This window comes from Platalea leucorodia (assembly GCF_965183815.1).
Source record: "Platalea leucorodia genome assembly, chromosome: 9".
Lineage (NCBI taxonomy): Eukaryota > Metazoa > Chordata > Aves > Pelecaniformes > Threskiornithidae > Platalea > Platalea leucorodia.
This window is the reverse complement of record NC_138831.1, coordinates 25,812,763-25,956,941: the sequence shown is the minus strand read 5'-3', so window position 1 is coordinate 25,956,941 and position 144,179 is coordinate 25,812,763. Positions and strand designations below refer to the sequence as shown.

The window sequence follows — 144,179 nt, the reverse complement described above, 5'->3', positions numbered from 1 at the left end:
TCCTGCAGGGAATCCCTTGGGTGCCCTGCTGAGGAGGCCCTTTGCACTGAAAACTGATTTTTTTATTTCGCCACGTAGTGGGGAAAAGAAGATGACGCTTCGTCTAATATCCATTTGATTAGTCAATCGATATCTCCTATTAATCTATATTTTGAAATGCGTTAAAGATGTCTAAATGTCATGTGCCTTAGTTTCTAAAAATACTGCAAAATCATCATTTGCACTGAAGGCCTTAAAATACTTTTTTGTGGAATATAATTGAAGTTTTTCTTTTTAAAATGTTGGTTAGGATTTTCAAAGGAAGGACAGTTATAAAAGGGGAGTAGTTCAAATGTAACTCGATTCTGTAACTTCTATTTTGGTTTTGTTTATTTTTCTAAGACTTGAAAATCTGGTGGTGGTTTAAGTTTGGTGGGTTTGTTTTGTTTTGTTTTGTTTAAGTTGATAATCGTGACTGCAGTGGTGTCCCCTTGCTGAAAAGGCATATGGCAGACCTTAAAATCAAAATTGTTATTTTCCAGTCTGGCATAATGATGCAAAAGAGTAGACTGTCATTTATTTCACTTAGAAGAAGAGTATGCAGAGTGCTCTGACTTTTACTGGGTTTGGTTTTTAGTGATGAAAAAGTGTTGCTGTGTTTTTAGCTGATGCTTCAACTGACTATGAATATCTCCCCACTCCCTGCACCCAGCTGGCCTGTTCAAAATGGTGTGTAGGTCTTGAGTCTTCATTTAAACTTGCTGCTATTGATTAAACTGTAGTGTCTGATTTTTTTTTTTTCCCTTTTAAAATATGTTAAATGTATTTTTGAGAGCTTCATGCTGGTTGTCACAATTGCAGGATTTGAGCTAGTTTGTTTAAACAAAAAACCAACAAAAACCGGAAGTCTGTATTTTTTCCTGCATTGTTATTTTTACGTTTATTTAATGGCAGTCATGATAAAGTCTGATTTATGTAGGGTTTGTAGCATAGGCTCAGCTGTGGATTTCTGCAAGCAGAATTTTAGAGAGCTTAGAAGTGTTTGTATAAGTTAGATAACAACAGTATTTGGTGCTGTGCCCTGGCCGAAATATGTAGTAAAGATATTGACATATCTGGTCTCTTATTTGGAGCTGGTCTAAATGGGTTAGTGTTGCTGCTCTCTCTTCAGGCCCACCCATTAAATCTGTTTTCCATGTAGTCCGAATATAAAAGCTAAAATAAAGTTAAATGCATTTTCAGTTTTTGTTGACTACTGAAATTAAATCTCGCATGGTTTTAGGTTTGGGGTTTGTTCCGTAGTTTTGGGGGGGGTTTGTTTGTTTGTTTGTTTGTTTGTTTGTTTTTAATATTAATTGCAGCACGATCCCTTCTTGAGAGCAATCAGAATATGACTTCCTTGCTTCTGGGCTGTTTTTCAGCACTGACAATTGTCTTCTAAATATTTGGTCCAAACCAGCAGATTCATACTCCCATCAGGCAGACTTGCTTCAGAATCCATTCCCAGCATAGTAACTTTTCAAGAATGTTAATGCAAACATTTACAGTTTATTCCTTCCCTCAACTTCTGTCATACTGACCATGTAAAAATAACTATTTGTGTTTAAGTTTGAATTGTTTCCTTTTGCAAGTCTCCAAATTTAGGAGTGCTCTTTAAGCTCTCTTCTGCTAAGTCAACTTGAAGGTAGTCGGGACCTGGCTCTTTGGGCCTGAATGTGTAGACTAGGCTGAGGTATTGCCAGGGTAGCTGAGGGTCTGCTGGCTGGGAAGACAGCAAAATCTTTGTTACAAGTAGCGTTTTGGGGATGTATGGGGGGTTTTGTGTGTGTTTGATTTTTAAGAAGGCCTTTGAAAATAGCATCATCTGTTGTACATATGATGAAATAACCTCCATCCCAGTTGAAGCAAACGGCAGATCCTTGGCAATATGAGCTCAGCTTTAGTTTGTATTATATGTTGCCAGATCCTTGGATGGATTTGCCACTAGAAAATGAATGTTATCTTCTGAATTCAAGTTGGCTAACTCACTATTAAAAGTGGTCTTGCAATGTTTGTAAGCTAGGCCCCGCCATAGTCTTATATCATGTAGTCATGATTATTATAAACAGTAAAATGCTTTCTACTCTCTGCACAGTCATGTTTAGTTTAAAGTTTTTTAGGATGACACTTCAAAAACAAGCACGGATACTTGATTTTTAGTGCTGCAGGCGGCCTACGATACTAAGCAGACCCCGTACAGCAGAAGATAAAATATTTACCAATGTCTTGTCAGGGAAAAAAAAGATTCTTCTGAGTTCATGGGGATTTGGTATATTCCCTTGCCATTATATGCAGCTTTGTGAGAATATCGGTACTTACTTCGCTCAGGTTTAGGTCATAAGTATGCTCAGATATCTGAACCAAATTTAGAGTTCCCTGCAAATGATGGCATGGGTTTTCTTTGCTTTATGTTCAAATGTTGGGTAATCCTTAGATTATTTTTAAAAGTGTTTGAGGATACAAATTGTAAAGTAATGTCAGTGTTTAAGATCTAGGGTGCTTAACAGTTAATGATTTTCTTCAACCTATCAATATCATTAGGAAAAACCCCTGGCTATTATAGGTTGTTTTTCTACTATCTTTTCCACTCTCTAATTACAGGCTTGATACAGGTTTTATCATTTAGGTGGCATGATGGACTTCGGTCAATAAGAGCAGGAAATGACAGGGACAAATGCTTACTGTCTGCTACACCCCACTGTTCCATTGGGAAAATAAAAGTAGGAACAAAACTTTTATTTTTTTCCCTTCATTTTCCTCTTTGTCAGAGTTCATTACAATGGACATTAGTTGAAGAGGCTCCGTTTGCTGTTCTGCTTATGAAGGACATGGGTACATCTAGAAAGACTAGATTTCTTTGAACCTGGGAGACAAGGAAAAATTGCAGCAGTCAAAGGTATCTGTCATTCTTGTGGTGCATATAAGATGTTTTATGATCAGTGGCTCGGGGGGTTACATATATACTTATGAGGGCAGTGGGAAAAGTAAGATGCTGGAATGCTGAAAAGTGGGAGGATTTGGGTTCTGTCAAAGAATGGAGCTTTGCAATGACCTTATTCAATGGGGAATACTCTATAAAGCATTGACTCCTCTGCAGCAATTCTGCGTGTCTTGCAGGGAATCTCAGTGGTAGCAGAGATTGTCTTGGCATCTTATAATGGCTAATCAAGTCTAAGAGAAGAAAAGCATTTTCTGCATTTCTGCAGCTGTTCACCAGTGTTCCACTGGTGTTGCAGGAAACTCCTAATCATTGATATTGTTAGGAATGCCTCCCCCTCCCCACCCCCACCTCCCCATTGCAAGCCTGAGTTACTACTGTGCTGGCAGACAGCATACTTGGCACCAACAAGAAAGGCAACACTAGAAAGATGTGTATTTAAGGAATCTGTAAGATGTATGTCAGCAGAAGGTTTCTTTAGCTGAAAGCTGGTGCCTTGGTGGAGTTTGGTCTGTTTGTATTGAATGAACTGGCATTTAATTGAGTCCTCAGAAGACCACAAATCTCCTCTACTGGAAAAAGTGGGTGTTGTAGGAAACTCTAGATATAGCCATGCTAATTCTCGTAAATCTCTCAGCTTCTTTCCATGCCCCTAAACATAGGGTTTGCAATCCCTAATGGGGTATGAAGACACCGCATTGAAGTGGCTTTCCTTGGCACTGCGTTAAGACATTCTGGGGCCTTGAGCCATAACGCAACTTGATTCTGGCACCGTCACTGCACTGCAGTTTGTGGAGGAGGGCTCCTCTTATCATATATGCAGAGTTAGGGGCTTTTTATCCTTCTAGGACTAATAGCAAGACCATATCTTCACCTCAGAGCACCAGGGGTACATACATGGGGCAGTATACTGATTATTATTACTTTTTTTTTTCTTTTAATAAATATTTTAACCTCCTTAGTTACCTTAAATATTTTTAGATTTCACCCAAAACAATGGGATGTGGAAGTAGGGGGTTACTGGGAGGTAAGGTGCTGCTTGCGTGACTATTCTTTCAGTTTTTTACTGCACTTAGGCAGACCATGTTTTGCACTTAGTCGCTTGACAGTTTTTAATCAGGAGAACTAGAAACTTGTCACGTTTCAAGTACTGACTTACACTGTATAATTTAAACAACTGAACCTTTAGATGTTAGTATACAGTACTTGCACTTTAATCTGACTGTGAATCAGCTACCTTTGAATTGAGCCTTGAGGTAATGCTTTTTGGTCTTTGTCAGCTCAGTTGGACTTCTGACAGCTATTGAGAAAGGAGAGAAGAGGATTGGCTTTGTTTCCTCTGATCTATTGAAGCTTTTTGTTTCTTCCTTACCTGATCTGAGGCAGTTGAGGACTTTATTTGGAGTCTGAAAAATAGAGGATAAGGTGATTTGAACTGACTGGAAAACCCTGCTGGACTTGGGAGGTTCAGCTTTAAGGCTGCCCAAAAGCTTGGGTCAGATCTAGGCTAGCTTGTTACCTGCAAGGCAGCTCTTTGCATTAAGAACTGGGTCTGTTGGTGTTCTGGATAACTTTTAAGGTTTCAACTTCATTTAGAGTGTGTAAACACATAGTCTCCCTTACAGCCAGATGGGTCTACTCTATCTGTGGCATCAGCATCTATCAACGGCAGCTGTGACTTGGGACACAGAGGTGAGCAGTGACTAACAAACATTTTTCCAGTGGGTGCTGCCTGTTAGAAATCCCTACTGAGAAGCTTGCTCTCACCTCCTCCTGAATAGCCTGGACTTTGTTTAAAAAAAGTGCTGCAGTGGTTGGCTTCTCTCTTGTGTCAGGTTTGGGGGAAGACTGGACTTGGCTACTAGGGGAGGCATATAAACAATTCTTGGAGTATTTTTGTTCTGGTTCAGGAGTGGGAAGCAGTTCCAGTAGGTATTGTCCTTATTAGGATGTATTCTTAGTTTTTAATGTTTAGCAATAGGTTTTGCTTCAATAAAACATTTATTTTTAAGTTAAAAATATCAAAGAGAGGAAAAATAGCTTATGTTGACTAAGTCTACATCAGCAATAAATGCAGCCTATAGAAGTGGATTTATGGAAGGAAGCTGGTGATGAGGACCCTACATCTGCCCTGTGTGTTTGAAGGGCTTTTATGTTAGATCAACTGTTAGATCAGCTGCTGTTGTGTGCACTCCTTGAATGCCTCTTCTCATTTCATTTCCTCTGAAGGGAGTCCAGGTCATATGCTCCGAGACTGTGCTGAGCTACAAACCAAAACACAGTAGGGTGAGGCGAGCTGGGAGACTTGCTTCAAAGCAGCTCTCTGGTCAGAACTAAAATGGGGATGGTGACACATCCATCGTCAGCCCCGCTGAAACCCTGCACAGCAGGGTTGGACAGCCGGCTTGGCGGGGCCATGCTGGCAGGGCTTAAATTGAGTCTTGGACAGTATTCTTCGTTCAAACCTTTGATCCCGCACAGGAAAGGAGTGTCAGAACATGGATTGATTCTGTATCCAAAAGGTGTACTTTGCTCATCAAGTTAACTTCAGATTAATACTTGAACTTGATGGAGTCTAACTTCTGCAGACCTTGACAAACAGGACCATGTTGTGGAGGCTGGGTTGCGTTCTCCAGCAATCAGATTTTGCAGTGGTTTCAAACAGTTAAAAGTTGCATTAGTGCCATCAATACCCATGATATTCCACAGCAAGTGATGAAATTGTTTGAAAGGCCAGGAAGATGCTGCTGATTTTTCTACCTTGTAACTTGATTAACACTCTTCTTCTTCCTAAAAACTTGAGTGTTTCCCAAAGGTATCTGCCCCATGGTTTGCTTATCAAGTTTGCTAAATAATGTATTTCAATATCAATGTCTTTAAAGTAATACATTCCTTGGGGGGCAGTTACTTTTAGAGTTGAAGCATTAAAACTGATAGAAGTTAATCTTTTGGTGGTGATCCTGGCAAAGGCTTTTTTTTCCTTTTTGATCTCCCCCCCCCCCGCAGCTTCATTAGGAGTTTGTTGTAATCTCTCTTCTCTTCTTGGCTTGGTCTCTTGCATCTCTTCACTGATAAGAAAGGAGATGTATATTTTTTAAAATCATGATGTCAGAGGTAGTTAATCTTGGTTTAGGGAGAGAAGACCAGAATGTGTGTTGAAAAGGCACAGAAAGAAATAGGAACTTTGGTTTCTAGTGAAATATTTGCTCTTTTATTTAAAGCATTACAGTATACTTGTTGGCCTTGAATAAGGCATCTGATTTTTTTATTCTATTTTTTTCCCCATGAGGGAAAACAGTTTGACATATCACCGACGGTGACTGTTTTCCTTTAAAGCTCCAGTTCCGGATTCAGGTAGTTACTTACGGATCTCAGATTATGTTTTTTAAAAGAGTAACTAATTTGACTAAGGTTTTTTTTAATGTCTTTGCTGGAGACCTACAGCTTTTTAGTAGCATTTGGACAGTAAGTCGTAGATAACTGGAGTTTCACAAACTTCAGCGAGGTAAGTCCATCAAATCCCTAGATGTGTTATGAAATTCTTATGGTTGATCCTCTTCTAGACACCTGCACCTGACAGAGGGTTTTACTTCTATTATTTGCATCTCTGAGGTCATAGGTAAATATTATGTCTGCTTAGTTTGTTTACTTTTACTTGCCTAGTAAAATTTGCTCTAAGGAAAGGTTACTTTCAGTGCAGTTCTGTGTCAATCCACCAGATGACACTTGATGCTTAAAGATGAAAAGATGAGTGGTCTTGCTTTAAAAATTCTGTATTCCTTTGTTGATTTAGAAAAAGAGTAAAATTCAGACCATTTTCTTTCCGAAACGTTTTCATACGGTACTTGTAAAATTTTAGGTGTGTGTCTCAGAAATGCTCATGTGCTCCACTTGGGCTTTTCTTATGTGCCCATAAGAAAAAAAAAAATTGAGGGCAGACTTTTTTATAAAGACTTTGAACAAAACTCTGCTGAAGATAAAACCACAATCATCATCACCTTCTGATGAACTGTTATTAGAAATGATACTCTTGCTGAATGAGAGGTTAATGGTGGGAGCAAAGACACTCAGAAGCGTGTATTCTTACACTGTTAAGCTCATCGGAAGGGGAGTGTTTTTGTGCTCCATTTGTGCGGTGGAGTCCTGGTGCCTTTGGAGGCTTTAACACAATATTGACAGTAATTGCAAATATGTAAATGGTTCAGACACAGCTTTGTCAATGCAAAATGTTCTTGAACACATACCCGTCTGTGCAAGCCAAGCTGTGATGTGAAAGCAGGGGAAGGTTGTTCTGTTCTGTACCGACACTGAGCTGAACTCACTGTACAGCAATGGTGTGATAAGCCAGAGGATTAAAATCCGGTGTTAGCATACATCTCCTGTGTGTATTTTCGTGTGTACAGAAAACAGAATAGACAAATGAGCCAGAAAATTTTGCTGTAATATTTCTTTAAGTTACAAGTAATATTTCTTTTCTTAAGTCAAGAAAATAATATGTTGTAAAGGGTTCTGGGTGATGGTTTCTATCAACCTGGACTCATACCATCAGATATCGAACTTGAGGTGAGCACCAGAATGCTCACAAGTGATGAGAGAGGTGGGTCTCAGTCCCTTTGCGACAGATCCTGCAGGCATGTACATCTGCAGCTTTGCGGTGATACCGTGTTTATCTCAGAAATACTTTTGTACACATGTAACAGTTTCTCACTGCTGTTCATCCTAAGAAGCAATTCGTAATTAGAGAAAGGGAAGTACGAGATGGGTCGCATTTAGCTGTTCCAGTTCACGCTGTGTAGTATTTAGGAGGCTTATAGATGTGTAAAAGGGGTCGGTAGCTGGTTTGTGAGTAAAATGTATAATTTTATATGAAATAATCCCCCTCCTACCAAGTAACTTATTTTGTTGCAGGTTTTGCTCTCTTCGTGTCTTTTTCTTTACCCTCTGCTGAACATGTTACTAAGGTACTGTGCCTAAGCAATATGAGCTTAGGCAATAATAATTAATATTATTAATATTATTATTATTATATTATAATAATATATATATTATTAAAAAAAATAACTATTTTGGAAGTAACGTGCCTCACTGGTGTTTTCAATCAAAAGCTTTAAGATTAATCTAACATTTTATTGATACTATCTTTGAAATAATACAACTTAAGTAGCTAGCACATGAGCTATGTTTCTTCTCCCAGTGGAAAACAAATCCATGGCTGTGCCTTACTTGTTTTCCAAGGTAACTTATTTGTATTTCCTTTTTTATTTATTAAGCAGCTGGTTTGCATTGCTCGGCAAAGTGTGTCTGCTTTGAGGCCCTTGGTCCCAGGAAGCATTTTTGCTTTATGTGGCTGTGACCTGGCATTAGTGGTTCAAGTGACTTTCTCCAAGACACTGGACATTCTTGTTTCTCTTACTCTTAGAATCACAGAATCATTTAGGTTGGAAAGGACCCTTAAGATCATCGAGTCCAACCATTAACCTAGCACTGCGAAGTCCACCAATAAACCATGTCCCTAAGCACCATACCTACCCCTCTTTTTGAATACCTCCAGGGATGGAGAATCAGCCACTTCCCCGGGCAGCCTGTTCCAATGCCTGACTACCCTTTCAGTGAAGAAGTTTTTCCTAATATCCAACCTAAACCTCCCCTTGTGCAACTTGAGGCCGTTTCCTCTCATCCTATTGCTTGTTACGTAGGAGAAGAGACTGACCTGCACCTCGTTACAACCTCCTTTCAGGTAATTGTAGAGAGTGGTAAGGTCTCCCCTCAGCCTCCTTTTCTCCAGGCTAAACAACCCCAGCTCCCTCAGCTGCTCCTCATAAGACTTGTGCTCTTAATGCAATTCGTGATGATTAAAGGAGCCACAGTGTGCACAGACATTTAACAGAGGCATTTTCACTCTGACACAATAGGATATGGTCCCAGGATTTGGGAATTGTACTGGATTGACTGAAGTGATAATTGGGCATTTCCTGATGGTTTGTTTGGTTTTGTTTTTGGTTTTGTTTTTGGTTTTTTTTGCCTGGTTGGAAAATACCAAATCATGGCACCTGATATAATTCCTCCAAAACACTTTGCACTTAAACATACTCAGCATCCAAGATGCAGGCAAAGGGGTGGTGGCAGCACCCATGGAGGTATCTGTGGACCCGCCAGGCAGGGGGACCCTAGGCCTGCCCCAGCTGCTGGCTTCGCTGCTGGAGCTGGGAGATTGGAAACAGTGGGATGTCCTTGCAATCCTGAGCACTCAGTGCTGTATTTTGCCCTTTGAAATTACCTTTTCTGATGACCAGTGTAAAGTCTGAAGAACTTGGGGGTTTATGGGGAAATTTTGAAATCTCAAATTCAGTGCCAGTATTTTTGTTTATTTTATTTCTTAGTAAAAAATTAATTGAAAACCAACCAAACAAAAACAAATGCATCCTGGTAAACCTAGTCTACCTTGTCTATTTTAATGCAATGTAACCTATTGCTCTCTCTCTGGACAGCTAGTAAAGGGCAAAAAATCTGCAGAACAGAAGTGAAGGGGAATGATATTTCTTACTGAAGACCTGGGAATCATCTGCTTAGCAGATGTTTAAAATAAGTCTTGCCACTATTCTGCTTATAGATGTGTGTGTGTGTAGCTCATGGATTTATGCACATTCTTGATATAACGACTGAGTTTCCCCTGATAAAATCCATGATCAGTTAGTGATATTGCAGTATATATGTTGGCAAGTCTACCTGTGTTTGAAATCTGTCCCAACATTAATCTTGGGAAAATTGAGGATGGGTCATTTTCATTAGTGGACCCTTGCTCAGGAATTTAGTTCAGTCTGCACAGTTGGAAAGGTTGGGTTGCTTCTCTGTTCACGACTGCTAATTTTAAGTAGCTGCAGATTTATGCGATGTGGCCCATCCTGTAGGTTTCCACTGGTTTGTTTTGTTTTATTTTGTTTTTCTTCCTTAAGTTGAAGAGAATACAGAGGAGGCTTGGAGAATTGCTCATGGATATTGACCTGGCCTAGTGATAGGTTTCTTTCTAAATGATTGTAGGGGGAAAAAAAAAAAAAGGAGGGGGGGAAGACTGGACATGTGGAGCTGCCCCCATCTCCTGAGAGCAGACTGGAGTGGCAGGATGGGTGTCTTCTGGAGAGCTGCTTCTCAGAGCTGGATTAAGAGCCACTGGAGCTGAAGGAAGGCGTGCATGGGTAGCAGCATTGTCTGTCAGCCTAGCAATTCCTTTAGCAAAGGCCCAGGCTTGTAGTGTTCAATGTAAATGAACAATATTTTATTTATGGTTGTAGGATTTAAGTTGACTTTTGCAAGTCTACAATTCTGTATTTTTCAGGTGATACACATTGTCTTTAGCCCAGGCAGAAGTTCAAATGTTGTCTAATTCAGTCAAAGAGTCGGTCTGGGATCAATTTGGAAATATGGTTAAGAACTTGTCACTTGTAAACCTCTGTGGTCTGTCTGGGTGAGATGCTACAAGACCTGACTCTCAGGGTACCTCCATTTAGATGAGAGGTGGACAGCCCTAAACACAGCTTGGAAAGCTCTTAAATGTCGGGAGGAACATTAAAGTTTGTGTTTGGAGGTTTGGCAAAATTTGATTCAATAATTGATACCATTTGCAATTTAAATCTGAGCTTCCCTTTGTTTTTTATCCTGTGCACAGATTAAAAACACATCCTCCCCTCTCTTCACCTTTTGCTTCCTCTACCCCTCATACCTGGGCAGTATATTAAAATAGAGGAATTCCATATCTGATTGCACAAAAGCTAAGCTGGGATGAAATAGTTTACAGGCCATGGTATGCATTTGTCATGTTCCCTGCTCCCCTCCCTCTTCCCTTTCCATCTGTTATCCAAATCCTTTGTTTTTCACTTTCACTCTTTTTTTTTTTTTTCCTTTTCTTTTCTTGTATTGCTTATGGTCAGCTCTTTTTGTTACTTGCTTCAGTTTTGTCTCAAAACCCCATAAAAGAATTATACCAAAAACATAAAGCAATAATTCTCAGACAAGCCAAACTTCTAAACTCTGTGTTCAAAGGAGGCTTGAAATTAGGCGATGGGAGTTTATGCATCCCTAATTAGAAGCAAAGCTAAGTGAGCATGACAAATTTATTGATTATAAACCTCAGCCCTGATTAAACATCTGTTGAAGCCCAACTTAATAAATTACAGCAGATTGTTGCTGCCTGAGATGCAGTTACTGGGTGTTTGCAGGGCTCCAGAGGAGCCGCATCGCGATGTGTTTGTGGGACCAGTAACAGCAATCCTGGGGTTCTGTCCACTGTGCAAGGCTTGCTGCAAGAGTTAAGAAAGTCCCTTGTCCTTCTTAAAATAAAAGCACCTTGTTTCATTTAAAAGAAAAGCACCTTGTTTCATTTAAAAGAAAAAAGATCCGGAATCTTCTTAAGGTGTACTACTGAAGGGGACAAAAGATAATGCATAAAACTTAATTTTGTTTTTGATTAAAGAGGATCTGAACAGATCCTGAAGGCAGGCAGAAGGCTGTAAAGTTCCAAGGCAACAAAATATTTAGCTTAATATAAACTTGAGCTTATTTGTGCAGAAAATCGTGTTTTACAGGTTGGAGAAGAGTACAGCGGGACAGCAGTCACAAGGTGTTTCAGTGAAGCTCTGGTTTAGTACTGTTGGAAATAACCCGGGGGCATGGGTAATTTGTTTGACTCCACAGCGCACACATTTTCTCACTGTGGGAAACCTGGGTGTTTCTTGAATATGGTGTTTTGCCTTTCCTTGCTTCACTTCTGCCCTACTTTTTTTCTTTTTTCTTTTTTCCTTCTGTAGTCCAACAGGTCCAAGTTCCGTTTTGTTTTGTGACTGGTACAGTAGTTTTCCACCCTTCCCATACAGGGATCCTCTTTTTTCATCTTCATTTAGCAATATGGAAAGATATTTCTTCGAGAAAATGGATTTCTTGAGCCAAAAATGCATTGCCAAATGTTTGTCTAAAGCATGTCATTAGTATGGACAAAACAAATGATAACCAGCCCAAATCCAAGCCTCTTGGCAGCAAGCTAGAACAAAGAACTCTTTTGACTGTCTTGTGCCAGAAGTTTAAACCCATGCAAGAGAAGGTGCTTAAAAGAACAACATTCAAAATAGAAGCCCTGGGTGCCATAAAATAGGCAACTTAGTGCAAGACAAGAGGGCCTGGTAACTTTATTCCTCAAGCCAGGATGTAGTTTCATGGCTATTTAAAAAATAAGAACAAAAGTAAATCCTTCTCCTGCAAATACTGAGCTTGTTCTGGGTCCAAAGCATCTCAGGCCAGGATCTGGTCATGGAGCAGTGCTCCTCCGAATAGCCATGCTCGGCGCCCCGTAAAGATGCTGCAAAATAGCAGCTGGCAAAAATCAAAGAATTGAGTTCGTTGATTTGTATTTCTTTTGTCTGGTTCCCTTAAGCAAAAACCTGCTAAATCTCAGCTGGGAGGTGATTGAATTTCTGTCATTGATATATTATTCCATGTCAATAGAAATGCTGCTTCATAAAGTGCTTTGGGATTTTTTTTTTTAAATTCTTTTGTATAATAAGATTATCATTAAGCCTGATTAATTATGATTGAACACATTCCAGAATCCAAGATGAAGCCTCTAGAAACTACAGGCTTGAGTTGATTGTAATTTTACAGATCTTTGTACAAGCACTGATTTTTGATCGATACAATACAGAAATTAATAGGAATTCCCAGATGTTTTTCGTTTTTTTTTTTTAAAAATTTGTATCAATACGGTTTTAACTTTTCCCTTGGTGTAGCAAGATGCACTGATTTGCCATGCCAGGCAAGTGTGCTGCTGGTTCCTGGCAAGGAAACTAGGTCATTTGTACCTCTTAAGCCTGGTAGAGAAATGAGCAATTGAGTGAATTGTAACCTTTCTCTTTTCAGCACAGGATAAAATTAAGTGGAAAATTTAAAAAAGACCTTTGCTTTGTTTTATATGAAAGCATACACATGTACAGATAATTGCAAAAGCTGAAGAATAACGCTTTGAATGCAAAGGCTTTTTTAATAAATCAGGAGTAATAGTCCATACTAAAATTGCTAATATAATCATGGTCTCTTTGTTACTGTGCAAATTTCTGCAGAGTAATTTGTCTCACACCATTTTTGTTATTTCTGAATCAGTTTGAAAACAGAGTAAGAGAAAGCAGAAGACCTCAGGGTCGAGTTCGGTATTTCATTAGAGGAAAGCAGTGTAATGTTCTCCCTGCCCCAGCGGGAGATGGTTGCGCCAAGTCTGAAACCAGCGCAGAGGAGAAGACTCTCCTATTGCAGGGTTCTGTCACCTTTACTTGTGAAAAATAGCTGTTAATTAAATTAAATTAATTCAATTAAACTTTTCAATTTCTTTGACTAAGACTGCTGAATTTTGGCATGTGGATGAGAATCGATCCTTGTTTAGAGCATCTGATATTTACATATAGATCCTTATAAAAATATGGTTTCTGTTCTGTATAATATTACTTTGATATAAATCTATATGTGAGCTCACCTGCCTCTTGCCATATGCCAAAGTATACCTTTAAAAGCAATTTTTAATAGAGTTGTGAAAGTAAATCCAATGCTCTTCTACTTGTGGAGGACAAGACCTTTCAAGCATTAAACCTTGTAATGGCAGCTGTGGAATGACCCTGCTTCAGTGTTGCATGGAGAGGAAGCATGTTCTTTGAAAGACTTGAAGTTTTGCTTGGAAACACTAATTTAAATCTTTTAAGGGAACAATTTCTTTGCAAACATGCTTACTCCTCAGTGCAAATTAATCTGTATGGTAGAATACTGTGTTCTTTTTACTACTTCTTGCATGAAATGCTATTATGGTACTAACTTCTTTGCACAGTGTCTATTCTCTGCATGCTCCTTTACGTTTTGGGTTTTTTTGTGTGCAGAATCACATATTCTGTTTGCATTGGACCGTGACAAATGTACGGATTTGCTTTCTGTAGTGCCAGTGATGTTCTGCCAGTGTTTTAGGCAGGGGATTCCCGCAATAATTTCCCTGCCTCTCCCGTGTGCCCGTGAGGAGTTGTGTGCATCAAGAATACATGTACTTCATTTATTTACTTTGTGGAGTGGGAAAACAAAGGCTCCCATTTACTTTTTTTTTTTTTTTTTTTTTTTCTGAAACTATACTACCAGCTCAGTAGCTGGTGCCAGAGCGGGAGGCAGCCCTATCACCAGAGCCGGGTAGGACAACCACTGGCCAGGAGTCTGTGCTCCAGTTCTGTTCCTGCTCTGAAGCCTTGGCAACACTTTCCTCCCCCCTCCCTCTTTTCTCTTTTCTTTCATTTTCAAGCATTCTTTGTTTGGACTGTGAACAAAGACTGTTTTTAGTAAGTATTTGTACAGTGCCTATCTCACTGGGCTCTGCTTTCCTTTGGGATTGTTAAGTGCTTTTGTGGTAATAATAAAATTAAAACTAGACACTGGTCAAACAAGCTGCTATCAACATGCTCTCACTAAGAGCAAGGGCTGGCTTTCCATGTCCCAGATCTTCCCAAAAACGTGTGAAATCCACAGAAATGCAGATGACAGGTTACCTGCATCATACATACACACATATACAGCTAATTGCAGAGAGTCATTCTCTTCACTTCCCCTTCCCTTCCTTCCCCTCCCCACACCTTCCTGCACATCCAAATGCTGCGTCCAGCTTCAGTGCTGCGTGGAGGAGACCGTAACCATCCACCAGTGCACCGGGGGGGACACTCAGGGGAGACCACCTCTGTGTTTTGTTGTTGGCTTTATCTTTTTTTTTTTTTTTTTTTTTTTTTTTTTTTTTTAATGTGGGGAGGATAATATGCCTGTGAGATCCTGCAGGAGCAACTGTGTCTGGGATTTGGCAGGAGGATGAGTAAAAGTAGCTTTAGAAGATGCAGCCTCTAATGAAGGTGTCTGCTTGCAGTTTGCCCCATGAGCTGTTTGGGAAGGATCTATGGATTAAGTGCCCCACTTCTTATTTGGCAAAATAAGTAAACGTGAGCATTTTTCAGCCTGTCTTTACTGCTGTGCTTTTTTCTAGTACCAGGATGGTTTCAGAGCTTCACGGACCTGAGCACTAACAGTGTCCTGCTCTCTTGCACTGTCTGCTATAGCAGCAGAGATTGGAGTTTTTGGAATAAAATTCCTCATTGATGTGTTATTCGTGAATAAGTTTTTATTCCTGTTGGTCTTAAAGTGACAATGCATAAAATTAATCATGAAAAATTACTGTAACAGCAGCAAATTCCCTGTTTGTAAATTTGTAGTTATTAAAGGGAATGATTGTCAAGATATAGATACACACATGTATATATAATATATGTGCACGTGTTTATATATGTAAAATTAAGAATTATATATATAAAAATTTAAAAAGAATTGGCCTGGCTCATACTCTTGCTAAAGCTGTTCAGTATCGTGCACCATTCAAAGTACACAACTGTGGTTCTAATTGTACAAAGGCTATCTTTGTTTTTAATGGTCTATTTAAAACTCTGTGTTTTAATAATAAGTTTCGCTGGAAACTGGAGGAAATGAGTCCATGGGTTTTTGTCCTGATAAAAACTAAACTGGAAGTTGCAAAGTCAGCTGTGAATAAATATGCACGTCATATTTTATTGTTTCTTCTTTCCAGTTTTGTTCTTCTTTTCTAAATGTTTTAGAAGAAATTATAAAGCTCACATCAGTGACTTCATACAAGTAAGTTCTACTTACTTTCAAAGCATATGCTGACCATGAAAATAAAATGAGCATGGAAACAGGCACTTCACACCTTTCATATTTGTTTCTGACAGATTTCATTTAATTGTACTTCCAGGACTAACCGTGCCCCCCTTTCCCCACTCTGACTGGCTCTGTTCTTGGTTTTCTCCTTATGCTCCCTGACATGGTTTCTAGCAAGGAGCACTCCGGTGACATGCAGCCTGAGGTTTAAAGTCTGCCATAAGTATTTGCTGCTTAAGGTAATTATCAGCACTGCCTGTAAGTTGATAATAATAACAATAACAATAATAATGTTTACTAGTTCAATGAAATTTAATACACTTAACTGAACAAGTGGGATGAGATGGAAGTATCAAACATCTCTTATATAAAGACCCATTCATCTAGTTTATTGCTGAATAAATCTTTTTTCATTTTAGAAGAAAAATTAGCAAACTTAAGTAGCTGAAGTTATTTTGAGTGTTTAACCTTCTTTTGACACCAGTTATACCCTACAAGTGATTTAAACCTTCTCTCTTTTTCCTGCAGGATCTTAAGGGGAAGTGTCTAAGTTGCAGAAAGCTGTATGACCAGGGCAAAATTTTCTGTTTAGTTTGTTTAAGACTAAAAAAACAAAGATGCTGAGTTCTCAAAGGAATGTATTTTGGCAGCAGAGGTGACTGACAGCAAAGCTAGTTCCATCTTCTCAAAATTTATTTGGTTTTCAAAAATTTATCTTTCAAGTGAACAGTAATAAAACCCCATTGCTGGCTTAATGTCACCAAGGAAACTCAAAGTGGATTGGAACGATCATGCTTTAAAGTTGCAATGCCCTTGTAGTAATTGCAGATTCATCGGGAAGAAAAATAATTGATAAACACTGTTTCATAAAAAAATTATTCCTTGACATTTTAAACTAGTCTTAGTTTTTAGGGTAGCATCTGGAAGCCTTGTTAGTGCATATGAGGAATTTTTCTGCTGTTGTATGAGAAGGAGATGCTGGCCATTAGCAGAGATGGGTTTTAAAATGCTGAAAACTTAAGGAGGGTTGTGAAAAGTCATCTTTTGAAAAATCACTTCAGCTTCTTTTCTAGTGACTTGGACTAGGTTAGAATATGTAGAAAACCTGTATGGCTCATAAAAAGCATCCTGAGTTGTCTGTCTGCCCACACAGTCAGTTCTGTGCAGGAGAAAATTGTAAAAATATATATTGCAAACCACAGACTGTCCCCAGATATAATGGATACTTCTATAATCTCCATTTTCATGACCTGGTGTACCATTTCACTTCTAGTTGTTTTACTTGGGAAGCACACAGGGTGCACTTGCATAGCTCTCAGACAAATTAATAATTGCAAATTTTTTGTTGGTTATTTAAAAGTTATTACTCCCTTCAAAAAAAATGGCTCTTTTGCATAGCATTACCATATGGCTTGAGTGATTCGTTGCATCTTCTGGGGTTCTTGGTGATTTTTTTGCTGCATGCAACTACACAGCAATTCAAGTGTCTGCATCAGATACATAGTGTTGCAGTTAGACAAGCTGACAGTGATTTCCTTTGCTTCATTCACAAGTGAATGTAGTTGTCAGAATATTAAATAAAGGGTAAACAAACACCAGGTATCTCCTTGTTCACTGTTTTGCTCTGTACATGATTTGAAGTGTTAGTTTATCCTTAACAATGGCCTCTTTTTTTTTTTTTTAAATTATATCTATTTTCTTCTTTCAGCAAGAGGTTATCAATAATCTAAAAGCTACCAGCAACCAAGAGATTAATTCTTAATTTCTTTGAGTGTGAACAATTCTAATAAAAAGCTTCAAGAAGATTGCAGGAGGATCACATAGTAATAAATAGCCATTTACTTGTCATTTTTGTTCCATTTAGCCTTTCTCAATAAAAGACTAAAGTCTGGTCTTTTTCCCTAAGCTTTGCACATCTGATATCTTGCCTTGTTACTAGGAAACATGATATGATATGTATGTTACTTCCTCGAGCACAGTGGTATTAGCCACTTAATCACAGGAATGTAGGCTGGTAAGAGTCTATTGCTATTTAGCTGTTAGAAAGTCTGAAACAGTAATGCTTTTTTATTTGTTCAGGGAGCCTTTGAAGAAACCTCTTGGCTACCCTTCCCAGACATACCTGGATACGTGTGATTTTTTAATACATATAAAAATATATATATTATTTGACTTTTGATAATCAATATATGCTATTCCTGCAATTTGTTTGCCTTCTACTGTGCCTCAGTTGTTACCTTTGTCTCTCCCTGCCAGGCTACCTTTTAAAGAAAAGAATAATACATCTGAGCTGCTCCCATGTGAATTCCCCTGAGCTTGCTGAGCTTCCTTGGTAGTCGACAGTGTGGCTTTTTAATCTAGTTTCCTGAGGAAGTGAGGTTTATGCAATTGTGCTCTCTGTCCTTCGTTGTTCTTGAGACTGCAGGCTCATTTCAGACCAAGTTGATAAAGGAGTACAGAGGTCCAGAATAAGTTTGTGGGTTGTTTTTTTTTTTTCCTTTCAGTTTTTCCAAAATTCATTAGCCAAATAGACAGGTCCCTAGAGAGGAGGAGACAAGTGAGCAAAACCATCAGGTTGGCAGCTGCCAGCTGGGCAATGGACACACGAGTTGCTCCAGACTAGCCCCATCCTGTGCTGGTCTGTGCCTGCTGGGGATGTGAGAGGGGTACAGCGGAAAGCTGGCATCAGTGTCAGGGGATGAGGCCAGAAACCTGTAAGACCTAGGCTAGGTGAGCCCTGCAGAGTTGCTCCTTGGCTTTTGGCTGCTGTAGTAGCTGGGCTACTCTGGTTTCTGGCTGTTTGGAGTTTTAAGCCTTTTTAGCCCTTCCCCGTTGTTTGTTTGTAGCAGTTGGTGTTTTATGGTGTTTTGGTGTGGTTGTGTTGGCAGATTTAGTTCTGATCTTCCTTGAGATTGCATAGGAATTGGGATTTTGCTTTGAGTGAAACTTTGCTTTTAGTGGTTATAAAGACGTGACGGTGGGGGCAGCTGTAGGATCACAGGAAAGCACGGAGAATCACAGTCTGTGTGATCTGGGTACCATGTAATCGGCAAAACTTATTTTTATTCTGATGTCATAAACTAAGTAATATTTGCATTTTATTTGTATTAGGCTTTTTGATTTGTGACCTAGTAAAGAAATGTTGAAATCCTGTTTGGCTGGGGAGGAAAAAACAGGTAGAAATATGTGGAGCAGGCTGTTTGCTTTCTGCTTCACAGGAAGATGGACTACCTTCTCTCTGGGGTTTCTCCACTCCTGTACCAGCAGTTATGTCTTCTAGGGATGGTATATGTATAAATGTAATATTACTTCATCTTCCTGCTGTGAAATGTTGTTAGGGAAAACATTTTTTCATACTTTTTTTTTTTCTCTCTCAAAGAAAAGAGGCTTTTGCACAAGGCTGCATATTGTCAACTAAAACTAAGGCAGAAATCGCTGCAGTGAGAGAGGAGTCAGAAAGGGACCTGGCTTAGGATATTTTTCCCACCAGTTTCCCCTGAGCCCCACATGGGTTGGAGATACCAGCCACCTCTTTAGGGGCACTGGGACCCTGGTGCTGTCTTCTTTTCCCCCATGTGGGACTGGGGCCATGAGGAGGGAGCTCCAGGGAGAAGGCAGCTGCTGCTGGGGCCGGCTGGAGCAGCTGCGGGAGCAGCCACCACCTGTGTTTTTACTGCAGAGGGATTCCGCAGCCTGACGGGTCTTTCCAGCCTTTGCCCAGCTGGCTTGTAACTGTTCTCATGGTGGCTTCACCTCAGCTTTACTCCGTGTCTGTCCTTCTGCATGGCCCACAGCTTAGTTCCGTTCTCTCTTCTTGGCTTAACTTTTTGAACAAGTCCGCTGGAAACAGTAATTAAATATATGGTGGAATTTGGAGTGGAGTGCCTTTAGCTGCCGTGCTTGCAAACCCAAAATGGTCTGTTGTGTAACGCAGGCATCTTGGTATCCTCTAAGGAGAGGCTGAGGAAACAGGAGGTCTGGCTACTGTGCTACGGTGGTGCTCTCTATTTAATAACTATTATTAAAAAACATTTAGCAATTCCTATGTGTTCAGAGACAGTACATGGGGACTTTTTTCACATGCAGAATTTAAATACATTAGTCATAGTTAATTGTAAAGTGATGTCTGTGGAAGTTGCTGTTGATTTGTGGCAAGTATTGGACAGTGAGTATTGCGCTTCGGTCAGAAGCATTGTGTTAATGTCACTGTACCTAGCAGCTTTTGAATTGATACCAATCAAATTTGCATCAAATTTAATAAGTTTGATGAAATTGTATTGGCCATCCTCACCGGGATTTTGGTGCCAGGCTTCAGCCTACCATGGATTATTTTGGTTGACATTTAATGGGAAGTCTGACAAGAGACGAGGAGGGGGAGCGCAGCATTGGTGTGAAGTCGGGGTCTCGCCAGAGGAGCAGCCGTGGAGCGGTGTGTTGCACTGCCCACCCTGCTTTTGCTGATGGGCTTTTCTCAATTCTGCAAACGACAGCAAAATCATCGACGTGATCTGTTTCATCCTATGTGTGATAATTGTCCGTAACAGAAATGCTACCCTGCATTTTAACGATAAGCTGATGCTCCTTATCAAGCCTTCCTGAAACTGGTCATCCTTGCTACAGTCTCAGCTCTGCAACAGGTTCGTCCTTGTCAACCAATTTTTAATTGCAGTTGAGCATTAATTCCCATGTGTGCAAATTCCAATATGGAAATAAAGTTCCAGCTCCTCTTTGAAGGGCTCTTACACCAAACTTGTTTCAAACAGTGTCCCCCCAGCATCTCAGAGAAGTTTCATGCTTTTCAACTATATCAAATTTGGTGAAAATGAAAGTAAGTGCAGGAAAAATTATAGTGGTAGTAGTAAAACACATTTTCTTCTCCTGGTATACAGTCCCGCGCAGCCTGGCTTTAGAGCATCTCCACTGAGTAGCAGCGTTACCATCAGCAAAGCCCCCTCCCCTTCCCACATTTATTTCCATGGTAACCCGGGGAAGGCATTCTGCAGCCTCAAAACTACTTTTGCTCTTTCATCATGCAAGCTGGCATTGTCAAGGGCTGAGTGTATTCCTACAGCTTTGAATGAATATAAAAAAAAAAAAAAGGCTGAATTTGGATGGGCAGTTGTTATTTGGGAGGCCCTACAGCAGGAAAGAACGGGCAACCTTCAAGTGACCTAGTGTCCGTACATTGCTTAGTAAGGAAAAAAACAGTCTTGCTTCATTAATTGATTAACTTTGAGGGTGGGGGTTATCAGAATTATCCTTCTGTGAAGCGAATGCGGTGATTTCCTGAAATGGCTTCAAGGGTGGGGGGGGAGAGGGGCAGATGGCTGGCCAGGCTGTGCTGGCGAGCCGCTGGTAAGCTTGCATGCTGTGATCTGTTGCAAATCTTGCTTTCTCATGGAGTCTTTAATGTTTTTTCAGGTATCGTTTAGAAAATGGTGTCTTAACAGATGCCTGCTTTTTGACTATATTAGGCATTTGCCTTTTATTGGTGTAGAAGTGGGGATATTTAGTGGCATTTGGCAATGCGTGCTCTGTGTGAGCAATTTAGAAGCTGGTAGTAAAGCGTTTGCTGTGTTTCCTGCCGTAATGAGCTGGATTGATTTTATGATCTCTATGGTGCATGCTTTCTAAAATCCGTATTTATGCAGCATTTGCTTGTACATGATGAAAGGATTTTATTATATTTGAACAGGCTAAGGCTATTTGATTGCTGTGTGCGATAAGAGTAGCATGTGGAACTGGTAGTAGTTGGTAAAAGAAAACCACTTGCTTGCAAACAGTATCTGCAGATGGAGAAGAATGAAATGATGTTGTAAGTAATTATTTTTTAAATATTCTGAAAGCAGAAACCTGTCTGATACAAGCGTGATCAGAAGCATTTCAAACGGTGTCCTCATCTTGTATGATAAATGGATTGGGCAGATTATTATTTTTAATTTTCTGCTTATGTCTGTTTCCATGTTGTCTTGAGTACATGAATCACAGTGTAGTAATAGTATTGATTAAAATATTTCAGGGGTGCTGCCTGATCAAAGGATTGGATTGCCATTTGATTGGCTTGTGACAAACTGGCAGGATTTTTGGTTTTCCTTCCTTGCATTATTTGGTTGGGGAGGGGTAAAAATGTAGCTTTCTTCTAAATGTGTCTGAAGTGCATAATGGCTGTGAAATCACCATGACAACGTGAGGACCTGGATCAGATTTTCCCTCCACCCCTTTTCTGTTTTGTTGTTTTCTAAATATTTGTTACTTATGCATTCTCTGAGACATTTGAGGGAATATCTTACAGCTCCAGTTGGTACAGGACTTTTCATGATAACCAGCTCTTAAAGTAAATTATGTTTGCAGGGTTGTTTTCTTTGATTAAGCACAGTCTAATGTATATAATTTGCTGTACAACTAAGGTGGGATCTAAACAAGGACATGAGCACCTCCAGCAGGAGTTAAGTGTCTACCCTACCCGCTATTCTGGGGTTGCAGCCCTGAAAACTGCTGAGCTCTTGCATGGTACTGGGGATTCCTGTGTTGTCGTGGCATTGCTCTGTGCGACGTGGAGCCTGGGGACTTCTGAAAGTTATGTACGAGCTAAGGTGTAAGAGCATCTTCGTTCAGGTATGGCTGGAGTCTGGTATGATCTCAGGGACAGGAAAAGTCTGATTGTGGTCAGGAAACAAACAATTCTTCCACCCATCTGTGCTAAGGGGTGGTGAGTGCACCTCCCAGGTGGGGAGAGGGTGGAGGTTTTTGCAAGATGTGGTACTAGATGTGGTTCCTTCCCACTCATTGGGACTTACGTAAGACGCTCTGCCCGGGGTGAAGTGAGATTTGTGTTCAGCTCGTCTCTTGGTCTGAGGCACTTAAATTTTACCAGTTGCGAATTTTTCCAGCTTGCCAAGGGTTAGACCATACAGGGCGCTTCAAGCTCTTCTGAAGCGCCGGCACTGTTTAAAAGGGAATGAAAGACTCAGCAGGTTGGAGATGGTGTGCGAGAAAGGCAGTGGCTGCAGCACAGTGGTTAAGAGGCTTTGTTGGGGAGTGGTGGTGGGAGAGCATCTGGCTTCTGGTCTCCAATCCCACAGCTGCAGGCAGGTGCACGGAGTTAGACAGGTGCTTGCTTACTTTGTGGTTAGTCCTTTGGGGCGACCGAACTCGGGAATCTTCGAGGTGAGTATTATTTACTTTGGGGAGTAGACATCTTACCTGGAGATCTCTCTGTAGTGCCATCTTCTGCCTCCTCTCGGCAGGGTTTGTAGGATGGAAGGGAAGGTGTTTGTTTCATGCTTCTAACAGCAATCTGTGTAATTTATAGTGAATTTAATGGAATAACAAGTAGTAGTAGCTGTTCTGTGGAAGTGACGTTTCAATGTCAGCAGAGGAGGGTAATTATATACTTCTAAGTTATCATCATACTTCTTGATGGGAAAAAAAAAAAGTGTAATTTGGATAAATGGAAGTAAAAATCATTGCAGTTGTCACTTTTGCCTTATTCTATGTAAACCTGGAGGAGAAATGTACTATCTATGACACCTTCTGAGAACATATCGATTTACTTGCCCTTGTGGCAGAGGTGTGAGCACGTTTCAGTATTGAGGCAACTGAAAAGCAAATACAACATGATAGTGACTTTTGTCTTTGTTTTATTATCCTACCTGCTTGGCATGAGAAAGTGAGGAAAAGGAGGTTTTCCTCTCTACTCCTATCAACCTGATGTTTTACTTGCTGCCACATGAGTGATATAATGACTTTTTTTAATTTGGTGTCCTGGTTTCAGCTGGGATAGAGTTGATTTTTTCTTCCTAGTAGCTGGTGTAGTGCTGTGTTTTGGATTTAGTATGAGAATAATGTTGATAACACACTGATGTTTAGTTGTTGCTAAGTAGTGCTTACACCAGTCAAGGACTTTTCAGCTTCCCTTGCTCTGCCCGGTGCACAAGAAGCTGGGCTGGGAAGGGGCACAGCCAGGACAGCTGACCCAGACCGGCCAAAGGGCTGTTCCATACCGTATGACATCATGCTCAGTATATCAGCTGGGCAGAGTTGGCCGGGGGGCAGCAATCGCTGCTCGGGAACGGGCTGGGCATTGGTCAGCAGGTGGGGAGCAATTGTATTGTGTATCAATTGCTTTGTGTATTATTATAGTAGTATTATAATTATAATTATAAATATTATTATTACTACTACTGCTACTATTCTATTTCATTTTACTTCAATTATTAAACTGTTCTTATCTCAACCCACGAATTTTCTGACTTTTACCCTTCCAATTCTCCCCAGTGGGATGGGGGGAGTGAGCAAGCGGCTCTGTGGTACTTAGTTGCTGGCTCGGGTTAAACCACGACATTTGGAAAAGTGTTGAGTTCTGTATAATGCTGGGGCTGAAGTTCCAAGTTATGTTTAACAGGAATTATCTAGAGCTGGGTAGGATTGTGTCCATTGAAGAACTGTATGTCTACGTGACACAGCCTATTTCCCCTTCTCTTTAATGTTACCTGACATTATCATTTTGAATATAGCAACGGTGCACAAAATCCAGTCCTTTGGAAATTCATCTCGAGTATCTGAGAAAAGATTTCATTTGAGCCAGAGGCTCAAAACAATGAGATAAATCAGTGATGAGAACAAGTAAGAGCAAGAGTCTGATGAAGGTAGGTTATACAGATTTTTGTGGTTACATACCTTGCTTTCAAGATCCTTAAAGTTAGGAAGCATACCATAAGTCCTAGAGGCAAAAACTTGAAAGTCACGAATTTAGTACTAGTTAAAAAACAAAACAAAACAAATCCAAACCCACCCCTGCCCCCCACCCCACCCCCCAAAAAAAAAACCCAAAAAACAAACCAAAACAAAAGCCCTCTTATTCCCAAGGTTTGAGCCAAGCTTGGTGCTGTAATGAAATCCAAACCAAAAGAAATCCCTGTAGATGTATGAAGGTCCAATGGGGATAGGACAGATCGGCAATGAAGATGGCATTCCAGCATTCTTGGTATTTAAGGGTCCTGGAGATTGACATTAGGCTTTTTACTCCATCTGACGTTAGCAGTAGTGCTTTAAGAGCCTGCTGACACTCACCTGAAATCAAGGTATTTGTATTTTTTTTTCCTTATTAATTTTGTCCATTTCTAAGTGGGTAAAGGCAAAGCTTGGTTTCAGTCGTCTCAAGTACAGACTAGTATCATTTGCAGTATCTTATCTGGAACAACCTGGTTTTGCTCTGTGTCAGAGACTAGCGTTAGCTTGCAGTGTAATCCTTCTTCTTAGTCTTTCCGAGTACGTGGGGAGTGCTGGCATATGGACTGCCATGAAGAACTGCATCCAAGGTCCAAAAATTCTTTCCAACTTATAGGGTCCTTCCCCATGACCCTTCCAAAAAAGTGAAGAATTCACCATAGTGGATAAATCCACAGTTCAGTGTTAAAATGGAATCCTGTTTTTATAGAGCTATTGTTCTCTGCCTCTACCTGCCCCCCCCCCCCCCCCCCCGCAAAAAAAAAAAAAAAAAAAAATTTCTACATTTGCAAGCTCCAACAGGAAACCAAAATTGAGCATTTTCACTTAAGCATGGGATCAGTTGAAGTTTCATTTTCCCTGTAAATGCAGATGTGGCATTAAAAAACCCTTTACACAAAAACAATAGAGGTCTGGAAAAAAAAACTTCACTGAAAAAAGCTGAAGGTCTCAACCTCTTTGGTTATCAAAGACAAGCTGGTTTTAACTTGGGTTAAATTTATTGAATAACTGGCCAAAATGTTATGGTCTGAGAAGGTGGGAAGGTGAAAATGTGGTTATTTTGCTTGTAAAGGTGACTTTGTTTTTAAGAAGAAAGAAAAATATCAATTTTTGGATACTTTTTCAATACTGCTGATTCCCAGTTAAAGTATTTTGTTGCAGAACAAGAGGTTTCTATATTTTTTTCCACGCCATTAGGCAAAAATAATTGAGTAGCAGGGCTTCTGCTTACTGGCCAGTTGAGTTGCTGTAAACCTTATCATTCCCAGGGTTCTGCAGAGTGCGGGACCTATCAAAATAGCAGCCCTATCTGTTGTACCACGGTAGGAGACATCTCAGAGTGCAGTTCCACTTTCTGCTGCCCGTAGTCTTGCTGGCTTCCACCCAAAGCATAGCCTGCTCTCACACCATTTCCCCGTGCATGGGATGAGCTGAACCAATTCAGAGTTGGGTCAATTTATTAACCTAACAAAAACCTTCTAACCAAGAATAATATAGTGTCTGTGGTTGAGGGAGCAGCGCAGGAGGACTGCTTCAGTTGGAGTGTAATATAAAACTGCATTGTTAGTCCCACCATCTGTATCTTGCACCTGTGTTGAGTTCTGTCCTTTAGCACAGGATTTACCATTTCTTTCTGCTGTTGAATGTTTGTTCTGGCTTGGTAAAATGTCCTTTTTTGGAAATGTTGCTGTGAGAAACTGAATGAATGGCAATTGCTATTAACTTGATATACTAACATGGAAATAGCTACAACGCACAGAGAGCTAATGGAGCTCATGGGCTGATCCTGCAGGTGTTCAGTTTCCCTTCAAAAGGAGCTGCTCAGTGCTCTTGTGTTCCCTCTGCGCAGCCTGGATGGAGAAATACGAAGGTGCTCTAGGTCTGGGCCTGAGAAGAGTTAAATGTGCAGAAGTACTAATCAGTGAATATTTAGGTCATGGAGGACTGAGACTGGAGAAAGACTGAACATTACTGACAGCTGGTGTTTTTTATGTTCGTAATAGAGGACTGGAGAATATCTTCTATCTAGTATTAACACTAGATTTTGAGTTTCTGATTGTACTTTTTATTGTGTTTGTGTTCTTAGTTGCATTTCTGTGTCTTTGCAAGAGGTGAGGTGTGCAGTGGGTCTCTAAATGGGCTTTCTGGAACCATTACTTGTGTCTTTCTTCATGTCCTACAGCCCTAGTTGGAGTTAACTTCCTAATAATAGTAGATGATTTGAAGATTAAATACAGGTAATTTGTCTTGTTTTTTGAGGCAATGCTTACAAAATTCAATGTCTTACTTTCTGCAGGGGTCTGACCCATAAACCACTTCTCAACCATATGGGTAGTCCCAGCTTTGAAAACTGTAGGTGCATGTTTCCATGGTACATGTTGTAATTGTAGTCCTGTGAGCAGTCCCCCTGAAAGCCATGGCATTACTTGTGCTTCTGGCTATGTCCACATTCAGGCTTGAAAACCTTTAATTTAGTACCCTCCGTAAGGTCTGCAAGAGTCAGGTCTGGTCTGTTGTGTCCTCTCTCTGCTCTGCACCAGATGCACCCTAGAAGCTCAGTCTGACCATGCTTGCCTGCCTGCAACTGTACCTCTATGAGACAGTTCTTCTCAGGCAGACTGTCATCCAAGCATAGCCATTCTAATATGGCTGGAAAAGAAAAGAAGTTGGATTAGTACAGAATTTTTAATAGTGGTGTGGGAAGGGCTGGGTGTCAGCAGTTTGGAGAAGAATCCACTGAATAAAGCTTACTGAACATGCTATGTTAATAGAACTTCTTTTATGGTTAGTGTCTGTATTTACATGGGAAAAGTAGGGTGGAAGGGACGCCGAAACACTTACTGCCATAGCAAAAAAGCGGCTATGTTTCTGAAAGGGTAAGATTCGGTTTTGGAAATAGGTTTATCTCATGCCTTTGGTCATGGTGCTAGAATTTGTAAATTGCCATTCAGTGAAAATAACTGTCGGTAATTAATTTTTTTTTCTTATCACTGGACTTGGTGTTTCTGATTAGTTTCTTGTCTGCTTCAGGAGAGGATTATCTGTATTTTTGAATGGATTGTGTTTTTTGCTTGGCATAGTTGATAATTGCTCAAACTACATTGTTATCATCAATGTCCATAGAAAATGAAAAACAACTTTAGTATAGGTATAAACCCTGAGTAGCTCCCACACCCCCTGCAGTCATGATTAGAAAGGTAACTAAAATGTCAAGGAAGGACAGGCAAGCACTCCCATTAATATGGTATTTTCTCCTGGTTTCTTATATTACCAGGGAAGTGGAATTACACACTTTTTTAAACTTTAAGGTAAAAATAGATAGTATATACTTTGCTGTATACACTGTAACATTCATGTCTTTCTACTTCCATGATGATTTTGTTTGGCAATGTTTTTTAGCATGGGTAGATCAAGGCAGGGGTGTTGCTGGTTAGCTTAAGTGGTGGCATCTTTGCAATTAAGAGAGACAAAACGTTCACAAAATTCAAATGTAACAGTATCTAGTGCTCTTGAAAAAAAAGAGCTTTGACAGAATATCTGTAATGTTGATTTGAAAAATTGTTCTTTTACATGAAAATAAGTCACTTCTACCATAAGCATTTTCTGAGCAGCAGTCTCTTGTGCCTGTTCTAAGAAGGGTATTCTGGTGGCAATGTTTCATTAACTTTTTTCTGTTATTATTTTAAAAAAAGTGGAAATAGAATCTGACAATCTGGTGCCCTGAAGTACTCAGCTGACCGCTAAATTATGTAACTGATACATCCTCGTTTATTCCTGCATTTGTCCCATGTTGTGTGCCCAAAGTACAGCAGCTTGGACGAATGTTCATTTTTATGTTGAGGTGGGGTGAGAGAAGACTAAGAGAATATTTCAAAGTATGGAAAATCCTGGGGTTTTTTCTTCATCCCTATGTACTTGGAAACCAAAGAAAGAAAGAGCTCTCTCAAATAGTATGTGAATCTGTTTATTAAATTAACATGAAATGGGTTTATTTCTAAGCCACTTAATTAAATCTAGGGGGACATGCAAGTCTTTCAGGCTATGCATTTGCTGCCAGTTTGAAGCATGCCTAGAGAGAAGGGATGAACTCTGCGAGGTCAGGCAGCAATGTGGTACGCTGGGTGGTTTGGGTCAGAGTGCTAGCAGGTTAAGTGGTGGGGAGAAAGTTGTCTTGACCTTAAAGAAAAAAAAATAATTGAAAAAGGTCAGAAAAAGAGAATTTAATAAAATGAAGCTATGCATATCGGGAACTTTCTACAGACATATTTTCTGCTTAAAACAGTGGTGTCCGACATTGGTTTACCTATTGGCTCAGTTACTGAATGGAGCAAATAGAGGAAAAACAGTATAATGAGCTGTCTTCGTTGACTTCGGCTTCATTTCAAAAAAATTTTTTTTACTACATTGTGTTGTCTCCATGTTGTTGCTCATGGTTTTACGGAATTCTTCAGAGTAACTGATTGAGAGCCTACATTTAAAGCGGGTAATGTTTCCATCCTTGCATAATTTGTATTGTGTTTATGGATCAAAAACCCCAGCTCGATGGACAAAAAGATAGTTGTGCTGTGCAAATTAAGAGTCTTCCTGCTGAAAGCAATGGCAACTGCCCTCCTACCCCCCTTCCCATGATCTACGGCATGTGCCCGTATGGTGTGTATGGAGCTTAGCTGAGGAAAGGAGAGAAAAGGAAAGCGAGGACTAAGAACACAAGTTTAACATGTCACTGATTTATCGACATGGTGTCAATGGCTTCAGCAGTGAGGCAAAAAGAAGACATTACATCTGCTGGTGGGAGAATAATTCCTCTGATGGATATGGACAGATCCATTGCTACATGTGAAGTAGCTCCCAATAATACTATAAATCATAATTAGGGGAAAAAATAGAAGCGTATTCAATATGTGAAATGCAGCAGGTGTGGCCATCAATTCTCTTTAATGTAGAGAAAGTTCACCATCAGCAAAAGGAGTATCTTAGACAGGACCTGCAGTAGTTGAAATGTTTTACCACCAGCAGGCCTAGCTGGTAGTTATTACAGGGCTACTGGCTGCAAATTGCATGATTGTGTTAGCCCAAAATAGGTTCCATGCTGCCAGATCTGCCGAGTTTATGAGTTAAAATTTTGACAAGGGAAGTCAAAACAGAGGAAGAATTCATGTGTATCTTTTGGAGAGATGAGTTAAAAATACGTTTGCCACAGGTTTACTTGTGATAACAATAATGAGAATTAGACTGGTATGAGTGAAAGGACTAATGATAGCCACCTAAGGATACCAGATTTCATGTTTTCATCAAGCCCTGGATGATCCAGCTTCCTTCATAATGAGTTTTCCACCTAAGTACTTAGTATTTCTTAACACAGCTATGTGTAATGTAGGCAATTGGGTTTTGCAAATCAGTACTGTCGTTTCATGCAATGATAAAATACTGCTTTCTTGTTTATCATTCACTGATCATACCATTATTAATACTTTCTGTGGTGGAATAGATTACATTCCTTTCAAGCTTGGTAATTACATCATCTTCAGTGTGCGGTAAAATTTAAGCCATCATCCACCCGGTGAGGACTGTCTGCTGATGAATAGCTGCATTGTCTGGTACTCAAACTTGCTCCAGTTCATCTGTGAAGAACTGGATTTTGAATGTTAATTATCGAGACAAATCAGCATGGTTTAAAGCATTGTTAAGGACAAAGCAAAGAATAAATAGCTTCTGCAAAATACGGCATTGTGAATGGTACTGATACTATCTGCTATAATTTGTCTGTCTACCTCTGAAAACAGTGTGCAGAAAGATGAGCTTAGCTTTTTGAGATAATTACCCATAGTGAATATGAATACTAGCCTATTTCTTCCTTGATATTAAAAAACAAAAGAAAAATTCATCATGTACTTCTGCAAAAATAAACAAACAAAACCAAGCTAATTAAAACTTGGCCTGAATCTTGCAGTCCTTCTCAAAAGTGTCATTGATTTCAGTATTTGTGTTCATGGTTTTGTGCTATACAGGAAGTGTTGGCAAGGTGGGGAATGGATGCTCAGAACCATGCTGAAGTAAACCGTGTTGGAACAAGTTTGGGAGTTGACTTATGTCAGACTTTGGGGACAGGTCTGTATATATGTATGTATGGACATACAGTAAGCTATAGTAACAACAGCAATGAATCCAGTGCACAGATTTATTCTGATTGTGAGAAAGGAGGTGAATGCACATATAAAATAGATTTTTGACCTTATAAATGCCATGTTGTTCTGCTTCCTAGCTAATGAATGCATTCTTGCTGGAGACACATTTTCTAACATAACAACAACTTCAAAAGTTTGTTCATCTAAGAAATGCATGTGAATGGTTGTATGACACGTGCAAGATCTTTAAACCAATTTTACTGTTACGCTTTATGTTTAATAGCCAAAGATTAGGGCCTGAATTATATAGGAATACCTTTCTACCAAACCAGCTTTCTGCCCACGTTGGCTTGCTTAATTTGATCTGCTCCCTTTTCCAAGTATCTACAAAGTAAAGTGGATTTAGAAATAGCAGAGTGTTGATTCCCTTTTGGTTGTGGATGAGTGTGGCTAATGGGAGTTTTATTTTTGCTTAATGAGACTTCCCTCTGTTAAGTTCTTAAAAGAAATTCTCATTTTTGTTGGAAAACAGAACATTTGAAAAATCTCCAGGAATGATTTCCACCCCCTCCTCTCAATTTTAACCTCCAAGTCAAGTGAGAAAAGAGGGTTAAATGCAGCTTCTGCAGTACAAGATACAGAATCCTTTTGTGCTGTTAAACCTTGGATCTCTTCTCAGGTAGCCTGAAAACATTAATTGACATTAAGTAGTTAAGGGACCAGTACTGGCCTTTGATACGCTTCTATTGAAGTTTGAGGGGTTTTGGGGTAGTTTTTTTTCCCCCCATTCTTTTTCATTTGTCCTAAATTAAAAAACATGCTAAACCAAAATAAGCATTTTAACCTTTTAGGAATCCAGGAATGCAACTGTTTGCCATCAAATTATGGCAGAACAGTTAAGTTACCATCTATTAGCTCAGATCCCCAGTGGTTAATGTGCGAGCTCTTAGCCTGCCCCAATTTTGAGATAAAATGTGTCAGTTTGAGGTTTCTTGTTCTCTGTGATCACACAGGCAGTGATGGCAGGTCTTCTGAGGAGGCAGTAATTTGCTAAGCTGCAGTAACTGGGGGTGCCAAGTTAATCTGAGTTACGCTGGTGCTGCGTCCCTCCTGCCTCGAGTCGGCATCAAAGGGGGAATGAAGACAGTTGTTTTTCTTGGTGATAAATGTTTACAGGCATTTCTTCCCGTTGCTTGCCGACTTCTGGAGCGCTTACTGCTGATATCCATCTTATGATGCAATGTCAGGTAGAATATGGATTTGTACCTAATGAAAAAGTTATCTGTACTGCTCAATAGCTGGTACCGTGCTGGGGTGACTGTCTGCATCTCTGTAAAACAGTGCAAAGTGCCAACCATAAGCAAATTAAAATACTAATTTTGACAGTCATCTTGCAAGGGAAAATAAAGGCCATCAAGGAAGGTTAAACAGGAACAGAGTATTTCATGTTATTGCTGGTTCTTACCTACTTGTGCCCTTCTGTTAGTCACAGGTTGACCTTCCTTCTTCTCAATTTGATACCCTGTTTTAACTCGCAGTTAAAACTGAGTGTTTCCAATGCATCATCTGCTTATTCCACAGAGTTCCCAACTCTGTGGTCTCCTTTCTTCCTCAAACAAGAAAAAATTAGACATGGGGAAAAAAAATTGACCATCAATTCAAGCTAGAATAAATTTCTAGACCTCGTCACTCTAAATTCTCCCTGCCATTACTACTGACCCTAGATCACAGGGAGGACCACACAGCCAAGCACTTTCTCTGTGGATCCATTCTTCCCTCCCCAGCACAGCCCAAGCTCTTTAAGTGTTGCACAATGAGTCCAACAAGGCAGGAATAAGAGTCTTGACTGTGTCCTCTGCGCTTGCTGCTGCGAGCGTGCCAAAGGGATGAGTTGCAATGTGTACTTAGTGTGTTTGGGCTTGCTCAAAAAGGTTTATGCAAGTTCTGCTCATATGGCTTTGCTCTGTCCTAGCAGATTTTGATTTCTAAGGGCAAGGCTTTCTAGTCTTTTATCTGTCTGTAAAATGTTATTGAACATCTATGGTGTGGTGTAAATAATAATGGTAATGATGGTCTTGCAATATGGTATGTTTCCCTGGGGAGAGCAGAGACTCCTGCCTTACCATTCCTGGTCCCTGATGTCCAGATGGTGGTGACTCTTAACAGACTGTTTGCATCCTCTTTGAACACCAAAACTACTTGATTTGGCAGCCTTTGCCACTTCATAGGCAGTTATTATGAATCCTGCAATCTGCCTTTCAGGTGATTTTTTTTTTTTTTTTTTTTTAATGTTTAAAATTTTTTTTTTCAAATGCCAAAGCCCAGTAATTTTAATTTAACATTATCATCTGTATTTCCAACAGATTGCTAAGTGGATTGGAATTTTATGCTGTTAAATGTAATTACAATTTAAGTTCTATGTTCAAAGAAATTAATGTATTGTTATGACCCTTGTTTTTATATTTGTAATTCTGAAAATGTTTTGAAATAGAATATATCTTACTGTATAGAAGAATGAGGAACCGCGGCATACAATACAGTTTAGAATATGTGATAAATTGAATTTTAGTTGATATGAAAAAGTTTATATAGTTTTCATGGCTAGAATGAATTATTTAACTGTAATCTAACATTTGTAATTCCATCGTCAAATGAGATCAGTGAACTGAAATATTTGGGGAACATCTCTGGTTGGGTCATTTATTTTGAAAACTGCACGTACTTTGTGTATGCTGTGCACTCTGGCATTCAAATATTATTTAATGTTTTTAGATGACATGTACAGAATTCTAAGATTACCAAAACATGTATTGGGTACCCACTAAATTAAACTTGTCAATGCAAAAAGAACCGGTCACTAACACACTTAATGTTTGTTACACTTAAGCCAGTCACACTTTTCTTTTATCAAATGCATCTTCTTGTTTCAGGAGATGGAACGTAGTATTTCTCTGCTGTACATCTTGCGCTCTATGCCTTTCTCTTAACATAAACCTGTTGCAAGGCACGTTGCCTTTTTGTGCACCTGAGAATCCGAAACTGGCTGCTTTGTGGGGAGGAAGAAGTATCTGTTCAGTCAAAGAATGGTTTTCCTAGATACCTGGTTAGGAAAATAAGGCTGTAGAAGTTGTGTTCCTGCATCTGGCCAGGCAGAGAAGTTGCACCATGGTGAGAAAGAAGAAATCCACTGTGATCTGTGACCAGAAAAATCAGAGAGATTGACTAGAATTTTTTCCATTTGTCTCGAGTTTTATTCTGGTTATTTTGTCAGCAACCATGCATCTTGCAGTGAACAAAATACAGGATTCTTCCTGATCATTACTGCAAATGAGCTTTTAAATTAAAAACTACCTCTAGGCAATTATTTTGCTTGATGGTGATGGTTTTTCCTCTGCCACAGTCCATAATAAAACCTGACCAGAGTTTTTCCATTTTGAGAGCACAGCTTCAGTTGAGGGAACCTAGAGATCAGTTGGTTGCTCTTGAGTTTGTTCCTGCGGCGTGTCTGCGGGATAGCGGAGAGGCTGAGGCAGGAGCACGGAGGAGGGACCTCCAAGTGCACAGCATCGCGATGGCCCTGTCTGAGTGAGTAGCAAAGCTGGGCTGTGTACACTAGCAGTGCCTTGGCTTAACCCTAGAAATCGCCTGCAGCTGCAGTCCTCCTATTTGGGTTTCTCCAGCGAGAACTGTCGCTCCCTAACAAGGGAGGTGGGAAGACATGGCTAACACAGACTTTGCGTATGTTTATGAATGCCAGATTTGGATTTGGGGGAGGGGGGTGAAGCCTAAGTCTGAGCATTTCCTAATTAGCCCCAGTTTATTTATGAGCAGGATAACATGGCTTAAGGCACCTTCGGAGCACTAAGTTAGTTTGGGTGACAATCATCATGTATTTTGGGGGGGGTTGCGCATCATATGCAAAAGCAGAGCTCTAGTGCCACAGGTCACTGGTGGGTAAGCGACTGTGCAGCGAGTCAACGTCAGTGACTTGCAAAGTGGAGCAAGGTAGGCTGGAGCAAGCATAAGGGCATAGTCAGACTTCATTGCAATTCATGTATGAGTGTGCTGCTTTTTTTTTTTTTTTTTTTAAAGAAGGATTTTGGAGGGCTTGTAGTGTTTGCTGACACTGAGCAGTGTGCTGCCAAGGAAGCAGAAAGTGTACTAGGGGATTTGTTTATTGATTGATGCTAACTCTGGTGCACACTTTAGATATAAAGGTATTGCTCTAAAAGGTGTCTCATTCATCTCCCTGTGATGTGACGTTTGCAGCAGTTAAGGCTAGCTGAAGCCAATATACAATAATATATCTGAAAAAAAACCAAACCAAAAATCATTTATCCGTAACCCATTCTAAGGAATTGATAAAATTGTGATGATATAAGTAAATTATGCTTTCACTGTCAATGATTATAAGAGCTCAGAATTATATATTCATTACAAGAGTCATTCATTATCTGAAATATTCTTGTAGTGATCTTTTTTACTGTTTTTTGTCTACTATGAAAATTCCTTGCATTTTTCTTAATAGCTTCTAAATTTCTGTAATCACTTTTATTCTTAAATCCCTCCATTCTTTCCTGTCATCCTTTCTCCTTAATGCAGGTTTTCCAGCAAGCATACATTGTATGCATTGAGTATTCTCCATCAATAAAAGGACAATACGGAATAATGATGCAGAAATTTCATGAAAACCAGTAATTATTGAAACAATGACTGCCATACAGTAAATGCTATTTTATGCAATAGAATTTCAAACACAAATATTCAGATATGTCCTGTGCAAGTAGCATCGTTTATAATTATCCTTATTAGCTATACATTTATATTTGAAAATGCTAGTTGCAAGTTACATTTCATGTAATGATAGACCAAGCTCTTTCTTAGTTTATTTCAGGATTGAAAGCTATCACCTAAGCAAGAGAAAATGTATACTATTTTCAAGGTATTAATTTGAATATGTATTTTGGGTTAATGATCTGATTCTGAAGCTGTTATGTGTTTATGTTCATCCTGAGCTTCAGATTTCTTCAAAATTTCTTTAAAATCATTACTGCTAGAGTTTTAATCCAATTTTGAGATGAAATATGATATGTTTTTTCTTTAGAATGAAGACTTAGCAGTCAGTCACAAGGATTTTATTATTTGTGATTTATAACTGTTGTCCCAAATAATCACCTAGGTGCTTACAAAATATCCTTGTTTTCACATGTCCGTGTAGTTGCTGATTTGATGAAAGTACAATTCTAGATAACAGGAGAGATGAAACAGTTGCTACAGATACAGTAAATTAACTGGAGTTTTGTTGGGAAAACTAATAATAGTTCCTTTTACTGCAGCTTTTTTGTGGAGTCTGTGTTACAGGCCTTTGAGCTGGTGTTACTTTCTTTGGAGCTTGCCAGGCTGAAAAAAATATAAAGGATGCTTTATAGTATCTTGTGTCCGCTCCGGGGTCCACAATACTGGAGCCGGTTCAGTGATTTTCAGTCTCTTCCAATTTATTTATCCATGCGTTGTTTCTGTAGAACACCTTTAACCTTTCCAGGTTCTTTTTTCTGCTCTCACTTCAGTCCTTAGAGACTGTGGATCACAGAGTAAAGAAGCATTATTGATCTAGGCTAAGAAGATGTTAGTGCAAGGGAAATAATGCTTTGCTCTTGGTTCCTCCATCTGGAAAGTGCAGAATATGCTTGTGTATCCCCTTGGAGTTGGAAGCGATGTGGAGTTGACATCGGGAGCACCCAGTGTAAAGCACCTGTGGAATAACCTGGTGGACTTGTATCTGCTGCACGAGTCTCTCTGGTGGAAGCAGCGTGCAGAGCCTGAGGCTGCATAGGTGGTGATAAGGATTGTGTCTCAGTGCTGTACAGGCTTTTTGAAGGCTTCTCTGAACTGCGGTTACTATTGTGGCTCCGTGTGGCACTCGATCTTCCAATATGCAGCAGAGGGTACCACAGTGATCCATTCACTCCTCTCCAGTTCCTGCCCACGTTCTACATCATCAGACAGAAATAAATTGTTTTCTTCTGACTCCTTTTCTCAATAAAGTGCTTCTTTATTGAGAAAGAATGATTTACATTGTTCTTTCATTACATTTGTATTAAATAGAAAAAAAAAAAGTTCTTTTATTATTATAGATGTCATATGTGTGGCCATCCTTGGATATAGCAAAACCAGGACGTCAGCAACCTGCTCTACGTGACCCTGCTTTGAGGAGAGAGGTTGGACTAGCTAATCTCCAGAAAGCCCTTCCAACTTCTCAGGCTCTGCGGCTTGGTCATTTTCTGTAAAGGCAGTAAACTTCTTCAGGTAGGGAGTTACCAAGCAGTACTAAGAGCTGAAATGTGTTCCCCTTTAATGATTATTGTGAACTACTGAAAATATGCTATTGTGAAATTGTTCTGTATTTTGCAATGTGTGCCTCTGCTACCAAAATAGTCTATCAGTGTAAAAATACTCATTATGCTTTTTAATAATGAAGCTGGATTTTCTTAACTTCTGCCGTATGGAGTGACAGTGCATTGTGGTAACACAGAAATGCTAGTCCTCCCCTGCAAAGCTCAGTTTCATAGCAAAAAATCTGAGCTCAGTTTTACCTACTTTTATTTAGTACGTAAATAGACTTTTAAATGAGTAGAGGCTAATTATTGTTTTACTAAAACTAATAAAACAATTCAAGATTAAAAATGAAAGCCAGTTGGTTGGGACACTGTTGGAGATGCATTATATTGTCATTAAATCTTAAGCAAAGGATAATTTTTACTCTCCTTATTGGTTAAATGAGAGTTTACTCATTGTAATGTGTGCCATTAAGAAGATTCACAGGCACATCAGCTGAGCAGTGTGAGAGAGTCTTGCATGGTGCTGTTGTCATTAGCAAAAAAATGTAATAAGCTTCTAGTAAAAGGAGAAATTTAAACACATAAAGCCTTTTTTATGACACAGTTTTAAATGAAGGCTAGAATCTTGCTTATAGGACTAGCATCTGGCTGTTTCTAGCCTTTTTGTAGAACAGTCTTGTAAGTCACTGGAAGGTAGGCAGAGTAATGCTTTTCCCTCTTCTTCTCTCCCCCCTCCCCCCGCCCCCCAATAGAAACAATTCTGAAAACTGCAGATTTGCCATCTTCCTCTTTGTTCTTGGGAATCCCCAAGACAGTACATCATCCAGATGCAGGTAATCTGAAAGGAACAAATTGTAAGGCTGGGATAATTTGTTTGTGTCTAACCAGTATAAAATCTCTTCAGGTTTTTACAGTAATAGATTGCTCTGGTGTTGCAATTCCTGTGTACAGGCAGTACAGATGTGAAGTCCCAGGAGTTTTATTAGCTTGAAATATGTTCTTTGATTTGCATAATCAGTGTAATTATAAATCAGGACTCTTTCATCATAATGAAAAACCTGTTACCTGTCAAGGGAAAAAAGAAGAAAAGAAAAAAAAAAAAAAAGCTCTGTGCTCATCTAAGAGGAAAGTCTCAGGAACTCTGAATTAACAGTTCTGCCTGTACCCCTTCATCGGGGATCCAGTGTGTGTATCTTCCCAGAGGAGAGGCTGTGTTGCAGGCACCTGGTGTCAGTGAGGGCTCTGAGGTTGTCACATAGACAAAATGATAGCTTTAACTTAGGAAATCTGTGGTGAAAATGCATTTATAGTTGCAGCTACATACTGCACTTAGCCCTCGGTGGCCTTTCACCTGATACTTGAGGACACTGTGTATAGGAATCAAAGACAGTGTTGTATGGGGTGTTCCCTTCTGGGGGACCAGGAGTGGTCCCTGGGCAAGAATCCTCATGTTGTGCAAGAAACATCCAGGCTAAATCTGGAGACCACAGCTGAACTGAGTTAATAACCAGAAAATGATGGGATGAGAAGGTAGTTTGAACTGTGAAGAGGAAGAAGGAGGGAAAGGTAAGCTGAAACACTGCTGCTCTGCTGCAGGACACCGCAGTGGCGGTGAGTGGGACTCAGCCTGCGAATCAGAGAAATGGCCCTTCTTGTCACCTTGCTCGAACAAGGACTATAATGGTAAAATTATGATAAGAAATGCTTTTCTATCAATAAGACTTCTTTATAGAGCATTCTAGTCTGTGTCAAGTGCTTACCTTAATTTTTTTCTCCAGGCATATTATCTGCCCAATACTATATAGTACCACTAAATTTTTTTGTAATAAGAAATCAGGAATAAATTAGGGAGAGGGGAACATTATCTTCCAGCTTCCAGAAATCTTTTTGCAAAAGAGAAAAACAAAGCAAAACAAGGTTTTCTGAATTAATGAATTCTGGATTTCATTATAATTGTAATGAAATCATATATTCGTTATAATTATAATGAAATATATGAATGAAAATCCAGTTCTCCCTCCCTCTTCTAAATTAAGCACCTGCAACAACTTAAGCTGGACTTTTGATATCTGGACATTGCCTGCTGCAGGAGTTAAGTCTGAAATCTAGCATTGACATTAAACAAGTTGCTTTGCACTTCCAAATGCAAAAATAAGACAAGACTTGTATGTACCAAAGAGATTACTCTGGCTGCTCTTCTCTTCTTGCCTGCCTTTCTGTTGTAGAGGAACAGCATTTGACATCCCAGCTTGATGGCCACATCTCCTTATATGCACTATGAGCAGTGCTACTGGCAGGGCTTTTGTCACCTGCAATGTCAAGCTGGCTGGCACCTGCCCCAGGCTGCTTCCCCTTTACACTGTCACTCTTTATGCCTCAATCTTTATACGTCATTTAACCTGCTTTCCTTACTAGGTGGAAGAGTCTCAGGGTTTTTTTTTCTTCTGCCTTTGATCTTGGTGTCACAGAAAGTTACTGTGCTTATTATTTTAGAGTAATTCAATTATGCCGTTTGGGAGGAAAAGTCAACTAAATGCTTCCTTCAGAAGAATGAGGTTTTCATAGCCTGTCCGTTTTACTTTGTTAAATCATAGAAGTTCATAACTCTGCCTTCCAATTGTGGAGATTTGATGTTCAGTATCCCCTGATGTTTACTCTCTTTATGCCTATATGAAAAGCAGGCTGAGTGTAAATTTTTGGGAAAACTATAGCTAAATTCAAGAATTGACTTGCCTGTGAATAGTCTACAACACTAGAGTGAGAGGCTGAACATGGTTTTTAAATTGAAAATCTATTTCCTGCGTCCCTTGCATGAATGTCTCTTGAGGCTTGAAATTATATTGCCAAAGTTTGGGACCAGATCTGGTAAGATGCGTCCAAATTCCAAGATGTGATAGAAATGCTATTGCACTGAAAAGGTTACTGGCAGCTGCCTTTGTCAGAGACAGCTGGGGAGATGAAAGCTAAGGGCCGACTGATACTCTCCGGAGGGGTACAAAATATAAGCAAAATAAGAAAGAGTTACTTTGGTACAGGTTTGTCATGAAATAGCAAGAAAGAGCTTGAGAGTTGCCACTTAGCTAACGTGGAGAAGCACACATTTTAATGTTGGCATTGGTCAGGTCATTGACTGTGTAGTTCGTTATCATAGCTCAGATAGCAGCATTACGGACACAGGAACGGAAATCAGAGCTGGAAATTAAAATATTTGAATTAAGCCACAAGAGACAACACACATGACTACTTAAAAAAATCCCCAAAACCCAGAAAAATCCATCAGCCCCCACCTAAACTCCAGCAGAGTTTAAATTAAATTCACTTACAAGTTTATTAGCCAAGAGATAATTATGTGTTGAGTTCTCCATTCTTGGGACTTGCATCCATCCAGTGCTTGGATAACGGTGGTGCATGGTTAGGAGCCACTTCCCCACAACCCCTCGCCCTCTGAATGAGATGGGGTGAGGCTGGGAGGTGTCCCCGGAGCGAGAGCGTGGAAGAGCTGGGTGCCTTTCTACAGAGAGATTTCGGTATGACCCTGACGTTTGGGGCTGACTCTTGTGGCTGAAGGGAGGTTGGGGCTGTGCAGCGCGGCCAGCCATGTCCTCAGTGTCTATGCGGGTGTTAACATAGGGCTCAGTTTGGTTTAAAAAGACAACAGCTTTTTTTTTTTTTTTTTTTTTTTTTCATGTCACTAATAACCTCAGGAGACGAAGGTAAGCGATTGCTGACTGCAATACCACATCCTCTTTCATACAGGAAAAGAAAATATTTTTGTTTCGGGCCTTTAATGTGCCTATTGTTAGTCCTGATGGGGAACATATTCTGTGGTGCTTTACTTTGGTTTCTTTCTCATTTTCCTTTTAAGTGAGTGTATTTTTATTCTGTTTAAGACTGTTCTCAGTATGGTTTTTCTGGTCGCTACTTCCACTCCTACAGCCCCCTTGGAATTGCCAGGGTCAGGAGCTGGTCCTTGCTCTCTTTCACCTGCTGTTTTTTTCCCTTTGCCTCATTTTCGGCAAGAATTGGCTTGGCAGCCTGCTATAAAATAATAATAAAATAGTAAATATCACTTTTTTGCTAGGGAAGAATGACCCTTCATACAGTTAATGCTAGATTCTGCCTTTTTGTCCTGGAAAGTAGTTGAAATTTTCTCTGTCGGCCGCAAGTTGAGTTGATCCTGTATTACATCTCAGCAAATATTGTCATTCCCACTTTGGTGGGAATGTGGAATATCTGAACAGTCTTTTAAAGAGTCCTTGCTTTGTGTTGCCTGTGGATGGTGTGATGGCCAGTCATATTCAGAGCAACGTAAAAAGCCTAAACCCAGAAATGAGTGCCTGCTAGGTTTTTTGTCTGTTTTTTTTTCCTTGCCCCAGTGTGGGATTGTGTGTAATGACTTTCTAGATTAGGATTTCTAAGACATGCTTGTGTTTCTGCCTTTTCTTTACCTTGTCACGTAATAAGTATAAAGATTTTAAAAGGAATTTGATTTACACACCTATGTTGACTAGTGCTGTAATACAGAAGATGTGAAGCTCCTCATTTCTGTCACTCAGAGGTCTTCTCCTGACTGTTGTACATTATATAAATATATATAAATTATATACATACATATAAATGTAGAGCAAACACTTAAGAATCACTTTTATAGCCAATTTTTAATAGCGGTTTTCCAGATAACCATGTCTAAGGGAGAAGCCTTAGTGACCAAGCTGTACCCAGCGATCTTGGGAGGTAAGAGAGCCAGCGCTGACACCCGTGGTTCTGCCTTCTGTGTTGAGCTAACAATACCAGCAGTGTTTCTTGCTGGACAAATGTGGGTCTGGGGTGTGAGGTTTTTTTAATTTACATGCAGGATAGGAAATGATGACTGTGCTGCAGTACCCTGTCCAGGCAGCATTGAGTGGGACAAGAAGTGTGCTTTAGTGTTGTGAGGCAAGGGCTGATGTAGGTCTGTTGAAAAGTTAATTCTTCAAATTAAATTAAATCAGATTAAAAGAATCATTAAAATTCTGTAATAATTTCTTTAAAGCAGTTGTAGAGTAATCCCTGGCTGCCTATGAAATGTCCCAGAGGGAGAGGAGGGTTGGAGTGGCATTGCACAGGCACCTGGATTAGATGCTGTTCTGGATGGGGAATAAAAACAAGATTGTAATGAGAGATACAGAGATTGTTTTTACCAGCTCATTTCATTGCAGAGAAGCTCTAGAAAGAGTTATAAATCTACAGTGATACCTCAGCCCCCTCTAAAAACAGTAGGGAAATAGCAGTCAGACAAGTATCCTTAATTTCAATGAAAGCTGTGCAGCTACCTCCGCCTGCGGCTTTCCAGCATGAGCGTGCCGTACAGCTGTACTTGGGGAGCTCACTGCTAGGAGCGATACTCAGCAGAGTGACAGGCCTTTGGGACCAGTTTTGAGAAGAACAGAAAAAGTCAGAGCTGAAAACTGATTTCTCAAGAATATGTCAGTTGTGATTCAGATGATGAGAGGAGTGACGTGTGTACCAGTGCCGGTAAAGCACAGCCTTGAATTATTTGGGTTAGTGTGCAGGAATTTGCTTTAAAAGAATCTGATGGGTGTTAAAGGTGGGAAATCTTGATGCAAGTTTATGGAAAATACTATGACAGTGATTTACAGTAGTGACCGTCAGGACGCTATAGAAATGTCTATTAAAGGAAGTGTCCTCACCTAAGGCATTTAAAAGTAGTCAGAACAGGATAAAAGTATATCAAATCCCAAAATCCTCTTTTTTCCTGGGTGTATTTTGGTATTATTGTGTGTTAAACTGAATTTACCAAATTTCTCACAGTCCTCCTCAGACTAAACGGTTTGGTGTGATTTGCAGGCTTTGTGGTTTTTCTCATAAGGACACAAACGAGCAGACCTTCTGCTGCTCCCCGGGGATGGCACTTGCCCAAAAATGAAGTGTTTCATTCAACAAAGATAAATTTTACATTTTGTTTCTTCCTTTATCGTTTCCCAAGGTAGGATTCTGCTGAGAGAGTAGGCGGAGCATAAGAAGGAACATTGAAAATTTTCCAGACTTTTGATGGAAATCTTTAACCAGCTCCATCCTATGCCTGCTGAATTACATTTATTGCCACTTCTGCGAGCTGTTTCATAGCAGACTTAGTGCCTTTTCCTTCAGAAAGCTCTTTATACACCCCAGTCCAACCCTTTTGGGAAGACCCTGTATGGTTGCACTTGGGCCCTTCAATTCCCAGAGGAGCTGTGAAGCAGTTTGAGAGTTTTGAGTGCTGAGAACTGGGATTTTTTTGCTTTCCGTGGCATGTCACTGCTGTTACTGTCCGGTTTTGCGTTAATCTTGAACTGTATGTAAGCAGAAAGCTTTTTAAAGAGATCTAGATTTCTCTTCTACTTCAGAAAGATTCAGGCTTCTAAGCCATCCGCATACTATGTCTTGTGTTTCAGACATGCCTGAAACTTAAAACCAAAGAGCCTTTTTCTGCAGACTTGCAGCAATCGCCTGTAACTTCTGCTTAGTAAAGCTCCTCTGCTCGCATTTGCCACATTTATATTCTTTGAGTCACCTAACCGCACTGATGGTAGGAAGTGGGTTGGGGGAGGTCAGTTCCTGTGAGCATGGCATTTTAAGCCATGAAATGAGAGCTGCACCAGGAGCTGGTCTCCCTTATTTTTGGCTGTCCTATAGCTTGAGCAAATAAGAAAAAATGTGGGGGTCTCTGCTCCATCACAAGTAAGTGATATACATCTCTTGTGATACAGAATTGCAATCCATGCCGTGTTTTGCTATCAAACATAATGTTTCCTTGATTGTATCTGTTTCTGAAAGCTTATGGTGATAACTTTGCTGTCACTCTTTTTACTGAATTTGACATTTTGGAATGCCAGAAAAATAGATGTTGTGTGAAATAACTGTTGTCAGTGTCATTGAGCTGGCTTTGATAGAAGGGCATGCATACAGCCCCAGCACATGCTGCTTTACACCCGTGCTAGGGGGTCTTACGGGCCATGGGCAGGAGGAAGAGGTGAGTTTTTAAGTGGGTTTGAGGAAAATGCTGGAGTTAATGAAGCAGTATAAGAGGGAAAAGAAGGGTATGCCTGGTGGCAGGGTGGGAGAGAATTTGCTCCCTCCTGCTCAGCAGGAGAGGGTTTGGAGCTAGTCTGGTGCAGGGCAACTTGTGAAATTGGAGAGATGAGGAAAAACACAGGCTCTGGAGCTGTTGGTCGTGGAGCACTCTGAGGACGGTGTTGTGTGCTTTGTAATGACCGTAACGTTGTGGCATTACTAGAGCTGACACCATGAGATAAATTTCATTGCAGTGCATTGCAGGTAAGACTGTCGACACTGGGTTTTCCGACAGTGTACTGAGTGCTGTAGCTTCTTTAAAGAAGTTCTTACCCAGCTGTGTCTGTAACACAGGCTGAGCATGAAGGACAGAGTATTATACCACTCACCAGATTCCTGCTGACACAAGGAAGACATAATCAGCACCTTTTAATTTGTGTCAGAGTTCCTCTTAGCAGGATTTTATTTTATTCAGATACATACATTAGCTCTGCTCTTGAAGCCCTTTGCTTTCTAAGCAGTAGGTTTCTGCCTTAAGAGCAGCCTGTTCTCCTTGAGAGGCTTTTACTAAGGAGGAAGGGATGAAAAGAGAGAGAACTTCACTGTCAGTGACAGTGTTAGGGAAGGGCCAAGTGGGTATTTCAGTTGAAAATACAGGGATGCTTGAACTGGACATAATGAAAACCTGCTAGTGGAGGTTAGAGGTACATGGCACATGCTCAGTTTGTAGCCAAACTTTGGGAAGAGCTAAGTTCCTGTTAAGATGTCTATTAAGATGGCTAGGCAAGGAATAGCTTTAAAAATAGCTCTACATGTTAACAGCTGAGGGTTTTGTGATGGTTGTTGTTGTTGTTATTTTTAAATTTGGTCAGTTCAGGGCATATGCTTAGTTGTCCAGACTCCTGTTAGCTGCAAAAATATCTTTTACCATTATATAGATTCTAGTTCATTTATCTTCGTGTATTTTCCTGCAGACAGGTTTTTAATCAGACTGGTGATGGTTGCTTATCCATTTGATGTGCCTGATGCATATTACAAAACAGCATTAGAAATGGAGACACCACTACTAGATGCATTTCTGGATGCAACACCCAGTTTCCATCTGGAATAGTTTCACTTTTAGATGCTTGGAGAAAGATTAGAGAATTATAATGTCTTCCCATGCTTCAAGTTGGACCTGATGGGTCACATTACACTGATTTGCCTTTTGGAGCTGTTGACTTCACTGATGTTGCAGAGAGCCTAAATCAGCAAAGAATTAGGAAACTGGAAGCTCCCAGAGCTTGTTTAACTTCTGGGTGATAGCAGTCATGGCAGGAGTAGGAAAGACCCTCCACTGGTTGCTAAGACTATTTTCTCTTCCCTTGGGATGACAGGGAAGGTACCCCTGAGGAGGAGCAGTGGGAGCTGTGCAGCTGGGGCTGTGCCGCCTGTGGGGCAGCCAGGAGCCCTGGAGAGAGCCTTCCATCTCCTGGGGGTCCTAGGTTTGGGCATGGCAGAGAGCTTGAGAATTGCCCCTTGGCAAGCCTCCCTTGAGCAGACATTCAATGTATGCTATTAAAGTAATGTTCATTGTTCTGGATGGATGGAGAAATTCCCCAATGGTATTAATTCCTGGTGAAAGCAAGCTTCTAAAGTGGGTGTTGCTTATAATGCCTTTCCAGCGTGTCTAGTCTGTAGAGCCTTTTTCTGTTAGTTCAGTGTTTATCATCCCTTTTACTCCTTGCTCACTCTCCATGCCTTGTGTAGGGGTGCGGGAGGTGGGCTAGCCTGATGAAGTTTAAACTTTCTTCATTTCAGCTGAATACTACAAAAATCTCTTCTGAAAGAGGGCTGGGTGAGAAATCCTTCTGTCAGATCAGCAAACGTAGGATGTGCCAAACCAGTTGCCTGTCATAACATTTCTGATTCTTGCTGCTGTCTATCACAGGCCTCCAAGGTATTTTTTATTTTAAACTGGGATTATTTTTGAACGCTGCTACCTGGGGAATAGGTGCCAAGCACAAAACCTGAACGTGGCTTGTGCACTGGGTTCAACTGGTCTCTTTACTACTATGCTCAGTGGAGCACCCAAAATCCTTGTATTTTGTCTTAGTCTAATAGAAAAATACATCATAGCCTTCAAGTTTGCGACAGCGTCTAAGAGAACTTTTTCAAAATTAGAGGCTTTCTTCTGAGTGCAAACAGCTTATTGAGGCTAAGGGGAGATACTTGAGAAATTTCTTTGTGCCATGAAAGAGTTTCCCAGTGGCATTGAATTCTGTCAGAAAGACTGAAGTTATTTTTCCATTTTAGTGAAAACATAAATTGTACATTATCTTAGGCATTTTCAGAAGTTTCGTTTAAGTTTTACCTTAGGAGGAGCCTTAAATACATATTATTTCATTAATGTAATACAAAAAATTATCTCTGGAAAGCATCATTTTTGTCCCTTTCTGCTTGGATTCATTTTGAACAGAGAAATTGTAAGCAGCATTGTTCGTGTGAGTGGAATTACAAATAAGCCATGAAATACTTGAGCTTAAATACATTAGAGACACAAGGACTGGGCATAGCAAAGCTGAGTTTTACAGCAGAGTTTTATATGTTTGGAAGTGCACGCTCAGGTTTTTAGAGCTCTGCCTGTTGTGTGTGCTTGGGAGGCGCTGGCTCCACGTCCAGACAGGCTGTAACTTTCTGCCCGGAGCCGTCACAAGTAGCCAGGGATCAGATGTGAAGTCAGTGTCAGCCAGGCTGTCTGGGAATAACAGTTTAATAGTAGTAGCCTTTTATAAGGTTTGGACACAAATCACCATTTTTTGTTAATTTGCACATACCACTCCACGTGGCAGTTACGGCTAATCCGGTCTAGGGAGGGTTTGCACAATCCAAAGCTGGACCGGAGAGCAAAGAGGAGGCGGTTTCTGCGTTGGGTCCTGCAGGTTTGGTGGATGCAGGAGGGCAAGCAATGGGGGACCTGTCAGCCCCTCCCACCTCTGGAAGCGTCTGGCAGAACCACAGACATCTTGCGGGGGGCTACTTGGGCTATGCCTGGGTCTTATTTATGTTGTCCCTCTTGTTTTCCATTCCCAGGAGCATCCTGGAGTGTGCTCAGCAGACAGTGGGTTTTACTTCCAGAGAATTCAATGTGAAATAATCCAGTAAATCTTGTTTTCACAAATCACTTTATAGCACTTGAAAAAATATTTAAGGAAAGTGGATTTTTGTCTTGTGTGCAAAAAGCAGCCCTTAGGGGCCACATCAGAGATGAACAGAGAGAACCATCTTGGCTTAAACTAAATAAAAAAGAATGAAAGCCACTTCTGTGGTTTCACCTATGCATATTTTTCTTGATTTAGGGCCAGCACTACATTTGGTGTTTAAGGCACTTGTGGCTTTCCAAGTTCCTCTTCTTTCCAACTACTTATCAATTTTATTTTCTGCTCTTTGGATGTACCATCAATAAACACGTGGGTTAAGCGCGGGCAGTAGGTGAGCAGCGATATATTTTCAGCAGTGACCTATATATGCAATATACCGGATGATGTAAAATATTGTATGTTTAGAGGATGATGGATTTTTTTTTTCTTAAGTTTTTAAATATCAGGTCTTTTTTAATGGGAAGTCGCGTAAGGCTTTGCTAAGTGTTTACTCTGCAAATGCATCTGAGCACAAGTCCTAGAGCATTCGAAGCCAAGTTCAGAGCTTGTTTCAGGCAAGATGGACGCATTTGTTGAGTAATTACTAGTGGAGGATCTTGTGCCTTGATTGTTTGACAGGATTATGCAGCAGAAGATAAAAACTTGTGTGTGGATTTATAAAATAAGGATCAAAGCACTTTACTTTTCAGTAACGTAAACAGGTCATAACAGCTTTTAGCCTAGACATGGAAGAGGTGTGTGGTGTTGCCACGCACTTGAAAGCAAGCAACCACTAGCTCTTATTTTTATCAGTAAGAAAGAAAGGTTGTCGGACCTACTTTCACAACGATGAATTGCAGTAGGAAATAAAAAGGAATTGGGTTTTAGTTCCTTTTGAAGCTTTACAGAATGGTACCAACAAGACAGTCCCTTTTTGTGGCAGTGGTTGAAGAGGAACAGCAAATGCTTAGGGCAACCAGTAACTTATCCCAAGTCAGCACAGGGATAGCTGGACTCGGCTTAGGATGCCCAGCTGAGGATGCCCTAGGGATGTGGTACCTGAGGACAGGAGGAGCTGTGGTTCTCCTCCCTCAGCTATGGCAGGGGACTGTGGTCATGTCCAGCATCTCCCAGGGGCTTCAGCACTTGCTAGAGATGAGGCTGGTGCCATGCCTATATGGTCAAATGACATGGCATGGTTAGAGGTGTTTTCTGGAAAGCTGTTGTAGGTACAGAGATTTGTCCACTGACAACTGGATCATTAATTTTTAGGAAAATACAACATTGCTGGATTGCCTTCCAGTTGCAGGCATTGGTGAATATCTGCTAAAACACTATCTTCTATATGCTGCTCTTTTTATTTTTTTGAATTAGAGCTTTTCCCTTGTGCACTATTTTAACTTCTTGCTGTGCTGAGCTACTGTTAATAAGGAAGAAGTCTCAGTCCTTTCCCTAAAAAGCTGGCTCCCCTGTCTGCTGTTGCTGTCACAGGGAGCTCTTGGTACCCAGAGCTGAGGCATCTGTGTAAACTCTTTCTGTGATTATGTGTTTGCAATAATCTATTAATCTGCTCTAATAATCTACTCTACTTTCACTGCATTTTCCTGATAAGTTAAATTATATTTTAATAAAACCTAGTACTTAAAAATTCCTGGTTTCAGCTGGAAGGATGTTTTAATACCTGGTCTCAAATCTGCTGAAAAGCAGACTTCATGGTAGAAATGCTAATGAAGCTTCAACAGCAACAACTGGCAGCCATACTGAGGAATTCAGGGGTTGTATATTAGGTGTCACAGATCAGTAAATTGGTTTGTGCCATCTGAATCTATTTTGTCAGCAAAATTGACTTTAATATTTTGCTTATTTTAAAAAAAATAATCTGTATCACTGTGAGAGTTTCTGCATTTTGAGGCCAGCTCTCAGCTAATCTTCCCAAGCAGTCTGTACGGCTCAGATTTCAAAGTCTTTATTCAAAAGGTCACATCCTGATTTAATACCATTAGTATAAACGCAGGATAATTTAGTTGATGTGGATGGAGGTGCTTGTCATTTCAGTTTTTTGATCTTAATATAAATCTGTCCAAGAGTAGGTTGTATTTGTGAAGCTAATGCTGTGTTCTCAAACACATCACAGGAAGGCGAAGATTGATTTTTTTTTTTTTTTTTTTTTTTTTTTTTTTTTTTACGTTTAGGTGAATCCTTCTACATGATGCAGGTCACCTCTCGCTCCAGCAAGATGCTGGTAATTTCAGCTAGTCCACTTTAAAACGGGAATATGGAAAGAATGTTTGTCATGTTTTCTTTGCCATTTTTTTTATGGGTTAGCGTTCTAATTTCTACATTTGATATGTTTTCTGCTTCTCAGAACTGCTGGAAGCATATATGTTCATGTTTTCATATGCAGCAATTTTAAACCACAGTCCTTTTTAAAGTTTTTTTTTTTTTGCCTTCTTATGACACACTATTAAAGCCGGCATGAGGATTTCATGTAGCTGTAGGCTTGCCACAAGTCCAAAAAAACCCCAAATCAAAAAATGCAGTGTCCACTATGTGAATGTGGATATGTGGATTTACTTCCCAGTGCCCACAGAAATGAATCAAGAATGTTAAGTTAAAAGACCAGCAAACATACTAATCACTTCTTTCTTTGTTTTCCCATTGGATCATATCTTAATGGCATCTTCTAGATCGGATCCTTTAGAAGGAATGTTAGTATTTTATGTAAGGAGGAATAATAGCGGTAAAATGCAGCTTGAATGCTTAAATCCCCTGAAGGAATGGCACTTCTACCATTCATCCCACGTGGGACACATTTCTAATTCACTGTAACTTAGGTGTATTTTATCAAATAACATCATGTTGTATGCTGGGGCTCTTGTATTTCTGTTTGGAAAAATCCTTTTGAAATGGTTTTTTATCTTTTATATGTACTCTTTTTATTTTGGGTGTCCATAGTAAAGAAATAAGTAATTCATTAAAGATAGGGTTACTGAAGTTCCAGCTGTCTTATCAGTCAGCTAGTTTGACATGATTATTAAGGCTGGATATATTGGTTGTAATACCTTGCGAGTGAATGGCTCACCCATCTTCTATCCCCCTCCCTTTCTTCGGGAACTTGGATGAGTGATATGCTTCTACAAGTAGCACAAATTTTCTTCAGGATTAATACAACACGATAAATACTGACTTTCCCCCCCCCCCAGGTTGCCCTTGTTCTCCTTTTCAAATCAAATGTCACATTGACTCAAATCCGGCGTTGGAAGCATGTGGGGAACTGCAGCACATCAGCCCAGCACAATGTATTCACCAAACTGGAAGGAAGCCGAAAACCAAAACTCCACTGGCCAAAATGCATCCTCTGCAGAAACCCCAAGGCAAGTGGCTTTGTGCTTCTAGCAATTGTACAAGCTTCTGTCACACGTGAAGTGTAATATTGTTGAACAAATTGTTTTAATTTTAGGTCACAGCAAAATAGTTATTTTCATGTTCTAAGGTTGAGATACAGCTGGGAAGGTTTTATTATTTTCATTTTTTCTGTTAGATAACCTCTTAGGGAAGCTTTCAAGAAGAAATTGATTCAGGAATAACAGATACTTAATTTGTCAGTTTGTATTTCCTGGACTGTTGTTATACCTCATGCAGCTGTGAAGTGTAAGTTTAATTTAGCAATATTGTTTTCATTCTTTATTAATTTAAAAAAAAATTATGTAAGAATAGCTTATTGTTTAAACCTAGTCTATTCCATTTATTGTAAGAACTATGCATTGCAACAGGAAATGCCTAAATGGAACGAATGTATTTTAAAAATGAGAAATAGGAGCTAAACCAGTCACGTGCAAGGGTAGCATGTGGGCTGTGGTAATTCCACAGACCTGCCAGACTCGTAGTCAAATAGGTGGCAATCCCAAAGTATGGTAGAAGAAAAGCCAGGAAGAAGCATGTTCCAGCTGGTCTCCAGGCAGGTCTTCTGGTCTCCCCAGGCTTTTCTTCCCTAAAACTTCTGAATGCTAAAAAAAGACTGCAGTAAATTTCTTGAAAAAGGATAAACTATTTGCATGTTTTGCCATCAGTGAAATGACATGTGGTCTCTCTTTGTAATGTCAGTTTGTCAAGTGCCTGCACTGCCACCCCACCCTGCTTTGCCGAGTTGGTTAAAATATTGTATATAACGGGTGCTTGCCTTAAGGTAATTGCAGATGCAGAAAGCATATAGTTTGAGAGGTGTTTGGAACAAAGGAGGGTGAGCCTGAAGAAGATACTAAGTTCATAAACCAATATTTTTTTGAGAAGCATGTCCATGACAGTCATTGTCACGTGAGAAAAAGAGAAAAGATATTCTGGTCACTGTTAGGATGTGTTGTACAAACTGAGCCTCTACACCACCACCCCCTCCCAATTCAAATGCCTATACAAAAGCAATTTTCTAATATGTATTTAGCCTTAAACAGCTACAAAGAAAGCATTGTATTTTCTGATTCTGGAAGTAGACCTTAAACATTAAATTAATATACTAGTTCATGCTTGAAACATCTCACGAGGTCTGTGTATTTATGGAGCTTTTACCTTGAGGTCTTGGTTGTCCAGGTTTAATTAGTGGGTGTTCCATGAATGTTTTTAATACTAACAATAAAAAGGAATAGCAGAAGTGTCTGTTCAGTAAGAAATTAATTCAGCTGGTGTAGATCCTTTGCTGTTGTACTGATTGCACTGATTTCCAATTACTGAGGACATAGACTGTTTTTATATGTAAGTATTTCAGAAAAGTTGGAGGGAGAGTACTTAGCTTGATTCAAATCATGCTTAAAAGTTACCCAAGTAGATTAGTATAATCTATTTCCATCACTAAGATAGTTACTACTACTTTTTTCCGCTGCTCACACACATCCGAGCTCTCTCTCCCATTACAGCCATAAGCTTAGAACCAAAGAAGTCAGTGTATCGTACTGGCTGGTTAATACTCTGAACAGGATGGAAATTTGTTGATGAAGTGAAATAAACACCCAAAGGTAAAATGCTTTCTTGACTAGTTACTCTTGCTAATACTTTTTTTGACAGAACTCAGTTTGTTGGGCTTCTCGATGTTACTATAAAACTTGTCCAAGAAGAAACAGGAGTCCCAATGAAAATTCCCATGAGAGACTGTGGCATAGTACCCAATACTCAAAAATCAGATCACCTAGTGTCTCAGACTGAGCTAGGTTAGCCAAAGCTACAAATCAGTGTTATGAGTCTTGGTCATGGATGTGCCAGTCATCTTCCTGAAAGACACTTCTTTGTCATAAATTTTAAATAATGATTTTATTATTTCACTTCACTTCTTTATAATAAAACTACTTTTTAAGTAACTGCAATTAGCTTACATATGACAGTAGAGAACAATATGTACGATACTTTGCAAGGAAGGGAAGATGGTACAATTTTTTTCCTCTTTACTTTTATTGGCTTTGTAAATTTGAAATGGCTTTTCTCCCTTGTATAGTTCATTGGTCTGCTGTTACTGTATAGGTTGTATACCCAGTAAAGAAAGGAAAACACTTCATGCCTCTCCAGGAAAATGAAATTGTAAAAATTAAGGAGGGAAAAAAAAAAAAAAAAAATTTATTAAATTGGCTGTATTGAAGTTGACATTTTTCCGGTAAACCATCCTTACTTCCTCTTGGTGGCCGTGTCCAAAAAAAGTAGTTGTCACAGTGTGGTGCATTTCCTTGCAGCAGACCTAAATCTTTCCTCAGTTTTTTGTTGCTATTTTTATGCAAGAACCTTTCTTCCCAGGGCTTTCTCCCTAGAGCTACATGGATGCCTCATTAAGGCCTGTTTCTTGTTGATTTGTTGGGCGACATGTGCTGGTACCACCACCTGAGACTCTAGGAGCAGCTCTCTACCCCCACCCAAGGCTGTGCTGTTGGGTCATTTATTCTTTTTTCGAGTGTATTCACTTCCCAGGGGATAACCTTTCATAATCTGCTTCATCATGTGTATATTTTTAGGTCTCTTCTTGTCAGGGCATGGTAACTGAAGTAAGTAAATCTGCAAGTGCGACTCACACCACTTGAATTTTTCTTTATTAAGTCCTCCCAGCTTTCCCAGTGAGTCATGATAGACCCACCACTGCTGGGATGATTGATGGGAAAGCCTTCATCAATTTGCTAATAAATGTGTGTTGACTGTTTGCCTATTACTGTAGAGGAAGCACTTGTGAGAGGGAAACTCACGGGCTGGGGGAGGTGCTGAAGTAATGCAAAGGCTGAGATGCTCATTTTGCAGTGAGGGGAGGGTCCTTATTCCCTGCTGTTTTACAGATTGAGGACCAAGCCTGGGCTGTACCTTCTCCCACATACTTAACCTTGCCTTTCCCTTTTCTAATTCTGTCCTGCTTCTTCTCGTTATTTTACTTGTTCCTTCTGCAACAAAGATTTTGTGTCTTGGTTTCTGCCTCCTCTAAATAGCCGTGGGCTGCTATGTAAAACCTTCAGGAGGAGGAGGACTGGGGAAATACCATTCCAGCACCTGGCTTCAGGTGCCACCTGAAACATTCTCCATAATACTAATATCTCTTCCATGCAGCTGGCTTGCTTTCTTTTTTCCACCAGTTTACCTGTCTGTGCAGGACGGGCACTGGAAGCCGCATGCAAGGTCGTGCTGCTTTGTGGCTGGGACCCAGAGTGAGAAAATAGCAGCATTGGTTCCTGCATGGGCCAGAACTCGTGGAAGGTGGCTTCAGAGTGTGAGCAGGAGTTTTGCTTGGGCTCCCACTTCTGGTCCTGGATCCCTACCTAAAAGTAGTACCTACTTTTTTTCCCAGGGCTGACTGTTTGTTTAGTACTTATGATGATGGTGCACATACTGATGAGCTCACCTAGTGTTGTTTGTTCTTAGTGTGCAGATCTTTCATTCACTCTTTTGTAGAATTCTAAAATGGTTTTGAGTTTAAAAGTCTGTGTTGTGATATGTAACACCGCTTCCTTGTAAATTCTGAATATAGGGGTTTTGTGTCAGCTCTGGAGTTGGACGGGGCTCTGAGCAACCTGATCTAGTTGCAGATGTCCCTGCTCATTGCAGGGGGGTTGGACTAGATGACCTTTAAAGGTCCCTTCCAACCCAAACCATTCTATGATTCTATGCTCTTGTGTGGTTTAAATTTTGCTTCATAAGTAGTGCTTGATAAGGTCAGCAGCTTTGCCTCCATGCTGATGTCTCTTATTATTTCAGTAAATAAAAATTCAGAACTAACAGCAGTGTGTTCCTCCTTCCTTTTTGTCCAGTGCAGAGTGTGTTGTCTCAGGTGATTCAGGTGGAGTCTGCTAACAGGAAAGACATAAAATGTTTACGTGAACAGCAGTGACACCCATTGCTGTTAGTGTAAACGCTTTGGCAGTGAACTTCAGCTTTTGAGTGTTGTGGACCAGTCAAACTATCAAGGGCCTGACAGGGGATGTGTGGTAGGTTCTTGTCTGTCTGCCTGCTGCATTGTGCACCTTCTGTAAAGAGCCTAGAGCTTGCCTTTTCTGGCTAGATGAGCCAGACGGCTGTGTGGATACTTTTTTTTAGGTTGTTTTGTTTTGTTTTTACAAGGAGAAATGTGGCCGGGCACCCACTGATCATGCGGTGTGCAAGTGAAAGCCTGGTGAACAAAACATAGAGCTCGACCATCCCATTTATATGCCAGATGATTTTCTTTTCCTGCTTACCTGTTATTCCTGTGTAAGATTGTTTTTTTGGTGGTGTTTCCAAAAATTGAACTATAACACCTTTATTTTAAGACAGGAATTCCAGATGTTTTTGGAGACTGGGCAAATCAGTCCTTTTATAGGAAATGTCCCATCAAAGCGCAATTCTTTAGAAGATTTGATTTTATTCTTTGGTGCTGAAATAAACTCAGTAAGGTGGGTAGTTTAAAATCTGACATATACGCAGAGTTCAAAAACTCTTTAACAGTCCTTTGTCACTGACTTCCGACAATGACTGTCCATAGCTGGAGCAGGGAGGACATCTGAGCTGATGCGGACCGTAAAACAGATGCAGACCCTTCTGCACGGTAGTGACAACAGGGATTGGTTTTTTGGGTGCATATGCCTCTGTTTAGCCTCCTAAAGAAAGTTACTCTGAAATTAAATTCAGAACACTTGCTAATTAAAACTGTATTACAACTTTAATCACATTATGCTGATGTGCCATATCAACCATTTAAAAATTGGAAATGCTTGAAATAAATTGTTCTTGAAAATGTTATTTAATAAAAAACATATTTAGAGTTTCCTCATTTAATGTGTTAAGTCTTTGGATACTCTGGACCAGAGGGCACACTTGGCAGCACCGCTCCAAATAGCGTGCCCTTTGGGAGTAATTGCGCAGTTGGTGTTCCTACCTTCTAGTGTCAGGTCTGCCTGTGTGAGGTTGCTTTCACTGTATGAAACTATAACAGCACGTGAACCTGTTGCCATGGGTTACTGCTTGCGTATTTCTGAAACCATTTACTCTGCAATCGATATAAAGTCTGAATAAATTTTTTTAAAATTACATTACATTTAAATTACAGTACATTTTTTAAAAATACTGTGTTAAACTTTGTACCTTTGCCTCCTAGTGAATCCTTAAGCAGAATGTATGCATTCTTACAACATGTGTTTTATTTATATCGTCTATAACTTACCGTAGAACCAAAAGAGGAAGGAAATTTATGAAGACTACACCACAGAAGAGATGGGGGAGGGAGAACGAAAGGAAGAAAAGCTATTATGTTCTGCCTGTGGCGTTTTTGACCAAGCAAGCACAAGGCACTGAAATCCATGGTGGGATTGTTTTTTGGTGGTTTGTTTTGGGTTGTTTTTTTGTTGAATCTCTTACACTGGGGAAAAAAGAAACAAAAAACAGAGTGCCTGAGTTTTGAAAACTCATGGGAGGGGAAACTCGTTAGTGTGATTGAGATGGTGAGCACATTTGCAAAAACGAAGTGTGAGCTGTGCATCCTGTTTGGTAACAAGGAAGCGGTAAAGTTCTGCGAGCCGCTTCGTTCGTTAACACGTCTGATACAGCTGTAGAAATACAAATAGTAGCCCATCATTTTTCTTTAGCGTACAGCAGTCTGCTTTGGTGTAAGAAATACTTTGGGACTGTGCCTGTGCAATTTATAAAGGCTGGTGAAAGAATGTGTACTCCTCGTTCTGCATTGAGCGCTTGGATTTTGTTCCCAGTTTAGGATAAAGAAGATGGAGATTTATCCTCCCGTATTTTCCCCTCTCTTTTATTAGTACCTCCTAAGCCTGTCCATCTCAAACCTGGGCAGGAAAGAATTCCTCCTGCACCTTCTCGGCCTTTGCCAGCTGATCCCAAGTCATCGAGGAGCTTAGCGCCTGGAGAGGAAGAAATACCAATATCAGCAGGAGTCAACACGCTCATTGAGAAATTTGAAAGTATTAGGTAAATATGGCTTTGCGAGATCTGCTCTAAACTCATGTTCTGCATTTTTAACTTAGAATATAACAATAGAAAGCACTAATTGTAGTTGTCACGTAGAAACTCCTCTTGGGATGATTTCTACCGGTAGTGCAAAACTTGACTGACTACACAAAGATTTATTTATTTATTAATAAAAGCATGTATTTCAACAACTTTTAGTTTGTAACATACAGTTGTTCTTAAGGAGCATAAGACCTGCTGAATTTGATAAGTGCTCTACCAGAAACAAGTAGCCCAGAGTCTGCTTACAGTAAATTTACTTGATGTCGGGATTGGTTTTTGCATTATAGGAATTTGATTATTGTGATATAAAATAATTGAATTTTCTGTCTAAGATTCAATAAAAGTCAGACATACTGTTAGCTTGCTTCTTGGAGGCAGGGGAGTGTTAAATTGCAAGGTACAGTGAAACAATGTCATGTAGAACAACGTTTCCTCTGAAACTTATATATAAGAGACATTAAATAGGCTAAAATATATGTATTTTGCTGTAAAACCAGCTCGTTTTACAAACATGTGAAAACTCCCTCTGAAGACCAGATCTGCCTGATGCAGCTAAGTGATTTTTTTCGTAAAGAGGGAGATGGAGACAGAGACACTATACAGTGCCTTGGAGTGTATTATCACCTGGGTGAACCTGGTTAGATGTCTTCCGAAAAGAAAAAGTAATGCCGTCTTGTGTTTCTATAACATCCTCTCTCTGGCAGAAAATACCTTGCCCCAAAGGCTTTGTTCTGTTGAAGAATGTGAGTTCCTGTTTAAACCCACAACCAAATGCTTCTTTTAAAAGATGATTCCTCCCTCCCCAAACCTGCAAACCAGACTGTTCTTCAAGGCAACCTGGGGAATATTAAAGGTCAGGGATTCTAGTGGTGCCATTTTAGTAAAACTTATGGCTAGGGGTGGAGTGTTTTTATTGGAAATTGTTGGATGAATATTATTACAACAAAGTGCACACACTTGCCTCCTAGGATTGTTGGGGGGGTGCAAGAAATACAACTTGAATCAAATGATAATCAGGCCCTCTCTCTTTTGGGACACTTCTGAAATCTCTGAGTATTAATATGAATGACTGTGGTGCTTTCTCTCCACCTGCAGGCAACCTGTACATATTCTTCAAAGAAACCAGCTAAATTTAGCTCTTAAGATGGAACCTGGCTTGGACTCATCCAAACAACCAAGCTCATGTGACTGTGACATGGTAGCAGCTTCCAGCAGCTCTTCCACAAATGAAAAAAGTGAACCGGATGAAAATGAGCCAGACGTCCCATGCAGCATGGATCTATCAAACACAGACATAATGAAAATTAAAGAGCTAAGCATAGGCGATAACAAAAGCCATGAAGACTGTACTGCTGTGAATGTGACCAAAGAGCCCTGTGGAGAGCTTGGCAATAAAGACTCAACTGCAGAACTGAACGGTAATGGTAAAATTCCCAATAGAGACAGTGGCATCGACAGTCCTTCTTGTAGTGTGGCAGGGGAAACTTTCCCTAGTGAAGAAGGTGCAGAGCAAAAGAAACCAAGCATGGCTGGGAACCCAGGGGAGATGGAACCTGACAAAAAGGGCACCAAACCTTCCTCTGTGGAGCAAAAGAGAGACTCCACGCAGGATGAAGACAGTGACATTGATGAAGGAAGCAGCGAGGAACAAGAGACAGCAGACATGCCAAAGTTAGAGTATTTGGATGTAAACAAGGTAAGGTAGTTTGTTCATTACTATTAAGTGCTCTGAAACCAGTTCCTGCCTCTGGTCACAGATCCCTTGCATCACTTTCATACGTTGTCTGGGTTTTTTGTTTGTTTAGTTTTACGTCAAAGGATCGTGACAGTTGTTATAATTTCCTGCTTGATGCAGGTTGTAACTTGTTCCTAACCTAGATAGTATCTTTTAGAAAGGTTCCCAGTCTTGATTTAAAAGGTTTCATATAAAGGAATTCATCGTAGCCAGAGGTTGTTAAAATTCAAGTGCTCTGGTAGGTAAAGACTTGCACCTTGTGTTTCTTGTTTCGACTTGTCTAGGTTCAGCTTCTAGTTGTTAGATCATGTTGTTTTCAGTGGGGCTCCATGATATACAGGGGGCTAATTGAATAGTGCATCTTGCAGGGTCAGGGCCTTGCGTCCTAGAAGAACACGCTTGATGGAAATCTCTTCTAACAGTAATTTTTTTTTTTTACACAAAGCATGTGCTTCTATTGGTGTGACCACTTTCGAGTGCAAAGAAGTTGTTTTGAGGGTAGTTATATCAAATTACTCTTCAGGAAACTGTAGCTAGAAGATATTTTCTTTGAATCCAGAGTAATGTAGTCCAGGCTGTTGTGTATTTGCTGCAGCTGTGTAAGATTAATGACAGATTCCTTTGTTTATCTGTTTATTGAGACAGTTATTTTTAGAAATAGTGATGATAGAATGGGTTAGATTTTTCCAGGAAAAGAAAACAGAAGATGCTTTGAGCAAATGTGCAAAATATTCCACTTATTGTTTGGTAAGATTTTTTTGTTTGTGTTTGGGGTTTTTTTCTCCCCCCCCCCCGCCATCATGACAGTAAAGTTAATATAGTGGACTTTTGGGTTTTTTTAAAGAGTATGATGAGCACTAGCAACTACTGAACTGTAGCTAGTGAACTGTAGCATTCACACCTCAGTTTGTGCAAATCGGGTGGTTCTGTTGAAATCAGCAAATATGTTGTTATTTGTGTATGTCAAGAGCTTGTCCCTTGGGAAATGTGGTTAAAACTCATTCAGTAGCTTCTGGGTCAAATTGGCCAGTGACTATTGAAGAGTGATGAAAATTGCACGCGGGTATGTGGTGTGCAAGAAGTTCTGTTTCTCAGAGTTGACAAGTGCAGTTTCGGAGTACAACTAATGCTCTGTGGTGTCCCCTTTTTTTCCAAGAACACACCAACAGGAAGGTATGAAAAAGCCCCAGACTTTCTCTCACAAGTGCATTGCTTTATGCTGCCGTTCTTCCTGCTGCTTTATCTCGAGGTCAGCTGGGTGTGACTGGACTCACCTTCCATTCGTGCTGTTCAGACGCTGCCTTTGTAGCCTGGGACTCTCCAGTACTTCATTGCCATGCTGCTGCTTCTGCAAATTTGGTGAATGTTAAACCCGCCAGGTGCTAGAGCAAGGTTAGTCAGAGGGAAGTGGAAAGGACTAGGAAACAGTGAGGGCTGCATGAACTAGGTCTGTTTGGCCAAACCCAACTACTTTCTGTAGATGGGGAGAATGTGATCTTGTTCGCCTCTCTGCCAGTCTGTAGTCTCACCTGGCAGCTGGTGTGGATTCAGGAGGAGGAACCCATCAGCCTGTCCCACCTCCTTGAGAGCCAGGGAGGATGCCCTTGCCTCGGCACTGCACATATCGGACATGACTGCCTGGGCATGGAAGGCTGCGGTGCAGATTGCCTTGGGCTTGCACAGGAGTAAATCCATAGCAATATGAGTCAGAGGATCCAGCAGGGGTCTGTACTGCCAAAGGAGACCTCTGTCTTTTATCTTGTATGCAAGAATTTAATGGGACAGTCAGCAGGAAACATCTTAGTGATGGAGACTCCAATTAACATCTATCTGTTAGCATCTATTAACACAACATTTAATCCATCCATTGACATCTGGTATCTCTTCAATAGTCTGTGGGTGAAAGCTTGTTTACGTCTCGAATGGGAAGCATCACCATCACGGTGCAAGGCTTCTTGCCTGCTGCTATTGGTTTTCCCTTGTGTGTGTGTTTATATATACATACACACACTGTGAAATACTTTAATTATTTTATATTCATAATATATATGTATGTGTATGTATGCAACTGAAATATTATTTAAAAGATTGTTTATTAGTTGCAACATGACAGCAAGAAAATAATGCATTAATTAAAAAATATTTAATCTGGTAATGAAATTTACTGTTTGGACTAGGAATGTAGTATCAAACCAACTGCAGTAAACCCAAGCAGAAGACTTTACTGTATGATTTGCTGACAAATACCAATGTTTTATAAGACATCAGAGTTCTGATGACTGTTTTTGAAGTCTTGTTCCTTAGGTTAAGTATCCATATAGTATGAAGTAATTGCTGATAAAACACAGAGTTAAGAAGTCATACTTCTCTGTACGTGCTTGGTGAATTTATAAAAGAGAGAGATCCCTAGAGGAGGATTTTTTTTTGTTTTCTAGTGCTGCTCTTCTTCCTGAAGTGCATTTATGTGATGCACTTCAGGTTCTCTATTGGATTTGGAGTTGAATTCACCTTCAAAAAGACATTTTTGGCACTGACCAAGCTACACTAAGTTAGCTTGTCCTTGCAGCCACATGGAGAGGGAAGGCTTAGAGATTTGCTGCCTCTTCTGTAGCATAAGGACTGTGCCCTCTTCTGGGGAAAAGAAACCAATTGATGTGAAACCAATTTGTGTGTTAGGTGTCCACATCATCCTCCCACTCTCCCCTTTGATTCTGTTGCAGGTTTGGGGCACTATGACTAAGAGTTAGGGTAAAGGGCCATGGCTTCCAGCGAGGAGAGCCAGCATGATTGAAAGTTGACTTGTTCAGTAATTATTCTTAGGCTGGAAGTTCATACCACCCCTGACAAAATGGGTAATTTTCTAGAAAACAAGGTACCTGCCCCACTGGAAGGAAGAGAGGAGAGTTCAGTCAGCAGCAGCTGCTGGCATGAGAGCTGGGGAGACCCCAACTCCTCCAGAAAGCTTTGTCTTGGGAGCCAGCATCTTTTTCCTGCTTCCCCCTTCCTACCCCTAGTACCAGGCTTTGCAGCGGCACGATGGAGGTAACCAGCACTCTTATTAAATATGCAAGTTTCCAGAAAGCTTTGTTATAGTTGGAGGAGGGTGCATAAGAAGTACAGCTGCGGAATGATTTAATGATGGCTCAGTAACTCCTAGGATATCAAGTTAAGTGAAGCTCATGAATAAACAGTAAGTAGGAAAAAAATCAGATTTGCTTTTTTCTTCTCTAATTTTCTACTTCAGATATCTCTCCATCCACCACCCGAGCGTTCACACATCCCATGGCTAGTGAAGTAACATTGCCTGATATACAACTCGTATTGTTTCATTTAGTCTAGGTTTAGCTCTGCAGCGTGATGTGGCTTCCTTTGGGAGTCTGCAGCACAGTCGAACAGGTCTCACTATTAGCACACAATTATTGGAATATGTTTTAAAATCTCAGGAGTGACTTACTTGGATTTCCAGTTATCTTTTATCAAAATGAAAATTAACAAGGGGAGCGTATTAGTTTTGATAATGTCTCAGAAAATGTCAGTTCCAAGAACTGAGGCATGTTAGCCTTGATGGCTACAAAAAAAAGAAATTATATAAAAGTGAGACTGAGGGGCTGTCATGCTCTGTAGTCATATACCCAAGGCTTTTGCCAAGTGCCTGGGAGCAACGGAGTAATGCTTCTGAGATGGCTAACACTTCTTCGTATCTTTTTATTTAGCTATTTTTCACTAAGAGTAATATGCGCTCATTAGTAATCACCAAAAAATGCCTTTCTCCATCTGTCCTGCTTCCTGCTGAGTAAAATAGTAATAATGAAGTCCCACATGGGCCTTGTACAGTCACTGACATACACTTCCATTCTGCCTATACATAGCTGGAATTTCACTTCCGATTTCATTGTACAGTTTGTGTTGGAAAATTTGGCCTGCAGTCCTGCAAGTCAGACCTTTGGGTAAGATTATCTCCATGTATATTCTGAAAAAAATTTGCATAGGTCAATGTTTTAGTCATAATGCTGGTTAAGAAAAATGAGGTATGTTACCATCTTTTTTTTTTTTTTTTTTAAATACCCTAAGGAAAATGAGATCTCGATACAACAAAGATGACAACTGAGCATAGGATAACTTTTCCATATTGTTTTTGGCATTTTTGAGTAGGAGGTTGTCTATAATCTTTCTGGGACTTCCGGCGTTCTTTGTAGGGGTGACTGGTGGGGTTTTAAAGCATAACCGTGAATTATTTTAACCTAAGCCATATCCCAGCAGCTTTCTTGCAAGATGCGCTGAAAGCCTCTTGTGATAGAGATGCTAACTGAATGTGGTTGCACACAACCAGTTGTATGAAAAACGGTTGCTGCAGGGTATTGTCCAAGTTTTCTCATATCAAGCCTTTGGTTTTTACTTTAAATTTTCATTTCAAATTTGCTTTTCATGATGGGCAGGTCAGTCTTTGCATCCATGAATCCATGGCACAGGCATGCTTGGTGGGCACCCAGCTGGGTTGGTGAGTGGGTTCGCAGGAAGCAGTGTTGTGCTTGTGGCCACTTAATTGCACAAATCAGCTCAGCATGTGCCATTCCCCAATTTACGTCCAGGATTGGGGTATTTGAGGTGCAGATGTATTCCCACCACAGGTGTGAATCTGACCTTTATGAGAAGCTGATTCTGTTTGTTTTCAGGCCAGCATTTCCTTTTTTTTTTTTAAATTATTTTATGGACAGTTACAGCTGGAAATGAATTTTTGAACCTTCCACAAAGAAGTGAAAGAGCATCATGCAACTGCTGCTTCGAGCACTGGAGTGAACTTCCTGTGTCGTGAAGTCAACACCTACCACTTCCCTTTTCTCATCTTTCTTGTCACCTCGCCAGCTAAACTGTTTTAACAAGACTCTGCAGTAGATGTACAGTTGTAATGTATGGCTGTGGAGGACAGTCATAATGTGCCGTGGCCATGCTTTACAAAGTCCCTTGGGAGGCAGTCCTGAAGGGCAAAGGAGTCCAGGAAGGCTGGATGTTATTCAAGAAGGAAGTCTTAAAGGCACAGGAGCAGGCCGTACCCATGTGCCGTAAGATGAGCAAGCGGGGGAGGAGACCAGCCTGGCTGAACAGAGAGCTTTGGCTGGAACTCAGGAAAAAAAAAAGGAGAGCTTACCACCTTTGGAAGAAGGGGCAGGCAACTCAGGAGGACTACAAGGATGTTGTGAGGTTATGAAGGGAGAAGATTAGAAAGGTTAAGGCCCAGCTAGAACTTAAACTGGCCACTGCCGTTAAAGATAACAAAAAATGTTTCTACAAATATATCAGCGACAAAAGGAGGGCCAAGGAGAATCTCCCTCCTTTGTTGGATGCGAAGCGAAACATTGCCACGAAGGATGAGGAGAAGGCTGAGGTACTTACTGCCTTCTTTGCCTCAGTGTTTAATAGTCAGACTGGTCATCCTCAGGGTTTTCAGGCCCCTGAGCTGGGAGATGGAGATAGGATGCAGAATGAAGTTCCAGTTGTCAAAGAGGTGGCAGTCACCGACTTCCTCCTCCACCTGGATGCCCACAAGTCTATGGGGCCAGATGGGATTCCACTCGAGGATACTGAGGGAGCTGGCAGAGGAGCTTGCCAAGCCACGCTCCATCATTTATCAGCAGTCCTGGTCAACCAGGGAGGTCCCAGATGACTGGAAGATAGCAGATGTGACACCCCTCTACAAGAAGGGTCGGAAGGAGGATCCAGGGAACTACAGGCCTGTCAGCCTGACCTTGGTGCCAGGAAAGGTCATGGAGCAGATCATCTTGAGTACCATTACGTGGCACATGCGGGACAACCGGGGGATCAGGCTCAGCCAGCATGGGTTTATGAAAGGGAGGTCCTGCTTCACTAACCTGGTCTCCTTCTATGACAAGGTGACCCGCTTAGTGGATGAAGGGAAGGCTGTGGATGTTGTCTACCCCAAATTTAGTAAGGCCTTTGACACAGTCTCCCACAGCATTCTCCTGGAGAAAGCTGGCTGCTCACGGCTTGGATAAGTGCACTCTGCGATGAGTTAAAAACTGGCTGGACGGCCAAGCCCAGAGAGTGGTGGTGAATGGAGTCAAATCCAGTTGGCGGCCGGTCACGAGTGGTGTTCCCCAGGGCTCAGTATTGGGGCCGGTTCTGTTCAATAACTTTATTGTTGATCTGAATGAGGGGATCAAGTGCACCCTCGGTAAGTTTGCAGATGACTCCAAGTTGGGTGGAAGTGTTGATCTGCTGGAGAGTAGGAAGGCCCTGCAGAGGGAACTGGACAGGTTGGATCGATGGGCTGAGGTCAACTGTATGAGATTCAACAAGGCTAAGTGCCGGGTCCTGCACTTCGGTCACAACAACCCCATGCAATGCTACAGGCTTGGGGAGGAGTGGCTGGAGAGCTGCCTGGCGGAAAAGGACCTGGGGGTGTTGGTTGACAGTCGCCTGAACATGAGCCAGCAGTGTGCTCAGGTGGCCAAGAGGGCCAATGGCATCCTGGCTTGTATTGGGAATATTGTGGCCAGCAGGACCAGGGAGGTGATAGTGCCCCTGTACTCGGCACTGGTGAGGCCACACCTCAAATACTGTGTTCGGTTTTGGGCCCCTCACTACAAGAGGGGCATTGAGGTGCTGGAGCATGTCCAAAGAAGAGCAGCGAAGCTGGTGAAGGGTCTAGAGAACAAGTCATGTGAGGAGCGGCTAAGGGAGCTGGGGTTGTTTAGCCTGGAGAAAAGGAGGCTGAGCAGAGATCTTATTGCTCTCTGCAACTGCCTGAAAGGAGGCTGTAGTGAGGTGGGGGTCAGTCTCTTCTCCCAAGTAACAAGTGATAGGATGAGAGGAAATGGCCTCAAGTTGCGCCAGGGGAGGTTTAGGTTGGATATTAGGAAAACCTTCCTCACTGAAAGGGTGGTCAAGCATTGGAACAGGCTGCCCAGGGAAGTGGTTGAGTCTCCATCCCTGGAGTTATTTAAAAGAAGGGTAGACGTGGTGCTTAAGGACGTGGTTTAGTGATGGACTTGGCAGTGCTAGGTTAATGGTTGGACTCGATGATCTTAAAGGTCTTTTCCAACCTTAACGATTCTATGATTCTATGCTGAGTAGTCAGTCAGCAAGTGCATTGGGCAAAGCAGGAGTGATATATATTTACAAGAATCACGGCCTGAAACCTGGATAGAGTGGAAGACTATAAATATTTTACATTTCTGTGTCATTTATGTGCCTCGTAAATGACACAACGCTTTTCCAGGGCTTCATTAATAAGGCTAAATATGCTTCACTGGTGTGACTTAAAGACTTAAATAAGACTGTTACCTAAGGAATATACTCCACATTTGAGTTTGCAAATTTGTTTTACTTTTCCTTTAGAAACATAGACCATGAAATATCTCATTTATAGTGAACTGAATTATGGCTCAGGCTTTGTTAAAGCTGTCCTGCCATGGCACAAAATAAGGTTAGAAGAATGGGACTTCCTCATGTTTAATTATTCTACTATTTTATTTAAAATGTTATGTCTATTGAAAGGCAAATATATGGCAAATTAGTCTGAAAAACATGCCTATCTCTGCCATTAGCAGAGACAGCAACTGAAGATAGAGTTGCTCTTTAAAACTGATGAGAGTCTGTTCAGTCATTGTTTGGTATTTAAGCAGATGTCAGCAAGTTTTTTGGAAATATAAATGGAGTTGCAGATGGTGAAGGTCAGGAGATTAAAAAGTGCCTGCACTATGTAAAGATTTACTTCCGAGAACAAATGTATTCGGTTGGAAATAATTATTTTTCAAATTCTGAATTCAAACAAATCAAAGGATGCTCTTGGTGGCTGGCATGCCGGCCTGATTACGTCAGAGCCTTTCACTCAGGCTCTCTTCTGCGCCCAGCAAAACTGGCAAATAAATTCTTTCTCAGTGAGAGATCCTTGTAGTTATTGGAATTTGAATGGCCAGCAATGCATTTCATTATAAGCTGTAATATGTTGTATTTGCTTGTAACAAGTTCAAAGCTTTGTTGTGCTGTGATTTTTTTTTTTTTCTTTCTCCCTAAGTATTAATATATATCACATGAATGAATGGAGCAGGATGTTGTGTAGCATGTTGGAATAGCTTAAAAGAGTTATTTGAGTTTGCTTGAAATAATTTGAGTAGTGGGGTAGGCAGAGTACATGTCAAAGCTTTATTCATTATGTGGTTGGCCATCTCCATGTTTGTGCCTAAGAAGAGAGGGATTGCTTTAAAGGAAGACTGATGCTGTTTCAAATCCAGAAAAGCTATTCACCTTCCTTCAATTAATACTTATATCATGGAACTGTGGGTACTTCATGCTAAGTGGTACCTCATTTCATGTAGGATAACTGTGGGTCTGGTTTGTTTGAATTCATGGCTAGCTTTGACAAGTCTTTGAGGTCTGTCTTTTGTATTGCAGTTTGCCTAAATGGCGAGGGGGTGTTTATTTAAATTTTTCTCATCAACTTTGTTTAGAAACAAAACAAGATGATGTTGAAGAAGCTTAAAGAGAGCATTTTCTAACAATCTGATGGTGGCCAGCAGGGTTATGTCTAGAAATGCCTGCCACAAATGCTAGCGAGTACACAGAGATAGGCATTTGGGATAGAAAGCGCTGTTGCTGGTGAGGGGCCCAGGTGCTTCCTGAGCTGGAAACAGCCCTCTGTGTTTAACAGAATTCAGCTGGACTTTTACTCCATGGATTTGTCCCATACTTTTGTGAACCTGCGTGCAGGTTTACCATCTGCAGTGACATGTTCGAGGAGGTGGCTCTTGGTCTTGAAGCAGTGCCTCAGTAATTTTATTTGATGTTCTTTAGTTTTCCCATAGAAGAAATAGTGAATAATTGCACCCTGTTGATGCTCTCTGTTCCGTTAATTAAACATCTTTTTCACCTTCCTCTCAGCTGTCTTCCCCCCCCCCCCCCCCCGCCCCCCCCGATCCAGCCCAGTAAAATTTCCCTACATTTGATCATCCTTGCTGCCCCTTTTGGATGTTTGTATTCCCGAAAACAAACCAGTCAGCCCTCAGTTCTGGACCCTAGTTTTGGTTTGGTTATCCTTTGATGAGGGATGCGGAGCAGATTCTGAAATGTGTTAACCTCCTTCCCTTCAAGCTTCTTTACTGGCAGGGAATTTGGTCCACTGAGAAAATGGAAAAGAGAACAGTTGATGAAACTTAGGTTTGTACGTGCAGATGGATTATGTTATTTGTAACTTTTTTTCAGTGTACAGAGCCCCAAAAGCTATTCAACATTGCAAATGAACTGCTCCATACAGAAGAAGCGTATGTTAAAAGACTGCATCTGTTGGACCAGGTAATTCAATTTTGAATAAACTCTGCTTTCTTTTCTGCAAGCAGCAATGTTGTCTCTTTTTCATCCCCTAACCTATAGCCCAATGGTGTGAAAACGCTGTTTATAGGTGGGAGATGGAGTTTGCTTGCCAGGCTGCATGCCATGGATGCCAGAGGTGAGCTTTTGGCAAGTGGGTTCCCTGAGCTGGAACCCTAGGATTAGGATGTCGGAAAGCAGAATGGGAAGGCAGCAGCCCAAGATACAAACACCATCAGCATTCGGTTCCTCCCTCAGCGTACATGGAGAGGAAATCACGGGGACACTGAAGGCACTGAGAAATTACGAAATCTGTGATTGCTCTGTAATGTGCAAGAGGTTTGAATTTTACTAAAATCAGGCCACCTGGGTCAGCCCCGTGCTCACAGTGAATTATTTTTTTTTTACCCAACGTGTTTTGTAATTGTTGTCCATCATGTTTAGATGTGGGGATAAAGTAAAACTGGTGAGGTGTGCCTGAACTTTCTTCCACATAAACATTGAGGTGAGTCTACACAGTTCAGGCATTTCTATAATTATCTTAAATGAAAAAAAAACATGAATGTGCAGGAAAGAAGTAAAAATGAGGATAAGTCACGTTGCTAACCAAGTGCTTTTTAAAAATGGGGGGGGGGGGGGGGGGGGGGGGGGGAGAAGAAGAAAATTATCACCTTGCTAGAAATCTTCTTAGAAGCTGTAACTTGCAGAACCCTCTACACTCCGGCTCTAGGACCTATATGGAAGACTTTCCAATGTTTGCTTTGGATGAGCAGAGACTGTTTCAAGACCTTAGAAATCTAGGGAGTGTCTTTCCCTTTTGTTCAGTACAGTGTAATTTTTCCCACAGAGAAACAAAGTAATCACATAGTTTATTTTGCTTCACGTAAATAGGAGTAAGTGCTTCAGGGACTGGTTGTTCTTTGCAACTTGCGCTCCCAAATACAAGATGTCTGATCTCAGTAGTTTCAGTCTTTTTCGACTTACCCCTCAGATTTTTCTAATTTACGTCTATGGCCCATAGTCATAAATCTAACCCTAATTGACAGTGGGCTTATGTTCTGTGAACCTCCCAAAAGACCCCAAGGACTGACTACCAGAAGTCAAAAATTATGGCTCTGTTCTAAGGCAGTCAGCTTTGTAATATTGCAATCTAAAGCCAGTGTGTCTAGGATTGTTTTTTTTACAAATATATGTTGGTACTGTCTTGTTGTCTCATGCAGGTTTTTTGCACTAAGTTGTCAGAAGCAGGTATTTCATCTGAAGTGATAACGGGCATCTTTTCAAATATTTCTTCTATCTATTGTTTCCATGGACAATTTCTTCTTCCTGAGCTCAAAACGAGAATTACACAAGAATGGTGGGTAACTGGCATTACAATTACTTTTAAATCATCTTAAAATAAAATTCTTTTCAAAATGTTTTCAAGAAACTATACCAACCATAAGACCTAATCTAATTCCAAAGTTTTAAATTGTTTAATGCAGTAGTTCACTTGTTATTTAATACATTAGTATGGAGTCTCAAGCATTTCTGAATACAGGAATAGACCTGAGCACTCAAAATTTTTAGAGTACATTGTTAGAATTTTTTCAGTCCGTAGTATTGCCAGAGCTGTTTTCCTTACTGTGTTTCCACTCTCCTAATATTGCAGTACTATGAAGGAAAGAAGTTGCTTATTTTGGCCCCACAGATGAAGTATTTTGGCCCTCCACAGTTACTGCTTGAAGGAGGAAAATGCATTATCATGTCACCATTTAGACTTTGCATGCCGTGTTGGAGACTTCATGAGAAACACCCATTTTGTATTTTCTTTAATGAATTTTGTTATGGTTATATAAAATTTAATTTGATGTTAAAATCAGCATTATAGCAGCAAACCAATGGAAAATCTGGACAGATAAGATAGATGACTTCATATCTATAAATCCGCTTTTGTCTGTTATGCAACCACTTCTGTTGTTGAGCACCACAGCATTGCACAAGCTTTTACCCCAGAATTTGTTGGCCTTCTCTTCTAGGAGATAATAAGTATTATTGATTACAGTGTATATGTACTTTCTTTAAGAAAATAGTTGTGGGTTGGGTTGGTCCGTCCGTCCCCCCCTCCCCCATGAGTAGTAATGGTTGAAGACGAGTTAAAATTTGGCAACTGTAATAAGTTGTAGATGATGCAGAAAAGCAGTGCTAGGTAGAAAGGTTAATTGTAAGGCAGATCTAGGAAACTTGATTGAGATGACACACTGGCTACAAAGAGTGTCCTCCAGTGGAAGGTGCAGATAGTGCTGACATTGCACCTTTCCTAGTACCCTAAATGACGAAGACAAGACCAGAGTTCACATCTGTCTTGGCAGAGTTCAGTCTTCACATAGTTCATCAATGACCAGAAGGAATAAATAAGTCTCAGCACCTTTGCACCTGACTTGCATTTACAGGGACAGCTGTAATAAAAGGGGAGGAAAACTGGAGAGCGTGGATGTCAGAAGAGGACAGAAGCTTGTTATACTGCTAAAGGGGGTCTAGTGCAGTCAGACTGCAAGTCATGAGTTCAGTGGGAGAGAAAAGCTGGGGGAAAAATGGCTGGCTCTCTGCCTGGCCATAAGTTTGGAGGAGACAAAGATGTGTGGCTACGACTGCTCCCAGCCTGGGGGGGAGGGGGGGTCTCTAGGCAAAAGTGTGTCTGGTCCCTTGGGACTACCCAGCTGAATTAAGCAATCTCTTTGCATTAAAACCTCTTCAGATGTTTGGCTGTGGTAGAAAAGATGATTTTTAAAAAGTAAAAGTTTCCCACAAGATTTTGTGCTGGACAGCAAAGATATATAGATGTGTTTTTAACAATGCGTAGTCAGTTTGAATCTGATCTTCCCTTAAGAGAGTGATGGTGGGGGCAGAAATATCATCCTTTGTACATCTAGATTAATGTTTAAGGTTTCATCTAGGGTACCGTATAGATTACTTTAAAATAAACTTAGCCTGAAATATCTTGATTGCATATGTGTGTAAGTGCTTGTGCATGTGGGAGACAACTGTGAAAGTCTTAACAGTTGTGTTTTCTCTCTGAAGATAGTATGGATTTCCAGAGATTTCACTACTTACCTATCTCTTTCCCATAGGAACGTCAACCCACGGCTAGGAGATATCCTACAGAAACTTGCTCCTTTTCTGAAAATGTATGGAGAATACGTAAAGAACTTCGACAGGGCAATGGACATGGTGAACACATGTATGCAGAGGTCCTCTCCATTTAAAGATGTTGTTCAGAACATACAGGTATGTTGTTAATTGGCATAATATGACTTGGAGATCCTCATTTATTTGTGTGAGGGTTGTTTGTTTTTTTTTTCCAGTGCATGACACAGTGTTTAGCTACAAGGTAATACTGCTCTAATACTAAAAATATACAATTTTAGTGTCAGTCCTTTCTTTTTTGCTGTGACACAGATTTTTCACATAGGTAGTTTTTTCTCCACTCATGTCTTTAAGAGGACTATCAGAAGTCACAGAACGAAACTTTGCCACTGGCCTGGCAGTTCCGGCTGCAGACATGTCCATTTATAAACTCTTTTTGATTTCTCTTCCTCATGACTAATTTTAATTGCTTTTTAATAAATAAGTTTTCATTATGAGGTGAGTGTGTTTGAGTTTGGCATGTCACTGACAGCATCTGCTGTTGGTCTGATATTTCTGAGGCTCATGAATGGCCTGCAGCTCTCAGGGATCACAGCTCTGCAGGAAGATGCTTAGCATGGATTTTCGTGTGTTTTGTCTTAATTATACAAAAAGCTGCATGAGGAGGGGGGAAGAGCTCTGCTTATGCTAGAGTATCCGTAAAACCTCTCTCTCCTCCTTAGGCCCTGGGCCAGCTGAAGGGATGCAGCAGGCTCCAGCATGCTTGCACGGATAACTGCGCCCGTGCTGGGAAAGCAGATACCATCCTTTAGGAGATGAGGGCTGGCAGGGAGCGGGTTAAGCTGAGGAGGGAGCACAGCTGCCTGCCCTAAATGGGAGCATTGTGGCTGGGCCAGCTGTCGGGAATCCAGTAATCCCTCAGCAAGCTGGGAGAGGAGAGGCCCTGTGCAGAGGGTCAGGGCTGCCGGCTGGTGACTCAGACAGAAGCTTGGAGAAGCAGGAACTGGGGAAGGTCCTCTCCTACCAGTCTTTCACTCCACGTGGCCTTTTCTTAACCTTTTTCTGTCTGAACCCAGCCTGCTCTCACTGAGGTTCTGTGCAGCAAGCACTGTAAAAAAAAAAAAAAAAAAAAAAAAGGCGCACAGGCATTTTGCTGTCTTCAGTTTGTGCCAAGCTGCTGACGTGGCCTTCTGAAGTGTACATCAGTTTGTGACTGTTTTCCCTACAGTGCAGGCATCTGCCCACCCTAAAATTCATCTGTATTTTCTCACCACCAAGCTACCAACACAAACGATTTGTGTTAGCTGTCAGTCTGCAAAACTGGTCTGCAGCTGTCCGAGACCATGAGTATTTCTGCTGTTGCTTGAGCAAAATGTTGACAGGCAGTATGAGTGCAGGCAACACATAGAGGAGATGCGATTCTGAAGCCTACTGATGACAATATTTCACTGTAGGTTATTTTAGCGGCAATGTCACAGCACCTTTTGCTTCTGTCAATGACTTGACTGTAGCTGCAGCAGGCAAAGATTTGACCCAGAATACTTAGTCCACTCGTCTGACCTATCTCTGTGCTATCAAAAGCCACAGTTACTTTTCAAAATACCAGTTAAAGTCTGTTTTAATCCTGCGGTAACCCACTGTCCACCTAAGCTGGTAATGGAATAGTTACACAGCTTAAGGTATTAGCAATTATTAATTATGCTAAACTAAGGAAAACAGAAAACAAAAATCAAATGGTACTTAAAAGTGAATGACTGTGACTTATCAAGTTTACTTTAGCTGACCTTGAAGATAAACATACTTTCTGTTCTGTTCACATCCACCTACTGGGGCCAAAACTTCCTAGCTGGTGAGTTTATTAGGACTTCTGTTTTGTCAGCTTTCTCCTTATGCCATCACGTAAGTACTTTTTAATATATATTTCTGTATTTTGGATTGTCACAAGAATTAAACACAGAATAAACATTTATCCTTCCTCTCGTAAAGTCATTTGAATTGCAGTGTAAACCCTGTAAACTTTTAAAAAATTGCATAGCATTAAACTTTTCCTATTTGGAACAGTTTATTTTGTCCCTGCTGACTTTTTAGAGAGGATACACTTGGCATGTGGATACACTGACATGAGCCTTGAAGTGACTTCCTCCTCTGCTTCCCTATTGCTGTTCAGTGTTAAGGTTCATCCTATTGCAGGAATAAAAGGACAATGGAGAAGGTTATAGTAAGTGGATTTGGGAATATAAACCAAGTGCAAATATGTAGTAGTGCAGTTCTGTGCCCTTTTTAGTTCTTCCCGGAATCTCTGATTCTTTCCATCCCAGTTGTATTTTCTGGGAAACGTGGTGCTGTAGAACTCTGAGAGATAATAAATTCTCTTCATCTCCTATAAACAGATATATTGTTCACCCTACTACACTGTGACAGCGTATTTTTAAAAGCAAATTTATGTCTTTGAATTTCTGGAAGGATAGCTAATATTTTTCTATCAGACATTCATCTCATTATCTCCATGCTTTGCTTTGAGAATCGGGCAAGTCAGCAGTGTGTCGTGGGCTGTAATATTTTTTGCAAATTTGCAAATACCTGAAACAAGCACCTTTCTCTGAGAAAAGCATACTGAAATTAATGTGGTTGTTGAGGGGTTGCTTACACTAGAACAGACCAAGACGTGGCATTAGTGAGCTGACGTAAAAGGAGAAGAGCATGTGTGTGTGTATATATGTGGTTAACATGCTGATGTGGGAATCAGGAGTCAGATTACATTGCTAACAGAAACTTCCTGTGTGCTTTAAAACAAGTTACTTATTCTTACTGTGTTTCTCATTTCTCCTCCCCTCTTTTGAATAGAAATATCCCTTCACTTCATAGGGATCCTATGAAAACAAGTACACACTCAGTACCATTGCAAGCGGAGCAGAGCAGGCAGTGCCTAATTGGGTAATATTTAGTGGAATCGGTCTCAAACGTACCCCGCTACTGGGTCAAGTAAAAAGAAAAAAGAATTTGAGGCAGCTCCTTCTTCAGAGGTGGTGTGTGAGCAGTGTATCTGCTGCTTGTACAGTAAGCTCTAGCAAGCAATATATCCCCATGGGATTTCTGATTTTATATAGTCTTTGGGGGTGAAAAATGCTGCATAGGGCCACGGATGGGAAGAGCTTTTCTGAACCCATGAAGAAACACACAAAATCTAAAAGAAGGGTGTTGCATATCTGCAGAAAATGCCAGACGTAGGGCAAAGGTTCATGTGAAACCTGTCAACTCTGATATATGCTTGAGGGTAGAAAGGATCTACAGTGGGATCTTGACAGGCTGGATTGATGGGCTGAGGCTGACTGTATGAGGTTCAACAAGGCTCAGTGCCGGGTCCTGCACTTCGGTCACAACAACCCCATGCCACGCTACAGGCTTGGGGAAGAGTGGCTGGAGAGCTGCCTGGCAGAAAAGGACCTGGGGGGTGTTGGTTGACAGCCACCTGAATATGACGCAGCAGTGTGCCCAGGTGGCCGAGAAGGCCAATAGCATCCTGGCTTGTATGAGAAATAGTGTGGCCAGCAGGACTAGGGAAGTGATCATCCCCCTGTACTCGGCACTGGTGAGACCGTGCCTCAAATACTGTGTTCAGTTTTGGGCCCTTCACTACAAGAAGGACTTCGAGGTGCTGGAGCGTGTCCAGAGAAGAGCAACGAAGCCAGCGAAGGGCTCTAGAGAACAAGTCTTATGAGGAGCAGCTGAGGGACCTGGGGTTGTTTAGCTTGGAGAAGAGGAGGCTGAGTATTGCTCTCTACAACTACCTGAAAGGAGGTTGTAGTGAGATGGGGGTTGGTGTCTTCTCCCACGTGACAAGCAATAGGACAAGAGGAAATGGCCTTGGCCTTGAGTTGCGCCAGGGAGTTTTAGGTTGGATATTAGGAAAAACTTCTTCACCAAAAGGGTAATCAGGCATTGGAACAGGCTGCTCAGGGAAGTGGTTGAGTCCCCATCCCTGGGGGTATTTAAAAGACGTGTAGATGTGGTGCCTAGGGACATGGTTTAGTGGTAGACTTGGCAGTGCTAGGTTAACGGTTGGACTTGATGATCTTAGAGGTCTTTTCTTACCTAAATTAATCTGATTCTACAATAGCTTGAGAAGTCGTTTCACACTCCTCTAACTGTATGCGAATGGTCATTTTTCATTGCTGTTTAACACTAAAGGTGGGAACAAAACCAAACCTTTCTGTGCTTGTTTTCTGTCCATTACAGAAACAGGAGGTGTGTGGAAACCTGACATTACAGCATCACATGCTTGAACCAGTGCAAAGGATTCCTCGTTATGAGCTTCTCCTAAAGGACTATTTAAAGAAACTTCCAGAAGAGTCTCCAGACAGGAAAGATGCTGAAAGTACATGTAAACTTCTCTCTGTCTAATGAGCATAATACAATCTTGGAGAGTTTTTTCTTCACCTGTTCAGATACTTTCAATTAGGGCTACGGTAGAAATGGAGATTTGAATTAATCAAATTATTGCCAAACATATCACAAAGGGATTTTGAATGCTCCTAGAATAGAGAAGAAAAGGGTTTGATATGTCTGCTCTAGGAATGAAGGGAGCTTTGGCAAATAAACAATGACAAAATATTTAAGTTTGTAATGGTAGAACATCTGGCATTTTCATTTAATGCGTTTTATGGCCAAGGACAAGTACAGGAGGACATCCTTGCAATAGACAGAGGAAGAAAATAAGAATGGTCTTATATGTACATGATTGCCTAGGAAAGCAGTTTAAACACTGTTAGCACAAAGAAACAGGAGAAATGGACTTCTGTTGCTTTCTAGAAGTTTGTCATCTTGACCAAAACAGGATTCATGTTACCATAAGTACACAAGCCCTGTTTTAGGAAAACACTCCTAAAAACATGCTTGTGAAGACTTAAGTGAGACTTAAGTTAACTTTTAGTAGGTTGATTCCTAGGTGATTTTTTTTGTTACTATGTGCTTTGGGTTGCCTGGACTTTTAGGAGAGAAAGATTAAACATTTAGATGCACAGGGACCAGCTGAACATGCAGAAGTGATTGTGTATATAACTGCTTATACACGTTCCTTTTATTTTATGGAAGTTAAAAATACAGTCCTTACTTTTGCAATGGAAATTTTGCAGGAAAAACACTACTCAGGGAGGTGGAAAAAAAAATAAGGTGCTATTAACAGATATAATCCGGAGAATGCATAACTGTTGCTTCCTTTATTGCAGAGTCACTTGAGCTGATATCTACAGCAGCGAACCATTCGAATGCAGCCATCCGAAAGATGGTGAGTAGAAATTGCATAATGGAATTGTAATCTGACTGAAACACTTGGTTGAACCAATGGTCCCCCATTGCAATAGGCCCAGTAAAGTAGGCTGGGAAGAATTTTCAAATACAGTGAGTCAGGCTTTAAACATCATTTGATATCTGAGTTCTCTTTATCATAAATGATCCTATTGCAGTTACCATGGGTTGTTGGGCCTAAATTTCACTTTTCTTGTTCTTAAGGGCCCAATGGGTTGAAAAAGGAGGTCTTCATAAAACTCATTGTTTTCTTTTCATTGAAAAATGTTTGAAGTATTCCAATTAGGTCCATACCTAAGGTGTCGTTGCAGATTTTCACACTATTTTTTTAGTCCTACAGGTCTTCACCAGAGTGGAGGTTGTTTTGGTTTGATTTTGGCCCATGTTACATGCATAGAGCGTGCATTTAGCGTGTGTCACTAGCTTTAGTAAGCTATACTTCTAAAGCTGGGCAGTCTGAGACCATGGAGATTTTGAACGTTAGCACGTGCTTTACATACAGAACAGCTAGTGCGTTACCATTAAAGTAAATGGACTTTATAGTTACAGATGTTATCCTTTTTGTGCACCCAAGTGCCTCAGGAGCTTTTGTATCTCATAGATCTGAAATCCTGCATATCTGGCTTAGCACTCACTGACCATTTGGGGGTACAAGGTTTACGTCCCCTTCCATATCAGACCCTTACTTCCTTCTCCCAGCCGGCGGGGACGCCATGAGACCACGTTTCCTGTGGCTGCTACAGGGAAGTAATCAGCTGATGTCTGTGTATTTTCAGTATGTCTCAGTGAAAACCAGTTTTGAAACCATCTATTTCTATTTGAATCTAGTGTGTTCTCTTGATAAGGATATATTTCAGCAGAATTTTTCTGGTTTGGGGCCTTGAACAACTGTTTTGCTCGGGATTGTGTACAGTATCTCCACAGACAGCAGGAATATGAAGCCACCAGCTAGTTGCTTTCTGTGTTGGATGCTTTTTCTCTTAGTACACAAAAACCTATTAGAAAAGGCTGCTATAATAATTTTGCACCTCCTGTTTATTGCTGATAAGAACCTTGAACCCTCTAATCAGGGCTTCTTATTGCATCGGATTCTTCTGTAACTACAGAATAGGTATTGCCTGAAAAGAGACTCAAAGGAAGAATATTCGAGTAAGAATTTTAGGTTTGACCTCGTGGTTTCCTAACTCACACGTCCCAGCCGAAGGTGCCGTGGGTGTGCTGGGGCAGTCGGTGAGGGTTGGTGGGGAGCAATGCAGTGCGAGAGCAGCACTGTCCTGCACGCACGCCTCTGCAGAGCCCCATGGGATGGTGCGAACGGCTGCACAAGGTCAGAGCCAAACCAAAACAAAAGCAAGAGATGTAGCAATGTCTCCAAAAGTTAGTGGAGGTTTGAATTAATTGTTGGCTGCTTCCTCCTGTTGTGGTGTAGTAGAAGAAATAAATCATACTTCCAAAGCTGACTTTTCCTAGAAGTGCAGATGTCCCTCAGGTTTTGGATTTGCTCTTAGTGTTCCAGTTTCTCCTTTAAAAAAAAGCTTGATAAGTTCACTATTTTTTGTTTGTTTGTTTGTTTTTAAATTAGTGGGATCTCTTGCTCATCTTCCCATTCGGTGGAAAAAAATCTACTGCCTTCTGGGGCTTAGGTGATTTGCTTATTTGTTTTTAGTCCACAGCCCCCTGCCTTCCATTTTGTTTTGCAGTGTGTTTATTTTAACAGTTTGGTTTTGTTTGGGTTTTTTTGGTGGGTTTTTTTTTTGGTTGTTCCATTTGTTTAATTGTTGGTCAGAAGAATTGATTAGGACAGGAACTGGTGTGATGTATATTTGTGGTGAAAATTCTCAAGTCAAATGGGGGTAAACAAAGTGTGTCAAGACCTGAAATTCCAGCTTAACCTATAGATAGGTAGAGGTACGATTTAGAGATGTGTTTGGGCATATATTTGGGTGTAATTGCATCAATCTCTCCCCTCACTTCCTGACGGTTTGCTGACAGTGCCATTTGGAGTACATCAGTCCAGCTTGTGGTTGAAAGCCAAACCTTTCCAAATGCTATAACTCAGTAGCAAGATTTACACACCTTTCTTATTTTGACTTGGTAAATCTGCTGCAGTGCTTAATACAGCAGCTGCAAGTGGATGAACTAGCTACTTTTATCCATTTGAATACCGTGTAGAGAAACTTTAATATTTGGATGACTTAATATAAAGTAGAAACCGTGCTTTGCTGAAAAGGAAAAAGTAATCCCTTCATAAAGAATTTTGACCAAGACATAAGGATGCCTGAATGACATTAAAACTATATTTTAAGCATTTTGTCCTGGCCTATTTCAGAGGTACTTTTTGCCATGGAGCCCCCTGCATAGGACTGCAGCATTCCCCATACAGCTGAGGTTTTAGACTTAGCTTAGAAATGCAGCATATGACCATGCTTCCTGATGGAGACCTACTTGCCGTTGTATCAGCAACAATACAAGAGGTGAAACATCTCAGAAGCTGAGAAACGATCGTACTGCAGCAGAAATTTTAGTCTGAGATGTGGGGTGGAAGCTGAGTTAATAAATACAAACTTAGAAACAATTTGGTAGTGTACTAGTCTCCAACTCGGCCATTGATTTTACTGGACCCAATGGCAATGCTTCCAAAGATACGTATTTATTGTTGAATAAGAATATCTAAAAATACCAAATAGATTGATCTCAAAATGTCATTAAAATGGTACAATCCAAGTATGACTCATGAGTGACTAATACGGAGCGGGGAAGATTACTGAAGAGTATGGAAAAGGTATACATTAATTTTTTAAAATGCAAAGCTGTAGCAGAAGTGAAAGACTATTTTCTTTCCTACTTATTTACACTTACCACAGAAATGATACTGTGGGTAATAGACCAACTGGAATTTTTTTTTTTTTTTATTTAAATTGCTGGGGTTTTTGTGCTTGCAGGAAAAGATGCACAAGCTTTTGGAAGTCTATGAGCGACTCGGTGGTGAAGAGGATATTGTTAACCCAGCCAATGAGCTCATTAAAGAAGGACACATTCAGAAACTTTCAGCAAAGAATGGCACAGCGCAGGATAGGTATTTATTCCTGGTGAGTGTTTTTGTTGCTCTCTTATTTTCAGAGTTGCACTGTGAAATGGTACATTGCCATCTTCCTAATCTCGAATACAAAAAGCATTCGTCAACTGAGCCCAGCTACTCCTTCCTTTGAGCAGCAGTTTTCTCTTGATGCTTTTTCCTTGAGGGTTTCCTTCCTTCTTCCACGCTTGCACCTTTGCCGATGGCTTGTTAGGCCCAAAGGGGTCTTTCCCATCTCCCTCTTCAGAGGCTGCGTTTTTGTGAAGCGCCTGAGGAGGTGCGTTCCAGCTGTACCACCTTGCTGCTTAAGATGCCCAGATCTCACTGACACAGAGAATAGCTCTCGTTTTCTTTCAAGGAGGTCAAATTGGTACCAGAGAGAGGGGGAGAAGGGGGTAGTGACTGGCTGACGTGTTTCTGTCTGTCCACTTCTTTCAAGTAATGATATGTGAGCCTCGCTTGCTCCTTAAATCTCTTCTTGAGAACTTCATCTTAGAGTAAAACACACCAGAGTCCTAAACTGTCAAAATGCAGGCTCTGTCCAGTGTGTAATCCCTTAACTTAAATCTTCCCTTGTTACAGTTTAACAGCATGGTGCTATACTGTGTGCCAAAACTGAGGCTGATAGGCCAGAAGTTCAGTGTTCGAGAGAAGATGGACATTGCAGGACTGCAGGTTTGCATCTCTTCTTTTCCTCCAGTTTAATGCTTCCCCACTCGATAGCATCAGATCCCCTCTGAATCAAAAAATATAACAATATATGTATGTAGAAATATAATAAAATTCAAAAATCCAGCTTTGGATCTCTTCTTTTTTTTTTTTTTTTTTTTTTTTTTTTTTTTTTTTTTTTTTTTGGAATTATTATGAGGTAACCATCCAAAAGTGGGTAAGAAAATGGTGACTCTATACATGCTTTGATTGAAAGCCTTACCTTGTCACCTAGCTGACACAGGAGCCACCTTTTTCCCCTGCTGTTGTAGAGGACTGGTTGGTGATACAGATTCAGAAGTTTTGTAGCAAGACAAGTAATTATGGAAACAATCCTTTGGTCTTTCTACCTCTGTACTGTATTCTGAGTGATACTTTCAACTAAGTATTTCAAAGAATGAATATATTTGTAAGTCATTAAAAATGACTGAAAGACAATGGAAACTGGTAAGAAGCCGACATGTTCTTTTTACAGGTCCAAGAAATTGCCAAGCAAAACGTGGCTCATACATTTTCAATAACAGGAAAAAAGAGATCGCTGGAACTACAAGCCAGGTATGGTGCCTGTTCTGTCTTTCGAGGTTTGTGAATATTTATGTAGAAATTTATGATCTAGGGGATATGGCTGTGCTAGTATGACATAGCTTTAAACCAGGAGATGAGCGTTAGAGATGCGTAACTTACATATGCAAGAGAATATGTTGGTCGTAAGTCAGAGTGGGTTAAAGTGCTATGTTGATTTGCTTTATTGAATGCTTACAGTGTTTATAGCGCTTGTAGGTTCCACTGTATTAATAATTCAAACATTTTTGGCATTTGTTTGGTCAATAATTACTAATAATGTTTATAAAATAGCAGATAGCAAAGCTAAAATCTTGATGGATATAAAGCTGTGAAGACGTGAATTGAATTTACTGAAAATATTGGAAGTAGAATTATGGGTTTTTTTGTATTTTTATTTTTTTATTTTTATTTTGTTTTAACAGGACAGAAGAGGAGAAGAGGGAATGGATTCAGGTTAATACAAACCCCTTATGATACGGGTGGAAATCACTATGCAGTCAGCACCTTCTGTTTTTAAAATTGTCTTTTTGGGGTTCTGAATGAATGTGGCTGTGCAAGGAAGCTGGGTAGTCCAGTCTAGTGAAGCTGCTTAGGGAGAAATGCGGAGCCTCAGTCAGGGTCCCACGGGTGAGCCACTGTCTCCAGGCGGTGCACAGGGGCTTCGAATGGGTTCCCATTTCCTGCAGTCCTCAAGCCCAGCAAGTGAAGAGACTGAGGTGTCAGATTAGCCTTGTATATTCCTGTATTCTGACTTGTAGAGACACTGTCTGATAGCAGGCTTAGTTTTTAACTTAAACAGTAGTGCATTAACACCACCATTCGTAGTTATTAAAGTTTTTAAGTTTCCATTTCATTTATGCAAGCGTAAGGGTTTTTCACTAAAATGATAATCGTAACCATCTTCCTATGAGAGAATTTTTCCAAGGCTCCTTTTGTGATGCTTCTCATCTTTGCTGAAATTTTTGTCCCAGGTCATTCAAGCAACAATTGAAAAGCACAAACAGAACAGTGAGACATTTAGAGCTTTCAATAGCTCTTTTTCTCAAGAGGAGGAGCATCTTCCTGATTCCTCAGTAAGTATTGAGTGCTTAATTCTCCTTCTTTCCTATAACAGGTTTACCAACAGTTAAACTGGACTTACACAAATAACTTTAAAATACTGTAGTCTTGTTCTTGGTTTTGATATTACATTACAGTACAGTCAGCTCCATTTCTCTGGCTCTCAAATGCCTATCAGTCATAGTTACTCAACCATGCAGGTACGGAATAAATTACCCAAGGTAATTCAGTGCAAGAGACCGATCAGTCATGTTTTCCAGACTAGTGGCTCATTTAGCATAACAGGTGTAATTCTTCAATGTTATGAGTGGTTGGCTGTCTGGGATTATGTTTGTGTGCTTGGGAGATTTTGTTCATTAGCTTTCCCCATCTCCTCACAGACGCGTTTTGGGATTATTTTATTTTTCTTATTTTTTAACAAGCTTTAAAGAGTTGAAGGAAGTTGATGCATTTTAAAAGGATCTTAAAAATAGTCTTATAGATAATAAATGTATTACTCTATTCTGTGTTTGCTAGGAATTTTGTTTTGGAAGTATTCACATGAGAATGGTAACAATATCTCTTCATTCGACTTGAAAATGATGGTGATAACCTTAATCACAGTCATTTGCTACAAGCTAAAGAGGAGAGGGCTGGGGAGAGAGAAATTTTTAGGAATTTCGTGCAGAGCTGCCTGTGTGTCGGTGATGATGGTGGTCAAACATGGTAGATCTTGAAGCACAGGGAGAGAAGGTCCAGATTAAACTTGGGGATCTTTTTATCTTCCCCCTCCCCTGCCCTCCTAAACTTTTCTTTTTGGTTGTTGGTACCTAACCATTTTTGAAACATCTCCTTTCCCAGATCAGATTCAGTGACTCAATAATGCTGGGGTTTTATCGGACTGATTTCCCAGGGGGCTCAGGAGAGATGTTAGATATTCCTTTCATCCCAGCATTAATTAGGTTAACAGCAGAGATCTTCACAAACGTCTGCAGAGTCTAGGATCCTGTTGCTGATAGCAGCCAGCAGTGAGCCATCTTCAGAATATGGCATAGCTTACTGATCATGAACTGATCATCGGCTAAAAATACTCAGGAAAAATTGGAAAATAGTCAATTCATGCCTATATTTTTAAGTTAACTCATGGCTGCCTTCAGAACCAGGATACTCTGATGGAAAAAAATCTTTGCTAATAAGCAAACTAATAAGCACACTTCTTTCTATCCAATTAAGACACACCGTCTGTTCAACTTTATTGTTATTATCTTGCTTTGTAAATTCCATTTCATTTTGCTTCTGTGGTAATGGTGTAGCCACATGTTTATACTCTACTAGTTCATAAAAGTCAAGCAGAGCAGAAGTCTGGTTTATCTCCTGGCTGTGATATTAATGCAGTATGCACCTTAATTTCTTTTATGCCAGAATGCTAACCTGCATTTTTAGGAGATTAGCTTATCTACATAATCAGCTTTGAAAACTGATGTCACAGCTAAATGTGGCAGAAATTGCTGTCAGTTAAAAAAAGCTGAAGGTAGTTCTGTAAGGAAAACTGTACAAATACCAAGAACGTTCTTAGCAGCAGTATGCTGCTGTAAACAGCATCCCCCATACATATCTCATCATCTTTTATGGAATTTTGGGCAGCATGCTTTAGGGGAAAAAATGACAATAATCTTCTGTTTTTACTTTCATGAGTCAAGAAATAGATATGCACTCATGGATTCCGGGCTGGATCTGTAACAGCTACTAGAAGTTGGACTCTGGTTCTAATAAGCCTGAAGAAAAATAGCTAAATTGCTTTTCTCCCATCCTTGGCCATACAGTTGATATGTTACAGTGCTTATGATTGATTTCAGTTGCATGACCAGTGCATGCCTTTGCACACAATTCTTACCATGCTTTTGTTTTCCCTGCTGACTTACGTAAGCTCATACAAGCGCTAAGGGTTGATCTTCAGCCTGTAATTTGCCTACAGAAGACTTGCGGTTTCTTGGAGGTGCAGAGATCTGATGTTTGACCTAAATCTTAACATTATGCTTGTGCAATAATCTACAGCAATTAATAAACTCCCACCTGTCAGGAGGTGAATATTCAGTCATTGCCAGTCAGTCCCCTGCAGGGTGACTGTAGCAGTGGTCTTTTAAAGAAGCCTTTTCAGAAAGCTTCAGGTTCCCTTTGTGGCTTAGTTCCTTCAGAAGGAGGACACTCGTTTCCCTATTTTCCATTATCATCTGCAGCATTTTAAGGCTATGTGAAGGTTTTTTTTAAAGCCATCTAAAAATGTTCCCAAGGAAAAGGACCTCTTGTACCACTGCGTGATCTCAGAAGAGTTGGAGGCTCGTGGTGTGGGGGAAGGACCCAGTTTGCGCATTATTAGAAGTCTGGCAAGGAGAAGTGCCACAGAGACCTGAGCTCTGTGGAAGTGGCATCCCTAAGATTTGAGAGTTGGGAGTGCTTCTGTTAATTAAATCATGATTTTTAGATCCTGTTAAATCATCGTTATTTCCCACCCCCGTTTCTGTTCCTCCCCCTAGCTCTGGGGTAGTTCTGACAAACCTGTGAATAACTGTCTTCCTCCATGCCAAATCTTACATGCTTTGAGTGGTAATGGTAACATAAGGGGGAGAAGCCCTTTTGAAATCTTTTCCAGGTTAAGAGTAGAGGATATTTGATTTTAGCACATTATTCCAAATAAATATTAAAAAGGCATGGGGATCTGAACAGGCAGCTAGAGAAACTTACTCTTTTCCCTAAACTTGCTGGGGTTTTCTCGATCTCTCCTTCAGACTCCATTTTCTCTCCACATTTTTCGTTTCCTTTCCCAAGTCCCATGTCACAGCACACAGATGTCCTTTTACTAGGCAGAGGGATCTCAATACCTGGGTTGATTAGGATTCCAGTGGAAAGAAACTCCTTTCCACAGGACTGGAGAGTAGATGATGTGAAGACCCTAGGGTTGCTGGGTCTTTGCAGGAGCAGAAATAGTTGCCTAGAGTTGAGTCCATGATGCTTCCCTTTAATTAAGTTGCATTCCCTGAGGAGCTGCTCCTGGGGCGGCACAGCCCTAGCCCCAGGAGATGCATTTGCTCTTTTGCTTGTTCTCAAGAGCTGATTGATTGTATTAGTATATAAATAGATACAACTAGGTATCAGAATGAATAGCTCTTCAATTTGCCCACTTATGCAAAGCTGCAGTTCACGTTGTTTCTAATAACAGAGATTAAACCTTTTTACTTTCAAATGGAATGAAGCTACAGTGCAAAAATGCACTGGAGGTTTGGATGACCTCGAAATATGAGATGTTGTCTAATTGGAAAAGGAAGAATTATCTACAGGAATAACAGGAGAATTTATCATAGACAGGCTAATATTTTGAGAACCCCCTGTAAACTAGAAAACTACCTGTAAATTAATAACAGATGAGATGGTTTTCCTTTTAGGATTTAGCCTATAATTTTGGTGTACATAAGCTTGTTATTTACCCTCTATATGTATTGAATACATCTATTCTACTCTATATGTATTGAATACATATAGATGCCAGTCTGCATTTATAAAGAGATTGAGAGATGTATTGCAATTAAGAAAAACTTAACTGAGTACTATTTGAATGGAGTAAATATTCTTTCTCCTCAGAATCCACTGACTACACAAAGCACTTGCTGTTTGGCTTTCAGGGCTCAAATGGAATGGTGTAATTCAAAACCTGCCTGGTTGCTTTCTGCAGTGCTTTTGGGGGATAGGCACATGCTGCAGCGAAAAGCAGACTTGGCAATGCGGTGCCATTTGTAAAATCACCCACCTCATAACCAGCCCAGTATCTGAGGGTGGCTGAGTACATGTGCAGTTAAAGTGTATTGACAAGCAAATAGTCGAGGGGCTAAAAGCAAATGATGCCATGTTTTCTTTTTCAGCGTTTAATATGTTTTAGGGAGAGTATCCATGTTGAAATTGTTCTGTGTCATTCTGTTTCTCTCAGATAGCAAGCACCAGCTCGGTGGAATCAATGCCAGGAGCAGATGGCGGTGGTGCATTTGGAGGGGTAAGTAATTTGAAGCTAATACTTTCAGTAGAGCAAGCTGCGGGGGGGGGGGGGGGGGTATGTTTCTTTTGTAGCAGGAAAAAAAAAGAGAGATACTTCAGTATATCAGTTTATATTCTGCTGTCCGTTGCTGCAGCTGCGCTGTCCTTAACTTCTTGGCTAAGTTACACCCACAGCTATTTACAGAGTTTGCACCATCAGTGAATTTAAATCCTCCTGTTCCAGATACAGGCTGCACATGTGTGTGAACCTAGTTATGGGGAACCTAGCTGGAGGGAAGTTGATTGTTACATTTGTAGTGGGGGGGGGTGGGGTTTTTTGTTTGTTTTTAAATTCTGATAGGGAGCTACGCTGAATGCTTGGGAGAAGGAGGGCAGAGAGACAAGGAAACCTGTCTAGTTAATACTGTCATATTGTGTAACTCAGGATTTCATCTCCAGAACCAAATTTTGATTAACACTTCTTCAATAATGTGCTTTTCATGTTTTTGCCAATACAGAGTTGGAGATGATAGTACTTCCATACATCTCTGGCCTGTAAGTGATTGGCTGCTGCAAAAGCAAAATATACTTTTAAAGATATTTTTCATTTTGCTCTGTACAGCATCTGTGACTGCTGGTGAGTCAAATCAGAGGTTCTGAGTCCTTAATAAGGTCTATTTTTTAGCATTCTTACCTCTCCCTTCTAAAATGTTTTCTGAGAGTAACAGATTTTCAGGAAATGCCTTAGAGTCAGCTGAGTTTACTGAAAAAAGTCCCAACAAGGAGAAACAACAACAACCAAAAAAAACCCTATCTGCTGAGACCATACTATAGGATATTATGTATTAGCATGACCTTTTTCATAACAAAGGAGCCACTTAGTAGGCTCTTCCAGATCTGTGGCCAAGCTTGTAACCTCTTGGTAGATTTTACAGAGTATCAGTGAAAAGCTGTTAAACAATCCAGCAACCTGACCTATACAAACAAGAGCTTATTAAAAATAAGTGTTTGTAATTAGTGTACTCCTTTCTGTTTATTGTTTTTTCACACTTCATATTTTCCCTAACCAATTTTTTATTTGTAGTCAATTTTGCAATTAGTGCCCCTGTTCCTTGAGTTATAGATGCTATACTGAGCTAGCTACTTAATGAAAATTATGCTTTATATAGTATTTAAAAACAAACACAGAAAAATTTCTGTTGGTCTTTAGTTTCTTAGGGAAATGTAAATTTTAATTGTAATTAAATAAAAAAAATTTAGATCTTTTTAGCTGATTATAACTAGTTGTGTCAGTGTTTTGCATAGTATATCTTGACACATTAAGTAATTTTCCTTAAGTTGTGTATTTAAAGAAAAATTGAATTCCTGAGATAGAAATAAAAATGGAGTTGATTAAAAACACAAAGCTAAAAATATCCAAAATTGTGTATTATTGATTCTGGGATCTCATTCTGCTGTACTGTAGCAAATGGATAACATCAGCGTGAGCAGTGAATTCCGATGTTAGTTGCAGCTTTAGAAAATATTAATTTTTAATGATGACATCCCTTTAAAAACATCTCAGTGAGTGCATGAGCAAAGTACATTCTGTGCTTAACAGCTTCCACATGGAAACCACTTGGTGGTAGTGGTGGTCAGCAAACTAATATCTCCTTCCTGTGGTTCTGCTGAGTCTCCTGAAGTGTCTGCTGGGGTTTTGTTCAGTGTTGCACGTTAGCGTACCCAGACAGTGAAAACCTTCTGCAGGAAGTATAATCTGCTTGCTGTACAGCATTGTGGTAACTGTTTGCTGCACTGCACTGCTGGCACAGTTTATGTTCAACCTTCTGCATGCACGAGGAAAGTACAAGCCAGTGGAAGATTGTCTTGCATGTAATCTTGCATGTGTGACATTTGCCATATAGAGAAACAAACCAAACAATTTTTCTGCATTACAAAGTACAAAATATACTATATAGTATAAGTTAATTACTCACATAGATTCAGCATTTCCAGAAGCACCTGCTGATGTTCTGCTCCATTGCAAGTATCTCCAAATATGTAATTTGTAAATGGAAAATACGCAGCTGTATAAGCATAATGAGAAGAAAAAGATTTGAAAACCCTTTGTTGCTCATGTCTGCCCATGTAATAGTCTCTAATATATACACAGGCTGTATATGTATTGCATGTACAGCCTTGAGGCTTAATTTCTACGTACTGGCCCAGATACAATTAAATATATAGCAAGTAATAAATAACAGAACAACAGTCTCCTGAGCCCATTGGTTTTCTTGCTGTTTCTACCAGCTCTTCGGTGTTTCTTCCCTGCTTTTCAGAAGCGAATGGAGGTTCCAGTCGTTCACTAATGGTGTGATGTCTGCTTTCCTAAGCAGTCCAGCCGCAGGCCTTCACACTGCAGTCACTTAGCTCTAGGCATGAATTGTACCTCTCACTGGGGTATGCGCTCTTTTTCCACCAAAATTTTAAAGTTGGAGGAAACTGTCAAGATTTAGAGAGCTAAATGCAGCTGTAAAGTAAAGGTAAATTAGTGGTCAAAACAGCCCGGTCTGAAAGAAGTTGTTTTAGACCCTGGCTCTGAACAGATTTTATGCAAGTGTTTTTTTCTGTCAGACTCACCAGCTTCAAAACAGAGCTGGGTACACTAAGAAAGATGAGAAATCAGACAATTATTCAAGTGCATTAGTATCAAGATATTCCAGTTGAAGCTAGGGCAGCTTTGTATTAGCTTCCCTCTTAACATAGAATCATTTAGGTTGGAAAAGACCTTTAAGATCATCAGGTCCAACCGTTAACCTATCACTGCCAAGTCCACCAATAAACCATGTCCCTAAGCACCACATCTACCCTTCTTTTAAATACCTCCAGGGATGGGGACTCAACCACTTCCCTAGGCAGCCTGTTCCAGTGCCTGACTACCCTTTCGGTGAAGCACTTTTTCCTAATATCCAACCTAAACCTCCCCTGGCACAACTTGAGGCCGTTTCCTCTCATCCTATCACTTGTTACTTGGGAGAAGAGACTGACCCCCACCTCACTACAGCCTCCTTTCAGGCAGTTGCAGAGAGCAATAAGGTCTCTGCTCAGCCTCCTTTTCTCCAGGCTAAACAACCCCAGCTCCCTTAGCCGCTCCTCACATGACTTGTTCTCTAGACCCTTCACCAGCTTCGTTACCCTTCTTTAGACACATTCTAGTGCCTCAAGGTCCTTCTTGTAGTGAGGGGCCCAAAACTGAACACAGTATTCGAGGTGTGTCCTCACCAGTGCCGAGTACAGGGGGATGATCACTTCCCTAGTCCTGCTGGCCACACTATTCCTGATGCATCTAAGGCACTGAACGTACATCAGCAGTAAATAATGTAGCTTGTGTAATAAAGGACACAGTTGCAAAGTGACTGTTAAATTTATCTTTGATGAACAAGGTTTGTGAATTACAGTGCATGTCTTTGTTCTCTACAAAAACCTCTCTGTTCAGATGGTGTCTAGTTAAGAGTACGTGGCAAGGTCAACTTCCTGAGCCATCTCTGGGTGGGATGGGGGGACTGCCCTTGCAGCAAAGTCTCATGGTTTTCACAGGGATGGAAAGCAAAGGGCTTCTTAATTCCTTCCCAGTGTCAGCAGTTAAATAACATAATATTGAGTAAGTCTTTCTTCTATAATTGCTCATTGGAATTTGCCAAGTCATAAAGAAAATACATTTTCATTTTTATTATCTTTTCTACAGCTGCAATAGCAATGTTTTGAACTCTTATGTTCTCACTGTATTCTCATAATGTTGATAAATATTATGAAACATTGCTGGTATTCATCACTTATAGACCTCTTTATACAGAGCCTTTTTTGATTAGTGAAGTTACTATTAAATGCTTGTTGTATGCTACAGCTCAAGTTAAAATATAGTGGTCTAAAATATAATTGTCTAAAATAAAAGCTCATGCATAACTGTCATAACAAATCTTGCCCAATATAATACCCTTTCTGCCTTCTTTCCTTTGACAAATATATGGGTCATGTATTTCTGAAAGTGAACACTGTCCAGACTTTTTCACATTGAAGAGGAAGTCAAATGCAAGATCCATTAGAGGAAGTATTCAACTTGAGTCTTATCTGTGTTACAGAAACATGCATGTGGGTGATGATGGATATTCCTATTGAATACAAATCAAATTAACCAATTTCCACATGAAGCAGTCCATTCAATTCATGTTAGATGAACTTCAACATTTTTTTCTATGCAGGCACATGTAGGTATCGATTGAAAGCCAAAAACTGGTTTTGTTTAGCATTCGTCAAGATTATCTTTCAGTCACAGCTCCTAAGGCTAAATGGTGCCTTCATTTGTGCTCTTCCCATTCCAGTAACTCTAGTGAAATTGTTGTTAACATAAGAATCAAAAGGCTTGTTGTGCTATATGCAATCTTTAACTATTAAGAAGAGAAAAAAATAAGGTTGACCAGTGAGGAAGTGTTCTGATCTAACAACTTGAGAGGAATCCATCCCTAGCTAGTGGAAGGAAGATCAGTCTTCTAAAAAACTAAATAGCATTAGCATCAAAATTAGAGTGAGAAATGTCTGACTTTAGCCAATATATGTGATACAAACAAAAAAGTTACTCCATAGATTGCTGCTGATCAGTAAAAGCTCTTTGAATCACTTTAATTATACGCCTTACTTGGAGGGGTCTAATAGAGTCTGAAAGGAACATTTTTGCAATGATTCATCCAAGGCATTGTTCAGTTGTTGTAATTCAATGTTGTACTGGTTACATCTGGTTCTTCACAAGAAAAGTCAAATACTGCACTCCACTTATGTGTGGGGGAGGACTTGGATTTGTGGGCATTCTGTTATGCTGAGCAATTAATATGTACGTATATGGGGGTATAGTGATTTTCCTGAATGAACAAATCCATATGACTGTGCTTCACCAAGCTGAATTGCAAAACGTCCTGTATACTTGTATACAAGTTTGAAACATTGTTATTGCAGCTATAGAAAAGATAATAAAAATGAACGGATCCAATGCAGTTAGAAGTAATTAGTTATGGTTTTGTTGTGTAATGCCATTACAAGTCAGGGTGGTTTCAATAGCTCTGCTGAAAAACAATGTGCTTTCCTCTGTAACCAGGGAATGGCAGGGCAGAGACTCAAGGAGGCTGAAAGATGGGACAGTGGTGTCAGGTTATAAAATTTGATAATTTTTTTTTTTGATTGGTCTGAAAACCTGTATTAGTGACTTTTGCAGGTTAGTCGTAACTACTGAGGTGAGACCTTAGGGCAAATGGCAGAATTTCCCTAGCGCTGGTGACACCTGCCTGGTGATCTGTGGGCAGCCCCTGCTAATTCTGATTGCTGCTGCCTTTCCTCCCAGCTCCACATGCCCACATCTTTGTGTTAAAATAAAGGCTTTGAAGAAGGGGAAATTTGTAGAGCCAATTGTTCTCTCTCAAGTGGACTTAAGTTGTGACTTAGTATGCTCTTGGTTTAAAGGGAAGGGGGAGTTTTCAAGGAGTCCAGAATCTGTGTAACCTGCAGTGGGCCTGATCTTCGCCTGGGTGATTTTCGGAAAAAATGTAAAATACCTCTGCTCTTTCGATTTAGAGGAAGTGTTTGTTTCTCCCAGTAGTTTGTTAAATGATTGTGTCAAGCAAATGAAAATGAAGAGAGTTATCAAACCTCTTCTCATGAAAGAGCTGTGCTGAAGGAATATGATGCAGCCACCTCCTTTGGGCTAGGGGTGCCTCAGGCTTACCCCCAGGGAGCTGCTGTTTCCTTGCACGTAGCCGTCCTGACTGGGAAGGAGGAATAGTATTTATTTCCTTAAAAAAGAAAACAAAACAGGAGGTCTACTTGAAGTTCTGTGTGAAGCTGTATTTTTATGAGCTGCACATTGTCATGTTAATGCTGTTCAGTTTATCAGAAAATTGTACAGTTGGGTTTAATTATACGAGTGACTTTATGTACCAGCTTAGGTGCCTAGCTTAAGAGGCTAAACTTGCTTGGCTATCTAGGTAGCTGATAGAAAGTGTCTTCTGTGCAGAGCAGTTGATAGCAGGTCCCTGGTGTAGGTGTCCCTGTCTTCCTGAGGAGCTTTATGTTTCATCATGGACTGGGAGAGAGCCTAAGGAAACTCCTAAATGAAGCATTTGAAGTTGGGTGGTGCAAAAATCCACTGCCAGCACTGTTCACTTCTTCAGTCAAGCCATTTTTCCCAAAACATTCTCGTCTCCGCCCCATGAACAGAAGAGCACGCACAAAGTCAACATTTACCTTAACCAAGTCACGTTGCAGCAGGGAGGAAGAAGTGAGTGCCAGAAGGAAAGCTCTTCTTGACAAGCCCACGTTGCCAGTTCCTCTTCCTCCTTACCAACAGACAGTGAGATGAGGTTGCTCAGTGGCTGTAAGGGCGCAAGTGGGCAGAGAGGGGCTTGAAGAATTTGCTCAAGCAATCTGAGATCATGTAATGCCCCACCAGAAACAGCCGGTGGCTGAGCCAGCCATCCAGCCGTAGGTCATTAGCAGAGTTGACATGAATTCTTTTCTAAAATGGTGTGAAACCCAAAGAGGATCTTTGTCAGTAGGACATGTCTGTGAATTGTTTTCATATAATTGTACTTTTCATTTCAGAGTGATTCCTGTAGGAAATCTTCCAAATCCAAGCGAGACAAGGAGAAACAGGCTTGCAAGAGCTGCAGCGAAAGCTTTAACTCCATCACTAAAAGGCGGCACCACTGTAAGCAGTGTGGGGCTGTAAGTATCAGAATGCGCTGAGCTTTTTAGTTTCTTCTGCAGAGACTGTTGAAGAGAATTTTTTATTTTTTCATTGCAGAAACTGAAAGATATTCTGGTTCATGGCAGGTCATTGACAGAGCAGATCTTTCCACTTGCTTTACCCCCTGGGAATCAGGGGAAAAAGGAGCATAACTCTGGTGCAAGGGGCCTAGTCTGTGCTGTTTTAAAGGCAAATACAGCGCCTCAGTGGATAAAAAGAAGTGCCTTCTCTGGGGATGTGCATGTATCTGAGGAAAGGGTTGTCCCCTATATTTTGTTTGCAGAAACGGAATGGCCTTCTGACAGCTTTACTTCGCACAGCAGCTCTTTCTAGGATGAACAGCTGAACATACAATATTAAAGATGGATGGGTTCTTCTTTCCCCAAAGCAGAGTTGTCAAGAATTGCTTGCACTGAAGTGGTTTCCTCCTGCTTGAAAAGTACAAAAAAATCAGTTCTGGAGGTTCAGGGCCAGGTTGCTGAAGGCACTTAGCCACCCTTCCCCAGTGCCATTCACTGACAGCTTAATTCTCGGGGGGGGGGGGGGGCGGGGGCGGAGTTTATGAAAATCACAACCACAGCCAAGATGAGATTGATTTCTGTAATAAGACTTGAAACCTGCCTTCTGTGACTTGAGTTTCACGGTTCAGTGTTCCTAATGTAACTAGTACAGAATAATGTTATTTAAATACCATTATTCATTTGAAGTGGAGATGAATTTTCAGCTGAAGAGAGACCTAAATGTATAGTTAAGATGTCTGAAGAAACCTCAGTCTCAGCTATTGAAATAAAATTAGTGTGGAAGAGACACTTTTACACCAGAATTGGGATTTTCAACCTTTTGGGTTTGTTTTTATTAATAATTACTAAAATCATGAAATACATTTCTGGAGGCTTAAAATGTTCCATTGCAAAGCTCATTATCGTTAAAGAAATTAAATAAATGCTTTCCCCCATGGACAGAGAGATAACAAGAATTGCATGATTAATAATTTATTGTTAAACAGTTGTTGGTTATGTGATGTTTTGTGATGTGGCACTAGCATTCAAATTAAAGAAGTTAATTAATCTCAAGGAAAAACTATCATGTTTCTGAAAATGCTAGCTTGCTTTTGTTTATATAACTTGGCAGAACGGTGCTTCACTTAACACTTGCTGAATTAAGGCAGATACCTTCATGTAGTAATTAACATCTTTCAGTGAAGCATATAATAACATATACTTGTACCTGAAGGGCGTTTGTGGTATATCATTGTACAGTAAATTCAGAAAGGATGTCGAATCCGGCTGACTGCCCCTGCATTGCACCGTTGGGGACAGTTTCTTTCCCTGGATCAGCTGTGCAACAGCAAGTGGTAGAGTCAGATTTTAAGCGTGAAAACAGGTTCTAGAGCTGCAGATCCATCACTCTTCACAAACACTGGTTTCATGGGACTGATGTGTCATTGTGTGCTCTTGGCAGCTGAGGAAAGGAATCAGAAGTTGTTAATTTGTCATCAGACAAATAATTTTTAATGGATGATATATTGGACTATGTTCTTAAAATGGTCAGTGATTTTTTGATTCCTCAGTTCCATCCAGCTGAACTGGCTAATTGATGAGGAAGCATCAGCCATCTTTACTCTGAAAATCAGTCCTTCCTAGACCATTTTATGATTGGCATTAAAAAGCACTAATTGCTTTGTCAATCTAAGGCCTTTTTGACTCATAAAGGCTTATAAGAAAAGAAAAGCAAACTTATATGATGATCATCATAAAGTATTTCCCAAAAGGCATGTTTTCTTTAATTATGTATATTGGTACACAGCATGGGATCACAAAAATGTTAATTATTAATGAAGGTAAATAAAATAAATATTATATTGGTTACTCTATCTTACGCTTACATTAGGTTTCCAGATTTTATTTTAATAACAGCTGCTCTGCAAGTCACTTTCTTTGGAGAAGGGTTATGTTTTAAGGATGGCTAATAAAGCACCATCTTTCTGATACAGGTGATCTGTGCAAAATGCTCTGAGTTTAAACCACTTGCAGATAATAACCGTCACAATCGAGTGTGTAAAGAGTGTTTTCTGCAGTTACCAGCAAGCCCTGGAGTGGAAGCAGTTGGAGAACAGAAGAAAAGACTACCTGCAGAGGTACAGTATTTAGCTAAGAAACTTTTGGTATGCTAGCTGCCCTTGTAAGTCTCTCTTTTTTTTTTTTTTTTTTTTTTTAATGTATTTATTTAAAACAAATAAAATTGGTTATCTTTTTTGCCCCATCATAATATTTGACTCTCTGGCCTATAACTTGTATTGAAGGTGCATGCAGCCTGAATGCTGTTTGTAAATGGCAAGCGTTCATCATAGGATGCTGATCATACAGGGATGCACACAGGTTTTGCAACTAAGCTTCAGCTTTCAAAGTAATGAAAAAAAGAGGAAAAACTTCTGGCTTCTTTTTATTATGGCGCATTTCCAATCTTGAGTTGTGCACAATAACTATTGGCAAAACTTGGCAAAATAAGATTTGTTTTTTCACTTTTAACTTCATATAGAAGATATTTTTGCACTCCTTATTTCACATCCTGTCAAAATATCATTGAAAGGAATTTTTTCTTAGTTGATTGTGCAAAAGCTTGGCATCCTTCTGAAAGACTATCAGGATTCACTGAAACTTTCTCAAACCTGCTATAATGTAGACTCTTTTCTCCAAGACGTGACTTCCACAGATTATACAGTGTAAACTACTGCTTCACAATTGCCACAGATGTCACCAAGCTTTATGCCATGATAGTGGAACATTCTACCCTTATTTTTTACAAGGACAAGGAACGTATTGGCAAACTGATTGGTTTTATCCTCAACCACAACAACTGAACCTTCTCTTACCAATGCCTTTTTTAGACTACGGGCAGAGCTGTGAGTACCATTACATGCCACCGTTTTCATGGGCCACCTTGAAGAAAAGGTTTTTATTTTACCAGTGAAATACAGCCATAAGTCACTGCGTGTGTAGAAGAGGACATTCATCTTAATTGAAAGTGGACCTACAGGGACATCAGGTTCTTGAAAGAGCCACTGACACACTGAGAACTTAAATTCATTGTAAATCCTTCTTCCCCCTGATATGCTGACCTTTTTTGAGCATCCTGCTTTGAGCACTGCAAGGAAAATTGGGGAATGGTTGCAGCCTATAATGAAAAACATCTTACCTTGAAAAACATCTTTCTGGAAGCCACCCCTCAGAGCCATCAGACTGCCTTCGAGCCTTGTTATACTCCTCATCAGAACAAAACTACATGGAAAAGAGCTAGACTATGAGCAAGAAATGTAAACCTGACAGTGCATATCCAGAGCTCCTGTAATAAATGCTTCCTCAAATAGTCTTCTTAGGCCCTGCCCTGCTCTGCTTCTCAGCATGTCATATTTCTTTCCAGGCTACTAAATGTACCTACACAGGTAAAATTACACCAGCATGGTGTCCTAGAGTGAACTCTGCTGCTCAGGTGCTTTGTCAACTTTGTACCCAAACACATCCAGAATGTCAGAAATACAAAGTGGGGTAAAGCTACAAATGCACTTTGCCCTTCCCTGAACTACCATGTCTGCAGAGCGCAGAGAAGATTCTGGATCCAGAGCTTCATACCATCAAAAAATTCAGATACACACTACAGCTATGCCTACAGATGATGAGCACTTAATATGCATCAGTACAGTCCGTGGTATCTCATGATAAACTTTCTAGCACTGTTTCAACAGAGTTGTTTGCCACTAAAGTGAAAACCTACACCTACCCAGCTGAGAGCTCTGTTAATCTGAAAAGCCAAAAAGCAAACCAGTGAATGTGACCTATGGCTTTACTTTAGAAAGCAGATTACAGCAGAAAGCTGTAAAAACCCAAAGAAAAGAGTAATTTTTCTCTCATATGCTCAGGCTTCTAGCCTTCTGCTAAATCTTCAAAGGATCAGGTAAAATGCAAGAAAGTGTGTAAAAAAAGAAAGATCAGAGCCAGTCTTCTTTCCCTCCTATTTACATTAAACTTTCTTAACAAGCATAATAGTAGCTGAGGAGATTGCCACTTTACAAATGTTATTAGCAGATGCCAGAAATCCCCAGGAGACTTCTGTGCGAAGTGTAACGTGAACAGGAATTTTGTTTTTCTTTGCTTTCTATCAGAAGACAAAAATTTCTTTCAATCTTTTTTTGCCGTATTGCTCTCTGATTTGGCTTATGTCTCTGCACAAGAGTGTCTGTTAGTACACTATTTGCATTCATTTGAAATCATCTCCCAGCCTACTTTGCTAAGCAAGAAACTAGCTGCATCGTCTTAATTACCATTCTCAATTTACTTGGTGGAGTTGGAATTTAACTTCTTGTCCACTGGGAACAGTAGTTCAGCGTCTGCCTCTATTACATGGAATTGTCCTATTTCTTCATGGTATATAATAATGATTAAACTTTTGTTCAGTTATGGGATATCCAGCGTTTGCCCTACAGTATTATTTGACTCTGGACAACTTAAATTAAGTATATTTTATACTTAATTCTAAGTATTTTGCCCACATAAGCATCAATGGAAACAGCTCTTTTTTTCTTTTTTCCTCTTCATCCAGAAGCAAAGCATCTTAGCAGCTGAAAACAGCCTCTTCAGCAGCTACCTCCAGTTCCTTGAAAAAGGGAAGACTTGGTACAAAATGTGGGTGACCATCCCCAAGACGGAACCTCTTGTTCTGTATCTGCAAGGAAGTAGCCAGGTAAAATGGCATTCATGAAGGTTAACACACAGGAGGGGGGGGGGGGGGGGAAGCATAAGTTTAACTATGTCAAGCTGAGAAATAGGTCAAAGGATTTGGCTTGGTTTCAACAACAAAAATGAGCTTGGTATTCTGAATATAGCACAAAGCCTCAGAGATTTTAGATTTCATTGTTATCTGTAGTTACTGCTGATATGGTTGTGAGCAAATGTTTAAGCTTATAGCTTTTATTTTCCATTTTTTAACAAAAAAGGACAAAACAAGGATAATTTGAATATGTTTCGGGTTTTTTGGGGGGTTTCAGACAGGTATATTCAAAGGTTTTATTACCCTGTCATTAGGGAAAGCACTTTCTTGTAAAATGTGTAGAGCTGCAAAGCAGTCTGAATATTGCAATTGCTGGTTCAAGCTTTTCTTTTTTTTTTTTTTTTTTTTAAACCTGATTCTGGTTGAGGGGTGGAGGAATTTATGGAAATGTAGATCATCTTCAGCCTGAAAGATGGACTGTGTTTGGTAAAGCTCCTTGTCGTAGCACCATGTGATTTTATCTTTACTTGAAATAATTACTGTGGTAAGCTTTTTTTTTTTTTTAAAGTGTGCTCTTGAAGCTAGCTAGCATTTGTGTGTGATGAAAGTCAAGTGATAGAAATATCTATATCCAAGATAGAATACAGAAAATAGAAATATCAGTCATGCTTCCTTAGGGCTGAAGATAAAGAATGACAATGCTGAAATGAGATGCCCCATATCCAATTTTTTATTTGGCATTTGGCACGTTTGTATGCGGCTTTGGTTTTTCTCCTGGATGGGATGGAAGAAGAAATGGGTCCAAATTCAGCCTACCATTACCCTGCTGTAATTCTAATGATACGAAGGGTTTGCTTTTTATTAGCATCAGTTTGTATGGCTGTAGCTGGGAACAGTCTGGGAACTAAATATTACCCATGATTTTATAAAGCTATTCAAAGTAAAGCTTATCCCATAGCAAATATTCAAGAAGTACACGCTGTCCTTAGGAGTATGTTCATTTTGCTGCTTGTCAGCAAGAACACCTCTGGTTTTAAATAAGTGTGTGTAATGTTTTAAGTGTGGTGCTCAAGAGGCTGAAAGCTTGAATTTGGAGCTCCAGACACAGCTCACTTGGCGTCGTCTGGGATTCATACCCCACAATGAGTAACCTTCCAATTCATGCCATGGGCAGTGAGCTGCCTGGCTTCCCTCCTAGTCAACAGGAGATGCATGACTGAAATTACAAGTTGAAAAAGCAAACTGCCTCAGACAAAGCGCTAAAACGAATGCAACAAAACCAATCTTTAGATCTCTCTGGAGTCAGAGTCTGCGGAAATGAAAAAAGCTTTAAAAAGCAAAGCAGAGGGAACAGCTTCGCTGTGAAACATTTCAACTGATTTGAAAGCTGTGCCTCAGCAAAGGACCAGTGCCAGCCCTGTGTCCCATACAAACCAAGCCAGAGTGTCTCACACAGGCAAGCTTGGGGAAGGATATTGAGAATAGAGGGAGAGAGGTCTAAATTCTTTGGCCTTCCTCACCCAGGAGCAATATATGTCATCTAAGAGATGATTGTGACGAGGAGTTGAGAGGAAGCAACGCCTCTTACATGGAATGACCTAGAAAGATAGTTTCTCCTAGTGCCCAACCAATCATTTCAGGACAGCACAAGTTATAACCCATGGGACATAAACCAGCTGTATTTAGTGCACAGCAGAATAGTGCTCAATTCTCCAGGCCCCCTCCTGACAGTTGTGCAAGGCCAGGGTTTGAAGCTGGGGGAGCTTCTGTGTTTCAGATGCTACGTTCTTTGCTCCATGTCCTGCCAAATTTGATCTTGAGCCTCTGTTGATATTATTAGTCAGATCCTATCTTTTAGGGGAAAAGAGTGCCTTTGACACTGATTGTCAATTTCATGACAGTTAAATTTAGTGGTTTGTGTCCTCAGCTGTTCCAGGTGTGAGATAAAGCTCCCAATAAAGCAGCAAGAAAACATAAGGGACAAGGTTGATCCATCTTATATTCAATAACTAAGCCAGGATTTACTATCAGGAATCACCGATTGCAGGCTGAGACTATAAAAAACAAAAATAAGTCCCTTCTTCAAGGGCCTACCATTCCCACTCATATGCTTTCTTCAATTTGCATCCAACTGAAGGAGAAAATTATGAAGCAAATCCCATTCCTTGATATTAACCCAATATTGTTGTTAGTTCTGATTTACGTAGTATACGCTAGACTTCTGAGAAAAATCTCTTCCAGAGCTTCTTTCCTGGTGGCTGAGTGTCTGGAATCAGTCAGGAACCACTCATGTGCTTGAATGTTATTTTCCCAGGCATTGTTTTGTTTTGTACAACCACCTTGATGCATTTCACAAACCTCTTTAGGCCTGCAAAGAAGCATTTCAATGCCTAAAAAAAGAGGTGCCTTTTGGGAATAATATTGCCAACAATGGTATTAAAGGTCTTGAAACACAGACCAAGTGAACCGTAGGAGTTTCAAAGTTGGGGGATTATTTTTAAAAAGAACAGGCAGAATAGCTGCCTTTTGGGAAGAAGGAGTAAACCAAGCTGAATCTGGAGCTTCTGGTACAGTAAAAGCCCTGACAGCTTTCATCCTCTGCACCCCTGGGCCTCGCACTGAAGAAGGGATGCCAGTGCAAACGGAAATATGACTCGTAGGTTTCAAGCGAGAGCAAGAAAACTGCTCTTTTGCTTTAGATCCTTGTTCTGGGAGAATGAATTAATCCCCTGAGTGGTCACAGTTTACGTCTTGCATGAGGATAAAATTCACAGCTTATTTAGGTATGGAAATCATACCAATTTTATCTGTCCTCAAACTGAGACAGAATTTGTGCAGCTGTTTGTCATGTTTATTTGAGTGGAATTAGAAGAGTTTGCCTATAAGCAAAGACCACCTCAAGCTCAATGATCAGTGGTTTTATAGAAATTAGTCTGTCTTTCCAAGGGCTCAACCTGGAGCTTCTGCCCCCATTGGCCTAATAAAATGTGCAACTACCTCCAGAGCTCTGACATTAACTTACATCTGATTGAGAAATGCAGAATTAAGGAGTCCCAGCTAGCTAGAGAAGTAATGAATTTTGGAGAAATACGGAAGGTTAATCTAGTATTGTGAGAGTTAGTGTATATAATAATGATCAGGTTTGATCCAAGAGAAAGTTTTACTTTATAAATTCTGAAGAAAAATCTTTTATTCATCATGTAAATGTGATTTACTCCTAGAAAATAAGGGAGTAGTTGAGTTTGAAGTTGAGCTCAGGGTTTTATAGAAGTGTTTTTGTGGCTTGTCTGTTGACCCTGTTTAGGTGAGGCTTTAATTGGCCCTGCACAAAACTCTGCCTGTCCTTCTTCATGGTCCTGCAGAGCTTTGCATCTTGGCACACCATCGTGTCACGGGAGTCTCTCAGTGATTTGTGCAAGGTTGGGATTAGATCATAAGTGGGTAGAGAGTGGAGTTTGGGTGGAAAAACAGGGATTTTCTAAGCCTACTGAAAAGTAGTACGTGAAAATGATAGTGGTCCATCAGTGGGTAATGGTTGTTCTGTATATTTGTGTGAGAGAGCTTATACGCTGCAAAGAGATGTGCAGTGCAAGAGGGATGTCTGTATCGAGGGCTGCATGAAATAGAACTGCCTGTGTGGTGGAATTGAGCTATCCATTCCCAAATCTTAAACCCTGGGTGTTGTAATGGCTGTAATAGAGCAATAAATAAATGCTGCTGTAATAACCTAGATAAATAACACATTAGTATTATGCTGCTTGGAGTCAGGATGAGTGCGCAATGGTTGTAATTACTGATAGTATTACACATCCAGCAGATTTTTGTGTACCACTCACTATCTCAAGAAAATGATTGAAATCAGCCCTAAAGCAAAGGTCTTTTCAGCACTGGCTAGTTCGGTTTGATGAAATACTGATATCATGCAACCCTAGTATGTTGCATACATAAATATTTAAAAAAAAAAAAATTCAGCCAGCCAAATCCAGTAGGCTCTTAAAAATGGAGTATTTATCTCTCCGTAAGGCCTGTAAATCTTTACGTGCTTGGTGTAGGGCCTGAATTCCTTGTGTGTGCAGAACAACCCCTGGATTTGTTGGACTCCAAGTAGGAGGGGAAGGGTTCAGTGCCAGAGGAACTCCAGAGGTGCTCCTGGTCCCACAGAGAGATCTGGTTTGGGTATGTGGTATGACTGGAGACTGAGTACTTCACCTGTCAGTAGTGCAGCTTTTCAGAGATAATTTAAATCCCTTCCTTTTGGATCAGGCAGGTACAGAGAAAGTGACAAAGGCATCATATTAAGAAAAGGGAGGAAGCAAGACCAAAGGCAGTCTGCTTAATTTGCCTGTGTCTGCACGTGTTGGGTAGGTGTAACATGTACAATTCAAACATCAATTTGCTCTTACGCTGAACTTCTTGGCTACAAACGATATCATTTTTCATTGTCATGGGCAACCTCCGATTTTACATGTGACAAGTCTTAGTGTCTATTTTTCTAAAACAAGATCGGTGAAGCAGGCATGGTTGATCTTGCATGTGCTCCTGCGCATTTTGTGTTCATCAGTCCCGTATTTGCTTGCTTTAGCACTGCCACATATGCAGGTCTAGAGCTACTCTGTACATGCCAGTTCAAACTTCTGCATGTGTAAGACCTCCCTGTTTATACGGATGCAGCTGTGGTGTAAGGATCTAGAAACTGTATGCTGCTTTTAACACAATGACTTGCATGCAAAGAGGAACTGAATTCTTTACTGTTTGACCCAAAGTTGCTGTAAATCTCCTTGAATAGTGCTTTGTCTTCAAGCAGATGGACTCTGACATTTTTGCATAACAATGGCAAGTAGTAGGTTAATAAATCAGGAAGCTTGTATTGGTTTAATAAAATGTGTAGACACATTTTTGACTGTATTTTTTGCCCCTTTAGTTAATGTATGTGTTTGCATAGATGTGAGCAGTTCTAAGTGTTAGAAAAGTAGATTTTTATTTTTTTTTTTTTTTTGCCATTGTTCTCAGAGCTGTGGTCCCCTTCCAGATTCACTAAGTCATCTGCATTCAGTATGGGGTGACAAAAGAATGACTTTGCCACCTCTTTGTGGGATGCCTTGTTAACTTTGGTATGAGGCATTGAACTTGAGTAGGCTGCTACACAAGTAGCTGCTGCAAGAGGCGATGCTTGATATCTGTGTGGCTTAGACTTCAGCTTGGGGACCCATCTTTGAAAACGCTTTGATGGCATCAGTTGAAACAAGTTGCTTGGTCATGGCACACCATGCCTTGCCAAAGTACACCTTTCCTGAGAGCTTAGTAGAGGAGTTGGTTGATGCCTAAGATGTGACTGTTAGAGAGCTGTATCGCTCCTTAGATCAGTGAGTTAATCTGGCTGAAGGATGTTCAAGAATCTGAGCTTCAACTTCCTTGACAACTCTGAAAGGCATCATAAATCACCCAAGACCACCTGAGAAGATTCACTAATTGATTTAAAATCTGAAATTCTCTTTTATTTCAAAGTCTCTTCCCTGGTAGTTGTCTTTGTGTCTCTCAGTGTCCAGCTCTGCCTATTTGTCTCCTTTAAACCAATCTTACCAATGTCCCATGAGGTTCAAAAATGACTACACCAAACTATTCTCAGCTGGATCTGATTGCCTGTACCGAATGCAAAGGTTTTTTTGTAAAAGACGGCATGCGTCAGTTATGTGAAATTACATGAAAATCCCCAACCATGCCACTGCTGGATCTGTATTCTTATTGTGAAAGGGAATCTGTTAAATGAGAAGAATAAAGCACCAATAAGTCATTGCCTTTTATTGTTTTGAGTTAAGCAGTCAATATCACCTCTGTTTTCTAAGTACAGTACTGAACAAGGAGCCGAACGCACATGTGCTCTGGAACTGTGTTCATGTGCTTATTTAAGAGTGTGCGTGCGTGTTCGCTCTGCAGGCAGGGATGGCAGGCTACGGCTCTAGCACAGAGGGGTTGTCAGCTGGCAGCACACACTGAGACACTCTGGTGTGGTGAGAGTTGTGGTATAGCTGCCTAGCCTGAGCGTGTGCCTGGTGACCATGTCTCCAGTGTAGAGTAATGCATCTCCAACCACATCTTACTACTTCAAAACGAGTTTTAAACTGTTTGAAACAGGCATTTCTTTAATCCCATTGAGAGGAAATCTTTCTTCCCCATGCAGTATATCCCCACTCCTCCCATTTCAAATACCATTTGTTGCTGAATTTTTACATTTGTTCTTTCTTCCTTAGGATGGACGGAGCCCACGTCCTATTCCTCTGCCTGGATACGAAGTCAGTTTACCAGGTTCTGGTGAGAAGTTTGAATTAAAGCATGTTTTTAAGCTTTGCCAGTCCCAGCAAACTCTATATTTCAGTGCAGAAGATGAAGAACTGCAGATGAAATGGATGGAAATTCTCAGCAAAGCAGCCAAAGGGGAAACTGAAGATATAGCTGAAGGGCTCGGCAACCCATAGAGCAAGTTCCATTTAGTTTCTTTCCTACATGCTATAAACCATCACTTGAATTTGGTATTCATGGCACTTTGGAATCTGTATGGCTTTATATTTTCATGTGTCTGCATAGGAAATTCAGTGGTTTCTCTCCTTTTATTGTACATTTCTCACGTACAGTAGTTACCTGGCATATATTATGTTAAAGGAAAAAGTAGTTGTAGTTGTTGGTGATGTCAATGCTGGTTTTAAAACAAAAGACAAGGAGAAAAGTGTTAATTTTAACAAAGGTAATGGAAAACCATTGGTCTCTTGTTTTCCTAAATGTATATTTTCCAGTCCTTTTGATTGCTGTTCAGTGCAGGATGTGTATAGTCTGTGATTAGTTCTATAAATGCTGCCTTTTAAGTTAAGTGTTGTAAAGGCTTGTGCTGGCCACTGACATTCCGTTCTCTGTCCTTTCCCTCCTGGTAAAAGGTCTGTGTGACTTGTGAGCAACGTACTGAATATTTTCCCTTTGCTAAAACTATGTCTCTGCTATTTTGAGATGACCTGTTCACAAGACAAATACTGTAGAAGGGACTTCTAAAAATGACTGCAAAATGTGCAGAAAAGAACATTAAGAAGCCTCATTGATTTTAAGCATTTATAATATTGTTTTTTTTTCTTTTGAAACCAATATCTTCCATCCTTCTATTTGAACCCATTTTGATGTAAGTGAACAAACGTTTTATACTGCAAACTGGGTTATGATCAATAAACAAGAACATTTTTAGTACACACACAGTACAAAAAGGTGACTTTTTTGTTGTATTGGTTAATTTAAAAGTGACCTAGGATTTATTTATATAATTTGTAAATAATGTTTCATAAGTATTTTAAGAATTTTTAAAAGATCTCAGCTTACAGGATTTAGTGCATAGAGTAAGAGACATTTGTATGATCTGAATTTGTAATTTAATTTCCCTGTTCACCTGTATTTGTCTTATTTTCAAACTTAAGTGCTTATCTATTTAAATAAAAATTCATGCAGTTAACTCCTGAGCCAGATCTCCAAGGCACAGCAAGCTTTAGGTCAACATTTAATATAGATTTAAAAAAAAAAAAACCAAACAAACCAGAACAAACAAACAAAAAAAGGCATGGCTGTTCCTAGTGGTAGTAAGCATGTAGTACTAATAAAAATGAAATAAAATCTGTCACAGTACTGTATTTTTAAATGGTTTGGTTTAACTTTTGTTTCCTCTTCAGCCTTCTACGTTTTCTGATATTAGTAGAAAGAGCTAGCTACTCTGTACAGCCAGAGTTTGTTAGGATTGTTGAAAATTAGTGATCTGCATCAGTGAGTATTTTCCTCACCTAGAGAAAAAGATTTGGTTTTTTCCTTGTTTGGGGTTTGTTTTTGTTGTTGTTTTTTTTTTCCATTGGTGTAACAAATCATATACCTGAAGTCAATGATGCTAAAAATTAGAAGCCTTGTATTTAATTAGCTACTGGTAAAATTTCATGAGATATGTATCTTCCCTCTCCTCCCTACCCCCCTCCCCATTCCGTGCTTTCAGTTAGCATGAAAAAGGTTTCTTGCAGAGTAATTTTTATCATATAGTTCATGAAAAGGAATTCTTTTCAGTGTGTGTTATTTCCTTCCCCAGGCTTCCCTGAAGATGTGATGATGTAGAATGCTTGCCTTGAAAATTTACTCATTTTGTAATACTTCTGGTTTGGGGTTGGTGGGTTTTGGAGGGGGTTTTGTTTGTTTGTTTTAAAGTTTTTCCTTTATTATTCTGCTTGCTTCGTTCTTTTTCTTTGTTACCAGGAGAGAAATGGGAAGGGAGAATGGTAAACCAAAACAAAATTAATGCATCTTAATACATCTTTGATTTTCCATTTTTATTAACCAAGAAAAAAACTTTAGCCACACGTTTTTTGCAATTTTTCTCCATTTTGTTCTTTTTTTATAAATATGTCAAAATACACATCTAATCATTTTATATTCCTCAGTTCACCTTCTTTTTAAGAAAAAAAAAAAATTCTAAAAAAATATTTGTAGTATACCTGCAATGATGGCACCTGTGGGCATTTGTGTCACAGTTCTCATGCAGCAACTTTGTTTCCAGTGTGGTTTTCCACATTCAGGGGAGATGGCAAGGAACCTGCCTGGGGAATGCTAGCGTGCTTTATGACTAAGCCCCAAATCATCAGGAGCTTTTATAGATTAAAGCCAGCAACTTAAACCTTGTCTGGAAAACTAATACAAGTCCATTGCAGATCCTAGAGCTCTGCTCTTGTTCAATACAGCATGAAAATGCTCAGCCTAGAGCCTAAAATGAAACAGCTTGATGGCGATACAGATTGGGATGTCATTCCCTCAGTCATGGTCAGCAATATGACTGTTGTCTGAATCAGTGGTACTTCTCCAGTAGACAGTATTATCTTCTTTGAAAGCCTGATTTAGCTCCTGGTGAAGCTGAAGGAGCAGTTTCTGTTGACCACAGTTGGAGTCACATTGTACTGGAGTGAGCTAACTCTCATCCTTTTTGAGGTGTTATTCAGGCTTTGGACTATCCTATTCTTGGGACACATGTGTCGTTGACATAAATGAATTCAGTGACATGAAGGTTGAGAACATGAGTCTTTCAAAGCATCTGAATGTACATCTTTTAAGAATACAGGGAATAATCACTTCAGAATTCCTTGAATCCTGGTTAATTCAGGTATCCTGCCACATCAAGGAAATGAGCTGCTTTTTTCTTTCTTTTTCTTTCTTTTTAAACTTATGAACACAGAAGAAGGCCTGAGATGATGGCAATCTAGTTCACATGATGATAAACAGGCATGCCAAAATTGCAGTCAGCTAAGCCAAGCAGGGGTCCCTGAGCTTCCAAAAATCTGCATTCTCCCCATTTAGTTTTATAGCTGTGCACTCAAATTCTAAACCTCGTTTGATCCCTGGCTGGCAAATTGATGGGGCAGGGAGTGCTCTGGGGAAAGCATCAATAAATGTTTCCTGTCATGCAATGCTCTTCCCTAGGCACATGGGTTTGATTACTGTCAGAGTCAGGGTGCTGGTTATATGAAGCTGTAGCCCGCCTCATTCTTCTTTTCTGTTGATGAAACTAGAATATTTTATTTAATGACCCATTGAATGAAGAGTTGCAGCTGAGAAACTCATTATATTGGTCGGTGGGATGAGGGAGATGGTTATCAGTCTTTAGTGTTAGAAGGCAAAAGATCCTGCAAAGACAGATGCATATGCTTAACTTTAGTGAAATATCTCCATTGCTGTCTATTGAACAAGGCAATGCATGTGTAAAAACCTATGCAGTGTTGCAACTAGGATAAAAAACAATTCAAATAAACTTTACAGACATTTGGCTATAAAGAGCTTCTTCGTTTTAAACTTTACTTTTTATACCATCATTTTTCTCAGTAATATCTTACAGATCTATTAGATGTGTGCTTACTCCCACAAATAATTGCATAGGCAGAACAGGGGAAGTTTTATTGTGTTTTAGCTGTTGTGTTCATAAAGAACAGATGGATATAGTACAGAAACCCGACACTTTCTCTGATCATTGCATGGTTTTTTTGTTGAATTTGCATAGTTTTTGAAAATAACATGTCAGTTCAGACCAACCTTCTATACAAACGCATTTTTTGTGAACCCAGAGGTGTATCTGGTGTATTTGTCTCCAAGAGCCACATGAAATGTAACGAAAGGTTTCTTGTCTATGAAAATTTGTTGCTCCAGTCGTCCTTCCAGTAAATCAATTACACAAATAGCTCAATCATATGTAACTGAGTAGCTCGGAGGAGGGCAATACAAATGTCAGGATTTTTTCTGAGTGGTTTAGGAAAGGAGAAGGAGATCCCTTGCTTCTTGTACAGGACACTGGATTTCCAGCATTTCGGCTGTTAATGGAAAAGAACTTATGTCAAATGATAAAGCTAAAAGTGTTATTCTATTCTGAAAAAAAACTATGTTATATTGGTTTTGATCCAGCTTTGAAGTTAATAAAGTATCTTTCTTCATTTTTTGGTTTGTTCAAAAAAAGACAATCAAGTCATCAGTTTATCAAGGCACAAAGTGAGCTCCAAGACATGAAGAGCAAAATACTACCTATTAGTAGATCTTACTCATACAAAAGGCAGCAATACTTGCTTCTTGTTCTTTGGGATGAGGTAGCAAACGATTAGGGGTTTTCTTGCCTATTTTGCATCCTAGCATAGTTTCCCAGAAACAGCTGCCCAGCAATACTGAAACTGTAGATTAAAGTTGGTGGTTAACCTGACAGCCGCTTTACTTCCCTTGTTGTCTTTCACCAGCAGCATGGAACATTCAGCTGCTAAATATAAATGACTGCATATCCTGTAAACAAGCACCATCCCTTTTTACATACCTACCATTTCTCTTTTTCTGTTCTTCAGTCCATGTGGGGCATGGCAAGGTTTTTCACTGGGCTTGCGCTTTTGTCTGGGTTTTCACTTGGCTGGGCACTCTGCAGGCCCAGGGAAGCTTGATGGAGTTGAGTGATTGCATTTTGCTGTAAAGTGAAATAGTGATAGAACAGGCTTTTCAGAAAGCAGTTGCTGGCTGTCCTTGCAGATACTGTGTGATCTATGATCACAGGAGATTAGACTAGGGGAAGAATTCTATTTGGAGTCTCTGAAATAGAGGTTTGGGGAGCTATAACCAGCTTATGTGGATGACTTGCTCAAATGCAGCAAAATAAACTTAGCCTTCTTAGAATAGCTGCAGGCATCAACAGTGTAAAAGACTGTTACTTAGACATGCCTTATCAAAGTGGTTCAACATTCAAACAACAAATCCTCACCTGGAATAAATTATATTAACTTCACTGATGCATATGAATGAACCTAGGATCTGGCCTGCAATGTTGATTTGGTTTTGACTGACAGATTTCAGGAAAGCCTTCCTCCTTCCCAGTATTTTTGCCCCCCTTACACTGTCTACACTGTCCCGCCCCAAAGAAAGCTTATTTAAAAGCCAGTTTCAGGGCAGTGTGTGCATGCGGTGTGCACTGATCAATGATGAGTCATGTTCAGCTTGATAAGGAAACGAATGGAAATCCCAACAATTTAAAGAGACTCCATGTTCCTGTGTCTAGACTAGGCATGCTATGTTGGAAAGCTCTCATTTCCAAGTTCCAAAATTTGTTTGTCAGGTGGAGTTGGTTTTGTTGTTAATGTCAAGTAACTTCCCTATGTTTCAGGAAGACGCTCTGCAGACATGGGAGTTTCTTAGTTCCCTAGTCAGATCAGAGAGATTTCATATGGTCTGTAGCTAGTGTATTTACGTCTGAAAAGGAATAATAAGTTATCCCAGCATTGCAGAATGGGAAAGAATCTGTTAAGACTTTTACACCGTATTATAAGAATTAGCCATTTAATCTCTAAGGTCTTGTGCCCTAGTGGTCTGTAAATTCCAAGAAGAGGTTAAACTGGAAAATACAATGTTGTCCCACTTCTAGTGCTGAAGAAGATGCTTTCAAATTCGAAGCTGAAGATGGCAATGTTTAGTGTGAAACTGGTGACAGCAAGTACCAGCTGACTTATGAAATGGGTAAGAACAATTAAACACTGTGTATTGGTCGTGTGCATGCATTATTAATTTCACTCTCCACATTGGGCAGCACATTTTTGGTTTGATAAAAGGCCCAGTATTGACTCAGATTACACTGAAGCGGTAAAGGGATCTCAGGAAGCTTTCGTTTTCAACACTTTGAAGTTGCCTGTGGTATTAAGTTATAGTAGTCCATGTGCTTTGGGCAAATCTGGAAGTGTTGGGATGTGTCCACAGGCAGCCATGGACAGGAAGGTGTTTTAGGAACTCCAGTGCCATTGTGCTGTTCACAGGGTGGGCAGTCAGTTTAATTTTTTCACAAGGAAAATTGTTCAATGGGTTTTTAGAAGTCTTTCTTAGTTACAATACATGCTGTTGAAACCACATCATGGAGAAAAGGAATAACTCAGCAACAGAATTAAAACAGGAAAACCTTTGTACTGAAAACAACATTAAAGGGAAATAAACTCAATGTGTGTGTCATACAACTCTTAGAGCTAGGTAGGACTTCAGGGGTGGTGTATCAACAGCTGGGGAGAGGGAGCAGTAACGTACTAGTCTGAGTACTAAAACTGTATTACGGAAGAGAGAAAATCTGAAGTCTATTCCTTAGGCTGTGCCAGAGACACCCATTGCTAAAATAATATCTGGTCCTGCACATGTACAATTCACCTGGGAAGAGCTAGACCTGTTTGCCGAACTTGAGTGCCCAGAGAGAGGGTATGGACCACTGAATCATCAATTCATGTGAAGAAATCCCTTTTGATAATCAAGCTCCAAATTCCTCTGTTAACAAGTGTCGAGAAGCATCAAATTCTTGGAGTTGGGTGACAAAAGGTCTCCTTGCAGTCATGTTAAGTGACAGCGTGAGTTTGGATTGATTTAATCAACCAAAACAGGCATGTCCATTCAAGTTTGTCAGTAGTGTATGACATAGTGCTGTGTGCATGTGCTTTTGTTCCTAAAAGCAAAGCTTAAAGGTAAGTAAGTGGATGGTGCTCTTCTGTGAGCGAATGAGGTGGCGGGACTTCTGACTGGGTTTTGTACAAAAGCATCAGTCTGCATTGTCTCTGTTAATGGAAGAGTTTCTGGTGAAAGGGAGATAGGGCATACCTGAACATGGCCCAGTTCTTACGTCTTTAGTTTTGCAGTGGAATGCTTTTCAAGTAATTTCGGGAGAGGGGAGAGAGTTGAATAGTTTTTGCTTAAAAAGGTAATTTCATAAAAAAAAGGGGGGGGGGGGCGGGCTTGCTCCCACTTTGGTTATCCAAAGAGTTGCAACAGCAAAGATTTCTGCCGTAAGCTAATAAATGGAATTATTGCAGATGTTATCAAATAAGTTACAGGTAGGGATTTGAGAGGGGGGAGTAGTGCGAGTGGTTTTGCTGAATTAATGGTTGTGTACTTGTGCGTGACTCGAACTGAGGATTGATCGGGCCCTGGTAACATAAAGCCTATGGAGGAATTCCCAAATTCATGCCTGTGCAGGACTGTAGCTACAATACACAGGGCACAAGCAGGAGCAGGGTTGCTTTGATAATTCTGCACTAGCAGCCCTCCTTCTGTCCTTTTTCCAGTTGTCATGCTGCGTCTAGAGCTATTGCAGTAGTTGGTGACTTTATAAATAGACAACCAGAAGGCAAGAGCCCTCATGGAGCCCTTGTGTCCATAGTTAGGGCTTAAAGCAATCAAAGGAGGGAGAGTGGTAGAGATGGTGGTAACACATGACCCAAGTGCCCAGATGATACACATTTTAGTGTAACATTAGGGACTATATTGCAAGGTAAGAAACCACAACGTGACTGTGTTGTTTCCTATAGTCTGGTGATCATCCGTGATTACTAGAAGCTTGCATGATTTTTGAAGAAGTCCCGGGGGATGTGAAGGAAAGGTCAATAAATAATACACACAGAGAGAAATGGCTAGGGAAGAGCTGAGTTAGTTAAGTTAAAGGGGCGGGGGGGGGGCGGGGCAGGGGGGGAAGGGCAGGAAGAGATCCTAAGGACGATGCTTACTGAAAAAAAAAAAATATTTGCCCTGTGCAAAAGCATTTGCTCTTTGTTCCAGCCATTACAAAGAGCCACTTCAGCCCTGTTGGTCGTGCCCTGGGGTGAGGTGGGTAAGTCTGGCCCCAAGCAAGTTGTAAATCCCAGAGCAATCTCCTAAGAAGGTGTGTTTTACTACCTGTTTTCATGCGGGGGGGGGGCACTGAGTTGGTAGGCACCAATTAGTGCAGTTGAAGATTAATTAGACATACAAAACTATTTAGAGGAACATGCAATTCCTGAAGAATTTCCATTTTCCTGCCACCTTCTTTCCTGTCCTATCCTTTGGATGTACTTAATAGCTTTTGTGTTTTTCAAACTCCTCCTTTATCCTATGCCTGTGGATCACCTTTCCTCCCTTCAAAATTCTACTTTAAAGGAAATATGTTGTGTAGCCTTATTTGCATGTTTGGTTGAAGGGAAAAATACCAGCTGGAAGTGGGAGCAGAACGTATTTACTCTGAGCTGCGGCTGAATTTAAGTCTTCAGAAGCATAGCACATTAAAACACTCATTTTCTTACAAAGTAGTGTTGTTGTGACAGGCATTTGATGTGCAGTGGGTACACAAAGTCACATTAAAATGTGCCTAGACTCTGTGACTGCAGTATAGTGCAGCGAGATGCAACCTGTCTTCTGGTGGAGCAGCATAATTTTAATCACCTCCTTAAATACAGTGCCATCGTCTCAGGCACTGTATTTTGCAGCTGGTCCTAGGATCTGTTTGATTCATGTGCTCAGGTTCCTCAAAAGCAGCCTCTGATCTTACTCCTTCACCTTTCACCATCTGCCTTTTCTTGTTTATCCTTTGCTGTCCTTTGCTGTTGCTCAAATAGGGGCCACATGTGGTGATGGTGACTGACTTTTAAAAATCTTTCTAAATATAAAAAGACAAAAGAGGAAGATGGCGCCTTGCTGAGCTAAGAGCTGGAGCCTTCTCTGAGAAGGGAAAGATTTTCTGTGCAGGGACTGATAAAACTGTGGTGCTCCCCTAGGCAAAACTTGGTTCCTTTAAAAATGTCAGTCACAGCACTCTGAACAAATATAAAAAAATGTAAATTTGCTGATGAGGCAAATCTGGAAACAAAGATGATGACAAAGGTCTCTAAAACATGCCACATTCTTGCTAGGTTGCCAAGTAGGGAAGAAAACAGCATTCTAGCAACAAAACAGTGGAGAGGATGCAATAAATGTCTTCAGGATAAGCAGGAGCACACAGAAACAGAAGAATGCTTCCATCCCCTTTGGGCCACCCAGTTTTCTTTGCTTTTATTTTCCCTCTGCTTTGTCTTAGTTCTTTCCCCCATTGCTGCAAATGGTTTACTCCCCAAACCTCCTTTCTCGTCTTCTGCCCTCTCCCTGTCCATGAGTTGCTCGTGTACCACTCCTGCGCTTGCTGACAAGTGAATGTCCTCACAGGTCTTCCAAAGCTCCCTTCCACCACATAGTGACCGCTCCTCAGGTTGACTGAGTCAAAGGATAAAGTGCTACATGGCACTGGTTTAGAGTCTTTAATAATGAGCCCCTGTTCATTAAACATGCTCTCTTGTTGCTAATGAGGTCTCAAATGAACATCTTGGTGACAAATACCTGATGCTGCTCCCTGCCTTGTGCCAACACAAGTGCTTAACCATGTTATGAAACAGGAGCTATTCCTGCTGAAAAATAACTTTGTTCTCTTTTAACCTGTGTTACTTTATGCCTGATGCTCCCACCAAATATTCTTCTATTTACTCCTACTCTCCCAGCAACACTAAGTAGGAAAAAGGAATGTATGGCTGAGTTCTGCAGGGTGTTAATATTTTACAGGTCATAGTCAGCTGAGCTTTTGTGGATCACAGTGCAATGTCTTAAAGTTTTACTTTCCAGCAGAGGACTATTAAGCACCTTGCAGCCACAGTGGTGCAAAAGCCAGTAGTTCATATAAAACCTGTGCCCATCCCTGCTCCAGCTGAGCCACTGCACTTCGTAGACGTTGGCTGAAATGAGGGCAGAATGGTTTGGGTTTTGTATTTTGGGGCTTTTTTCCCTACTACTCTGAAGAGGCTGTGAAGATGGTAACCTTCCACTGTGATGGGCAGGGGCCGTAACTTCATCTGCTGCAACCACAGGAGATGGCCGTAACTTCATCTGCTGCAACCCACTTCCTGAGGTCTAAGCCTCCAGAGGCTTAAATTCAATGCCAGTCCCCTTCCCACATCTTTTGTGTCTATACCCACAAAATAATTGCTTGCAAATTGATATGAGCTTGCTAATGAGCTCACCCTGGAAGGCTGAGCTGCTCAGCAGCTCCTAGCTGAAGGAAGAGCCTCGGCAGTGACATGACTTGAGTACCTGTGGCCAAAAGCAGGATGTGTTCACGAAGCTGGCAGCTTCTAACTGGTGCTAACTGGTACTCCCTGTCTCAGTACTGTAATATTCACACCCGTAATTACAATAACTCTGAAGAATTTCCACTGGATGCCTATAAATCATTTATTACTCAGCAGTGTCATCCTTGAAAATGAGTAGTTGCTGGATTTTGGGGTTTGTATTTTGACAGTGGATTTATTTTTTCAAATTTATGGATTTATCCTACTTTGATCTAGTAAGAACCAACAACATGTTGTTTGGATATTAATCACAACCATCCCACCATGCAAACTGTGACAGGCTGTTTTATTTTCATGTTTCAATCACTGGCGTCTATGAAAATATATCACAGGCATGCCATTTCTGCAAAGTAAAGCTGAAAGTAACTGGCTGCATTTCAGGGCTCCTGGTGGGGGCGAAGGGACTGTAAATGAAGAGAAAATGAGAAGCCCTGGCTGCAACTGGGAATGATGCGGGAGACAGTGTAGGGATGAGTGTGTGCATCTCCCTTATGTCTGCCTGGAGTGTTTCCTGTGGCTCCTGGAAATTCACATGCCTGATTAGTGACATTTACCTAACACCGCTTATATTTGCCCACTCACCTCAGCTTATGTCCTAAAATTGTATCCAGTTTGGTCCACTAATTAAACCTGCATTTGATGTAGCCTGTGATGCTGTTGCTGGGTACCAAGAGCGCTGCCAGCAGAGACTGGCCCAAACTGGGGATGTTGTGCTGCCATCCTTGCTTTCTCCCTTGGCCACTGCCTCTGTCCAGTTGGCTAGTGCAGGTCACAGAGCAACCATGCTCCCTCGGTGGGGGTTGTTTTAATGCTCACCTTCGGCATGCTGTTCTAGGGAAAGAAGAATCATCACAAAAGTGAATAATAAATGAAAAAGGGTGAGATTTCCAGCCTGTTACTCATTTATGAGTCATAAAGTTGTTTCAGGTGCTGGTATTTTCTTCCTGTTGCACCAGACTATGTTCTTGAATGTTTCTGTCTTACGAGCTCACCAATAATGATATCTCAGTACAGGAATTGCCAATAATCTAAACAGTGATTTCTAATAACTGTCAACAATCTTTAGGTTTGATTACCACCATTAGCACTTTCTTTAATGGCAGATTTAGTAGAGAGTTCTGCACAAACATCAGATAAATTGAAAAGAAAAGAAAAAGAAGGAGCTGGCAGTGGGAACGATAATACCTATAATTAAAAAGTGTGAAGTTTTTTTTTGCATTCTCTTTCTAAAAGACTTTTCTGTATACACTGTACATAATGAAACACTAATTTAGAATGCAATTTAGGTTGAATTTATTTTCAGTGGACTAGAAGAAATTAATACCATCTTTTCATAAACAGAGCTAGGCTTCAGTCTGTAGTTTAGCCTCACCAGTTTTGTAGCATTTTTGCATTTACGCAAAGAATATGCTAATCTTGGCCACAGTAAGTCCTTGAATTCAGTACTCCAGTGGCTCTGTTCAAGCTTCCCTTTGTGCATCAGTGTTGTTGCAGGGAGGTTTTTTTTGGTTTGGGTGGATTAGTTCACAGCTACAGTAAAGTTCAAATAAAGGCTGGTTTAATCACAAATAATCTATATCCTTCTGGAGAATGCTGCAAGCAGTCTGTTTAATAACATTTTTAATAGACACAATTGGCCATTATTAAGAAATGTATCAATATAATGCTGCTTTTGGTTAGTGCAGAATGCAGGGAGTTGTGCAGGCTGCTCACAGTGGTAACAGGCTGGACTAGGAGAGAAAACGGTTGTTCTGAACCTTGTGGTTCAGGTTAAAATAATGGCTTTGTTTTCTGAAATAGGGGGAAATGGAGGTATTTCCCTTACTTATATTTTCAGTGTTTCACAGCTTAGAAATTCAGTGGTAAAATTCCCATTGAGCTCTCTTTAGACCTATTTTTCCTTTGTCAAATACAATTTTTTTTTCTCCCTAGATCTTTAGAGTTGAGTTTGGGGTTTTTTTTTTGCATATTATTCATTGCACCTTTTAAATTCCGCAGCCCACCAAAGTGGATGCTTGACTGTAAGGATAAATGTTCTCAGTCAATAGAATTACTAACCTGCAGAGGATTAAACACACACTTCAGAGTATCTGTGGAGCAGTTAGAGTGCCAGCATTGCCGAAGAGCAGCCCAAACCTCTGTCTGCCCTTTTCAGTCCCTCATACAACTTTGGATTAAATTCCACATTTACTTGTTTCCTTGCAAGCCCAGCGAATTGGCATGGGGAAAGCAAATGCGGCGTGCTGAGTCCCCCCCAGCGGCTCCTGCCACCTTCCCTGGCCCCAGGCAGCGAGGTGAGAGTCTGCTTGGGGATGGTCAGAGTCAGGTGGACGAGTGAAGTGTGGTTTCAATAAATCCAGAAAACGCCTGATAGCCCTCCCTCTTCTTCATTTCCAAATTTCTGTTCTGATGGGGTAAGCTGGGAACACTTGTTTTTTTCCCTCTTCCTTTTAAAAAGATTAAAAAACCACCTCACTTTCCTCATTGGCAAGTTCTGGTGGTTTTTCCCCCCCACTGGTGAAAATAAAAGCATAAAATAAAAGCTAGCAGATGTTTTCCCAGACAGTCTTTCAGAGCCTCAAGAGAAGCACAGAGCCAGCCATGTACTCAGCTGGTTGCCTGCAATTCTGGAAAATTCACTGTTGCGGTAAGAGCAGACCAAATAATCCTGTGAATTCTGTACATGCCTGTAATAACCTGAGGAATGTATGAAAATCAGAGGTTAAAGCTGAGATCCTTGGACAATTTGTCTTTCAAGTTCCTTTTACATATAAAGCAAGAGCCCTGATCTGAGCATTGTGCATCCCACAGATTTACACCATCCTTAGGGACTGAATTTATTACCAGTTCAAACAAAAATATAGAACCAAAACCTCAGAGATATTCTCTCTCTGGTGCCTATCTAGCAGCCCCTCCAGGACACGCCCAGCTGCCCCTTTCCCTCTTACCTCCACTAGAACCAACAAGGTGCATTCGTGGGAGTGAGGCAGTCAGCGTTACGGGATCAGAGCAAGTTGATGGCAGACCCTGTAGTCATAAAGTAGGGTAGGACTCGGCGTATGTCCTTTCATGCCTTCATCTTGTACAGCTCTGGGACATGCATTTCATTTTGGATCAGCAGCCTTTCTTAGCACACAGCCTGCCCAAGTGTGCTTTTGACTTGCTGAGTAAGGAAGTCCTTTTTTTCACTGGGGAATATGAGTTTATTTTACTGGACAAGCCCAAGGGGGAGCATATGATCAAAAGGGGAAAGAATGCTGATGAGTAAATGAATAATATACTTCATTGATTTATAAAGATGCTTCTGTGCAACTCTGGAATTGAACTCTGTGAAATGACCAGTAAGAACTCACCTCTAGTGTCTTTCTGTTAGTGTGTGGTTTTTATGGATTTTAGCTTTTATTTCTAATTCTCTGCAGTACTAAAATGGGCATTTTGTCACCTCCTTGCCAGCACTTGCAGGAGATATTTGCTGGCTAGGTTTGTTTGAATGATAATGCCAAGTTTTTTTCAGGAAGAAAAGTGGGTCAGCCAGACCTAGAAAAATGCAGGGAAATGAAATAAATCTTGTCAACTCTCTACCTCTCTATGTCATACACAACAGCCTTATGTCAGCAATCCCTACCTTGCCTTGTCATGCAGCATCGTCCCAGCATGGAGGTGCAGAAAGTGCTGTGAATTGCCCACCAGAGGTTGCCCCTGGTGTGTGTACTTGGCTTAAACCCTATGAACCTTATTCTTCAAGTACCTCTGGAGGGGTTTTTGAGGTTCCTTACACTGGCTCAGGTGGCGAGTTACAGAGCACCACACCATGATCTCTGCCTCACTTCACCCTGCCTCTCTTTCCAGTACAACCAAGCAATAGAAATGATACTTCTTCATCCAGCATATGTGGCAAATTGGACTTCACGAACAAGTTGATTAACTCATCACCCATCTCAGACCTTCAGCAGCTGAACAGATGTTGTAGTGGAAGGAACAACGAAAGTTGGGTTCTTTTTCATATAATTTTTCTTCCCTTGACAGTGCAGCTGTGCTCTGAAAAATGAAGGGGGGGAGGATTGCCCCTCTTTTTCAGTAGGTCTGCTCCCCGTGTGTGTTCAGAACACAGACTTCTGGCTTTAGTAACTCGAATATAATTTTACTGCATTTACTCCTCAATCCCTCCCCTCAGCAGAGCTGGTGCTGCAGTGCTAGCAGGAGGGGCTGCGGCACAGCAGAGCTCTGGGGGGTCCAGTCCTCCCCACCTGCGCACACCACTTGGTAACACTCTCTTTCTTTATATTATTTTTTGTTTCAACACCACTGCAGAAGGAAGAAGATCTTTCTCTGTCCTCTAATCAAGCAAAGTCCAGTTCCTCCTAACAGCATCTGCTACGTTTATACATGCAGGAAAACCCAGTTTCATCTACCATTTGCACTACATGCACGTAGGGAGGACTGTGAAGGGCTTACAGTAGGACAAATGTGATTGATAGGAACAATATTGCTGAGGTTTTCTTCACATAAACACAAGTTCTAGACTGCAAAACTCTCTTACATGTGATTTTTATTTGTATTTTTTTACAACTGTTTTATAGCTGGCTCTAAGTAGACATCTACATTTAAAATTACAGGATTAAAGCAATTCTTTTCTTTGGGGTAAACTTGAACTGAACCAATGCACTCATATTTAAAATAAATACTAAATATTCAGAACCTTGTAGCAAACTGTTAGACAAGAGATTTGGTTTCCTTTATGTTATCTTTACCACTGTTAATAATGCCTCTTCTTATCTCTTCTCAAAGCCACATTGAACTGTATCACCAAATATGTCTCATGTCAGCATGAGTAAAGCTAGGAAGCACAGGCGGTACATTTCTCATTAAGCTTTTCTACAATCTACTACATTGTCAGGTCTTTTTTGTTGTAAGAGTAGTTCTATCTTTTCAGAAAACTACACCAAAGAATGCAGATGAGTTTCACCAGTTTTCACAGGAGTTGACCAAGGTAGAGCATCATTTGTGTTTCTTTGCTGATACAGCAAACCCATTCATTTTATAATTAGCTTTTCTGATATGTAGATTTTTCAGTTATTCCCAGTATTCAAAGCATTTTGGAGAGGGAAGTGCTTGATTATGAGTTAACTTTGGTTTAGGCAATGTCTCAGGAAACAAAAAATTCTGCTAATAGCACAAAGGCTTAAAGCTGGTCTAAGTAGGTCTTGCTCAACTGGACAATTGGCATGGTGTCGTGGAGTAGGTCGGAGGAAGAGGCCAAAGCGCGCCAATTTCTCCACCTGTTTCCAGCCTGCTCGGCAACTTGTGACAATTTTTCTATTCTTTACTTACTCTTCCTCTTTTCACCTCTGTTTTTGCACACGGACTCTCTGGTTTGCCTCTGTCTTTAGGTTGTCTACCCTTATGTGCCTCAACAGCACCAAGCTTGAATGGTCTAGGATCTTGGTTGGAGTCTTTTGGTGCTATTGCATATAAATGCAAATCTAGCCACAAATCCAAGTCAGTTCATTAAAGCAGGGATGAGTAATACGCTAAAATTCTTGTTTAAGAGTGCTGACAGTCTGTTTGAAGGTGGGAGAGGAGCTTTGCTCTATGTTTACAGACATGCATGAAGACCGAGAATTGTCTGCTTACCTCATTGAAGAACTGTGCAAACCACATCAGTTCATTCTGAAAATATGCAAATGACAAACTCTACTTTACAAAACCCTTTTATGGCTTCTTTTTTTTTTCTTTTAATCGTATAATGAACCACTCCAGTCACTTGCAAGTAGGCAAAACCTGTTTCCTCTCTATGAGGTTTCCTTGCTTAGCATTGCTGTTCTTGTGACAACATGCACCAAGAAATGCAGCAGGAGACACGGATCTCATTTACTGTGACTTCATTAATATAAATCCTTCGAGGAGGTGTATTCTAAACAAATCAAGGGAAATATGCTTGATGAAAATGAACACATTAACAAAGCAACATACAATAATGCAATAGCAAAGCATGCTCCGAGAAAGGACGCACACTACAAAATGCTTTTATCTCAGTCTGCATCAGTTTCCTGTAGCAAAGAAACCAGTGCAAGGGGCCCAGAACATGGTGCTGCCTTCCTCTGAGAACGTCACTGCAGTTCTCTGGTGACTTGTCATAAACATACAGCAGCATCTAATTTTGTCCAGATAAAAAGGTGTAGGGCAAGGACCTTAGTTTCATTCTCTTTCTTCACCTTCTGTCATTTGGAAGGAAGTGGGGGCTTGGAAAGCTGAAGTGATAGAAGTCACTGGCAGTATTTGTCATAAAAGCTGTAAGCTTAAGACTTTCCTTTGTGCTAAAATCTGTTCTTCTGAGTACAGTTTGCTTCTGTCCAGAGGGTTAGCATAGGGATTAAGCATCACATAAGTCCTACTGAGGCCTTCATATTAGTGCATAAATAAGTTTAAGTAAGTGGCTAATAGTCCCTTTCTAGCTCTCTATATAGAGCTGAATTTCATATGCTGGCCATGATAAGACTAGAGAAAAAAAATACAGTTGTGGCAGCAGCAGTCATGTTTAAATAGTGGACTGAAGTTAAATGAAGTGGGGATTAAAAGTGCGTTAGCCATAGCATGAGATGTCCTGACATCAAGCACGTTTCAGAAATTATGCCAAAACCAGGCAATAAATCAACAACCTTCTCTGTACATGAGGTACATGGTCTGTTGAGCTGCACCAACAAACCATTTCCACTTTGCTGGTTGCAACCATGAAGTAAAATACACTAGGTCTTTATGATACCGTCTGACAGATCAAGGCCATCAGGCCCTACCTGCCTCAGAGTCACAAAATACCTTTTCTGAGCATGGTCGGTGCAGAATGAAACCAAGCTGTTGTGTTCTGAGCTCTCAAGTACTGCAGGATCCCAAAACACTGCTGTGCCTGGGATCTAAACCTCTTGGATTTGTGACAGCTTGTTCAGTTCTTCCCAGCAGCACTTAGGTGAGGCTCTCCTTTGATTAGCTGCTTATCCAGGAGTCACTGTCTCTTGCTGAGGTGCCCATCATCCCCCTTCTGTGTTTAATTAAACTGATGTCTGTAATTTTTTTTTCTTAAAATTGAGAATCACAGATTAAGGGGTTGGAACAAACCGCGTTTGGTTTCAGAAGGCATTCATTAACAAATCAATTAGGTGTACGTAATATCATTCTAGCACAATTTTCAGTCTGAGTGTTTTTCTATTAATTTTCCTATTCTGCTAAAATGTAGTGTTATGCCAGCAGAAAGAAGAGTTGGCAAAGGCAAAAACACAAACAAGGGAGCTGCCAAGTGCAAGGGTAAAAGGAAGTGACAATGCAAGCAGACGTGGCAAGTCTTCAATTATTTATTCTCTTCCCTAGACATGGGACGGACTTTGGCAGGTGTCTAATTCAGGAGATGATAAGAAGCACGGTGATGAGGGTGAAGAGTAACATGCACTCATGGCTCAGGAGTCACAGCATTCCAGGAATGAGCTGGCTCCAGTCTGAATCTCTCTTCTCCACCTGCATTTGGGCCTTTGGTACTGTGATAACCAAGCTCTTTCTTTATACCCGTGCTGTGATCTTTGCGGCTTGGACAAGACCCGCTCTCAGCGCCAAGACTGCAGAAAATCAAACCAGCCACTGAAGAGGTTTTTTTCCAAATGACTGTCACCACTTAAAATGATGAAGAAAGAATGAGAAATAGTCGTGGTAGAAGTAATGTTTTTGCTAAATGATGTGTGACCTTTTAATACCTCTGGCCCTGAATTACTTGAGGGTATCCACGCGATCTGATGATCATGCCCAGGGTCCAATGGGGCTTGGGCAGGTACAAATCTGATGAGAAACGGGAAACGGTAAGATGGATGGTCCTTGTCTACAGTGCCTGCTGGGAACCATCGGCACAGAGTAATCTGGCCCAGGTTTTGATAGAGGCAAACGGGACTCATCCATTCAGCTGGATTATTTAGTATTCACCTTCATCTGTTACAAAATGTCTAGAGTTCAGTGTGCTGCTTTGGTTTATTCATTCTCCAGCTTCTGTGTTGCCTACCAGGGGGTACACAAGGTTCATTTGATTTTTTTTTCCAAGAAGAGAAGAAAGAAATCTGAGGTTTTAGGGGAACTAGTGCCACCATTTCAGAGCTTCGTTGTGAGCAAGTGAGGCCTTCTGCTAAATCTGAGCAACATGAGGCCCCACGAGGTGAGCACAATCATGTAGCTGTAAGAGCCCCTGTATGTAAAACTGCTTCTAAAGGCAGCCTGAGGCAGGGGGGAATGTGGGTCCCAAATCTTTTCCCCTGCGCTCATGGATTGCCTCTTTACTGCCAGATACTTATAGTCACTTCAGAGAGGAAGATGACCAAGCTCTGAATTTCTTGTTTAGAGAACATCTTTACGGATGGAACAAAGTAATTACTGTGCTGGAGCTGTGTTTGTGCCAGTCCCCCTTCTCTGACAGTGCTCTGGAGATGAGTCTGGTGGATTTGAGAGGCAAGCACCAGTATCAGCACAGGGCACAAAGCACAGCCAAGTGAGGAACGTCTCCAGTCTTGGCCAAGAGTAGATGTGAAAGAGTATCTAGCGATGCGTGACTGCCAGCTGCCTGATGCTCAAAGACATCCCAAGCTAGAGGTCGTACCTGGCCTTTAATAGCCCCTTAGAGGATTTTTGTCCTAGAACTTAGCTGATGGGGCTTTTTTCACTGTACTTTTTTAAATATATCCACAATATCCTGTGTCAAAGAATCCTATAACTAAAATCCACTTTATGCAGAAAGTACCTTCCTTGTTTTTGAGACTGCCGCACTGGCACCTCCTAGGTCTTGCCTGCGCTGCACCCCCCTTAGCCTTCCCCAGGGCCCCGAGGTTGTACGGAGCGCTCTTGGATCTTCCCAGGTGTCTCTTTTTGGGGCTGAAGAGTCTGGCCTTCTTACTTGTCCCTTGCTTGGAAGCTCTGATCATCTTTGCTTCCCCTCTTTGAATCTTCTTTCTTTGAAGCTGCCCCAGTTCAGTAATGCTTTTTTTGGAATCACGTGGGGCAGGGGCAGGGGCTGGGGCAGGGTCAAGGGCAGCGGCAGGGGCAGCTACATGTTTTTGCAAGTGGCTCATCACTGGTCTATACTGTGGCATAATGCCTGTTTCTGGTTTGTTCTCTCCCCCTTTCCAGGTGATTTCTTGTATTGTATTTGTAAATATAACCTCCCCAACATTTGTTAATATTTCCAGTCTGACCTCAGTTACTCCATTTAAAGCAGGCACCAGTGTTTGATAGGGGGAGGGGGAGATGTTCATACCTTTGTGACCCCTGCATGCAGGCTGCTGACTGAGAGCTTGAGGGGTACAACAGTCTGTTGATATGAGGAAAGAGAGTAAAAAAATAGCTCCTTTTGATGTTCTGCAGTGTATGAAGTGTGGGAAGTACTTTGGAAGTCTTCAGTATTTCTCTGCTGGCTGGCTGCTGCACTGGCCTGAGTAACTTTCTATTTTTACGTTTCTGTCCCAGACTGCTTGCGTCTGGGACTAAGAATATTTTCCCCTCTTCAGCGTCTCATGCCATTTTGACTGTCTTGATCAATAGTGATGTGTCAGCGCTTTGCTGCTTGGCGTTATTTCCTTTGTTCAGCCCCTTTAACAAGCTAGAAGAAGAAATATTAACCAATATCAGCTTCAGGCTTTTTGGAAGTTGATACTAGTCTTGTGCTTGCATATCCTTCAAGCACTGCCCTTTGCTAAATGAACAAATTGATGATGTTGCAGAGCATCTGCACAATTATATTTGAATACACGACTGTGACAAATCCATTGCATGAAGTGAAAAGGGCAAAAGGTTAAAATAAAAATGGCTTAATAAAATGAATCATTGCAATAAGCCATTTAAAACTGCATAAGGGGAAATGCAGCACTGTGAAAAACACTGAGCATTCACTGTGAAAAAAATCTTTATTTGTAAAAATGGACAGTGGGCAGCTCCTTGGCTGGTACAAATAGATGGATTTAGTTACAACTACATCAGTTAAAGTAGCTGAGGATCTGACCATATACCTTTGATCTTTAAGCATGAGTTAATTTCTGCCTCCTGCCAAGCCTTATATAATCAAGGATTTACATCCCAGCTTTTGTTGTCTGTAGACGTACAGGAAACTTGTGCCGTTGTTCAGTTTCATGATGCTGTTTCCCTCTTACAGAAAAGTTTATGAGGCTTTATAATTTCAGATATTTCCCCCCCTGAAAGCAAACGTTTCTGCTGGGAGAGGCTGAGGGTGAGATGGTAAGAACAGCTCAGAGCAGGGACCCTGTCTGGGGACTGTCATTGCTGGAGTCAATATGCACGCGTGGTTTGAAGCAGTGGTTTCTCCCCTCCTGCACAAGCTCTGAGTTGGACAGTCACGTCCCCATGAGCGTCAGTTAAAACACACACTTCTGTAGTTGTGCTGTGAGCTGTGGCTTAGTATCCCCAAACCCTTTGGTTTGCTGTGGCTTCCAGCAGCACAGAGAGCCAGTGAGCTGGCTCTGTGGTGGGCAGGGTAGGCAGTGGCTTGCTGCTGAGATCAGCCTTGGCATGGACTAAGGAGAACAGGGGGGTGGGATGCACTGTCTGGTTTGATGTTCTCAGCCCCCAGGATAAGCTCCTAGTCTTTGAAGAAAAAAAAATACACAACTATGTTGCCAAGTGCAGCTACCAACACTGAAGACTTCCAAACTGTGGCTCAAAAATTTGTCCTTTTTTATTCATAAGTAGCTGTGAAGTGATTGTCTGTGCTGGCAGCTGCACTGCCTGCAGGATCAGAGCAAGCCATGCTCAGGCGGCTGGTGCTGGGGACCTGCTGCTCCCGCAGCCTCTGTGATGGCCACGGGATGATGGGGGGGCTGAGCCTGCCCACAACTGGTGTGGAAAATTAGAGAAGGGAGTCTTCCAAAAGAAAAAACCCTATGTAATCTAATAGAAATTGCTAGCTGATGTGATAGATAATTTTGTATAATTTAATCTATATGGATGTTGGTTTTATTTTGCTCAAACTCATGTCAGTCTACCAAATTATCATAATGCAAAGGAATATTGCATTATTTTTTTCCCCAAAGGTTAGTGATTGATTTGTGGCATTTATATCAGAAAGGTGTAGTTAAAAAAGAAATTATGCTCTGGTTGTCAGGTCATTAGATACTGGTAAAGGCTAGAGAGAGCTGCCTTGCTGCGGCTGGGTGTAAATGTGAATGATACTATTCACAGCATGTGCAGCCCAGGAAGGTGGCAAAAAACATTGCCAAGAAAAGAAATATTTTAGTTCAAGTTGGCACCTGGGACAGGAAAAGTCATTATTTCTCTTCAGTTAAGTTTGAGGACTTCTGGAATGAGAAACTGAGGCAGCTTCAGGGTCTGTCACCAATTTCAGATAAAAGTGTGTTAGAGACATGGTTACCCATGGGGCTGACTGAGACCTTAGAAGTGGAGCTTTTGGGACTAAACTGAGCTGAAGCCAAGCTAAGCTTAAACAGCGCCACAATGTGCTTGTAGGACTGAGTGAATTTCATAGGTGCAGCAACAAAAAAAGCCAGCTTTGTGACTGAATTGTTCTTTGTCTTCTCAAAGAGAGCTTTAGTTTTAAATTGGGAATAATAATGGAAAATAAAACGTACTTTTGGGTTTGCCCAGGCCCACAGGGTTTTCATTGGGTGGAGGCAAGGAGTCACTTCAGTTGTGACTTACTCTCCAAACAGGAGAAGGCGTGCGGGAGCTGGATGTGGAGGTGCCCTGCCAGGCAGGAGCAAGTGTTCCCCCCTCTTGCCGTCCTCCTCTGCACCGGGGTGGCTTCCAGTGGCCGCAGCTGCCCCTTGAGACGGGGGATGCCTGCTCCCCATGGAGTCATTTAGAGACCAGGTCTCATCAGATTTTGATTGGTCTTTGCCTGCAAATAGCTCTTTAGTTAATTTTCTCCCTCTTTAGTAAATTTTCCCTGATTTCCATTAGCACAGAGACAACTGGACACTACAGTGTTATTGCTATAGCAGCTATTTCTTTTTCCTGAGAGATCATTTTGTGTCAAATCTATGGCATATTAGCACTTCTTCCCTGATTTCCAAAGTAAGCACTAGGCTTAGGATAATAATGCATTACTGTAAGTCTCTAATGGAGTCATCACTTAGAAACAGTAGGCTAATGCTTTACTATATTTCTTTGAGATTGCTTCCTGTTGCTGTTTTGAAGGGATAAAGCAAATCCACCGCACATCTCGTGAAAGTTTCTAAAGCAGGCGCTGGTATCACATGGGTTCAATCCTCTTTTGAGTTACGCAGATCAAAATCCCCAGGACTCATTTGACCTAGGGACTTGGTAGTTGCATGTGTACCAGATTCATTCTACAAATGTCACCTCAGCCCCATGGCTTGGGCCAGATTTGTCCAGAGACGAAGCAAGTTCCACTAAGTGAATGGCATTTCTTTGAAATCAGGATGAATTACTTGATATTGGAGCAAGTTGCTTATGTGTCACCTTTGGCTGCCTTAAAAACCTTCCCAAAACAGAAGAAAATTTGTAAAAAATTAATGATTCTTATATAAAAGGGAGGAGGTAAAAAAATCTGGTTTCTCTATCCTGGCATTGGAACAATATTTTGGTTAAGAATTTCTGAGAAAATTAAGACTAGTTTTCACCTGGAGGAGAAACTTCAGCCAGACACTAGAGTTGGACAAGTTTTAGGTAGATAAAACCGTAATCTAATAACAGCAGGTGTCAGGGCCAGTAGCCTTTGCCTGCAAGAGCCAGAACATTGACTGAGGTAGTAAATGCCATGGCTCTGGTGGCTCTTCCAAAGATGCTCTAAAGCTGTTTCCAGAAGTATGAACAAGAGATGATGACCCTTGGAGTCTTTCACTGACCCAGGCCAAGAATGAGCTTAGCGGGAGCAAAGTGGAAATGTCAGCATGTGGAGGCAATACGGCACCGTCATAAATTCAGCTTTTTTTTTTTTCTTAAGGCAAATCCATCAAATTATTCTTTGTAGAAACTCAGGCTGAATACAGAATTTTAAGTGTATCGGTCCAAGAGACCAGATAGCCGATCTATTCTAAAAATATAAAAATAATAGTAAAAAAAATTGGCATTTCTTGTCAGCCAGTGTCAGAATGGTTTATAAAATGATGGACCACGGCTCTTGAGATGACAAGGTGACAGCTTTCCTGTATATTACCATTATAAAAGCACTCTGCAACTGAATTTCAGTGGAAGACTAAGGTTGCTTGAGGTTATCTGCATTTGCTTTAGAAATATAGTATCATTTTAAAGGGTGCCTGCATTAATATGAAGAACTGCATTTATGGAGGAGAATATTGTCACCTCACTGTTAAGGGTTCATGGTGTCCTCATTCCTTATTCAAGGGAACACAAAAAGCTATTTTCAATTTTAGTAGCAAACATGTATGAAAACTGACATTAATGCTTTTAAAGTGGTACTCAAAACCTACAGAAATTGGAATCTAGGAAAGCAAACAATGAATATGGTTTAGCAAGCAACAAGTGACCTATGCCATGGCTCTGCAGGAGCAACCATAAATATCTCAGTTGGGGTAGGAGCACCCCAGCCCAGTTATTGCAGGCCAGGATCGATATTCCCAATAAAACGCTGAGCAAGAGAGAGATGTTATTATTTTAGCAGTAAAACTGCAACACCTGGGTATGTAAGGATTCTCCTGGACTACATTTAAAACTGTAAGTCTCCAGCTCTTTCAACACTGACACCATCGTCACAATGTCATTTATATGGAGTGTTTTAAATAGGGAAATGCAGAAGAATGGTCTCACAGTTTTGTAAGGCTGGAGAGGAGTATTGTCATCTGCCTAGGCAGACACTAACATCACTAGACTTCCCTTAGTTAATTTCTTTTAGGAAAACATCCACTCCTGATGTAAAGGTTGCTAGGGGTTACAAATTCACAGCCGCATTTGGCAAATTCTCGCTCGATGGTCCCCATCACCAAGGACATGTGTGCAGGCTTTCTAACATCCCTCCGCGGGAGCTCAGCTTGGGCCATGCTGTGGTGTAGTTCATTACACCAACGAGCCAAATAAATGTTTTGTCCCTGACCTTAGGTATTTATAACTATCCATGAAGTAATCCCCTTACTCTTCCCTCCAGCAAGTCTATTGGATCTTATTTTTTTCTGGTATTTCTGCCACACTTCCCTGAGTCCTTTCCAAACTAGCAGTCTGCCTCTCATGTTGATGCCAGCACTAGGCACTGTACTTTAGAAGCTGGCAAACTTGTACCAGTTACAAAAATAATAGGCTTTTCCAGCTATTTCTCAGTATTTCTGTCTCTCCAGTCGTATGCAGTGTTCATCTTTCTGGCCCCACACCATGCTGGGAATACAAGGTCAGGCATTCCTCTACTTGGACGCCCCAGCCACAGCTTCCTGAAGTCCCCATCCTGCGACGCTCTTCGGTCACAGAGCTGACGCTCCACATTTTGATGTTTTAAAATGCATGTCGTTAGCCTACATCCAATTTACCAAATAAACTGGATTTCTCTGTGCCAGTTACCTGTTTTCTTCTATCTTTGTGCCATTAGCAAACTTAATCCGTGATGATTTTATATTTTGACATCAGTAAAAATATTAAATGGTTCCGAGCCTGGCACAGCAGGAAGGCACTGGGAATAGTGACGTGCCGCCGATGATCCCCCAGTTGAAGTTTTGAAGGCTGTCAGTCTGCCAGTCATTAATCCACGTTAATCCTCCTGAAAGGAGGATTGCAATTCAGGAGTACAGCTTGCTGTAAGAGGGGGGGCACGTGGGAATTCAGCATGCTTTAATTTCTGCACACTGACTTTATGCCTTTAATGAGTTTGTCTTCATTTTCCGAGTGTGCCTACGGATGTAGACCTCTCTATGACATATCCTCTTTCTGGGGTGCCTGTGATAGAAGGCTAAGCCTGGGGCGGGGGGGGGGGGGGGGGGGGGGCAGGGGGTAAATGAAGCTGAACAGGAGAAGGGTGTTTGGATAAACTTTTGCTTTTGTCTTTGTTTCTGTTTAACTAGTGAAGCACTGGATTAACTTTGAAGGATTAATTTTCCAGAAAAATTAAGCTTAAAAACAATAACCATACTTTCCAGAAGTATGGTTACCCCCTGTTTCACAGATGGAGGCGTGTAAAATTCAAATCCCAGATTTGTGGAGATGTTTACCTATGTAGCTCCTATGTAATAAGTATTAGGTACTTAAACAGGAATAAGGCATCCAAATACCTTTGTAGAGCTAAGCCAAAATTCTTGCCCTTGACTAGAGAAGGAAGACTTTAAAATGATAAAAAGTCAAACCTGTCTGTTCCCATATCCTGAGCTGTTATCCCAATCATTTGATCTACGCTATGGATGCTTCAGGGTCAGACTGTTACAGGTACGAGACACACTTACTTACACAAAGAGCCCAAAGAGTTTAAAACTAAAAAAAAAAATAAAAAAATAAAAAATCTATAATCAACAGATCTTTCTGTTTGCTTGAAAGTGAACCCTAGAACTGCATCCTGTAGCAAATTAGAAAAGAGCAAGGAGTGGATCCCTCTTTTTTTTTTTCCACTTGATGTTGGTTTTTACATAATCTCAAACTCCAGGAAGCATTATGTGTTCATGTTGACTTCAGTGGAGTTTAGGAGCTGCTCAGTTCTCTGTCATGGGGTACCAGCTGTAGCATGGCACATGTCTTTGATTTCTAACTTCTTCACTTGACCAGAAATCTTTTTGAGGTGAAACGTAAAGCTTTAACATTTAGACCATATACCAGCCCTTGAGTGCTTCTGTGGGACCCACCAGATGCATCTCAAACATTGTCCTGAAAGATCTCTGACTTAGTGAAATATTTGATACATGTTATTGATGTTGTGCACTGACCACTCATTTGCCCACATTAACTGAAATAATTGTTTCAGCCTGTGCCGAAAGTATTGCCTTCTCATAAGGGGAAAAAAAAGTGCATATATATGTGTGTACATATATATATATTAAAGATATATATATGCACACATAAATATATATAAAAATAAAAATATATATACATATGTATGTATCTGATGCTCTGTGTTTGTGCATATATATTGTATATATAATATATATTATATATAATGTGTATATATTATGTGCATATATAATATATATAAAATACATACGCACAAACACCCAGAGCAGCAGATAGAGCTGATGCGCTGAAGTGTTTTTGAAAGATTAGCAAGCTCCTGAGCACAGTGCTCTAATGTCCGATATAAATCAACCCTGTGCTGAGCAGATGCAGCCATCTAGAAAAAAAAGGGAGTTAAATTGTTCAGAGTCTGTTGGGAAGGAAGGGAATCTGAAAGGTTCCGCTTCTTATCTGAACTCCCTTATGTTCACCAAGTGCAAGGAGGATGGGGATTTGTAAAATGGAAAATGGTTTTAAAATGCATTATGAGGTGGTTCTGCTCTTTTATGAGCCCTTTTCTGAATCCCTGTGTTAAAAACACAAATGCAAAAGTCAACAACCACCCAGATGACATGTTGTATAATACACACATATTAGGGAAACATCTGCAGGCATGAGTTAGGGTGCCATTGTATTACGCACTGTGTGGGAACGAAGAGCCTGTGCCTGGAAGGGTTTGTACATAGACAAGATAGATAGCAAATGGAAGGCAAATGGGGACAAAAGGAGGCACATTAGTCTTTGTCTCTGCCATTTCCCTGATATCATGTTATTTAAGGACTAGAAGCCTGAGAAGGAATTGGAGCATCTGTAGCTCCATTTGACTGGTATTTTACCAACTGATCCTGCTTCATGCAGCTCTGAGGGTAATACACTTCTTCCAGTTAGACAGGGGCTTCTGGCTGAGTCAGAGGTGTCTCAAGAAGAACATTTTTCTTCTACCCCAGGTAAAAACCTGGAGTTTCAGGCATGTGAAAATGTAATCACAACAGTACATTCATACACACTATGGCTACATAAACACTGACTTCTTTTCTTTTTTTTTTTTTAAAGGAAAAAAAAGTCTTTTTTTAAGGAAAAAAAGGTTTTTTTCTTTTTTACAAGAAAACTCCCCAAATGAAGCTTTGTTTGAGACGCATGAAGGCTGGTCCTTAGCTGAACGATCTCTTTGCTCTCATGTTGCCTTATCACTTTTGTTTGGTGCAGACTGTGCCCGTATCTGAAAGCATTGCACATTGTGTGCTCTATTAGAGAAGATAAGATAAGCCACACCTGAGCACTTCTTCTCTAATAATCAATCTATTAATGGAAGAGTGGACTTTGTAACTTCTGCTATTAAAAGCCAACCGTCTGGGGCCCAGGGAAGGTGTCCAGTTTCCAAGGCTCCATCACCAGGACCTTGAAGCATGTCTGGCTTTGGGATGGGGATCCAGAGGGGCATCTCCTACCTGAATGTCGCCAGCACGAGGCCCCGGGGAGGCACCCCTCAGTTCTTGCTCTTCCACAGGGGACATGGTTAAAACCAGAGCCATCCCTAAGGAGAACAGAGGGGGTGGATCAGAGAAGATGATGACAGGACACTTTTATTTATAGTTTAACTAAAGCAGTGAGAAGGTGCTGTTTGGTGTTTGAAAGGGGAGTGAAATCTCACTCCCCCTTCTCAGTGCCTTCGTGCAGAGCAGTTGTAGCTCAGGTTTGGCTCTGCAGAGGTTACCTGTCACCTTCACTGTTCGTGATTGCCTTAGGAGACAGTTCTTACAATTCTTCCAAGGAAAACACACAGCTAAGCCCCGTGCCTTTCTTCGAAAGTGCCATTTGCTCCTTCAGCCTGCTACTTGTACCATTATTTTTTTTTTATTCTCATCCTCACCCTGCCTGCCAATTGTGTTTTATTGCAGCAATTTGGAAATGGACTCCTTAATCTTTCACATTGTTAAGAGAATGATGGTAACTTCACTTCCCACTTCACAGAGAGCCAGGGGAAAATGATTACTGCACTATAATGTGATACTTGTTAAATAGGGACCAGATCAAACCCCTGTCAGCTCGAATTTCTCCTCTTGAGCTGAGGGGGTTGGGGAGACCGAGGCTTTCTTAGCTGCTTTGTTAACTTTCTGATAAGACCACTAACAGCTAAAACTATCACTGGTAAAATGCTCAGAGTAAAAACTGCAGATGACGATTGCTATTCATAAGGTGACCCAGTATTCAGAACAACCAGTGCTTCGCTAGGCATAAAGAAAACCTGTATCTGCTGGTGGACTATGCAGAGCTCCTGAAGAAGAGTGGCATGAAATTTAAATAATTGCATCCACTGTAATTCAGATATATCAGTTGCTGGAGTGATGACATATCCAGTTGTAAGGAAAGGTAGTGATTTTGTAAGATACAAGAAAAATGCCCTCATTTACTTATCTCCACCTCCAACTTAAATCTACTGCCAATTGAGATTCCTGACCTAGAATTATAGATAGGTTCCCAGATAACTGTCTCTGGTAGTAGGAGACTAGAGATGAATCTTAAGCAACTAATAAGGGCAAATAACATGTTTAGAAAGAAACTTTGTCATTAGTGTCTTCATCCCATGTAGCTGGAAGTAGCTGAGTGCATCCTGATACTCTTGGGGATATTATTCTCTTTGGGAGGCACTCAAATGCCTGCCTTCATCATCAGTAATTTCTTTTGTTGCTTTCTCAGGGATCTGCTGGAGCACGTAAGCACCTCCATAGTGTGTTTTCAGATTCATTAGCAGAATTAAAACAAGGCTGCCTTTTAAGGCAGAGATAAGGTGTATGACTGTGTGAGACCAGGAGAAGTGTAGGACCATTTATACCAGTTGTGAGCACTCTGGCTGTGGGATATATTCATTAAATGATACTGGTTTTCAGTAGCTCTAGTACATGATATTTAAGGTTTGGATTGGTTACATTTCTCCTGGCTTCTGTATGTCCTTGCACTTTTCTTAGTTTTCTGCAGCACTTCGTCCAGATTTGGATGAAGGGAGTAGAAGTGCTCATGAACTGGAACAAGGCCATTGGAGGACAAACAAGATGGTAAGGAAATTAGAAGGGGCAGTCAAGGGAACTGGACTTGCTTAGAGGAGACCTGATATCCACTTTCTAGCACCAATGAGGAACTTCGGGACATGGCAAGGAATGTTTCCTGCAGGACTGAATATGTATCTGTGTAGAATACAGTGCTCTGGGATATTGCCCCAAGCGAATTCTCTGCAAAAAGCACTCTAGAGAAATATCCTATAGAGTCTCATTTAAATCCCATTTCTTTTAATTTTTCAAGTAAATACAGTAAACAAGCACTGCAGAGCTGTGTTGGTGTATGCAGAGGGCCTGCAGTGCTCTTCCCTCCCGTGAGCAAGAAAAATGATTCTAAATATCCTGCTTTGTTCTTGCATCTTCCAGATGTGCTACCCTGCCATTCCCGGGGCTCCGGAGAAACTCTGCCAGATACAAAAAGCTTCCACAGAACTTGCTTTAATGTACTTCTCCTTTGTTTTACTGTAGTGGATTAGTTAAAATCAAGAGAGCTCTTCTGGGGGAAATACTCATTTTATGTTCTACTTGGTTTTAAAGCAAAATATGAAATCATCTCTTAGTTCTCTCCAGTTTATTGTTTCTTACAGGTATAGAACAGCATCTTACAGAACATTCATGCCAAAGTGAAAAGGAAATTGCTTTTATGCTATTTAAAAAGCCTACCAAGCACAAACTGCCACCACACCTATGCACTTAATCTAGATGTGAGGTTTGTATATGATGATGCTATGTGAATGTGTATTCGTATCCATGTGTGTGCACCTATCTTTATGGAAAATTAATATGCATCCATTTATAAGCTTAGTATTTCAAGCATATTGGAGTGAAACTGATAAAAAAGCTAAAATTACAAAAATAAACTGTCTGCTTAGATTTGGGATGTAGATTGAACCTCCTGGTCTAGAGAGACTGCTGATAAGGACTCTGATTTCGCTGTTACGGAAGCAACATGATTTCTAGCCCAAGCTGACAGTCTGGTAAAGCGAGCAAAGACACTCTGTTTCTGTCTATAAGGAGAATCCTAAGGTTTGTAATTTGGACATTTTTTCTGCACTAAATTTTATGCCAAATATTGAATACAGAGGTTAAAACTGCTGCAGAAACTCCTAGGGACAGCATTATTGTCAGACACAAGGAGACAGACGGGCTGCAGTCTGGTTCTGTCAAAACGTTTGCAAAGTCAATCTCTTGCTTGCGCTCAGTACTCAAGCACTGACAGGTGGTGGTAAAGCCATACCATCTTGAAGGTTAAATGCTTCATCAGCCAATAAAACATCAATACTTCCAGAGTTCATTTACATCCATTGTTTGTATAATCGTCTCAGACATTAAGATCCTTGGGTGGCAGCAATGGGTAACAAATACACCTGTACAGTATAAGAAAATTGACATATGCTTGTGTTTTCTTGGGAATATCGTCAGTCCCTTCTATACCTTATTTTAGGTACAATTAGCTACAAAGGCAAACCTCTCTGACTTCTGATTTGCACTGCTCAGGGTCCATTTTTTCTCAGCTGTCTGTGGGTGTTGTACCCCGCAGTGCTACCAGCTCTGACCCTCTGGCATTGAGGAGCTGAGGACTTTGGTGACGGCTTTCCACAAACCATGGCTGTTAAGGGCTGTGTACGTTGAGGTGGCTGAAGTTTACTTCTGTTACAGCTGGAAGAGGTCTTTCCAAGAAAGTAATGACAACAAAAAAGAAATATTTGTCCAAGGGATAAATGAATAAAGGTTTCTTCCATCACTTTTTCAATACAAGGAGGAGAGATGCTCTGGAAATCCGCTGTGGACTGTCTCATTTGGTGAAATGCTCCCTTCCTTGAATTTTTTATTTGATCATATGTACCCTTTCTATTTTTAGGTTATGTCTTACTTCATTACTCTGCAGATTCCTGTCTTTTCTTTTCCTAAATTGGAAGGATAATTTGAAAGAATGAGACATTATTGAACTCCATTGGGTCTAGAATTCTGGTCAAGTAATTTTGGATTTGTAGAAAATTATGCTTTCAGCTTTAACTTTCTAAGTTCAGTGGCAGCAACAAGTCAAATACTTATAACAACTCTTTTCAGATTATGTTTATTTCCTTTTATGCAGTTATTTTAAAGATAAGCTAATTTAGGATACAGGGATCTCAGCCTGTGATCATAATCCATCCCAGGATGAAGCCACTGTGCCTGTCAGTAGTTCTTTCCCTTCCAATTTCTGTTGAGCCAACACCTGAGGAGATAGCATATGTTTAGCATTAGGTAACATCTATTTTGTTGGCTAAAGAATACATAGGGATTTTTTCTATGTCCAGCAGCTAAAACAGAATTTTCCTTCCAGCTGTGTTGATCATGTAATAGTCCATTGTGGTACTTGTGGTGATGGTGTTCTGATGGGACACCACGGTGAACTAACTCCTACACAGATCACTGCACATGGGGGTAATTTTTAGCAGAACACAACCCACAGTACAACGCAACTTAGTAAACAGATGCAGAAATAAGAAAGTGGGCTTTGGATTCTCAAAGTTTTGTGATCTTGGAATCAGCAATTTTAGACAGTATTTTTTGGATTTGAGTTCTCATTCTCTGCTAATTTGGAGTCAGGTTTCTGAATTCTGGCAAGCTTGATTATTTATAATTGTTTTCCAGTTTATTGCTTGCTAGATTCCTGATTTAGGAGAATCATGATCTATGGTTCACCTGTGTGAACCCAAATGATTAATTTATAGGAAAGTATAAACACATATGGTGTTCCCACATACTCCACTGCCATAATCGCTCAGTCTATAGACAACAAGTACTCGGTGACAAGAAACTCTGGCCACGATGGGAATTGTGCCATTGCCTTTACTGAGTGCAGGATCTCAGTACATAAAACTTCTTCAGATTTGTCATTCATGTGTCTACAGGACGAAAGAAAGATGAATGTGCTACTTCAACTGTACATGGCTTTTAAATTGAAAGTTTATCATTTTGACTGGGTAGCCTGAAATATGTCCAGTTCATGGTATTTTTAGGACATATTCATTTACCACTCAGCTGTGAACATAGTTTCCAAAGATGTGACACAGTCTTATTGCTTTTTCGCTTAATGCTGGATATTAAATACTAAAGCAAAACAAACAACCAAGAAATGATGTGTTCTAGTAAGCAGGTAGCTGACTGTGCTTAGAAAGCTCTCTTGCAATTTTAATATATCATAGAGTAAAAGCAATTTGTAATTAATTTAAACTGATGTAAGTAATTTCCATTAAAGATCACAAATTGTACATGGCCATGTTTCTCTCCCTTTCTCATCTTTTTCTCCCTCATTTCAATAGTTACTAGAGCTACTCTCATTATTAGTTGCGAATAAGATACCTCTTTTGTCAGTTAAGCTGCAACGACTCTTAATGGCATACTCTGGATTACAATTTTCACTGGAAAAGCCTTTGTACAACTTCAACAACACTGCACATATTTACAGGTACCTTCACAAAGCTCTGCTGTCTGGGGAAACCCTTGCCAGCAGGAGTAAGAGCATTCTGCATGCTTCGGCTAGCTGAACTCTGTGCTTTTCACATTCAGGAAAGTATTTTTGTATTTGTTTGTGTACTTTGCTACTCAACCAGCTCCGGCTGGCATTGACCTCTATAGCAGAGTATGGTCGGCCTGAACCCCAGTGTAGGGAATGAAATGGCAAACCATGCATAATTTCACATCTTCATTCCCCCTTTTCTCTCTCTTTGTGGCCAAGTGACTGGGATCCTCCAATCTATGGGGCTGGAGCAGTTTTACGCATCTGTGTACTCGATAGCTGTGTTGTCTGTTGTCCTTAATTACTGTGGAGCACTGTGCTGAGTGACTTGTGCATCAACACTCATTTTCTTCACTACTGATGTTGTCTGAAATTTAACTTTTCCTCCTTCCTGCCAATTCTGTCATTTTGACAACAGCAGTGTAATTTCTTAACCATTTCAAAGCCTTTAGAGATGCCCAGCAGGGATTAGTCATTCCTTCTGGCTAACCAGTTTAACAGGATGGCCTGACTGCCTTCCGTGGGGAAAAAAGTTCAGAAAACAAGTTCAGTTTTCATTTAATTATTTGATTTTCTTAACTTACTTTTTATATATTATCTAATTCTGTTCACTCTTTTCTCTCTCATGTGCTGCTATCCTTCCAATATTTAGGTTGGAAGCATCTGAGACCCTGTGGGTGTCTGGCAGGGGACTGCAGTTAAGCAGACCACACCAGATAAAGGTGAGTCTTCTAACGTTGCTTCCCTTGAAACTCGAGAACAATCTCCTGGAGGCTATGGGCAAGTTTTTCCAGAGACCTTTTTTGCCTTTTTCAGCTTTTAATATTGCATTCATGCTTGTGATATCACTGGCAGATCCACTCTTTGTATTGCTCTGGTATTAGCACATTCCCATTTGACTTTTGGGGTAGCAGGAATTGGTTTCATCAGCTGTGATCAGAGAGCAAAAGAAACAGGCTGATCATGCACAAGGGGTCTTGTAGTGCTGCTAATGAATGAATAACTTGAGTTTTCCCCTGCCAAACAGGTTAGATCTCCTGGCAGTGCCACCACACATTTATCTGAGAATGGAGCTGTTGGAGGGCTGTAGCCAAAGCCCAGTGATTCTCAATAAGCTCAAGTAAGCCATGATATCACTTGTAGAATGAAATATTTTCTGTAAACTGCACACCTGGCAGACTTGGGTCAGAAACACTGCTGCTGTTCTTGTCTTTTTTATTAGAGGTAAGCTATTTCTTGCTTGAATCAGATGGACTTGAGACCATCACACTTAATAGCCCTTGTTAATATAATTCAATATACAGGTAATTCTAACAATGCACATCAGTAATAGCACAGGTTTTTGCTTCAGGCCAAATATTTAAGCTATAGTTCCTCTGTTCATGCTATTACAGGGTAGGCTCTAGCAAATGGTTATTACAGAAAACTGCCTGCATAAAGCGTAACTGTATTTTATACAGAATAATAAACAGAGTAGATCCACTTGACTTACTCTAGCCACCAGCAAATGTATAGCTTGCACTTTCAGAAGTTGCTGATGTCTCTCTTCATAACTCCTGTCAGGAATATATTTTCTTCATTGCTGTACTCATTAAAAATAAGCACCTGAGGTTTCATGGAGACTCAAGGTACAAAGACTGAGTGGATACAATAAAGTAAAAGGCACTAATTACAGGAGGGAAGTCAGCAGGGTTTGGAGTGCTGCCAGATCACACAATGTGTTTTGGATGACTGTAACTCCAGGGGTTAGTTTGTGGTGGGAAAACAAAATTAATGTAAATATCCTAATAATTACTTTCCTTGTCTGTGAAATCAGATTGACAAGTCCTGGGGGGAGGAAATAACTTCTTTAACGAGCCTTTGCAAAGGTGATGACTGCTGGGCTTGTTCTTGCTGGTATAAATTTGAACTTTTGGGAGTACATTGTGTCTGTCCTGGCTACTTTTTGTTTTCAAGAGGAAAAATAGGACATAGAAGTGTGCATTTATTTTCAGTTTAAGCAAAATAAGTACATTCAGGAATACATTTCATGCCTTTGCTCAGAATCCATCTTAGTGGAAAATGTCACGCATGGGTAAAGATGTACAGGCTCAAAGCCAACTGCAGTCAGAACCCAAGCTCTTGCTGGCTCCAGTATTTTTTCACTAATATGTATTAGGAATGAACTTTGCCCATCTTCTTGGGGATAATTTAAAAATTATCACTAGAAGCTCAAGTTTATTTGTGAACATGTCAGCATTCTCCTCTTTATATGCTTTAAAACAGGCCATCTCACTAAAGCTGAAAACATTATGAACCTATATAAATCCTGCCCGTGGCATCAGACTCAATATCCTGTCAGCCTCATGTACTGTGTCCTGTAACTTCTCCATCTTAAACTCTCTCTGTTTGCTCACATTATCTCAGCCCTGAGGCTAGATTTGCAGATCTGAAGAAAAAGTGCCCTTGTGATGGGGGCTGGAAATGCAGAAACCCAAGCTCAATTCTGAATATTGAGTACAAGGTGTCATTGAGCATGGTCATTGTGATTTCTTCTGCCTCTTTTTTGGTAGTCCACAAGGAGGAAAGGGGTAGTCCTCTCTGAGAAACAAATTCCTCCCCCCTGCCAGTGAATTCTGCTACTTGTTGATAATGCCAGGAGATGTGCTTCTGCAGGAAGCTGCTTTGTCTAAAATTAGTGGTGCTCTGATTTGCACAACAGATCTGCTTTCCAAGAGCTCTAGGTCTGAAGAAGAGAGGAAAATGCCCCTGCTTACTCACATTTTTATTCTGACATACAATCCCTGTACTTAATGCCTCCCAGCACCTTTTCCTTGAAAGTGGCTCCTGATTTTTGGAACGTTTTTCACATTCAGATCTTAACTATAAGAGTAAAAACAAAAGAAAAAATCTTATTTGTAAGAGCAAGTCTCAGTCTGAACAGTACCCCAATATCTGAATGTCCCATATTTTGGGGTGTTCATATCAAGGACACCTAATGTGAATCTAGCTCAGTTCCAAATCCTGTGGGAATGCAGTTTTCTGCTCTGAAATGTCCATCTTCCAGAAGATAGGGGTAAGCAAACATGAAATTTATCATTTTCTTCTTCAGATTCTCTCTGCTGGATCACCCCAAGGCCTTGGTGCCCATGGGGGCTCCTATCTATTCTCCAGGTATTGGGCTCCTCACCTTTGCGGTTTAGCTCTTCCCCAGATAACGGCTATCAGCTCCCAACAGGCGTAACCCACCAGTTGTGAGCCTTTGCTGTTTTCTTCTCCCTTGTTGAAGCACCATCTCATCCCCTGCAACCTGCTGTCAAACACTTTTTCGTGTACTGTCCTCTGACTTCTCTGTCCTTCTGGAAGCCTGGAAGCGTCACACCTGCAAATTATTTACTTTTTTTTTTTTAATGAGCCACTTGCTTTCTGTCTCTCCTTTACCACTTTCTCCCATCATTTCCTCTTCCTTTATGTGTATTAATTCCAATACTGTGCCTCTTAAAAACATCTCTCCCAGCTCAAAAGCTGGTATTTGGGCTTAAATGGGGATTGCAAAAGCTCAGCAAACCTGAGGCTACTTTGCAGCACACTTGCGTATTTGTAGCAGGGCCCAGGGCTGTCAAACCCCATGGTGTGATGCAGCGTGCATGCTTGTAATGTAGGGATTTGCATGTTTTTACCATTTATTTTGTTTACTTATTCCTATAATCAGGACAAACAATTTAAATGGGGAAATAGAATTATCATTATTTTCTTTCCATTATAATGCTAAGGAATTAAGCTGGAGAAGAAAGTGTGACATATGCCAGATTACCACAGGCACCAAATCCCAAATCAAACATGAATTTGTAAGGCCATGTCTGCTTAACTGTAACCATGCTGATTAGCTCCGAACAATGCTGGAGGAAATAGTTTGCGTGCGAGTGTACACAGCAACATTTTATCTTGTATTGAAGACATAAATGGTTGTTCTCAGAATGTTTGTTTTTCCAAGCTACTGGTAAAATGGCATGTATATTGATGCCACTTGGCCTGTCGCGCTGTATTTATTCATTTCTATTACAGAGGGAACAGAAATGTTCCCTCTTGAAATTAGCTTAACATTTTCAGACTCTGATGGGATAAACATAGCTGCGTATAACTGTATTTTTCTATACTGTGGCACTGCACTATACTTGATAGTAGTACAAGAAAATAGTTCCTGAGGTATGGCCCCATGCTGAATCCACCACCTTCCTAAAATCTGGCAACATCTCTTGAGGGAAAAAGTGTAGGGTCACTAGACAAAAGGAAAATACATTGGGTTTTTTGCAATACGTGAGCGGGTCACTTGTTATCAGCCACAAGCTGTCACTGCGTGAGCATAGCAGACTTCTGCGCCGTTGATAGCCCAAGAGAATTGGTGGAAGAGCTGGAATGGAGTTTGGTGTGGGCATGAAGCTTGTCCCTGGCAGAAATGACTCTCCAGGTCCCTGTATGCAGTACTCCTCACTCCAAAACCAGATTGGTTTCCCCTGTCCTGAGGAGTTCCCATCATTGCTCCTCTCTGCTGGGAAAAGCAGCCCTTTATTCCCACCTTTAATCGTGTTTTTTATCTGTGCAAGGTCCTTTTCTGTTGTGCCATAGCTGTTCGAGGTCCTCTGAGAAGAGATTATGCTGAAAGCCCTTTCATGAAAATCCACGTAGAAAATATCAACTAGATTTTCCCTATATTCTGGCCTGTTGACTCCAGAGGATTTTTGAGATATAACTTACTTCTGTTCATAAAACCCATGTTGACTTTTCCCCAGTATATTAAATATATTAATGTGTTCACTGATCATATTTGCTAAAACATTTTCTATTATCGTGGCTGGTACAGATTTCAGTAGTTTCTGAGGTCTCATCTCAAAGAAATCCTTTTAAAAAGCTGGTGTCACATTACCTCTATTTCAGATCTTGGGTAATCAAGAAGATTTTATGTGAGAGGTTATGCACCATCGTTAAAAATTAATTTGGTTGTTTCATCTTCAGTGTTTTTTGCACTCTTGCTGAATGCCACCTGCTCTTGTTCTTTGTCTGCATGTTCCACAGAATCATCTACCAACACACAGACCATCCTGTGTGTCCCCGTCAAACAGGGGCTCTGGCTCTCCTCCCTGTTTTCCTCCAGGGTAAGCAAAGAACTAATTTAGTCTTTCTGCTATGACCTTATCCGCTCTGAGTGCTTCTTTCAGATCCTGATCAAGGATCCCACCAGTTCTCTGACAGACAGACTTCCTGCTTGTAGGGCATCCAAAGACAAAGTTATCCTTTTTGATGCTTTTTGCAAATTGTTTTTCCACTCTTTGGCCTGCTTCTTGTGCCTTTCATGTTTAATATGCCAGATTTTCTACTTTCCTCATTTGGGTGCATCTTCAGACGTTTGAAAGAATACCTACTTGCTTCTAACAACATTTTTTCTCTGATGCTCAGTCCTGCCAGCTTTTCTTCTCTGATCCTTCTCAAGTCCTTGCTGATAAGCAGGTATGTCCCGCTCCTCCAGCCTGGTGGCCACCAATAGTCTCTGGTCTGTCTGGGAGGACTTGACTCTTCCTCAGGGACTGTGTTCTAACAAGGTCCTTTTACTCGGTTCCCCTTTTTGAGGTCAGTACAATGGTAGCAAATTGTCCAGCTACTGTTGCTCTTGCAAAAACGTTGGATCTAGAGTATGTTGCAGCCTGTAACACAGGCTCAAAGGTGGCAGTCTGAGGTAGATGGTGTGCTCTGGGTCGTTTCTCCTCCAGAAGGTTCCTTAAACAGCTGCTCCATGCAGCAGTCCTTGATGGCATCTGAAAATGCAGTCTCCCAGGCAGACCTTGAGCCACACAGAGGTGGCTGAAGCCATCAGTAACTGTTGCAGCTGAAAGAAAAGATGAGGGCTTCAGGTTCCAGTTTCACAAAGCCTGGGTCGGGATAACAGCCCCCTGCCAAGGCAAGAGGAAAGGCCGCTTTCCCGCGCTGGTTTTGCTGAGTTAGCAGGTTTAGCTGGCACACCTTGCTGTTAGAGCCAGCAGAAAGGCAGGCCTGAAACCTATAGCTGGGAGGAGGAGGAGGAGAAGCTGGGGGGCAGAGTGAAATCACCTCCTTTGGGCAGCAGCACACAATTGATTCAGAAGTACCCTGGGGACAGTAACAGTTCTTACAACCCAACAGATTATTTCACTGTCACTTCTAAGGGTCTAGTTTTTCTTTCAGGTATCTAATTGCTGAGCCCAAGGAGGACTTTTAGCAGTAACACCTATGCATGCGTTACCTGATTAAACAGAATCTGGTGGCTGAGAGCTACTATCCTTCTTTTCAAGCGTTACTGAATAAGCAACACAACCCGCTCCAGGCATCTGAGCAATGTAGGCAAAACCAAGTTTTGTTGCCTGGGGGTTGAGGGGCTGATGCTTAGCTGGAGCCAGACAGCTCTTGCAGCTCAAAGGGAGAAGGCGGGTAAGGAGGAGGTGGCAGCGGGGATGGCTGCAGGGAAGGAGAGAGCCAGAGCTCAGCTTGCTGCTGCTGGAGGGCCAGAGGGCTGCCACTGCCGGCTGGGGAGCATGTCCCTGCCCTGCAGCTAGCCAGGCTCTGCAGCCGCCAGCTAAGCAGGCAGCGAGGTGATGGATGTGGACTGTTGCTTCAGCAGGCTTGTGCCCTTGGCATGCCTTGAGCCAGCCCTAATAACTGGGATTAGAAGAAAGACAGTGCCTTAGGACAGCTTAGCAAAATCCAACAGTTAGTTAAACAATCCCCACGCAAAGGTAACAAGTGTCTAGTTGGGAAGGTGAAATAAGGGGTCCAGCAGGGAAAAACTGGGCTGCAGCATGAAAACTTTCATCATTTTTAAGATGCACTCTCTGTTCTCTTGCTTCTCTCTCACCTTTTTTTCTTGTCTTTATTTCCACTATACTGATGAGATTTTTTTTACTAAATTCAAAGCATATTTGCATGGGAAGGGTGGCTTTAAAAGTGAAATCATGTCACCATTGTTGATGATGGCAAATGACAGCACCTTACTTGGGCAAAATTCCCTTTTATTCCAGCTGGATTTTAAGTAAGGATTGTAGACATTGGGTCAATGGAATTGGCCACCTTCTCCATTAAAATCACCAGCAAGACTTCCACTGATGGCAAGCACTAAGCCCCCACAGCTTCCCTACACAAGCACTTGCCCTGAAGCCAGGGAGATGTGTTACCTCCTGGGAGGTTACAGCCAGAGCCAGGGCTGCTCTTTGCCCATGGTGCTCCAGGGCACGCCAAGTAGAATCACCTCTGTTGGGTTATGATTTCCATTGCAAAGAAAAACTAAATGTTGACATGAGGTGAGTGGGATTCAGATGCTGCTTCTGAACTTGCTTCTGTAAGTGTCTGTAAGAAAAGATTTGACTTGCAACACAGTTGTGTTCAACTTTAATTGCATAACAGCAGTTGCAGTAACAATGGCTTAAGGAAAAAAATCACTTATCTGTCTTTGGTATTCCTCTGGCTTCACAGACATGAAGAATGTGATTGCAGGAGCTATAGTTCCTTGTTGGCTTAAATTAGATTCATGAGTATTTGGCATTACTGGAAATGCAGACCTAATTCATAAACCGCAGCATTTTCAAAAATGCTGTTCTTTTGCTATAATGTGACCAAGTATTGCTTTTAAAATGTGTTTTAGTTGTAGAGATGGAAATAGCAGTCCTTTATATGTGCAATATTTCTAGGGACTCCCTGCCAAATAAGTGCACAGGAGAGTGCTATGTCCAGTAGCACAGAGTAGCTGTGTCACCACTACCCATGGGTACAATCCCACTCCATTTGATGCTGCCAGAAGAGCCTTAGGAGATTTTTCTCAGTCTATTTGGGTTTGGTGCATCTTGGAATTTCATCTCTCCAATCTGCTCCTGCAAACTTTTTTTCTTCTAATTCCATGTGAAAAAAATAATGAGAGGGTAAAACAAGCAGAGTGAGTGTTAATAGCTGCAGTGTTTAGTGTGGGCCCCAGCCCATATGCTCAGCACCATCAAGTAGAGCTCCTTCAGAAGAGCCTGCTGTTCCTCCTCTTGCTTTTCCTGGACACACAGTGCAAACCACTGAAGTACTTTTCTGAATCTACTGCCAGTGTCAGCAAATCAATGATCTCACTGAACGCTGCTGAGACCCAAACTCACTCATTTGAGGTAATGCTGCTAGGGTAATAAGTGACTGTGGGTGATATGGCCATGATGCGATAGGCACAATATTACATGCAAAGTGAGTGCAAGGCGCTTGGGGTTCACTGAATAGCCTGTGTGTGTTGGTGTGTGCGGTCCAGCTCCCCGGGAGGAAGATGATGGATCTTGGCA

The 144,179-nt window shown here is 40.7% G+C and overlaps 1 protein-coding gene across 1 annotated transcript; it reads left to right on the top strand.

Moving 5' to 3' along the window:
• The first annotated feature begins 43,501 nt into the window (after window positions 1-43,501).
• FGD3 (FYVE, RhoGEF and PH domain containing 3) lies at window positions 43,502-104,544 on the top strand. The gene is made up of 19 exons (XM_082321210.1): window positions 43,502-43,589; window positions 50,245-50,415; window positions 56,290-56,458; window positions 57,596-58,196; window positions 67,455-67,544; window positions 68,780-68,916; window positions 70,670-70,826; window positions 74,922-75,060; window positions 75,911-75,969; window positions 78,932-79,078; window positions 79,648-79,740; window positions 80,249-80,328; window positions 80,760-80,790; window positions 81,309-81,410; window positions 85,355-85,417; window positions 92,023-92,145; window positions 94,161-94,304; window positions 96,764-96,904; window positions 103,180-104,544. Exons 2-19 carry the CDS (start codon window positions 50,391-50,393, stop codon window positions 103,402-103,404), a joined length of 2,526 nt encoding a protein of 841 aa, XP_082177336.1. The 5' UTR covers window positions 43,502-43,589; window positions 50,245-50,390; the 3' UTR covers window positions 103,405-104,544.
• The last annotated feature ends 39,635 nt before the right edge of the window (window positions 104,545-144,179 follow it).

Coding starts and splice junctions, on each gene's coding strand:
- FGD3 (XM_082321210.1), top strand. CDS start 50,391: ATGCATCCTCTGCAGAAACCCCAAG. Junction 50,416..56,289: donor TCCTCTGCAGAAACCCCAAG/GCAAGTGGCTTT, acceptor CTCTTTTATTAG/TACCTCCTAAGCCTGTCCAT. Junction 75,970..78,931: donor ATGCAGCCATCCGAAAGATG/GTGAGTAGAAAT, acceptor TTGTGCTTGCAG/GAAAAGATGCACAAGCTTTT.